Source organism: Pelodiscus sinensis, chromosome 4 (assembly GCF_052426305.1).
Source record: "Pelodiscus sinensis isolate ZL-2025 chromosome 4, ASM5242630v1, whole genome shotgun sequence".
Lineage (NCBI taxonomy): Eukaryota > Metazoa > Chordata > Testudines > Trionychidae > Pelodiscus > Pelodiscus sinensis.
The window spans coordinates 2,915,472-3,037,047 of record NC_143055.1 but is presented as its reverse complement, the minus strand read 5'-3'; the positions used below and the strand labels follow the sequence as shown (position 1 = coordinate 3,037,047).

At 57.2% G+C, this 121,576-nt stretch overlaps 3 protein-coding genes across 3 annotated transcripts; 1 reads left to right on the top strand and 2 right to left on the bottom strand.

The window, feature by feature from the left end:
• The first annotated feature begins 44,938 nt into the window (after nucleotides 1–44,938).
• TEX261 (testis expressed 261) lies at nucleotides 44,939–57,438 on the top strand. The gene is made up of 6 exons (XM_089777723.1): nucleotides 44,939–45,077; nucleotides 46,411–46,490; nucleotides 50,002–50,155; nucleotides 51,252–51,319; nucleotides 53,619–53,721; nucleotides 55,975–57,438. The coding sequence occupies exons 1-6, from the start codon at nucleotides 45,008–45,010 to the stop codon at nucleotides 56,088–56,090; spliced, it is 591 nt and encodes a 196-aa protein (XP_089633849.1). The 5' UTR covers nucleotides 44,939–45,007; the 3' UTR covers nucleotides 56,091–57,438.
• Nucleotides 57,439–62,239: 4,801 nt separating this feature from the next.
• On the bottom strand, nucleotides 62,240–84,884 carry ANKRD53 (ankyrin repeat domain 53). Its single transcript, XM_075931073.2, has 6 exons — nucleotides 84,804–84,884; nucleotides 81,482–81,620; nucleotides 74,749–74,948; nucleotides 72,721–72,885; nucleotides 72,332–72,452; nucleotides 62,240–63,053 (listed from the first exon to the last, which is right to left on the bottom strand). Exons 1-6 carry the CDS (start codon nucleotides 84,851–84,853, stop codon nucleotides 62,403–62,405), a joined length of 1,326 nt encoding a protein of 441 aa, XP_075787188.2. The 5' UTR covers nucleotides 84,854–84,884; the 3' UTR covers nucleotides 62,240–62,402.
• Nucleotides 84,885–89,298: 4,414 nt separating this feature from the next.
• LOC106732272 (shootin-1-like) lies at nucleotides 89,299–121,093 on the bottom strand. The gene is made up of 17 exons (XM_075931075.2): nucleotides 120,814–121,093; nucleotides 116,650–116,699; nucleotides 116,014–116,074; nucleotides 109,886–109,980; nucleotides 108,720–108,876; nucleotides 107,665–107,762; nucleotides 106,146–106,227; nucleotides 104,179–104,273; nucleotides 102,256–102,402; nucleotides 101,655–101,793; nucleotides 100,874–101,006; nucleotides 99,662–99,711; nucleotides 97,919–98,031; nucleotides 97,110–97,169; nucleotides 94,017–94,218; nucleotides 93,248–93,419; nucleotides 89,299–91,560 (listed from the first exon to the last, which is right to left on the bottom strand). The coding sequence occupies exons 1-16, from the start codon at nucleotides 121,076–121,078 to the stop codon at nucleotides 93,277–93,279; spliced, it is 1,890 nt and encodes a 629-aa protein (XP_075787190.2). The 5' UTR covers nucleotides 121,079–121,093; the 3' UTR covers nucleotides 89,299–91,560; nucleotides 93,248–93,276.
• Nucleotides 121,094–121,576: the final 483 nt, after the last annotated feature.

Genomic DNA, 121,576 nt, shown 5'->3' with positions numbered 1-121,576 from the left:
GGGTGCCTGGATGGACAGCGAATTGTGGTGATGTATTATTGGCATTACTGACATGTCCGGGAACCCCCTTCCCAGACCAGGCCCCCGGGTGCTCGGTGCTGTACACGCACGGACCAAAAGAGACAGCCCCGGAGAGCCGACAGCCAGGAGTGACAATGGAGCTGATAGGAGAAAGTTCTTCACATAGCACATAGTCAACCTGTGGAACTCCTTGCCAGAGGAGGCTGTGAAGGCTAGGACTATAATAGAGTTTAAAGAGAAGCTTGATACATTCACGGAGGTTAGGTCCATAAAAGGCTATTAGCCAGGGGGTAGGAATGGTGTCCCTGGAGAGGGATGGACCGAGACAAATCGCTTGATCATTGTCTTTGGTCCACCCCCTTCAGGGCACCTGGCATTGGCCACTGTCAGGAGACAGGCTACTGGGCTAGATGGACCTTTGGTCTGACCCAGTATGGCCATTCTTATGTTCTTATGAGATGGGGAAAGGAAGAGAGATGGGGCTGGCTACCTGGTGCGAGCTGGGTGTGCGTGGGGATGGGTTGGAGAGTATGGTTGGTGGTCAATGTTCCTTCTAATCTTTTCTGTCCTCGTGTGGATTTTTTCTATCCATGTGTGGAATAATGTTTTATGTGCAGCAAGGCGCGTGTGAATGTGCACCACCAATAGAAACACAAAACCGAGCTGGGGGTGCTCTGCTAATCAGCTGGGCAGCACTGGGATCTCTCCCGAGTGGCCGCCCAAGCGCATGGCTTACAGGGAATGCTGATGAAGGTGGCTGGAGAGAGCGCTGGACTAGAATGGGGCAGGCAGCCAGAGAGCTAGGTAGGATGGTGCGGCCCTCGGTAGCCGGGCTGCATACAGAGAGTCGGGCTAAGGCGGACAGCCCAGCGTGTCCACACACACACAGCGCCATATCAGGATTCACGCCTACACCGACACCATGAACACAACCCCAGGCCCACCCGCCATCACAAGCACATAGAGAGCCACAGGGTCCCCAACGTGTCTGCACGGTCCTACACCTGCTTGTGCGTAGGTCCACAAGCACACCCTCCTGCCTACCACACCTGGTGACTTTGCCTGAGAAGAGTGAGTGGATTGGGCCCATCCTCTACTATATATTTGAGAGGGTTTGTCTGAGAGGGGGCGAGTCTGTCTGTCCGTCTGCCTGCTTAGTCAAGAGCACCCCCTGCACGGTAAGAGCTGGGCCCACCGAATTCGGGACACAGATTCCTCTGATCGTCGCTGAAAGCAAGGGCAGGGTTTGGTTGTGCCAGGAATGGGTTTGTTTTGAGTAACACGGAAAGGGAGGGGGCTGTGAGCAGGGACAGTTATACCATGTAATGACCACAGGGGGCAGCAAGAGGCTAGAGATGGAGACTGGGACAGCTATAACCCCATTGGGCCAGCAGGGGGCAGTGGTGGAAGTAAGTTGCCTGCCCACCCCCCCAGCCAGTACAGCCCCCTCCACGGTCAGCCCTGAAGAGCTGCCGCCCGGGCAGCACAGCCCCTGCTGGCTCCGGTACCCCTCACACCTCCAGCCCCCTATTTTGAGCCCCTGATTACCCCCTAGCCCTGACTCCAATACCCCCCCCCCACAACATCCCCTGCCCTGAGCCCCTCCTGCCCTCAAACATGACTCCTGTACTCCCTCAGACACCCTCAGCCCCCTGCCCTGAAGGATCAGAGCAACACCGGGTAAGTCGTCTGGTTATTATATATTAGGGCTGTCAAGCAACAACAAAAATTAATCGCAATTAATCGTGCACAATAATAGAATACCATGTATCTAAAGATTTTTGGATGTTTTCTACATTTTCAAACTAATTGGTTTCAATTGCAACACAGAATTCAACATGTACAGTGCTCACTTTATTTTTGATTAAAATATTTGCATTCTAAAAAACAAAAAGAATTGGCATTTTTAATTTCACCTAATACAGGTGCGATCTCTTTGTCACGAAAGATGAACTTACACATGTAGAATTATGTATTAAAAAACTGCACTCCAAAACAGAACATTGTAAAACTTCAGAGCCTATAAGTCCACTCAGTCCTACTTCTTGTTCAGCCAATCACTCAGACTAACAAATTGATTTCCATTTGCAGGAGATAATCCTAGAATCCTAGAATCAGAGAGCTGGAAGAGACCTCAGGAGGTCATCAAGTCCAGCCCCCTGACGAAGGCAGGACCAATCCCAACTAAATCAACTCAGCCAGTGCTTTGTCAAGCCGAGACCTAAAAACCACTAAGGATGGAGATTCCACCACGTCCCTAAGTAACCCATTCCAGTGCTTCACCACCCTCCTAGGGAAATAGTTTTTCCTAATATCCAACCTAGACCTCCCCCATTGTAACTTGAGACCATTGCTCCTTGTTCTGCATCTGTCACCACTGAGAACAGCCTCTCTCCAGCCTCTTTGGAACCTCCCTTCAAGAATTTGAAGGCTACTACCAAATCCCCCCTCACTCTTGCTGCCTGCTTCTTGTTTACCGTGTCACCTGAAAATGAGAACAGGCATCTGCATGCCCCTTTGGTGACTGATGTTTGCAAAGTCTTTACATGCCAGACAGGCTAAATGTTCAGCCACCATTCCAGAGGGCATGCTTCTGTGCTCCTGATGCTCATTAAAAAAATAATGTGTTAATTAAATGTGTGACTCAACTCGTTTGGGGAGAACTGTATGTCTCCTGTTCTGGTTTACCTGCATTCTGCCACACGCTTTGTGTGATACGGTCTCAGATGATGTCCTGGCAGATGATGTTTGTTTTAAGAACACTTTGATGAAACACAAGGTACCAAGGTGAGCATTCTAAAAATAGCCACAGCACTCCACTCAACGTTTAAGACCCTGAAGTGCCTTCCAGAATCGGAGAGGAATGCCATGTGGAGCATGTGGAGAAGTCTTAAAAGAGCGACACTCAAAGGCAGAAACCACAGATGCCAAACCACCCCAAAAAATGGTGGCATATTACTCAGATGATGAACATGAACACGAGTTGGTCCATACTGCTTTGGATAATCCCCGAGTAGAATCTGTCATCAGCATGGAGGCATGTCCTCTGGAACGCTGGTGGAAGCAGGAAGGGGGACATGAATCTTTAGCGCATCTGGCATGAAAATACCTTGTGATGCCAGCTACAATAGTGCCATGTTCTTACTTTCTGGTGACATTGTAAACAGGCAGCGGGCAGCATTCTCTCCCACAAATGGAAACCAACTTATTTCTCTGAGTGATTGACTGAACAAGAAATAGGACTGAGTGGACTTATAGATGCTAAAGTTTTATCTTGTTCTTGTTTTGAGAGCAGTTTTTTATACATAATTCTACATTGGGTTTAGGCTGGGCATTAGGAAAAACTTCCTGGAATAAATTGCCTAGGGAGGTTGTGGAATCTATCTATCCCCCCCCACACCATCTATCTATCTATCTATCTATCTATCTATCTATCTATCTATCTATCTATCTATCTATCTATCTATCTATCTATCTATCTATCCCCACTCACCCCATCTATCTATCTATCTATCTATCTATCTATCTATCTATCTATCTATCTATCTATCTATCTATCTATCTATCTCTCTTTCTCCCCACATATGTGCCTCTTGCACCCACTGCCGCGCTATTTTTACTTCCGCCAGTCTAAGCATGAGATCCCACTGCTGCAGAGGGAAGAAACAGCCTGTGAAGGGTTAAGTCCACAACCTCTTTGGAGGGGTGTGTGTGTGTGTGTGTGTGTGTGTGTGTGTGGTGGGGAGTACAGTCACCAGAGCACAACCCCTCATTAACTCGCTGAGCCGTCGGCACCGGCCTGTCTGTCTGGGTTAGGCTGAGCAGTTGGATTGGGAGGGAGGCGGGTGGGGCGGGGGGACCAGAAGGAACTTCTGCCTCGGTCTGAAGTTGTGGCAAAGTTTCAGAGGCGCTCGCAGGGCATCGCCGAGAGGGTCTGGGAGCCGCTCAGGGTGAGTGCGTGTCCGTCTGGTGGGTCTGGTGGGCCGGCTGAGTGGGGCGCAGTCCCGAAACCCCGGTACCGTCTCCTAGACAGGGCAGGAGGGTGTTTTTCCCCCCAACACAGCAACACGGCATTTACCAGATAGGTTATTGAGGGGCCGTGGGGGGTACCTAGGAGGGGGCCAATGTGATTTCCAAGGGAATTAACCCATCTCTGGATTTTCCTACCCCGTCCCGGGCAGAGCTGTCTTACTTCTAGGGACAAGAGGATACTCCAGAAAAGCAAACCTTTGGGACAGACCAGTACATGCCAAGTGTTGGGTGTTTTCAAACAGCGTCTTTAGCGACACATCTTCCAGCCCGCATCCCATTCACTGCCCCCAACAGATTTCCCACCCAGGTTCAGATCACACAAGCTGCTCTCCCTACCTTTCGGGCATATTCTTCTGGAGCCAAATCCAGCAGTTGCCTGTGATCGGAGCTTGCTTGCCAGAAGACGGCTTCTTTCCCTAGCGTTGGATAGAAGAAATCCATTTCATTTCCGTAGGGAAACCGATTCCCCCTGCCTTCCTGTCTCCTCTCGGCAGCACCCCAGAGTTGTGGGGTTCCCAGCCCGCTTGGGGGGGGCACCACCACGGAGCCCCTTTGTTAAAATCGCACCGATGCATCGGTGGGGGTTTGTAATGAAGGTTCGCGTCTCCCGTCCCCAAAGATCCCGTTGTGCCACGGATCAGTGTAAACAACCGGTGACGCGCTGCAGGTGGATCGAGAGATCCCACTGCCGATAGCCTAGACACCGAGATTGGCAAATGGAGCCGATGTCTGTAGGCGCCGAATCTCAAGAAGCAAATAATGTAGACGCGGAAATAACACCGCTCGAGTCCCGCCCTTTAGCCTGGTCAGTTTCAGCCCTCGTAGACCATTGTCATAGCGTCACTCCGTGGCCTGGGACCGGCGTCGCTTCATTCACAAAGAGGAGGCCGAAACTCTGAAGCAGAGGGGCAGCTCTCTGGGATAATTCCCGGGGGATTCGCCCGACGCTCCGATCGGCCTGGCCTGGGAACATGGGCACCTGGACCCCGCTGGCCGGAGGCTGGGGAGGCAGAACGGGACGGCAGGCCCTGCTTCTCACGTGTGTGGACGGGGAAATCCATTGGGAAGAACCACGTGGAGGCGGAGGTTCGATTTTCCTGGACTGTGAAGCCCATTCTGGTGCCCAGGAGTGTCCGAAGTAGCGTAGGCGCCAGAGGCTCTGCGTCCGTAGAGGTCGGCCGGGTGGGCCCGTTGGGAGGCGGAGGGTCAGGTTGGGCATTTGAAGGCTGGGCAGGGAGGGAATTGGCCCCCATGAGGGGAGCAGGCTGGGGGACCCCGCTAAGGAGGGCGCCAGCGGGGGAAGCTGCTGGCCTGCTTTTGGGGGCCGGGTTTGAACGGGGCGAGGAGAGGAGAAGGGAGCACAGGGGCCCATCCTGCCTGGCGTTGGGGTGGGCGTGAGGTGCTGGGAGCTCAGCCCGGTCTCGGAGGCCAGCCGGGCTGTTGCAATTCGGGGCTGAGGTGCGGGGGGTGCTCAAGGGATGCATCTGAGGGAGCCAGCCTGGCACCGGCGCGGTGCAACGTGCCCCCTCCCAGGGTGGATTGGGCCTGGCATCCCAGCTCTGGGCTGCCCTGAACTGCGGCTCCAGATCTGCCTGTTTCTGCCCCGCACTGCCCCATGCTCCTGGGATTGTGGAGCCGGGAACGGGGCTTCCCAGGGCAGGGTGAGGAGAGGCCCCCTGGGGCCTGATCCTGAACTAAGCCCGGCCCTACCCGCTGAGCGGAAGCACCCCGCCAGGCAGCTGTCTGGCAGGCTTTACAGCCCGTTCCCTCCTCACCCCGGCGGGGCTAAAAGCCTCGGTCCTGCCAGCACGACGGGACCCCGCACAGGAGAGCGCCGCGGGGCGAGGGGAGCCGCGGAAACGGCGCTAAATCTGCTCCCGTGGACTGAGATCTCTCAGTGTCTCTGCTCACAGCAATAGCGGATCCCTGCGGCACCCGGCAGCGGGGTGCCGTGAGGCCGGGCCCAGCGCCGAGCCAGGCTCGGGGGCTTCCCGTTACTCCGCGGATAGTCTGGATTCACTCCGAGCGGCAGCATCTTCCTTTGCCGTTTGCTGTCCCAGCCGGCCCTGCGAACCGCATCCCCAGAGGGGGCTGCCTCTCCGCACCGGGCGGCTGGGCCTCCCCTTCGGCTTGCACCGCGCATTCAGGGCCGCGGAGTTTGGTTGTTTTTTTTGGCAACCAGGCTGCAGATTTGGCCAAACTGAAACGTTCCACACATGTGGGTCATTTCCTTGGAGCCAATTGCGGATACTTTCCTGAAAACATCCCCCCTGCTACCCAGCAGCACTCCAGAAAGCCAACTGGACATTGGAAATCATTAGCAAAGGGATCAACAAGAAGACAGCAAATAACCTATTGCCTTTATACAAATCCACGGTACATCCTCATCTTGAATATTGCCCACACATCTGGCTGCCTCATCTCAAAAAAGATAGGTTGGAATTCAAAAAGGTACAGAAAAGGGCAACGAAAAAGATCAAAGGGTTTGGAACGGCTTCCACGTCAGGAGAGATTAATACGACTGGGACTTTTCAGCTTGGAAAAGAGATGACTAAGGGCGGATATAGATTGAGGGCTGTAAAATCATGAGGGTGTGGAAAATGTAAATAAGGATGTGTTATTTACTCCTTCCCTTAACACAAGAACTGGGAGCAATGAACTGAATAGGCAGCAGGTTTAAAACAAGAGGAAGTTTTTCTTCACACAGCCAACCTGTGGAACTCCTTGCCAAAGGATGGCAAAACTATGAAGGATTAAAAAAGAACTAGATAAATGCATGTAGGATAGATATTAGCCTAGATGGGCAAGGATGGTGCCCCTAGTCTCTGTTTGTCAGAAGTTGGGAATGGATGACGGGAGGTTTGATCCCTGTTCTGTTCATTCCCTCTGGGGCCTCTGGCATTGGCCACTGTGGGCAGACAGGATCCTAGGCTACATGGCCCTTTGGGCTGAGCCAGTCTGGCCGTTCTTGTGTTCACCACATCGTTTTGGTCAGAACCCGCCCCTCCCCCCGCCCCAAATCTGAAAAACTGGAAACGTTTTCTAATTAGGAACAAGTTTTTGTTTTGAAGTTGCCTTTAATTTAAAAATAGTTTTAAGAAGGGCTCAAAATCCAGCAGGAAAGATTTGGGGGGACAGGATAGGGGAGCGTTCTCTGGTCTGTGTTGTGCAGTGAGTCAGGTTAGAGCAGCGGTTTTCCAAGGAGGGGGCGCGCCCCAGCGCCGGGTGGGGGGGTGTCGGGCACTGGGGCTCGGTGCTGCAGGGGGATCAGGGGAGCAGTGGGGGGCTGAGGCAGCTCCCTGCCTGTCCTGGCACTGCAGACTGCGCTGCGCCCCAGAAGCAGCCGCAGCAGGCCCAGCTCCTAGGTGAGGGGGGAGGGGGAGAGCGCACAGGGCTCCCCACACTGCCCCTGCCCCAAACACTAGCTCCGCCCTCCCATTGGCTGGGAACCTGCTGGCAGCTGCTTCTGGGGTGCAGCCTGGTCTGCGGGGCCAGGAGAGGCAGGAAGCTGCCTTAGCCCCTCCCGCCCCAGCCCTGCCCCCAAAGCCAGAGCCCCCCTCCCTTCTCCTGAGCCCCACCCCGGAGCCTGCACTCCGTCAACGATGTTCCCCAACTGGGTCACGAGAAAGAACGTCTGGAAGCCGCTGGGCGGGATGATCGCTATTGGCTGGTCTCCCGCCTAGCCGGGACGCCCTGAGTCTGGGGTTGAATGAAATGGGTTTGGACCCCAAGTGCTGTTTGGAACGCTTTGATTGGCCAAACGGTGGGAACCGTTTCGTTCCGGTTCCTCCCCGACTGACATTTTTCCCACTTTTTCGGAATTGCCCCCCCGCCCGGAGAGAAGAACCGGCTCTGCCCCGAGCCCTGCGCACGGCAGAACCCGGCGCGGGGCAGCGAAATACACCCCTGGGCGCGGACGGGGCCCTGAAACGGACGCAGCATTTCTCAGTGGCAAGAGCCAGGGGCTTTGGGAGACGTCTGTGTGAAAGGGGAGGGGGAGTCAGGCCCGCGAAGGGGGTCTAGGCACAGGGCGAGGGCAGCCGGTGACCCCAGTGACATCAGTGGAAGCGGATGGGTGCTTAGCAACTTTGAAAATCTGGCTACTCGTTTCGACACCAAAATCTTGGTTTCAGAGCCAGATTGTAGACACCTGGGCTATGTCTAGACTGGCATGATTTTCCGGAAATGTTTTTAACGGGAAAGTTTTTCCGTTAAAAGCATTTTCGGAAAAGAGCATCTAGATTGGCACGGACGCTTTTCCGCAAAAGCACTTTTTATAGAAAAGCGTCCGTGGCCAATCTAGATGCGCTTTTCTGCAAAAAAGCCCCGATCGCCATTTTCGCCATCGGGGCTTTTTTGCGCAAAACAAATCTCAGCTGTCTACACTGGCCCTTCTGTGCAAAAGTTTTGCGCAAAAGGGACTTTTGCCCGAACGGGAGCAGCATCGTATTTCTGCAAAGAGCACTGATTTCTTACAGTAGGAAGTCAGTGCTTTTGTAGAAATTCAAGCGGCCAGTGTAGACAGCTGGCAAGTTTTTCCGGAAAAGCGGCTGATTTTCCAGAAAAACTGGCCAGTCTAGACACAGCCCTCATCTTTAAAATCTTGGCCACTGCACTTGGCAAATATCATCCATTTAGGACCTTTCCTCACCCGCGAGTAGGGACCTGCCATTGAGCTCTGTTTCGGCAGGGAGGTAAACTGAAGTTTGGAGGGACTTTGGGGATATGCTGTGATACCCGGATTAGACGTACAACCAGGAGCTAGGAGAAACCACCTTAACCCTAGCTCTAGCTATGTCTACACTGTGGCTATGTCTACACAACAAGTTTTCTCTGCAAAAAATGTGCCAATGAGGGACTCATTTGCATGAGTCGTGATCTCATGTGCATATTTTCTGCCGAGCTGTTTTTTTCGCTAGAGTTTTCGCGCAAAAACAAGCAGTGTGGATGTTTTCTTTTTGCACAAAACCCCCTTTTCCAGCAAGAAAAGGGTTCTGGCGTGGGTTAGGGGTTTGGGCGCTCACCTGGGGAGGATAGGATAGTTGGTTCAAGTCCCCCCTCTCTCATGAAGTGGCCAGAGGCAGGGAGCATAAAGGACCTGCCAGAAATAGGGCAGTAGGGGTGGGTTCCGGCATGGCTTAGGGAATAAGACGTTCACCTGCAGAATGCATGGTGGTGGGTTTGAGTAACGCCCCCTCTGCCTGCCAGGGAAGAGACTGTGGAGCTAACACAGGTCTCCTGAAGGCTCTTGCAGGCAAAGGGGGTTTTGTGCCAAAAGAAAACATCCAGGCTGTGTCTAAACTGGTCAGTTTTTCCGGAAAATCAGCCGCTTTTCCGGAAAAACTTGCCAGCTGTCTACACTGGCCGCTTGAATTTCTGCAAAAGCACTGACTTCCTACTGTAAGAAATCAGTGCTTCTTGCAGAAATACTATGCTGCTCCTGTTCAGGCAAAAGGGCCAGTGTAGACAGCTCAGATTTGTTTTCCGCACAAAAGCCCCGATCGCGAAAATGGTGATCGGGGCTTTTTTGCGGAAAAGCGCGTCTAGATTGGCCACGGACGCTTGTCTGCAAAAAGTGCTTTTGCGGAAAAGCATCCATGCCAATCTAGATGCTCTTTTCCTCAAATGCTTTTAACGGAAAAAACGTTTCCGTTAAAAGCATTTCCGGAAAATCATGCCAGTCTAGATGTAGCCCCACACTGCTTGTTTTTGCGCAAAAACCCCAGTGAAAAAGAACAGATCGGCAGAAAAGATGCAAAAGAGATCACGACTCATGCAAATTAGTCCCTCATTAGCATATTTGTTGCCAAGAAAACTCGTAGTGTAGCTGTAGCCACTGGGTACAATGGAACTGTAGCGATGTTGCTGGATCGCCATAGTATATAGACACTTTCTATAGCGGCGGAAGGGGTTTTTCCATCGCCTTCATGTAATCCACTCCCCGAGCAGCAGTAGGCAGGTCGATAAAAGCGTTCGTCTGTTGATGGAGCTGCATCGACACTGAGGGGAAAAACTTGAACAACGCGTGGTCCTGTAGCACCTTGGAGACTAAGAAAAAATATATAGATGGCATCACGAGCTTTCGTGGGCACAGCCCACTTCTTCAGAGGAGTGGAGCAAGGGGCACAGAGGGATAAATATAAAACAAAACGAGGGGAGGAGAAACAACAAAACCCCGTCAGTTGCAGTGCCCGTGCTCCGTGAGGCTAATAGAGTGGGCTGGAAATGCCCCCTACTTAGCTTTTGATGCCATTTGGGTGTTCAGTCCCCAGGTGGATGTACACAAGAAGAGCAGACCTGCCGTCTCTCTCTCTCTCTAGCAGGGCCCTGAGATTATTCTGCAAGAGAACGGCCACTTTGAAACCCATCACGGAGTGCCTGGGCTGGTCAGAATCTTCCCCGACAGGTTCCTGCGTGCTACCATTTCCGGTGGCTGAGCTGTGTCCATCAACCTGTGGAACTCCTTGCCAGAGGAGGCGGTGAAGGCTAGGACTATAATAGAGTTTAAAGAGAAGCTGGATAAATTCATGGAGGTTAGGTCCATAAAAGGCCATTAGCCAGGGGATAAAATGGTGTCCTTGGCCTCTGTTTGTCAGAGGCTGGAGCGGGATGGCAGGAGACAAATCGCTTGATCATTGTCTTCGGTCCACCCTCTCTGGGGCACCTGGTGCTGGCCACTGTCGGCAGACAGGCTACTGGGCTAGATGGACCTTTGGTCTGACCCAGTACGGCCGTTCTTATGTTCTTATGTATCAACCTCTCACTGCCCCTAGGCAGAGGAGCTGCCGGCCAACTGAACCGCCCTGGAAACGGGGGAGAAAAATGTTCCTCAACCCGCCGATTTCTCCCTGTGTCCAATCTCAGCCCCGCTGGGTCTGGGCCTGTTCATTCCTCCCGACGTGGGGCTGCCAGCCCCACAGAACTGGGCTGGAGACTGTCATGTGATGGGAATGCCACGTGGGCCAGCCTGGCCCGGAGCAGTGTGATGGGCGCGGAGGGGACAGGGTGGGGGAAGCGGAGGCAGGTAGGGACGGAGCTGAAAGGTTAGGGCGGCCTCCGAACCGCCTGCCTCTCCCCCGCCGCTGACCTTTGCTTGGCGGGCTCTTGTCTCCTTGCATGAGACGATCAGGCGCAGGACGTGAGTCGTGTGGCTTGCCGCGGAGCGGGGGTGGCGTCACGGCCGGCGGTCGAGCCAGCTGAGAGCGTGGGCAGGATCCCTGTGCGGGCAGCAAAGCGGAGTAACTCTTCCAGGGGGCGGCAGGCAGAGATTGTGTAGCACGCCGGAGGGGACCACTGTCCCTTTGCAAATGTCGCGGTAAGGTCACGCGGCGGCTAGCGGGTCTCTCTGCCCCCCGACAAGGGGGCTACGTGGCACCGATCAACTCAGATCCCGTCTGACTGACGATCACAAACACTTAGAGTGAAGTTTTCCCAAGAGACGAGGGATCTGGACCAGGGGGTTGGACTCAGTGATCTTCTGACGTCTCTTCCAACCTTAGGAGTCTAGGATTTGGGGTGTCTCAGTTCACAGGAGAACCACTTGAGATAAGAATCATCACACTAGGTCAGACCAATGGTCCATCTAGCCCCATGTCCTGTCTGCCCACAGTGGCCAATGCCAGGGGCCCCAGAGGGAGGGAACACAACAGTGATCCCTCCCCTGTCTCCCATTTCCAGACAAACAGAGGCTAGGGACACCATCCTTACCCATCCTGGCTAATAGCCATTGATGGACGTAACCTCCATGAATCTATCTAGCACTTTTTTGAACCCTGTAGAAGTCCTGGCCTGCACACCATCCTCTGGCAAGGAGTTCCACAGGTTGACTGCGTGCTGCATGAAGAAATACTTCCCTTTGTTTTAAACCTGCTACCGATTAATTTCATTTGGTGACCCCTAATTCTTATGATTTCAGAGGGGTATGTTATGGGAACAAGTAAATAACTTTTCCTAATTCACTTTCTCCACACCTGTCATGATTTTATAGACTCTATCCTATGCCCCCCTAGTCTCCTCCTTTCTAGGCTGAAAAGTCCCAGTCTTTTTAATCGCTCTTCAGAGGGCAGCTGTTCCAAACCCCTCGTCATTTTTGTTGCCTTTTTCTGAACCTTTTCCAATGCCAAGATAGCTTTTTGGAGATGAGGCGAGCACATCTGTACGCAGTATTCAAGCTGTGGGCGCACAATGGATGTATAGAGGCAATAAGAGATTCTCTGTCTTATTCCCTATTCTTTTTTTAATGATTCCTAACATCTTGTTTGCTTTTTTGACGGCCGCTGCACATGGAGTGGATGTTTTCAGAGACCTACACTCCACGCTCTCTCTCTCGAGCGGGTAAATGAGATGCCTTTGCAGGGCTTGGTTTTCTGAGGTCAGTTTCTCAGCACAGTCTGACCCCCCCGGCCTTTCGCAGTGTCTTCGGCGGGGCCCCCAAAACTGGACTTGGTTTTGATTCATATGGCACTGCAGACACCGACAGAACACAAAAATGGATCACAAAATTGCAGCTGGCTCTGCGCTCCGATGCTCACCCCTCCCCCGGGCGAGTGGCCTGATTTGTGTTACCCACAGGTTGGCTACGTCTACATTGGCAAGATTTTGCGCAAATACTTTTCACGCAAAAGTTTTTGTGTTAAAGTATTTGCGCAAGAGAGCGTCTGCACTGGCATGTGCTTTTGCGCAAGAGATGTGCTTTTGCACAAAAGCATCCATGCCAGTCTAGCCGCTCTCTTGCGCAAGAAATTCATGGTGGCCGTCTACACTGGCCTCTTGCGCAAGAACAGTTGCACAAGAGGGCTTCTTCCGGAGCGGAAGCATCATAGTCCTTGCGCAAGAAGCCCTGATTTCTTACATTAGAACGTCCGTGTTCTTGCGCAAGAACTCCCCGCCAGTGTAGACAGGCAGCATGTTTTTGCACAAGAGCGGCCGCTTTTGTGCAAGATCATGCTAATGTAGACACAGCTGTGGTGCGTTGTCAGCAGGCATTGTGGGGCAAGGCCTCTTCTAGTGAGTTGTACCAGCATCTGGTGCAATTGGCTTCCCGGAGGCGCTGCACAGGCTACATCTACCCTGCGCATTTTTGCGGCAGAAAATATGCTAATGAGGGACTAATTTGCATGAGTCGCCATGTCATTAGCATATTTTCTGCTGTTTCTTTTTGTGCAAGGGGTTTTTGCACAAACAGGAAACGTCCCCACTGCTTCTTTTTGCGCAAAAACCCCTTTGTGCAAAAAGTAACAGCAGAAAATATGCTAACGGCATTGCGACTCATGCAAATAAGTCCCTCGTTAGCATATTTCTGCCGCAAATAGGCGCAGGGTGGACGTAGCTTCAGATAGGGTTGCCAGGTGTCCGGTATTTTCACCTCCTATCCGGTAAAAAAAATTCAGAAAATACCGAACACCTAAAATGTCCGGTATTTTCTGGGTTTTTTCCCCTGCCAGGAGGCGAAAATACAGGACACCTGGCAACCGTATGAGACACTCAGCAACTGGTCCGAGCCCCCGCCCCCCCGGGTCCCCTGCTTACCTGTTTCCCCAGGGAAGCTGCCTTCTGGCTCGATCAAGAAAACAAGATGGCCACCAGCAAAAAGCCTAAAGACCTGAGCAAGGGGAAGCAATGCCTTCCCTGGGTCTTAGTGCTCAACCGCTCCCTCTTCCTATCCCTATTCTGACTCTGCACCTACTTGAAGGGGCCATGCTGTTTTAATGCTGTTTGCGGGGTGGGTGGGTTGTTTAATAACTCTCAGGATTTTTTTTTTTTTGCTCAACAACTTTGGTCTCCCCCCTTTTCCCCCCCTCAACAGAATTTTTTCCCCATTTATTTTTGCGGCGGACGGGGGGTGGTTTGGTATTTTTGGTTAAATCATCTGGCAATCCTAAAAAAAACCCATGTCCATGTTTCTCTTGGATGGAAGGCCAGTGGGGACAATCTTCCCTTGCCACGTCTGGCGTGGGGGAAACGAGGAGCGAGGGGATTCTTAAAGGTGCAGTACCAGGTTTTTTTTTTTTTTTTTTTTTTGCGCTCAAGTTTGGTCTCCCAGGTTTTCTTTTGTTTTGCCATGTTCGGGATTTTGGTGAAAGCATCTGGCAAGCCCACCCTCCAGGTCCGTGTGTGGTGCCCAAGCCCTGACCACAATCCATTAGCAGCAGCTCCCTGTGCTCGCACAGAGTCGAGGCACCTGGTGGTAGGAAGCAGGGCATGGATGGAGCCTCGTTCTTTCCCGAGGACCTCAAATGGGGAGCTTCTGGCTGTGGGGGCCGGGGAGGGGGCTTAGAAAGGGAGAGCGAGAAGCTGGCCCCCGCGGGGGGATTAGCACCATGGCGTGACTTTGCAGGAACGAGGCAGTGAACAAATCCGGGCTGGCAGGGGGCGTATTCCTTGCTCCCGCTAAACGTCTCAAGACGTGGCTCATTAAAAAGTGATCTGTGCGTGTGTAATTGACATTATTGTCGGGCGGCTCAGTGGCTGGTTTTCAAGGCAGAGCGTGGCCCAGGGAAGTAAGCCCACGGCCACTTTGTATTCATCTTTAATGGGAGGAATTAATGAAGGATCTTCTCATGATACTAATGAATAATACCCCCTCCCTCGTCGCTGGGCGATCGCAAAGCGCTTTTCACAGGAGAGCAGGATCACTGGCTCTAGTCCACAGATGGGGAAACTGAGGCACGGGACGTGCCCAAGGATTTACCTGTCTCCCCCCACAAACTATATAGCTGGCTTAAACTGCAGCAAGGGAGGTTTAGGTTGGACATTAGGAAAAACTTCCTACCTGTCAGGGGAGTGAAACACTGGAATAAATAGCCTAGGGGGGTGGTGGAATCTCCATCGCTGGAGACTTTTAAGAGCCTGATGGACAAACACCCTTTAGGGCCAGAATCTAGCCTATAATCGGAGACCTGCCTTGAGTGCAGGGGACTGAACTAGAGCTCTGAGGCTCTGTCTACCCTGCCGCGCTATTTCAGGAGACCAGAGGTAACCCGAGATCGCTGTCCTGCGTCCTTTGAGAGCGCCCGTTATTTTGAAATAGACCGGGCTCGACATCCCTGTAAACCTCGTTCCACAAGGAGCAAGGGGCGTTTCGGAATAGCGGGTGATTTCAAAGTAAGTGTGGAGTCGACACTGCATCGCTCACATTGCATAGCTTATTGCGAGCTCCGGTGCAGTATAGACGCCCCCTCGGGGTCCTTTCCTGCCCTGTGGGAATTCCTTTCACTCGGGGATGTCACATGCCAATGCCAATAGTTCAGCGGGGGTTGATTTATTTATCAGCCTCCTGCGACTGGAGTAGCCCAGTGATGAGGAATCTGTCCTGCAGACAGAGTTGCTTTTGCTTTCTTTGTGCTCTGTGTATGCGTAGCTGTGTGTGCATCTGAGGGTGTGCGTGTGCATTTGAAAATGTGTGTGAGGCTGAGTGTGTGTTTCTGAGCGTAGTTGTGTGTGCACATGTGTGCATGCATGAGTGGTTGCATGTGCTTTTGAAAATGTGTGTGCGCATTTGAGTGTGCGTGTGCATGTGCTTTTGAAAATGTGTGTGTGCAGCTGAGTGTGTGAGTGAGTGTGAGTGCATCTGAATGTTTGTGTACACGTGTGCGTACACCTGAGTGTGCATGTGCATTTGAAAAATATGCATGTGTGTGCATGTGTCTGTACACCTGAGTGTGTCTCTGTGTGTGTGAGTGCGTGTGTGCATCTGAGTGTGTGTGTTTGAATGTGTGTCTGTGTGTGTGTGTCTGTATGTGCGCATGTGTGCATCTGTGAGTGTGTTTCTGTGAGTTTGAGTGTCTGTGTGTGCATGTGCATCTGTGTGTGTGTGTCTGTGTTTGAGTGTGTGTCTGTGTGTGTGTTGCGTGTGTGTCTCTGTGTGAGTGTGTCTGTGTGTGTGCCTGTGTGTGACTGTGTGTATGCGTCTGAGTGTGTGTGTCTCTGTGTGTATGTCGGTGTGTGAGTGCATCTTAGTGTGTGTGTGTCAGTGTGTGTGTCTGTGTGTGTGTTTGCGTGTGTGTCTGTGTGTGTGTGTGTCTGTGTGGCCGCTCTCCCCTCTGCAGAAGGCCTCGAGGGGCTCGCAGGAGCGATTTGCACTAGTGCCTTCCGTGCGAGGCCCCGGGCAGACAACAGCGAGTCAAATCGCACGGCTCAGCCTGGGCAGAGAACAGGGAACTATCATGCTGCCCCCGCCCCACACCAGCTCCCCCCAGTCATCCCAGAGGCCGTGTCCTCAGGGATGGGGTGCCCTGGGGGGAGAGGGCGGGGCAGTGGTGCAAAGGGGCGGGGCTTGAGGGACAGAAATGGACAGGCCTCCCCTCCCCGCCCACCTGGACTCCTGCAGGCCGGGGGTTTGAGACCCCTGATCAAGAACATCCAAGAAACCAACGGAAATTGAAGCAGGCCAGGTCCCACGGGAGTCCCCTAAAGTTGAGGCTGAGTCCGCCTGAGTCGCGGTGTCCTGGGTCACTGCATCGATACAGCCGAAAGCAACAGCGTCTCGTCTCCTGCTCGCAGAGATTTTCAGCGGTGACCAGAGGTGACAGTAAAGGGGTGCACCCCCCAAAAGACAAGGGGGGATATTTAAAGAATCATCAGGGACCTATTTAAAGAGCTGGCCTGGACTTTTTCAAGAGGGGGAGCTATTTAAAGGGGAGGTATTTAAAGAGCTGTTAATGGGCTGTTTAAAGAGCAAGGGACGAGCTATTTACTGGGGGGTCTCTTGCACGGCTGCTGTGTTCCCTGCAGCCACCCCCCACACAGACAGCCCCCAGCTCTCCTCCCCTCATGTTGCCCCCCCAGGGGTGGTAAGGTCAAGGGAGGATGTGAGCCTATTCTAGTCCTAGCCTTCACAGCCTCCTCTGGCAAGGAGTTCCACAGGTGTAGTCAACCTGTGGAACTCCTTGCCAGAGGAGGCTGTGAAGGCTAGGACTATAATAGAGTTTAAAGAGAAGCTAGATTAGCCAGGGGATAAAATGGTGTCCCTGGCCTCTGTTTGTCAGAGGCTGGAGAGGGATGGCAGGAGACAAATCACTCGATCATTGTCTTCGGGCCACCCTCTCTGGGGCACCTGGTGCTGGCCACTGTCGGCAGACAGGATACTGGGCTAGATGGACCTTTGGTCTGACCCAGAACGGCCGTTCTTATGTTCTTATGTTATGTTCTTATGAGCCTGATCCATTCTTTCCCATCTGGCCTCCATGTTTCCCTTCCCCGACCTTTGCCCACAACTGGTCTTCCCTCCCTTATCTCTCCCCCCAGCCCCTCCCCTCACATCCCTCTGCTCCCTAACTCCCCCCGCCCCCTGGCACGGGCTTGCATGTGCTGTTTCTGTCAAAACACGCAGCAGGGCTTCCTGCAGATGCTGCCGTGCTCAGGTCCGCCTCCCCCAAAACCACCCCCTGAGACAGAGGCATCCGGTGAGAACTGGCCTTTGCATTGCAGGTGTCTGCTCACTGAGAGCCTTGAATTCATAGGGCCTGGGTGATGCTCAGGTTGAGTAGACACAAGAGCAGAGCAATGACTATCACCCTCTTTGCCATTGTGCGCCACATAGGGGGCCACCAAATGAAATGACTAGGGAGCAGGTTTCAAAGAACCAAAGGAAGTTTTTCTTCATAAAGCACACAGACAACCTGTGGAACTCCTCGCCAGAGGATGTTGTGAAGACCAGGACTTTAGCAGGGTTCCAAAAAGAGCTAGATACATTCATGGAGGTCTGGTCCATCAGTGGCTATTAGCCAGGATGGGTAGGGATGGTGTCCCTGGCTTCTGTTTGTCAGAGGCTGGGAATGGATGACAAGGGAGTGACCGCTTGATGGTTCCCTGTTCTGTTAACATCCTCTGGGGCCCCGGGCCTTGGCCACTGGGGGCAGACAGGACACGGGGCTGGATGGACCTTTGGTCTGACCCCGTCTGGCTGTTCTTGTGTCCTTATATGCAGCTCTCGGTGTGTGACGTGGGCCACATCCGCACTGTACATCTATACGCACGACCCGTATGGCCCTGAGCGTGTGCCATGCCCTGCAGCTGTGGCCGACTGGCCTGCGAGCTGCAGGTGGAGACTCACGGCCCCAGAGCCACACGCTTGCCATGAGCAAAGCTGCTCTCAGCCCCCTCCGGTCCTTTCTCTGCCCAGGCGCGCTGTAAACCCGCCCCGCGCCCTCTCATTCCGGGTGTTTGCCATTCACAGGGTTTTCCATCCCAGCCCCTCTGCGAGTGTCTGCCGGTGCTTTTTGTCATAGATTCAAGTCTGGTCTGATGGGACCAGTCGTACTGTCTGGGCCTCGCTCGTAGGCGGTAAGGGGGATCCTCTTGCAGAAATCAAGCGGTTTTATATTCAGTGTGTAAGCAGAGATCGGGACCCCCCCCATTCGATTTTAAGTTACAGGCTGGCTGACTTCCCCTCTGCGCCGTATTCGAGCCGCCTGTCCTGCCAGCAGCACAATTTAAAGTCATTTTAAAAGATGCTTCCTAGGAATATTCACACCCCCAGGGGGTACGGGAGGATGGCACCTGGAAGAAATGCAAGTGACTTTCACCCCTGGCTGAACCGCCCGGAGAGTCTCCCCCTGTGGACACCTCTCCGCTAGCTAGTCGACTCACCAGCCACTCGGCTGAGCGGACGCGGGGAAAACAGGAAGCAACCCTGCTGCAAAATGCGTCAGCGTGGAGACAAACCCGCCTGCTGCGTGAACCCGGGCTCAGCTTCGCCCAGGCCACCTGGCTCTTCGGAAAGCAGCTGTCCTAGCTGCTGGGGTAACGCCCACACCTGCTGGGGGGGTGGGTTTTCCCATGGAACGGCAGTGGGACCCCAGACGGAGAGCGAGAGGGGCTCGTGCACCAAGCTCCGGAGGTCCCAGGTTCGGTTCTGCCTGCCGGTACTACACGTCCCTTCGTGGGGTCCTGCCCCGGTTCTGTACCCCCAGTTCCAGATGCTCGGTGGGGGGGCTAATTGTGATCCAGAGACACTCCATGCCTGCCCCCCCGCACAGATCCCGTAATGGGGTCGCTCCCTGCCAGGCGGGTGGGTTACGCTGTGACGCCTGGGGCCAGCCGAAGCCAGAGTTTGGCTCATAGACCCTGGTTGTGTTCCCTGCTGTCTCTCACACACAAATCTGTGATTCATTCCGCATGCTGCCCCTCCTCCAGGGCATAGACTCATAACTCCTAGGGTGGGAAGAGACCTCGGGCCGTCTTGGGGTCCCACTCACGCTGTGCCGCAAGGTCCCTGCGGCGTGGCACCACGGCTCGGCTGCTCACTGGGGCTGGGATTCGGGGCATCCCGTCCGAGGGAGCTAGGGGGACACATGGCTGCTTCTCGCCTGCCCTGCTGGCTGCTCCCAGCCCACCTGGTGCAGGGGTGTGTGTGTTGGGTGGTTTGGATGAGCCGGCTGCAAGAGCCCCCCATGGAAAAGGATGGTGCCTGATTTTCTAAAGCAGCTCTTACTCTGTGCTCCTGGGAGAGCCACGCTGTACGGCTCAGCCCCCGGGGGCCCCGTTTGCCTGGCGACACCCCCGGAGCGTTGCATTCTGGGGCCGGGCAGCTGGACCACGGGACAGGGAAGGAACCGTTTTGAGGAAACGATGCAGCAGACGTGTGACTTGAGGAGGGGCTCGGGCGTCAGCCCTTTGTGTTCTGCTCCTGGCTCTGGAAGGGAAGGAATGTCTAGTGGTTAGAGCAGAAGAAGGCTCTTAAGGATCCTGTTCCCAGCTGTGGGGCAGATTTTGGGGGACAGTGAGCAGGGCAGAGGGGAGCAGCTGTCTGGAGGGCTGGGTTAATTGCTGGCTGTGGAAAGGGACAGGAGGGTCTAGTGGTTAGAGCAGAGCACTGACATTCCGGTCTCCGGGGGGGGGGGGGGTGTCTCTTCTCACCTCTGCCACTAGCTCTGCCACTAGCTCTGTGTAACCTTGGTCAAGTCACTGCCCCTTTGAAATCTGCCCTGTCTCCTTGTTTAAGGGTTTTGCTTGTTAAGGCCCCTGGAGTCAGTGGCTGGAAGGGCCCAGAAGCTGGGGACGTTACACCACTCGGCCCTTGGGGCCAGCCAGTTCTATGACATAACCAACCCTGGAGATTTCCCGTAGCCTAAGGAGGGGAGATTTAGGGCCGGACAGAGAGCCGGTGTCAATCCGGAGTGACTGCAGTGGTCGTCTCCTTTCCCGTGGCTTAAACACCCCGTTCGCTGCCCACGTCGTGGCTGTTCCGCGTGGCTGCTTCAGGGAGGCCGGAGCAGACGGCAGAGGGGCCATCGGGATGCGATCCTGGGGGACGCTGCCCGGCGTTGGCAGAGCGTTCCAGAGTCTGAATTCTATTCCTGCAGGCACCTCTCGGGCTGTGTCCGGCTCCCCCTTGGCGGAGGGGGCAGGCTCATCTGCCGTGTGACGGGCGGCCGTGGTTCAAAGCGGGCCACGTTCCCCGAGGGAGCGAAAAGCCACTGGCTACTCCCACTGGATCTGCGATGCAGTGTCTTGTGAGACACGAGCGTCCTTCCGCCCGGCTCACCTCTGACAGGGGTTTGGAGCGGGTCCCGTGTGAAGACAGATTAAAAAGACTTGGACTTTTCAGCTTAGAAAAGAGGAGACTCAGGGGGGCTAGGACAGAGGTCTATAAAATCATGACTGGCGTGCAGAAAGTGAATAAGGGAAAGTTAATTACATAGTCCCACAATATAAGAGCTAGGGGTCACCAAATGAAATGAATAGGCAGCAGGTTTAAAACAAACCAAAGACATTTTTTTTCCACTCAGCCCACAGTCAACCTGTGGAACTCCTTGCCAGAGGATTTGGTGAAGCCCAGGGCTCCAAAAAGAGCTGGACAGATTCATGGAGATGAGGTCTATCAATGGCTATTAGCCAGGATGGGTAGGAATGGTGTCCCTAGCCTCTGTTTCTCTGGAGGTGGGTGATCACTGGATGATTCCCTGTTCTGTTCCCTCCCTCTGGGGCACCTGGCATTGGCCACTGTGGGCAGACAGGACACTGGGCTGGATGGACTTTGGTCTGACCCCGTCTGGCCGTTCTGATGTTCTTATGCTCTTCGGGGGGACACCAGGAGCCTAAAACAGGTTTGTGGGCTTGCAGCAAAAGCTTGGGATGTGATTGACGCCGAGGGGAAAGGGAGTGGGGGCGCCGTGGCGCGCAGCCCCGGCAAGGGCTGGCTGCATTGCGGCAAAAGCCAGCCGGGAGCCATGCGAAGAGCTGGCAGGGACCCAGGCTGCAATAGGACCGTACCCGTAAGGAATGGGAAGTCACTTTCCCGTCTTGGAAGAGCCTTGTTCCTGCGACAGGCCGGCCAAAGAAGCCTCATTCTGCCACCTGTTTGGCGTGTGCCAGGATGGGAACCCCCGGTGGTGGGGTGGAGTTTACTGGGTGCGCACCCCACGTGACGAAGTGTTACTCTGCATTTCCACCCGTGTGCTGAGAGCTGGGTTTCCCCAGTGGGACAGAATCTCTCCTTGGCATTGGGTCCTTTCCTCCTCCTCCTGATCCCCCCGCTCAGAGATAACCGGGCGGGAGCACGTGCGCCACCCCCCTTCCCTTCTGGTCCCCCCATCTCCCATTCCTAGCCACTGCAGTTCTGGCAAAAGGCTGCCCGCTCACATGTGCCAGTCCCAGGCTGTGGTGCATTCACAGTTCATAAAGCACGTCGAGACTAAGCAGAGCTGACAGGCAAACCTTTACTGGGACAAACGGGAATATAGTATCAGGCAAGGCTGACCGGAGCGTGAACCCGCGCCAAACACAGAGCAAATTAGCATCAACGAAAATAGCAAGCAGTTCAGATCACTTATGTGTGAGGTACCAAATGAACTGGCCTGTCAGGCCACGTTAGAGCAGGGATGCATAAGGAATCGCAGCCCCGGAAGTTCGCTCGTGACCTCGGCCGAGGGGAGGGGGAGTTGCGGGTCTGCGTGTGGGGTGTGTGTGTGTGTGTGTGTGATCACACCTGGAAAGTGGATGAGCTGTGTGTGTGGGGGGGGGGACACAAAAGAGGGTGTCCTGTGTTTGGGGGCACGTGTGGGTTGCCGTGACCGTGGGAGCTGGGATTGTGGGGGAGCACACACACACGATAAGTGCGTGGTGTGTGCTTGGGCGTGTGTGGATGGTGGTACATACAGAGGGGGGGTACGGGATATAAAACCATGGTACATCTGCATCTTGAATACTGCATACAGGTGTGGTCGCCCCTTCTCCAAAAAGCTCTCTTGGCACTGGAAAAGGTTCAAAAAAGGGCAACAAAAATGACGAGGAGTTTGGAACGGCTGCCCTTTGAAGAGAGGTGAAAAAGACGGGGACTCTTCAGCTTAGAAAAGAGGAAACTGAGGGGGGCTAGGAGAGAGGTCTATAAAATCACGCCAGGTGTGCAGAAAGTGAAGAAGGAAAAGTTATTTATTTCCCCCATATCATAAGAACTAGGGGGCACCATGTTAAATTAATGGGTTTAAAACAAACAAAGGGAAGTTTTTCTTCATGCAGCGCACAGTCAACCTGTGGAACTCCTCGCCAGAGGATGTGGTAAAGACCAGAACTTCAACAGGGTTCAGAAATAGTGAGATACATTCATGGAGGTTAGTTCCATCAGTGGCTATTAGCCAGGATGGGTAAGAAGGGTGTCCCTAACCTCTGTTTGTGAGAGGCTGGAAATGGGTGACAGGGCGGGATCACGTGATGGTTCCCTGTTCTGTTCACTGCCTCTGGGGCACCTGGCATTGGCCGCTGTCGGCAGAAAGGCCCTTTGGTCTGACTGAGTGTGGCCGTTCTTACGTTCTTGCGAACATGAAGACAACCGGAGTGGAGCTGTAACCTGAGGATGTTCAAAACCTGGTCTCCGCGCTCCAGGGAAAAGGGCAAGTTAATGAGAGGTGCTCATCGTTAGCCAGATTCCTCTGAGGAGCGATTGACAGAGATACGCCGGCTTTTGTGTTTTAAAAATCAACTGTTTTAATTCCTTGACATTGTCTTTGGGAGGCAGCCTGTCACTGCATAAACAACAGCAGCAACAATAAATATACCTCCTTACACAGCACCTTTTATCCCAGCAGGCCACAAAAACCTTTTGCTGTGTCTCTGCAGGCACCGTTCCACCAGCATGCAGCCACCTCTGGGGCACAACAGGTGGGCTCTTTAACAGCGCACAGCAACAGCAAGGGAGAGATGCTGCATCTAACTGAATCTGCAGGAGAAAGGGAGGAGGACTTCCTAGTTATCTTGGAATAAGCTAGATGAGCAATACGGCCGTCACTTCTACCTGTGTGAAAAATACCACCGGATCGTTAGGGTGACAGCTGGTTGGGAATATGGGTAGCATGGCACCCCCAAGCACTGCACTAGGGCATTGGTTCAATACCAAGAGGCGGGAGAGCGCCCCCTGCTGAGTCACCTGCTGCACAGCACCCCTAGGGGCGGAGAGGCAGGAGAGCGCCCCCTGCTGAGTCACCTGCTGCACAGCACCCCTAGGGCCAGAGAGTCAGGAGAGCGCCCCCCACTGAATCACCTGTTGCACAGCACCCCCTAGGGCCGGAGAGGCAGGAGAGCGCCCCCTACTGAGTCACCTGCTGCATAGCACCCCCTAGGGGCAGAGAAGCAGGAGAGCGCCCCCTACTGAGTCACCTGCTGCATAGCACCCCCTAGGGGCAGAGAAGCAGGAGAGCGCCCCCTACTGAGTCACCTGCTGCATAGCACCCCCTAGGGGCAGAGAAGCAGGAGAGCGCCCCCTACTGAGTCACCTGCTGCATAGCATCCCCTAGGGGCAGAGAAGCAGGAGAGCGCCCCCTACTGAGTCACCTGCTGCATAGCACCCCCTAGGGGCAGAGAAGCAGGAGAGCGCCCCCTACTGAGTCACCTGCTGCATAGCATCCCCTAGGGGCAGAGAAGCAGGAGAGCGCCCCCTACTGAGTCACCTGCTGCATAGCACCCTGTAGGGGCAGAGAGGCAGGAGAGCGCCCCCTACTGAGTCACCTGCTGCACAGCATCCCCTAGGGGCAGAGAGGCAGGAGAGCGCCCCCTACTGAGTCACCTGTTGCACAGCGCCCCCTAGGGACGGAGAGTCAGGAAAGCGACCCCCTACTGAGTCACCTGCTGCACAGCATCCCCTAGGGGCAGAGAGGCAGGAGAGCGCCCCCTACTGTGACACCTGTTGCACAGCACCCCCTAGGGACGGAGAGGCAGGAGAGCGCCCCCTACTGTGACACCTGCTGCACAGCAGCCCCTAGCATCCCTTGGTGGCTTTGCTTCCATACCCGCCCAGAGGGAACAGCGCCCCCTACTGAATGCCATGGAGACTGGACCCCAGACACAAAGAACCCCAAACACTGGGGAAGTCTGACTCTGGGCCGAAGCCTGGATCACCCAGCTGGGGCTCCTAAGCCAAATTCCTGGCCCGGTAGCACATCCCGGCTGCTGCGATGCGGTTCTCCAAAGGCACCGGGAGCTTTATAGAAACAGCTGGGGCAGAAGCAACATCCTCCTGCCCCAAGATCAACCCCCCGTGTCGGCTGGCCGGCCAGGCCCTCTGGTGCACAGTGGCGAGGCTCTGATTCCCATCAGCAGCAGATGCAGGACGGCCACACGGCCACACAAACACACCCGGGTTTGCACGAGGCACACCCCTGCTCTTGCAGCTTTTAACCTTTCCTGAAATCCCAGCCTGGGGCTGCACGTGTCCGGGAGGCGGATTCAAAAAGGAGAGGGGAAAAATCCGTCAAACACATAAAAGTCTGGACTGGCAAAGGAGGGCGGCGAGCAGGAGCGAGGGAGCGCGTGACCCTGTTTGCCTTTCTCTCCCGGCACTGGCACATTACTCGCGCTTGGGTTCACCAGGAGTGTGAATGCGGGAAGCCAAGTCCCCAGTGAGAGGCAGAGACAAACTTTTCAGCTTTGTTGGGATGAATCAGAGCGGGGGAGGTGGGGCGTGAGCTGGAAATGGGCTGTTGTTCTGGAGACGTTCACACTTGGCTTCGATTTCCCTGCCACTTCCTCCCTGACCGGCCGCGCGGCGGGGTGAAGGGCCTTGTTTCGGACCTCCTGGGCAAACAGGGCTTCCTGCTTTCAGCCACGCCGCCCCTCATGGGGAACTCGGTGGTGCTGATTTCTCTGTGATTACGTCCCTGCACCCTCAGCCTTCTAGGTTTGATATTTTGCTTTGTTCTCAGGAAATCTGAAAATGCAACACTGTGGCCGGGACTTCCCGATCCGGCCCCTGCATTGCAGCCCCCAGCTCCACCAGATTGGACACGCTCAGCCGCCAAACAGAGTCCCCGATGCATGACAGCATCCCCCGCTGTGCTTACAGTCCTTGACTCACTAGGACATATGCCCAGGCTTACCTGCTTGCCTGAGTCAGGGCCTATGGTGCTGTGAGGCAGGCAAAGACTGCAATGAACTGGCTGGGAGGCACAGGTGGGTGCAGCCCTCTGCTGGACAGACTTAGAACATCTGAGCTGTGTGTCATAGGGGCCATACTGCTAGCGGTGGTTCGCCGGTAGCTCAAGTAATAGTAGACGGGTCTTTGGAATAGAGATCTGTTCCTACTATGGCTCTAGCAGCCCTGGTGTAGGGAGGAGTGAAGTCCAAAAGACTTGGAACCCCATGGTTGGGTGGGTAAATTGGCACCCAGCAGGGTTACAGACCTGTGGGGTAACAGAAGCAATTCCTGGGGGCTGAGAGACTCCTGTGATGGGGAAGTGATTGTAACCACCACGGGGCAGATTTGAACCTGGGACTTTGGGGAGGAGCTGCCACAGCTTGAGCTGCAAGCCAGCTGGCGCGCAGCTCTGGCTGTGGAGCTCCCTTGCTCTTATCTCTCGCTGTCGGTGGTCTCAGCGCCGCTCCGTGGGACAGTGAGGGGGTTCCACGATGCCTTAGCACGTGCGCTGCCCTGGGCAGAGGATGGACGGCTGCGGTGTCAGTCCAAAGAGGCAGGAAACTGATGGGGCATGAAATGTTCGTTTCAAGGCTCTCTCCGACTTCCCTTTCATCCACAGGCCTCCGCCGCCTGGCCTTCCCCCAGGGGAAGGAGAGCAGAGACGTGCAGCCGCCGGAGGGGCTGGCCCCTCGTGAAAAGGGCTCACCCGGGACGACCATGCAGCCCCGCATCGATCCCCCAGGCTGTCGGCGAGCCCCTTTGGGGGCTACACACCAGCAGCGGGGAAATGCCATCAGGAGGGGGAAATACGCTGAGATTTGAAACTGACAAGAGAGTCTGGTCCAGGCCAGGCGGCTGCCAGAGCTGGGAATGGTGGAATTGACAAGGCGAGAGGGGAAGGTTTCTTGCTATGGATGCTGCAGAGCTCCATCCCTGACCTTTCTTCCTTCTCTGTGCATTATCCTCCCTTCCTCGAGTCGTGGCTCAGCCTCTCCCTCTGCCCCTTTCCATCTCCTCTGCCCTGCTCCAGCTCCCTTCACGGGCTCACTCATCCCGTTTTCCAGCCTCCCTGCCTCTCTGATTTGACTCGCAAAGAGAGACATCACTGGAGCCAGGCCTGGCTCCTGAGCTCTCAGTCTCCTGCTCTCTCTCCCCCGCCTCCTCAGCCGCACCCCGGAAAGTCCCCTTCCCCTTGCCCCTGCTGAAATCCTCATGCCCGTCTTAGCCCGGCTGCAGTTCTCCGCCACTGCGAAATTGAGGGCAACCTGCCTCCTTTGCTGGCTTTCAGCCCAGGGTTTAACAGAAGGCGGACGGGGAACCCTCCACATTGTACGGGTGGTACAGAAAGAGCCCCCGTCCTGTGTCTGGGCGGATTCATTCCCGAAGTCCATGCAGTAGCACCCCGGGGGGCTCTGCTCTCCTGCCATGTGGTTCTCTGGCGCAACAAGAGGGGGGGTTTGCTTTGACAGCCCCAGCTCCACCCCCTCCTGCGCATCCCTGACTGTCTGCACCCTGCCCGGCGCTCTCGCAGGCCTTGGGAGGCGGGCCAGTCCTCGCCTCCAGACAGCCCCGCAACCTGAGATGAACACGCCCCAGCAGCACAGACACACTCGCCCGGGACCCCACCCCTGCCACAAACCCCGGTGCCAACTCTGTGCACATCTACACAAGCGACGCCATCACAGGCCCTACCCACATCAGGGGCTCATCCGCCTGCACGTCCACTAACGTGATCTATGCCAGCCATGCCCCTCTGCCACATTGGCCAGAGCGGCCTGTCTCTGCGCCACAGGGACACACGTCAGCCAGCAGGAACGGTACCACACACAGACCTGCCCGGAACATTTTAACCTCCCTGGACATTGAGTGATGGATTTCCAAGTAGCCATCCTCCTACACACACACTTCAATGCCTGGAAACCGAGAAACGGCAGAGCTGCAACTGACTTGCAGATTAAACTCGCCCAAGCGAGGACCGAATAAGGACGCAGAACGGTTCCCTCACGACAAAAGGGAGTCCGCATCCCCCCTGCCTCAACCGGCCTTAACACTGGCCCTGCACGTGACAAGTTACTCCCGTCTTTGGACATACTAGTTGGGACGGGGCCTCGGCCCCACACTGGGTTGAGAAGGGTTAAATCCAGCCCTGGGAGAGGGCGGGGCTAAGGAGCCAGGAGCTGTGGTAGCAGCCAATCAGGGCCCAGCTGAGGGCTGTATAAATAAGGGCTCCTGGGCAGAGAAGACTCACTCCAGCTTGCTCTTGCGGTGGAGCAGGAGGGACCTGGCTGTTTGGGAAGCTGGAGGGTTCCTGATACAGAATGGGGCTGGGGAAAGGCAGGCAGGGCTGGGGAGCTGAGGCCTTGCTCTGGAGGCCTGAGGTACTGAGGCTCCGGGGAGGCAGGCGAAGGCAGCGGGTCCACCCTGCTTTGCCAAGGATGAGTGGTCCCGTCAGACGGCCGTTTGCCCCTGCAGTGACCGATTCCAAGAGCCCCTCCTGGCTAGCTGCTATTGACAGCCCTAGACGCCCTATTGGGAGCGAGGGAGGGGCCGGCTTGGGGCACGCTGGTTAGCTGTGGGGGGCCCCTTCCGTCAGTTCCTTCGGGCGGGGGCCCAAGCTGGTGCTGCGGTTTGTGCGTAAATAATCACGGGCGAGCCCCGAGGAGGGGGCCCGTCCTGCCGCCCCCCTTCCTGCTGCGTGGCCGCCTGCTCCTCAGCGCCCCACGGAGCGAGTCCTCCAAGAGAAAGATGCTACTCAGCATGTGTCGGGGGCGGGATGCGGCCCCTAGGGGGCATCGCTTGACAATAGAGAGCAGGCAGGATCGGGCCCCCGTTCTTTGCAGAAGAAAGGACCCGAGTCAAAACCGTGGCTGAGAATGTGGGGGGAAGGGTGGAAAAAGGACACGGAGCCGGGATCGCACCCCCGACCCGACCCGTTCCCCAGCTTCGGGATCACGCGGGCTATCGGGATCCAGGCTACTTTTGTCAGCCTCCATCCACGTGGCAGAGCCGGGGGCTCTTTAAACCTTGTCCTGGCCTGGATTGTGCCCGGCCGGCAGCGCTCACTGCCGCAGAACAGCTGCGAATGGGCTGGTTGAATTAGTTTGTGGGTAAAGGCCCCGATCCGGCAAGGCCCTGAAGCACACAGCTGCAATGGCCCGGCTCCCTCCCCGGGCCCTCCTGTCTCCATGCTCCCTGTAGCCTGTGCACAGTGGGTCGGAAACACCCCCGGGCGTGTCACCCGCTCTGCTCAGAAGGGATTGCGGAATGATCGCTCTGAGCCCCACCGTCCCTGCTGCAAGGCCAGAACTTGGGGGCTGGTCAGGGCTTGTTTTTCAGAAAGAGACGCCATCCCGGCTGGCTGGAACGTGCCCAGTGAGTCCCTGCAGAGCGTGGGCAGCACGCAGGGGTTCTGATGCACAGAGGTTAGCTGCGATGCCCAGGTGCTCTTGGGGTGTATGCGTGTTAGATCTGCTCGTACGGTTGCCAGGTGTTCAGGATTCACCCGGACAGTCCGGTTTTCGGCTCCTGTCCGGTAAAAAAATTCAGAGAATGCCGGATACCTGAGCTGTCCGGTATTTTCTGAATTTTTCCCGGCCAGGAGGCAAAGATGCCGGGCACCTGGCACCCCTACAAACACTCAGCCTCCTGCCCCCCCAACACCGCTTCTGGCCCCCAACACCCCCAGCCTCCCGACCCCAGCCCCCATCCTTACCTGGTTCAAAGGCTGCCAGCCAAAGCAATGCTTCCCCTGGGTCTTAGTGCGCAACTGCTCCCCTGTTCCTATTCCTGCACTTAAAGGGGACATGCTATTTTAATGCTGTTTTCTTTTAATTTTTGGGGGGGTTGTCGTCGTCCTTGGAGTCTTTTTTTTTTTTTTTGCTCAACAATTTTGGTCTCCCCCTTTTTTTCCTCTTCAACAGAATTTTTTCCTCTGTTTTTTTTTTTTTTTTTTTTTTTGAGGGGGTGGGTTTTGGTATTTTTGTTCCAACCATCTGGCAACCCTACGTGTGGCTGGTCCGTGTGTGTTAGACATGGACCTGGGAGGTCTGAGTTCTGGATGAGACTCATGGTTGCTGGGCGCTGTACTTGTGGTAGATACACCGGTTCTGGGTGGGTGAGACGGGACACACCCAACTACCCTTGCGGGGGGCTGAGGCGGGCTTGTGTCAGTTGTGGATGCCTTTTGGGGGGCCCCTCCTAGACTTTGCGGATGTTCACATCACAGCAGCCTGCACATCTCACCTGTCCTGTGGGTGGAACCGAATCGGGGCCCTCTGGAGCTTAGTGCAGCAGCCTCTACCGCGGGAGCTACAAGCCAGCTGGCGCTCCGCAATGGCCGTAGAGCAGCAGCCGGGAGGGGTCTCAGTGCCACCCCAGCAGCTCGTGGGCTCCCTAACTCGTTTGCTTCTTTCCCCTCTGAGATAAGAAGGGGAGGAGCTAACGGCAAAAGCGATTGTCGAAAGCAGCGTGTGATTAAATAAAACCAGCCACTTCCTCCAGAAGGCCTGGGGAACTCTTACCGCTTGGGACTGTAGGAAATGTTGTTTCCTGGAGTAACAGCTAACACACACGCGCACACACTCAGAGAGCAGAAGCAAATGTCACACAAACACACACACATTCTACAGAGAGCAGCACACACACACTGCAGAGAGCGGAAGCAAATGTCACACAAACACACTGCAGAGAGAAGCACACACATGTGCACACACCGCAGAGAGCAGAAGCAAATGTCACACAAACACACACACATTCTGCAGAGAGCAGCACACACACACTGCAGAGAGCGGAAGCAAATGTCACACAAACACACACACATTCTACAGAGAGCAGCACACACACACACTGCAGAGAGCGGAAGCAAATGTCACACAAACACACACTCTGGAGAGAGCAGCACACACACACACTGCAGAGAACAGAAGCAAATGTCACACAAACACACACACACATTCTGCAGAGAGCAGCACACATAAACCATCTTGTTAGTCTTTAAAGTGCTACATTGTCCTGCATTTTGCTTCAGCTACCCCAGACTAACACGGCTACATCTCATCTACTATACATACACCACAGAGAGCAGAAGCAAATGTCACACAAACACTCTGCAGAGAGCAGCACACACATGTGCACACACCGCAGAGAGCAGAAGCAAATGTCACACAAACACACACTCTGGAGAGAGCAGCACACACACACTGCAGAGAACAGAAGCAAATGTCACACAAACACATGCCTCAGAGAGCAGTACGCACACACTGCAGAGAGCAGAAACAAATATCACACAAACACACACACACGCACACTGCAGAGAGCAGAAGGGAATGTCCTTGACTTGGCTTTGCTGAGATGAACCCCCCTCTCCCCCCCCCCGCGCAGGTGCACACTGACAGGGTTGCTTTTTGTCTGATCCTGCCTTGCAAGACTTTTTTTTTAAACAAATACCCTGAGTTATCGGTGTGTAGCAGGAGCCAAGCCGATTGCATCAGCCCAGTGCTGGGGCAGCCCAGGAAACGTCTGTGGCTAACACAGCTGTGTGCGAGAGAGACCAGTTTTGTAGCTGTGCACTGTGCGGGTGTGTGTCTCCACCGGCGCACTTGCGTGTGTATATTTGTACGTGTCTGTGCGTACACAGTCATATGCACTTGAACCGATCAGTGTGTCAAAAGGTGCGTCTGGGCCTCTGTGTGAAGGAGTGTGCGCAAGTCGATTTTGTGAGCATGTGTATGTGAGTCTGTGGGGGGGCGTGCATAGGCAAGTGTGCACTTGTGTGAGAATACCGGAACATGTCTGTATATGCATGCATGTGTGCAAAGTGTGTGGGGGCAGCCCCAAAGTGCTATCTAAAGTTTACTCTCTGTCTGTCTGCCTCACACACACACACACACACACACACACACACACACACACACACACACACACACACACGGTAGACTCCTGTTTGTTTTTCCTTGTCTTTGCACACAAGCACACATTTGTGCAAATGTGCGTGTTACAGCCCTGAAGTGATATCAGGAGTTTACACACACACACGCACTCCTGCCGCACGAGCCGTGCTTGCTTTTCCTTTTGTGGCACTTGCAAATACCCACACGCTCACGCTGGCCCCAGGCTGGAGAACAGGTGTGCTGGCACGGGGGTTCAGTGCAAGGTCACTGAGCACTAGTACCCGGCTCAGCCGGTGCCGGTGAGTCAGAAGGGGGCGTGCCAGGGTGCATTAACACTGAGTCGCCAAGACATCAGTCCACGTGCGCCCCCGCCACGGCAGCGTGCCTCCGTCCTCGTGCGAGGAGAGACATCCACGCTGCCCCACGTCCGGGCAGTCCACAGCCTCCTCCCACCTCGGGGAGGTGACTCCAGGTGTTGCAGGGCAGGATGCAGGCTGGCATGACGGGCAGGGCACCCGTGAGCACCAAAGGTGGCAGCCACGGGGAGAGGAGGGCAGAGAGCAATTCCCTGCCGGGCACCGCAGGGAGGGCCCAGGGCTGGCTTCCCCCTTATGCCTGGATAAGTCAATAAATCGTCGGAGCTGTGAGATTATTTTGCAGCCAGGGCCAGAGACCGTCGGCGGAATGGCTGGGGTGGGTCGTGCCCAGCTGTTCCCTCCTTGATGGGGTGTGTCTGCCGTGAGCTGCATCCCGTGGCCAGCGAGCAGGGTGATGGCCGGCAGGACGAGCGAGGGGGGCGGCAGGAAAAGCCAGAAACTCCATTCATGATCCTGCCGTGACGGAGCCTGGCTTGCCAGCTCCAGCCCTGGGAAATTCACCTTCTCTGGAGCTGGCGGGGAGGGAGGGAGGGTCCAAGCAAACATGGTTTGTGTGTCAAAACCCTCCAGCCCCCCCGGAGAGCGCCAGGGCCCCGCCGCGGGGCTCACGGTTCAAAACCTCTCCGAAAAAGCGAGGCCGGGAAAATGTCAGGCAGTCCCCAGCCGGGGTCAGGGGGAGGCCAGACACGTCCGCCCTGCCCGGAGCGCTGCGGGGGAGGAGTGGTGGGGGCGCGCGGTCACCCCGTCCCAAGGGAGAAGCGGGGGGGGGGCGTTGCCCTTTCTGGCGTTTCCAGTTCAATGCAAGGAGGCTGCGTCAGCAGGGCGAGCGCGGTGCGGGGCTGCCCAACCGCCAGCAACAGAGGGTGGGGTGCGGGTCCACCCCCCCCCGATAGGGCTAGACACTGGGGGTGGCTCCCTCATGGCCCCCCCATGCCTGTCTTCTGGGACCAGGCCTTTCTTTCTCCTCGCCTCACCTCTGACCTGGCCTCCTTCCCCCTCTCTGTCCCAGCCTCTCCCCTACGAGAGGGGAAGGGTAGTGGGGGGGGGGGGAGAAGGATGGGGGGGTGGAGTGCGGGGAAAAGGTAGCGGGTGGGGGAAGGGTGGTGGGGGGCTGGGAGAAGGATGGTGGGGGTGGAGTGCGGGGGAAGGGTGGGGGGAGAAGGACGGTGGGGGTGGAGTGCGGGGGAAGGGTGGGGGGAGAAGGACGGTGGGGGTGGAGTGCGGGGGAAGGGTGGGGGGGAGAAGGACGGTGGGGGTGGAGTGCGGGGGAAGGGTGGGGGGAGAAGGACGGTGGGGGTGGAGTGCGGGGGAAGGGTGGGGGGAGAAGGACGGTGGGGGTGGAGTGCGGGGGAAGGGTGGGGGGAGAAGGACGGTGGGGGTGGAGTGCGGGGGAAGGGTGGGGGGAGAAGGACGGTGGGGGTGGAGTGTGGGGGAAGGGTGGGGGGGAGAAGGATGGTGGGGGTGGAGTGCGGGGGAAGGGTGGGGGGAGAAGGACGGTGGGGGTGGAGTGCGGGGGAAGGGTGGGGGGGAGAAGGACGGTGGGGGTGGAGTGTGGGGGAAGGGTGGGGGGAGAAGGACGGTGGGGGTGGAGTGCGGGGGAAGGGTGGGGGGAGAAGGATGGTGGGGGTGGAGTGCGGGGGAAGGGTGGGGGGGAGAAGGACGGTGGGGGTGGAGTGCGGGGGAAGGGTGGGGGGGAGAAGGACGGTGGGGGTGGAGTGCGGGGGAAGGGTGGGGGGAGAAGGACGGTGGGGGTGGAGTGCGGGGGAAGGGTGGGGGGAGAAGGACGGTGGGGGTGGAGTGCGGGGGAAGGGTGGGGGGAGAAGGACGGTGGGGGTGGAGTGCGGGGGAAGGGTGGGGGGAGAAGGACGGTGGGGGTGGAGTGCGGGGGAAGGGTGGGGGGAGAAGGACGGTGGGGGTGGAGTGCGGGGGAAGGGTGGGGGGAGAAGGACGGTGGGGGTGGAGTGCGGGGGAAGGGTGGGGGGAGAAGGACGGTGGGGGTGGAGTGCGGGGGAAGGGTGGGGGGAGAAGGACGGTGGGGGTGGAGTGCGGGGGAAGGGTGGGGGGAGAAGGACGGTGGGGGTGGAGTGCGGGGGAAGGGTGGGGGGAGAAGGACGGTGGGGGTGGAGTGCGGGGGAAGGGTGGGGGGAGAAGGACGGTGGGGGTGGAGTGCGGGGGAAGGGTGGGGGGAGAAGGACGGTGGGGGTGGAGTGCGGGGGAAGGGTGGGGGGGAGAAGGACGGTGGGGGTGGAGTGCGGGGGAAGGGTGGGGGGAGAAGGACGGTGGGGGTGGAGTGCGGGGGAAGGGTGGGGGGAGAAGGACGGTGGGGGTGGAGTGCGGGGGAAGGATGGGGGGGAGAAGGACGGTGGGGGTGGAGTGCGGGGGAAGGGTGGGGGGAGAAGGACGGTGGGGGTGGAGTGCGGGGGAAGGGTGGGGGGGAGAAGGACGGTGGGGGTGGAGTGCGGGGGAAGGGTGGGGGGGAGAAGGACGGTGGGGGTGGAGTGCGGGGGAAGGGTGGGGGGAGAAGGACGGTGGGGGTGGAGTGCGGGGGAAGGGTGGGGGGGAGAAGGATGGTGGGGGTGGAGTGCGGGGGAAGGGTGGGGGGAGAAGGATGGTGGGGGTGGAGTGCGGGGGAAGGGTGGGGGGAGAAGGATGGTGGGGGTGGAGTGCGGGGGAAGGGTGGGGGGAGAAGGATGGTGGGGGTGGAGTGCGGGGGAAGGGTGGGGGGAGAAGGACGGTGGGGGTGGAGTGCGGGGGAAGGATGGGGGGGAGAAGGACGGTGGGGGTGGAGTGCGGGGGAAGGGTGGGGGGGAGAAGGATGGTGGGGGTGGAGTGCGGGGGAAGGGTGGGGGGAGAAGGATGGTGGGGGTGGAGTGCGGGGGAAGGGTGGGGGGAGAAGGATGGTGGGGGTGGAGTGCGGGGGAAGGGTGGGGGGAGAAGGATGGTGGGGGTGGAGTGCGGGGGAAGGGTGGGGGGAGAAGGATGGTGGGGGTGGAGTGCGGGGGAAGGGTGGGGGGAGAAGGATGGTGGGGGTGGAGTGCGGGGGAAGGGTGGGGGGAGAAGGATGGTGGGGGTGGAGTGTGGGGGAAGGGTGGGGGGAGAAGGATGGTGGGGGTGGAGTGCGGGGGAAGGGTGGGGGGGAGAAGGATGGTGGGGGTGGAGTGTGGGGGAAGGGTGGGGGGAGAAGGATGGTGGGGGTGGAGTGCGGGGGAAGGGTGGGGGGAGAAGGATGGTGGGGGTGGAGTGTGGGGGAAGGGTGGGGGGAGAAGGATGGTGGGGGTGGAGTGTGGGGGAAGGGTGGGGGGAGAAGGATGGTGGGGGTGGAGTGTGGGGGAAGGGTGGGGGGAGAAGGACGGCGGGGGTGGAGTGCGGGGGAAGGGTGGGGGGGAGAAGGATGGTGGGGCTGGAGTGTGGGGGAAGGGCGGTGGGAGGGGCAGAGGAGTGGGGGAGTCACATCAAGCCACTTCTGGGGCGCCCCAGAGGCTCCCGTGCCGGCCAAGGGGAGGAGACCCTGGTGGGGCTGTTTGGTCTGGCGTGGTCACCTGTCTGCGTAGCGCTGACCCGAGACCCCCCAACTCATGGCGCGGGGTCCCAGCTCTCCATCCCGGCCCAGGGCTGGGCTCTGCATCCCGCTCCCAATCCGGCCGGCTCCCCTCCAGCCCCTCGCTGCTCCCCCGGCTCCTCCACCCACTGCTGTGCCCAGCTCCCACCCTCCCTCCAGGCTGGGCCGCGGGGTGCCCTGGCACCTCTCCCGAGTGAGCCCAGGGGAACGCCTGCCCTGCAATGGGCCAGCTGGTTGTTGTGTGTCTGTGACTGCCCCCTGCTGGAGGGAATCAGGGCTGCCCTCTGTGTGGCAGGGGACGGGCAGGTGCGGATTACAATGCGCGGTGGACACAAAGCGCCCGGCAGCGTCGTCTCTTGGAGCAATCCCGGCAGCGGCCCGGGCATCTTTTGTCTGCTGCTTGCCCAGGGAAGCCTGAATTTCCAGCCGCGCGGCCTGGCCCCAGCAAGCCCCAGGCCCGTGCTGCACCCACGCTCCGAGCTGGACTCTCCCCGATCTCTCTGCATGTTTCCCGAGCAGTGGCGCCAGCCGGCCTGTGATGGGCTGGGGGCCGGAGGCAAAGGGGCACCTGCCCTGGAGATTCAAAGGGGCCCCAGGTTCTGGCTGCCACTGACATGACAGCAGCACTCGGAGCCCCAAGCCCTTTAAATCACCGCCGGAGTGCGTCATGCTGCGCTCCGGGCGGCTCGTGGGGCTGCCTGGGGAGAGGGGGGGACACCACGTGGTGGATTCCGGGCAGCTCATAGGACTGTCTGGGGAGGAGGGTGCCACATGGTGCATTCCAGGCGGGTCTTAGGACTGTCTGGAGAGGGGGGTGCCGTGTGGCGCACTCCGGACAGGTCTTAGGACTGTCTGGGGAGGGGGGTGTCGTGTGGCGCGCTCCGGACAGGTCTTAGGACTGTCTGGGGAGGGGGGGGGTGCCATCCGGACGGGTCTTAGGACTGTCTGGGGAGGGGGGTGTCGTGTGGCGCGCTCCGGACGGGTCTTAGGACTGTCTGGGGAGGGGGGTGCCGTGTGGCGCGCTCCGGACGGGTCTTAGGACTGTCTGGGGAGGGGGGTGCCGTGTGGCGCACTCCGGACGGGTCTTAGGACTGTCTGGGGAGGGGGGTGCCATGTGGCGCACTCCGGACGGGTCTTAGGACTGTCTGGGGAGGGGGGTGCCGTGTAGCGCACTCCGGACGGGTCTTAGGACTGTCTGGGGAGGGGGGTGCCGTGTGGCGCACTCCGGACGGGTCTTAGGACTGTCTGGGGAGGGGGGTGCCATGTGGCGCACTCCGGACGGGTCTTAGGACTGTCTGGGGAGGGAGGTGCCGTGTGGCGCACTCCGGACAGGTCTTAGGACTGTCTGGGGAGGGAGGTGCCGTGTGGTGCGCTCCGGACGGGTTTTAGGACTGTCTGGGGAGGGGGGTGCCGTGTGGTGCGCTCCTGACAGGTCTTAGGACTGTCTGGGGAGGGGGGTGCCGTGTGGTGCGCTCCGGACAGGTCTTAGGACTGTCTGGAGAGGGGGGTGCCGTGTGGCGCACTCCGGACAGGTCTTAGGACTGTCTGGGAAGGGGGGTGCCGTGTGGCGCACTCCGGACGGGTCTTAGGACTGTCTGGGGAGGGGGGTGCCGTGTGGCGCACTCCGGACGGGTCTTAGGACTGTCTGGGGAGGGGGGTGCCATGTGGCGCGCTCCGGACGGGTTTTAGGACTGTCTGGGGAGGAGGGTGCCGTGTGGCGCAATCCGGGCGGCTCTTCAGGCTGCCTGGGGAAGCAGGGGCACCATGTGGCCTACTTCAGGCAGCACCGGGGATGGGGAGGTGCTGCGGGCCAAGGACCCTTGGCTCCGCCCCTTCCAGGTGAAGCCCCGCCCCTCCCAGGAGCACAGAGCCACGCCCATCTCGCCCAGGTGTCCCGCATGGCTGTTGGCGCCCCTGGGTGCCAGACCTGCCTGCAGTATCCAGTGGGGAGCCCCCTGCTGGGCAGCCGTGGCATTTCCCCAGGGTCACAGCAGCGGAACCGGCAGCCCGGCTGGGGATCCGCTCCGCTGCTGGCTGCTTCGCGAGACTCCGTGTCACCGTTTGCAGTTTAGGGAGAGAGGGGGAGACCGAACAGGGGCCCTGGCAGCAAAGCTCAGCTCCTCTGCCCACCCTGCCGCATGCCGGCCTGGCTTTTCCAGCCAGGGCCCTGCGCCTTTAAATGTGACGTGGCGCAGGGCAGCTCTCCTGGCCGCAATTAGTGTCACTTGCTTGTTGCCTTCAGCTGCCTCATTAAAATGCCGCAAACGTGGGCCTTGCTCGGCGGGAAGGCGCAGCGGCCGGCAGATTGACCGCTGTGGGAACCGGCTGGCATGCAGGGCGGCTGCCGACAAGGGGTCCAGGCAGCAGCCGTCTGTAGGGACGCTGACCTAATGTACACCCCTGGTACTGCCAGCCGCCCTGTGTCTGCAGTCAGAACAGGAGAGGAGGTCTTGTGGCGAGATGAGAACTGTGCGACTGGCTCTGGTGCGGAGCACAGAAGGCACAGAACATCGTCAGAGGCCACTGAGTGTCACCTTCACCTGCCTGAGCATTGCTTGCCCTCAGCTGTGAAGGAGCTGAATGACCCACAGCACCCCAGGGATGTGGGGAGGGTGGATTCATGGGAGGGGTGAGACACGGCCATGCTGGGGCCAGAGAGCCACCTGTGAGGAGGTTAAAAGCAAGTGCAAATGTTCTCTGATTCCGCACCATTGTGTGTCCCAGGGGCTGTGTGGTACCAGGGGGATACTGCTTCAGGCCCAGCAATTCATCTGGGAGCCAGAAAACTCGAGCTGAGGAGCAAAATCGGAGTTGCAGCAACTAAGGTGTGTGTTTTCAATTCATGCTCTGCCACCGACTCTCTATTTGACCTTGGGCCAGTCACTTAGCCTCATTGTGCCTCAGTGACTAAGTGCCATGGGGAGCAACTCCATGAATGGCTCAGACGTGCTTAAAGGCCGTGGGGTGAGGGCCAGGGTCACAGGAGGGCTGGCCCTTTAAGGGGAATCAGAGCCCACCTTGCCTAGCCATGAGAGACCCTCCTGCTGATCCAGATCAGCTGGGGATCAGGTGGCCTTGTGAACCGATGGACCCTAGAGAGAGGGAGAGAGTGTGAACCCTGGAGGAGTGTGAACTCTGGAAGGGGCAACCCACGGGCCCTGGGTCAGACGGGAGATGCGGCTCCAGGCCTGAAGAAGGGAAGAAGCCGTGAGGGCTGGTGGCTCCATAGGAGCGGGGTCTTGGAGGAGAAGGCATGGGCAGGCGGTGCTGCGAAGGGATGCAGGGATCAGGGGTTTGGAACGGCTGCCTTATGAAGAGAGATGGAAAAGACAGGGACTTTTCAGTTTAGCAAAGAGGAGACTCAGGGGGGCTAGGATAGAGGTCTCTAAAATCATGACAGATGGGGAGAAAGTGACTAAGGAAAAGTTATTTACTTGTTCCCACAATATAAGAACTAGGGGTCACCAAATGAAATGAATAGGATGCAGGTTTAAAACAAACCAAAGGAAGTTTTTCTTCATGCAGCGCACTGTCAATCTGTGGAACTCCTTGCCAGAGGAAGTTGTGGAGACCAGGATTTTAACAGGGTTAAAAAAAGAGCTAGATAAATTCCAGGAGGACAGGTCCATCAATGGTTGTTAGCCAGGATGGGCAGGGATGGTGTTCCTGGCCTCTGTTTGTCAGAGGCTGGGAATGGGTGACAAGTGAGGGATCACTGGATGATTCCCTGTTCTCCAGTCCCTCAGCACATTTCCCTGGGTCTGTGGGGAAGTGGCCCTTGACTCGGGGCCTTAGCATGACAGCTAGGCAGCCAGCCAGGAGCTTGCTCTACCTTCCCCGGTCCCTGCTAGTAGCACTGCTCTGGGTGGGATGCTGGCACGCCGTCGGGCAGCCCGTCCTCCCTCCTTCAGCTCCAGGAAGCAACTGAACCTGCTCCGCCCTCCAGCGCTTCTTATCTGGGCCTGCAAGGCCCTGACTGGCTGCTCCTCATAGCCTCTGCCCTGTTGGCTGCTTTCGCACAGCCCCCTAGGGCGCCATTAACGCCTCACAGGCCCATGCGGGGCAGATGCCCATCGCCGTAAGAGCTCTTTGGAGAAGGAGCTGTCATTTTCCATGTGCGGGTACCAAGTTTAGGGCGATGGGGAGCTGAGCTGGTTCATTTCTCAGTGCAACCACAATAGAAATATGAAATAATAACAATAATTAGCATAATCTAATGCAATGTCTGACGCACGGGGGCATCCCTGTGGTTAATGAGTAGTGCAAAGGCCCCACGCACAAGAGCAACCCTACAATAATAAACCAGCCAACGCAGGCGTTACAGGGAATAACTCTGGAATAACAAACCCTTGAGTGCACTGGAGGTTAAAATAGCTCCACGCAAACGGATTTTATGTTGGACCACCCCTCTGTCAGGGACAGTCGAGGGTCTGCGTCTGTACCAGGGGCTGAACTCTTCAAGTCCCTTCCAGTTCTACGATTCTATGAAATTTGCAGCTCCCTTGTATGAGGTTCAATCCCAGCATAGTACCGATCCGGCATCGTCCCAGCCTCTCTCCTGGCGACGAGAAATCATAAGAACGGCCACATGGGGTCAGACCAGAGGTCCATCCAGGCCAGTGTCCTATCTGCCCACAGAGGCCAATGCCAGGGGAAGATCAAGCAATCTCTCCCCACTTCAAACAGGCCGTGGAACAGGAATTACTAGTCACCTCCCATGGAAATGAACACGCAGAGGGACGGCTTTGCACTGAGACAGTCGGAGGTAGGAGTCTCGCCTCCGTCTGTGAACTGCCTGCCAGGCGTCTAGGGCTGTCATCCTAATGAATAATTGAGTGATGGCTGGCTTCCTCCATGCCGGTGGCACGTGCAAATCGGGACAGTTTGGAACTGTGACACAGCTGGCAATTTGCATGGCCACGGCTCCCGGTTGCTTGTGGCGTGGTGAGAATGACACACGTCGTAGGCACCCAGTGGCACAGACAGTTGAGGGATAATAAAGTTGTGATGAACGGGGTCTGTGTGTGTGCACCACGGTTGGCTAGTAGACAGAATCAAAGCTGCTCAGCTGTGTTTCATAGACCATGTACTCCTCCCAGTGACAGGAGATTCTCCTTTGGCTTCAGTAGCCTGAGCTTTTTTTTTAGTAGTCAGGTTTGAGTTACAGCCCTGCTGTCACTATGAAGGGATACATTAGATGCTCCATCGAACATCTCAGTCAGGTGCAGGTAAATCACAGCCAATGGGAAGTTCTGCCATTGGAAATACACTGTCCTGGCAGGCAGACAAGGGATAATAATATTGTGGAGAACTGACTCTGTGTGGGTGTATCACCGCACTGTGATGGAGAGATGAAGAGTTCTTCAGCTATGTGTCATAAGCCCTATACAGCTCTTGGTGAAAGGGGAGTCTCCTCTAGCTTAAGTAGCCAGGGCTTTATTGCATCTGTGGCTCAGGACAATGCTAGCCTCTGGCAGAACAAGAAAGGGGGAGCGAATGCCAGCTCAGCGGGTCCCTCCTCCTTACATGGGGCTCATGTTCACCAGCAGGCAGACAATCCTGTGGGGATGCGGATCCCAAACCAGCCCGGGTGGAGCTCCCTATGGATGTTCAGAGCTTCCAGTGTGGCCTCAGGGCTGGGTGTCACATGCTCCTTCGCTGGAGCCTTTTCCCTTCCGATCACTTCCCAGGCATCAAGGCAGGGTGTCCTGAGAGGGAGGTCAGGGAGGGAGGAGACAAAGAGGGGTTCGGACCTCTTAACTGATTGCTGAGACTTTATTCTCTGCTCCTCTCCGGCACCTCCCCTTTGAGGGTCTCAGTCCTCCTCACACATTCACCCCCCTGCTCAGAGGAATGGACGTTGGCATCCCGTTGCCACAGCTGGAGAAACTGAGGCACTGAGCTGAAGTGACTCACTGAGGCTGGCCACATGCCTAGTCATCACCAGCGATTAGGACTCGGGAGTGCCTGGTGCTTAGACGTGTGGTCAGCACTGGACCACAGCACTCAACATCTTCGCCCAGGCAGTTTGGCCACGCCCCACAGCCTCTAACCACTAGGCCAGACCACCAGCCCACAGCTCTGGGGGAAAGGAGCTGGAGACGCGGAAGGGCTTCCATCTCCGGTGAGTCTCGGGTAGGCAGGTCAAACAGGGGGTTGGCAACGCCATCAGGGTGTTGGCAGATATTTAACTGACTGTCCCTGCACCTCCCGCCACCGTGGCCCTGGGCACAGAGAAGTCCTGTGCCCCCAACAGCTGGGGGGCAGGGCTTCCTGCTTCCCCTCCCCCAGTGCACACAGCAGGGTGTGATCCCAGGAGTGTAGCTGTCCAATGGAAGAAGGCGGCAAACACGCCAGCCGCTCGCTGGGCACCTGGCTCACGTCGAGGCCAGCCACCGACTGACGCCCCCGGGCTGGGAGCAGCGAGGAGCAGGAGAGAGGGGTGTAAGCAGACCGGGGCGCAGGATGGAGGAGAGGCCGAGAGGCAGAGTCCCAGGAGTGTCTCCAAGAGGAAGATAAACAAGGACAGGCCTGACATTTCGCCCGTCTCACGTCGCTAATTAAGCGCCCGTCATGCTCCCTTAGCTCTCCCGAATGGCATTTCCTGGCGTTCTCTCGCGCGCTCGACTCCGGCTCGTGTCCCCTGGAGGGCAAGGCAGCAATTGCCAGAGATCAGACGGGGCGCTCACGCGGTTCCTCCCGACGAACGCTTGCCCGCTCCCCGAACCGCGGCGGCCGGGGGGACATTTCCAGGACGCAGCCAGATGCCGCCGGCTGGGCTGCGGACATGGCAGCCGGGCCCGGGCCCTGTGACTCAGACAACGGGTCGGGCCGAACGGAGAGACGGACAGAGGGACGGATGGGCCTGGAGAAACAGCCAGGTGGCTGGATTGACCGTCACTCCCCTTCCCTTTAAACCTCCCACCACCCAGCTCCCAGGAGCGCCCACGAAACTTCCCACAGGGTTCCGCTCTCTGCCACTTCTGGGGTGTTTCCCTGCTAACCCTGTGGAGCCCCTGTCTCCTCCATGCCCTACGAGGCAGGGGCTCCCTATAGGAGGCAGGGACCCTCTCATCAGGGTTACCCGTGCTCATGGAGCCTTCTGGTAGCAGCCTCTGACTGCCCCTGGCTGGGTTGTAGGGATGAATGGGGCTGGGTTGTAGGGCAGAATGGGGTCTGGTGATAGTTGGGGAGGTGTGCAGGGCTGGTGGGGCCCAGTGGATGTGTGGGGGGAGGGCAAGGGCACCAAAAATGAGGTGTTTGGAACAGATCTCGTATGAAGAGAGATTAAAAAGATGTGGACTTTTCATCTTAGAAAAGACGAGAATAAGGGGGGATATGACAGAGGTCTATAAAATCATGACTGGTGTGGAAAAAGTGACTAAGGAAAAGTTATTTATTTGTTCCCACAGTATAAGAACTAGGTGGGGTCACCAAGTGAAATGAATAGGCAGCAAGTTTAAAACAAACCAAAGGAAGTTTTTCTTCATGCAGCACGTAGTCAACCTGTGGAACTCCTTGCCAGAGGATGTTGTAAAGACTGGCACTTTAACAGGGTTCAAAAAAGAGCTAGATAGATTCATGGAAGTTAGGTCCATCAAAGGCTATTAGCTAGGATGGGTAGGGACGGTGTCCCTGGTCTCTGTTTCTTTGGAGCTGGGTGACAGGAGAGGAATCACGGGATGATTCCCTGTTGTGTTCCCTCCCTCTGGGGCATCTGGCATTGCCCACTGTGGGCAGACAGCGTACTGGGCTGGATGGACCTTTGGTCTGACTGCGTCTGGCCATTCTTATGTTCTTCTTACGTTCTGTAACGGCCCAGAAATCAGTGGAACCACACAAGGGCAGTGATGTGCCCATGGTGGTGCGGTCACTCAGTGGCAGAGACGAGTGTCCTGGAGGCGCAAGGTACAGAGTTTTGTTTAGGGTCTGTTGCAGTCACATTCTTGGTCACAAGGTGGCGCACACGGCCCATCAGCCTGAGCAGGGAGCTTAGTTTTCTAATGATAAAAAAAAGCCCAAACTCTGTTAAAAACCCTACAAATGTGTGTTTTAGTAGGGAGGTAAGTGACTCCTTGAGCGACTGCTTGAATACTCGCTCCCCCCTCTGCTGCCTATGTAGCAGAGGCAGCAAGGCGGGGGAGCAGGAGCCAGTGTTGGGGGAAGCTGGCTTAAAAGCGGGTGTGCGAGTGGGGGGCAGGAGAGGGAGACCCACAGCAGTCCCAGGGTGCGGCTCTGCACTTTAAAGGTAGTAAGAGCCCGGCGACTCTTCCGACATTTCAAATGCAGAGCCGCAGGGGCGATAGTGAGCTCCCCCCCCAACTAATCGATGGACCCCCCAACTAATCGATGGCCAGTCCACCGACTACGCGATTCGCTAATTAACCGCATTGGAACAACCCTCGTTTTTTATGCATTTAACATGAAACGCGGAGGGTTCATTTCCCGGGCCACACGGGATGTTACGGACGTATGTACAAGCTGGAATCCCCTTGGGCCACCCCGCATCAGAGGGGCAACTGTCCAATGCCTAGAGGGGCCGTGCGGGACACACCCCACATACTTGGACAGTTGGACCCCCTGGAGCCTGTTGGGTTATGTAACACTGAATAGGGGTCTGGGATGGCTGTACCGGTGGGTGAGGAGTTCAGTCACAGCACCCCCCTGGAACATGTGGTTTCTCTTTGTTTCTGCCCTCTGGAAAGACAGAGTCCGGCCAAACCAGGTATAACCCTTCCTATGTAGAAACAAAATGCAGGACAATGTAGCACTTTAAAGACTAACAAGATGGTTTATTAGATGATGAGCTTTCGTGGGCCAGACCCACTTCCTCAGATCAAAAGTCTTTTGATCTGAGGAAGTGGGTCTGGCCCACGAAAGCTCATCATCTAATAAACCATCTTGTTAGTCTTTAAAGTGCTACATTGTCCTGCATTTTGCTTCAACTACCCCAGACTAACACGGCTCCATTTCTATCACTATGTAGAAACAGGCTTTTCCCCTTCATGTTTGTAGCCTAGCAAAATCCAGAAGCGCGCAGCCGCCCTGTTGTGTCTGTTACTCGGGGCTGGCCCGTGAGAGCTTTCCAAGGCTGCAGTCTCTGGACCGATGGATGCGGAAAGTTTGTCTGTAGGAGAGTGTTGGGTTCATTAGAAATTCTGCAAAGAGCCATCAGAGGCAGGGACCAGCGTAGTCAGCACCCGCCTGTTAATGTGCCCGGTGCAGGGTGAGTATCCCCGGGGGCTGCGGGCCGGGAAGAGGGGTACAAAGAGGCTAGAGGACGGGTAGCGAGCAATGGCTCGGTGTCCGGATGGCGTCTCACCCCGGGCCGGGGGGGGGCGGGGCCGGCTCGGGGTGGGCGGGGCGGAGGGGAGGTTCGGGGGCGGGGCCGGCTCGGGGAGAGGTTCGGGGGCGGGGCCGGCTCGGGGTGGGCGGGGCGGAGGGGAGGTTCGGGGGCGGGGCCGGCTCGGGGTGGGCGGGCCGGAGGGGGAGGGGCGGGGGCGGGGCCGGCTCGGGGTGGGCGGGGCGGAGGGGAGGTTCGGGGGCGGGGCCGGCTCGGGGTGGGCGGGGCGGAGGGGAGGTTCGGGGGCGGGGCCGGCTCGGGGTGGGCGGGGCGGAGGCTGCGCTGTCTCCCCCGGGCCGGCGGGGGCGCTGTGGGCGGGCGGGGCCGGGCGCTGCCGCGTTGGCCGCGGGCAGGAAGCGGGGCCGGGCCGGGCCGGGCCGGACGCGGCGCAGGAGCCGCCGATCGCAGCCCCCCCCCCCCCCCCTCGGCCCCGCCGCCGCCATGTGGCTGCTCTACGCGCTCAGCTGGGCCGCGCTGCTCGTCCAGGTGGCGCTGGTCACCCTGGCCATTGGTGAGACCCCGCCCCCCGGGGCCCCCCGGGACCCCCCCGCCCATCGGTGAGACCCCGCCCCCCGGGACCCCCCCGGGACCCCCCCCGGCCATTGGTGAGACCCCGGGCCCCCCCCCACTGCCCCCCCGCCTCTCTGGACCGGCTCGCTCAGGTCCCCCGGGCCCAGCGGCCCCCCCAGGCTTCCCCGTCCGTGCCCCGCCCTTGGGGCTGCCTTGGGGGGGGGCTCTCCCGGGGGCGCGGGCGGCCGGGCCGCGCAGGCGCGTGGGGCGCTGAGCCCAGGGGTGGCCCCGGTGGCTCCGACGGGCCCTTCCCCCCGCCGGGCTGAGCTGAAGCCCCGCTGCCTGCTGCTTGCGCCCCGTGAGCGCCGGGCCTGGGCCCGCTCCCCGCGGGACCCTCGCTTGACCCTCTGTGGCTGGGACTCCGGTCCGGAAGGAGTCGAGAGCCCCAGCACAGAGCAGAGCTGCCAGCGGAGCCCGCACTCGGCTGGGCTAAAAGCCCCGAGCCAGCGGAGGGGGCAGCAGAGCTCGCGGCGGGTCAGGAAGCCGGAGTCTCTGGGATGGAAAAGGTCGGCGTGCATGGGGTGGAGGAGCCGCAGCCAGCGGGGCCAGAGCCTACAGCTGGTGGGGCTGCAAGAGCTCGCAGGGCCGCCGGAGCTCCCAGGGCTGGTGGAGCTGCCGGAGCTCACGGGACTGACTTTCCCTGGTCCGGAAAACTCCCTTGGGCAGGTGCCGAGGGAGCCGGGCCGGGGAGGTCCAGCCTGTAGCTCTCTGGGACCTTTCGCTTGAAGGGGTTTCGGGATCACGCCTCTCCCACGGCTGAAATGCAGCCGCCTCTGGCGTGAAGGCCAGCAGCTGTTTAACAGGCCCCGTGGCCCCAGGTCGGGTCCGAAAAGCCACCTCCCTTTGAGACTGCAGATGCTCCGGGTTGGCTGCGAACGGGAGTGAGGCCTCGTCTACGCTTCCAGGCCTCTGGCTTACGCCGGCTTCATTTCCCCACCCGCTTGGAGATTGTTTCACCCGCCTGGTGCATCCTGTCTTCTGGGATCGCCCTGCTCTGCGCCTGCCCAGCTGCCCGCCGCGGGGGCACCCACTGCGAGCCCCTCAGCTCCGGCAGCTTGGTCTGCCCCCCGGGGTGTCCTAACCGTCCTTCCTGGAGCCGGATTTTCAGTTGCCGTGGGAAACCAGGCCTCTACTACTCACGCCGGGTCTCAGTGTCCCGGGAACGGCCCCGTGTGGGAAACCCGCCCGCAAGGACCCGTCGGGTGGCGGGCGCGCTTTCTGGGAGCGGCCGTGGGCGTCCGAGCCCCAGATAACCCCTCTGGTTTCCCTTGTAGCCGCTGGCCTCTACTACCTGGCGGAGCTCATAGAAGAATACACCGTGGCCACCAGCAGAATACTCAAATACATGATCTGGGTAAGCGCCTGGCCGGGTGTGCGCCGAACGCTCCCGCGGGGGCGGTTAGATCGGGCTTGGCAATGCCGTAAGTGGCACGCAAGGGGATGTTCCGTGGCACACGGTGGGGGGGAGTGGAGAAAGCCCCGAGCCTCGCTGTGCGATTGGGGAGAAAGCCTGCCCAGACCCGCCGGCTGGACTCCCTGCGCTCCCGGCGAGGCGCAGCCTCCGCTCCCAGGCCCGTACGTGTGGGGAGTGGGGTGTGAACCCACGGGCCCCCGTAATGGCAAAGCGGGGTCTGGGACTGCCCTAGAAAGGGGAAGAAGTCAGCGCTCTAAGGCGGGGAGGGAAGGCGCCCTCCGCACACAGAGACACCCGCCACACTGGGACCCCCGGATGCTGGGTTGGTCAGTTCACTAGTGAGCGTGGAGTGAGCGGTGGCTCCGGGGGAAGGAGACTCAGGCGGCGGGCGTTTGCGCTGCGCTCCGGGGCAAGCGGCCTGTTCCCATGCCAGGCGGGGACGTGCCCTGAGCCACTGATGTGGCCTCATAGATCAGCTCCGGGAAGAGCAAAGCTCCCTCCCGTCTCTAGGGCAGCCACCCCGGCCCTGCCTGCTCTGCGGTGGGGGAGGGAGCCAGCGAGCGCCGCAGGTCCTGGGCTCCGGCTGCCCCTTGGAACACACGTGGCCGAGCGCCGCAGCCCGGCTCCCCCGGGAAGGCTGAGCCCAGCTCCGAGTGCCGGCGGGCGGCTACTTGCGTCCCACAGCCAGTGTCCAGGGACAGGCGCGATACCCCCTCCTGTCCCTGCGCGCTCGCGCCCTGGGCGCCCCCAGCGAGCCCCTGGGGAGGAGCAGCGCGAGGGGCCGTTCCCCTCCGCCCCGCAGTGCTGGTTACGTGCAGGTTGCGGGGCCGGGGCTCCCTGCGCAGCAAAGTGAGCGGGGCCGGAGCAGCAGAAGTGACAGGTTGGGCACAAAGTGTGCAGGCGCCTGGCGGGGATGCGGGTTTTCCTAGGTGGGAGCGAGCGTGGGCCAGCTGCTCCCTGGGGTCACTGGGAGGCAGCGCGCTGCACGGCCACTGGGCCTTCGCTTGGCTTTGTGTGTCACCGGAAACCTCGGACGCACGTCCCTCAGGGAGCGACAGCGTGTGTGAGAGAGAGAGAGAGAGAGCGCCCTGCTCCTGCCCCTCCCCCGGCCAGACACCCTGCTCCTGCCCCTCCCCCGGCCAGACACCCTGCTCCTGCCCCTCCCCCGGCCAGACACCCTGCTCCTGCCCCTCCCCCGGCCAGACACCCTGCTCCTGCCCCTCCCCCGGCCAGACACCCTGCTCCTGCCCCCTCCCCCGGCCAGACACCCTGCTCCTGCCCCCTCCCCCGGCCAGACACCCTGCTCCTGCCCCCTCCCCCGGCCAGACACCCTGCTCCTGCCCCCTCCCCCGGCCAGACACCCTGCTCCTGCCCCTCCCCCGGCCAGACACCCTGCTCCTGCCCCTCCCCCGGCCAGACACCCTGCTCCTGCCCCCTCCCCCGGTCAGACACCCTGCTCCTGCCCCTCCCCCGGCCAGACACCCTGCTCCTGCCCCCTCCCCCGGCCAGACACCCTGCTCCTGCCCCCTCCCCCGGCCAGACACCCTGCTCCTGCCCCCTCCCCCGGCCAGACACCCTGCTCCTGCCCCCTCCCCCGGCCAGACACCCTGCTCCTGCCCCCTCCCCCGGCCAGACACCCTGCTCCCAGCCTGCTCCTGCCCCCCACGTCCCACCTAGATCCTGCACCCAAGTGTGGGGAAGCGCGCACGTGCCGCTCCTCCCCTCCCCACAGGACAAGCCGGAGTGGAGCCCAGGGCAGGAGACCAAGGGGGCACGTGGAAAGAGGGCAGGAGGGTTAAGTCTTGGCACGGCACTTCGGGAAGGTTGCCGACCCCTCGGTTAGCTGATCCCTGCGGGCCCGTTCAGGAAATGTACGAGCCCAAGTCGCCTGTGAAAGGCAGCCAGTGAAATAGGTGCAGGATGTTACAATTCCAGGGATCAACCGCCCGGATACAAGCACCAGCCCCGAAGAATCAGGCGAAGGGCCGAGGGCTCTCGGAAGCGCCGGCCCACGTAACGGCAGAGCGCTCTCCCGGTGATTGCTAGAATGGGGATGCAAAGAGGCTCAGGACTGTGTAACACGCGGGGCTCGGGCACCTCCTGGGAGAGAGCCGCACGGCACCGACTTCCCCCTCCTCCTGGGGCTGCCGGGGTGCTAGAGAGGGAGGGGCCATGCTCCCTGTTTTCAGGCTGCTAGGGGAGAGCACAGAAATGTGGGGCCCCTCCAACTCCATCCCCATGGCGTTAGGGCTGATCGTGTGTCGGGGGGCTCCCTGAGCAGACAGCCTGGGGAGATAGAGGGCGTTCGCACCCCCAAACCAGGTTTAAGCCCCGGGTGGGGAAACTGAGGCACGGATGCCCCACAGCTCTTCCAGTGTGGCAGGGGAGCCTGGATTAGAAGGTTCCCAGTGCCACGGCTGGGTTGGAAGGTAGGAGGCCGGGATGCACGTGGTTTAAGTGGTCACGCAACCCAGGCGCTGAGCCTGTTTCCGCAGGGTCTGGTTGTTTTGGAAAGGGAGGGGTGTTAGCAGGCTGCAAAAACTACCATAAACAAGGACCTGCCCCAGCGGGCAGGCGGGGGGCCGTGGGGTCGCACTGCGGCAGAGCCGACGTAGGTGCAAGCTCAGGATAAAGTTCCCGGCTGTCGGAAGAGCAGGACAGTGGGACAGAGGCCTCGGGAGGGGGTGGAAACTCCGTCTCGGGGGGTTCCGGAGGCGGCTGGAGCCATCGGTCTGGGTTGGCCTAGATGCTACAAACCCTGCGTCTTGCCGGGCGTGAGACTGGCTGGCTCTCGCGGGCCCGTCTGACCCGCGGTTCTGATGCTCCGCGCGCTCCCACCCCTTCTCCGGCCCTGCTCGTCTGTCCGCCTCAGGCGCTTTGCGGAGAGGGCGGTCGCTGGCCCCCCTCTGCGGGGACGGAGAAGGCCAGGGACTTGCCTACGGTCACCTGGAGGCCAGTGGCAGGGTCAGGACTAGGACACAGAGGTCCCAGACCTCCAGGCGTTAGGCCATGCTGCTCAGCAGATGGGTGCCCCCTGCCTCCAGGGCTGTGCCCCTAAAGGAGCTCCCTTGATTTGGCCGAAGGTGACCTCTGAGCCCCCCCGGCCTGGGGGGGTCCTGCCTGCCAGAAGGCCTGCCAGGCTGGGCGCAGCGAGGGGAGGGAGAGGCCGCGGGCCCCTCGGCTGGGTAAGACACGCAGCGGCACAAACGGGATCTGAGGGCTCATGTCGCGTGACGTGTCCGGCGGACACATTTATCGCGCAGAGCGTTGGAGGCCACGAGGGGCCGTTGGCTCTGGCCTGAGCCGTTCCCGTGACCCCGGGCAGGACGCAGAGCCGGCAGGCGGCACCCAGGGCTCGGGGCCTGCCCTGGGGCGAGCTGAGCGCTTGCAGCTCCTCGCGGTGTCCGGGGCGAGCTGGAGTAACGATGGGCTGGGGGCTTCTCCGCTTGAGTTCTCCACAGCGGTGCTGGTCGGCCTGTACCTCTTCGAGAGCTTTCCTGGCTTCATGGTGGGCGTGGGCCTCTTCACCAACCTGGTCTATTTCGGCCTGCTGCAGACCTTCCCCTTCATCATGCTGACCTCGCCCAACTTCATCCTGTCTTGCGGTGAGTGGGGCTGTCCGGGCGGGCTGGGTCCGGCATCCCGCTGCGGCCGCAGGGCGGGGGCCGGGTGTTTCCGAGGGAGCAGGCCCCTGGAGCTTCTGGGCCAGACGTTTGAGCCTCTTGGGCACGTCCCGCAGCATGAGCATGTGCGGCGCGACCGGAGTGTGTTGAACCCAGGCCACCCTCTTGCGTCTGGGGATTATAAAGCCTGCGCAAAGCGGGGAACACGACCCAGATCTACGGGCTGTCAGCCCCGCGGCTCGTCCTTGAGCCTGTTCTTCCTGGAGTCACTTCCCAGCGCTTCCACAGCACTGGCAAGTGGAACCAGAACTGAGGGGCTGCTCTACCCACTAGACCACGCTCTCAGTCTATAAGCAGGCAGCTACAGGAGATGCTGCTCTGGATGCCTCAGGAGCAGCATCCCGGCAGGTGCTCGGTGGGAGGGATATTTGGTAAAAAACCAAATGTTTTAAAAGCAGATTAGGGACACTTTGGAAGTGACTGTGCACAAGGATAGTGCACGTGCACTTCTGGCCGTGCGAGGAGAGGGCTGGCTTGGTGCTGCGGGAAGCCGTGTCGGAGGAGTCGGCTCCAGGTCCGTTCCGCAGCCGGGCTCAGGTGTGGCACTAGGGGGCGCTCTGCTGTTGGCCGTACTCTGAATGAGACCCCTGCTGGCTTGGACGAGCGCTAGGGCTGTTAAGCCGTTTCTCCTGGCCACCTTGCAGCTCGGGCTTTTCTTCTGCCCCGCTGGAAACTCCTCCTGTGCAGCAGCGGGAGTCGGACGGGAGGCTCCTCGCTGGCCTTACGAACACTCAGTCCTCCTGGAATTCCCTGGCAGCCTGGCGCAGAACGCAGGTCCTCCTAGCGCCTCGCGCTCCGCTCTGGCCACCAGAACCGCACTCCCCTTGCGTCAGCTGTCGGGGCTGTGCCGGGAGGGGGCTAGCGTTGGGTCTGTCGCTGGGGGGCCGAGGGACAGCACGCTTGCGTCTCTGAGGGCTTTTACGCTGGTTTTCCCGTGGTCGGGGATTTATTTCCAAACACGCAGGGTGGTGGGTGTGGCTTGAAGGCTGGCGGTTCACGCTCTCCTTTCCGTTGGCAGTGCTGGTCGTATTTAACCACTACTTGGCGTTCCAGTACTTTGCGGAGGAGTACTACCCGTTCTCTGAGGTAAGGGACCGTGCGGGGGAAGCGTCTGCGCTGCCTTTTGAGCTGTGTTTGGGGGCAGGAGAGAAGGGCGCTCAAAGATGACCCGCCAAAAGAAAGCTGTCCCCAGTTTCGGGGTTTCTGTAGGCCCTTGTCAAAGAGGCCCCGACAATGTTTCCTCTCAGGACTGCCCCAAGTATTTTTTTTTTTTTAGCCTGTTTTTTTCTGTAATGGCCTCAGGCATGTTGAGTGGGGATGTTACGATGCGGTTAATTGGCTAATCGAATACTCGATGGACTTTCTATCGACCGCTCGATTGCTTGAGAAGGGAAGGCAGCCCGGCTCAGTCCGGTCTGGGTCCTACCCCTGCGGTTTAGACGTTGTAGGGCCAGGCGTGACGGCGCGTCGGGGGGGCCCGACCCTGCACCCCCATCCAACCAGATGTGACGCAGCCGGCCTGTAGAGTAGAAGGTTTTATTGGTTCACAGGGACACAGGGTAGCATAGGAGTGATGTTAGCACAGGCCCCGAGAACAGACAGCCCCATTCCTCTCGGGGGGAAGGGGCTTCACCTCCTTCCTTGGTCTAAAACCTCCTCTCATCCTAGCCCAGTTGAGACTGCCTCCCCCCCCCCACCGCCATGGCTCACTCGCCCCAGGCAGCCGCACCTCCTCCACTGTCCTCCTTTCAGGCCCAAGGTGCAATCTGCTGTCACCTGGGCCTCAGGAGGTGAGAGACTACCCATACTTCCCCAGTGAGTCCCACCCAGCCTCCCCCTCCTCATGCAGCTAGTGCTACAGGGCCTGGGGAAACTGAGGCACGCACACACACAGCGTCACTACAGAGCCACATAGGACGGTAGGATCACGTAGAACCCCACAAGACAAGTGGAACATGCGACACCAGAGTGAACACAGGATTACAAAAGTAGACAGCACCCCCGCTGCGTCTCACCTGGCTGCCTGCCCGCCCGGCTTTTAGTACATTTAAACCGCAGCATCACTGCGGGGGTAAGTCCCAGACTGGCATAAACTGGGACTGAGCCGGGCTGCCTGCTCGGCCGGAGCAGCCTCAGTCCATGACCAGCCCGGGGCCCCATAATGCTGCTTTGCAGCAGCCTGTTCTGCTCTCCTCTTCGTGCCCGGCGTTGCTGCCTCTGATAGAGTGTGTGGGGAGTCGGTTTTTAAGTCGGCTTCCCCCAGCACTTGCTCCTCCCCCCACCTCACCTTTGCTGCTTCTTAGAGGCAGCAAGGGGGTGGGGAAATGGGAGTAGTCGACTAGATTAACCGCTGAGCCCTGGCTTACTGGTCAGTCAACTACTCGCTTACATCCCTGATGTTGATGGAATGAAAATCCCTTCCCCCGGAGTAACCTGCTTTCCCTCCCTTGGTACCTCTGGCGTGAAACCTGCCAGCGCATCAGCCACCCGAGAGTATCCTGGGGTAGACAGGACCTGAATTTAGCCTCTTGATTGCTCCACAGCCAGAGGAAGATGTGGGCACGCGCCTTATGGCTGGCGGGTTATTACGGAAATCGAGTGGCGACCCGGGCTCCCTGCGGTTCTAGCACCGGGCAGAGCTGTTACCTTCCAGGCTGCTCTTACTTCGGCTTTCTCTGTTCTGCTCCCCCGCCCTCGCAGGGCCGGGCAGAGCACCCAGAAGCAGGGAAGGGTCCTGGCAGAGCCCGTGGGATGCGGTTTGCGCTTGGAACATTTGTGTCCCCTCTCTTCCTACCCTCTAAAACCGGGGTGGCCAACCAGTTCTGAAGCAGTAGCCACTGCTAGAGCGAGCTAGCCGCACTCATCCAGCCAAGTGGCCCATCGTTCAAGCCAGCTAGCCGCACTCAACCTGCCAGGTAGCCCCATTGTTCAAGCCAGCTAGCCGCACTCATCCTGCCGGGTAGCCCATTGTTCAAGCCAGCTAGCCACACTCAGCCTGCCGGGTAGCCCATTGTTCAAGCCAGCTAGCCACACTCAGCCTGCCGGGTAGCCCATTGTTCAAGCCAGCTAGCCGCACTCAGCCTGCCAGGTAGCCCATTGTTCAAGCCAGCTAGCCGCACTCAGCCTGCCAGGTAGTCCATTGTTCAAGCCAGGTAGCCGCAGTCAGCTGGCTGAAGAGCCCCATGTAGCCAGTGAAATGCCATTTTGGCCACTGGATTTGACTGCCGACACTGCTCGCGTGTGGGCTTTGCCCCAGTTGAAGTGTCGGGGCAGAGTCCGCGCTGGGAGGTAGCTGACGCTTCCAGGCTGTTGGCTGCAGTGAGTCTGGGGGGGGGGGATGCGATTGTGGCTGGGTCTCTCGCTGCCTCTCCCGTTTCGCCTGCAGGTCCTGGCCTACTTCACGTTCTGCCTGTGGCTCATCCCCTTCGCCTTCTTTGTGTCCCTGTCGGCCGGTGAGAACGTCCTCCCTTCCACGGTGCAGTCTGGAGGTGAGCGGGAGCCGGCGCCAGCACGTGCCCAGCTGTAACAGTAGCAGCGTTTTACAGCCCCCCCCCCCCAGCCCGGACTCCCGAAGGCGGGGCTTGAGGAGACTACAGGTCCCAGCATGCTCTGCTCCCTCTGGAGCTGAAGGGTTAGATAGTGGGGCGGACGGCATTTAAAGCCAGGCTGGATACGTACAGGTGGGATCTCCCTGGTCTGGCACCCTCAGGACCTGAACCAGGGAGTTTGATGGACTAGGGGAGGTCAGGGTTCCCCTCCTGGCTGTTGGCCTTGCTCCCAGCTGCTGCCTCCAGCCTACCAGGGGCTGCATCCTGCCTGGGGCCAGGGCTGTGCTCACCGCGCTGGGGGCACCAGTCCGGGCTGCGCTCCCGGCTGCCACGGTCCTGGCCAGGCCCCCACTGGCCAGGGCTGAGTCCCAGGCACTGGCCCCACGTCCTTGGGCCTGGGCAGGGCTGAGTCCCAGGCACTGGCCCCACGTCCTTGGGCCTGGGCAGGGCTGAGTCCCAGGCACTGGCCCCACGTCCTTGGGCCTGGGCAGGGCTGAGTCCCAGGCACTGGCCCCACGTCCTTGGGCCTGGGCAGGGCTGAGTCCCAGGCACTGGCCCCATGTCCTTGGGCCTGGGCAGGGCTGAGCTCCCCACCGCGCTGGCACCACGTCCTTGGGAGCTCAGCCCCGCCCAGGCCCAAGGACGTGGGGCCAGCGTGGTGGGGAGCTCAGCCCCACCCAGGCCCAAGGACGTGGGGCCAGCGCGGTGGGGAGCTCAGCCCCGCCCAGGCCCAAGGACGTGGGGCCAGCGCAGTGGGGAGCTCAGCCCCGCCCAGGCCCAAGGACGTGGGGCCAGCGTGGTGGGGAGCTCAGCCCCGCCCAGGCCCAAGGACGTGGGGCCAGCGCAGTGGGGAGCTCAGCCCCGCCCAGGCCCAAGGACGTGGTGCCAGCGTGGTGGGGAGCTCAGCACCGCCCAGGCCCAAAGACGTGGTGCCAGCGCGGTGGGGAGCTCAGCCCCGCCCAGGCCCAAGGACGTGGTGCCAGCGTGGTGGGGAGCTCAGCCCCGCCCAGGCCCAAGGACGTGGTGCCAGCGCGGTGGGGAGCTCAGCCCCGCCCAGGCCCAAGGACGTGGTGCCAGCGCGGTGGGGAGCTCAGCCCCGCCCAGGCCCAAGGACGTGGGGCCAGCGCGGTGGGGAGCTCAGCCCCGCCCAGGCCCAAGGACGTGGGGCCAGCGCGGTGGGGAGCTCAGCCCCGCCCAGGCCCAAGGACGTGGTGCCAGCGTGGTGGGGAGCTCAGCCCCGCCCAGGCCCAAGGACGTGGGGCCAGCGCGGTGGGGAGCTCAGCCCCGCCCAGGCCCAAGGACGTGGGGCCAGCGCGGTGGGGAGCTCAGCCCCGCCCAGGCCCAAGGACGTGGGGCCAGCGTGGTGGGGAGCTCAGCCCCGCCCAGGCCCAAGGACGTGGTGCCAGCGCGGTGGGGAGCTCAGCCCCGCCCAGGCCCAAGGACGTGGGGCCAGCGCGGTGGGGAGCTCAGCCCCGCCCAGGCCCAAGGACGTGGTGCCAGCGCGGTGGGGAGCTCAGCCCCGCCCAGGCCCCACTGCGCTGGCCCCACGTCCTTGGGCCTGGGCGGGGCTGAGCTCCCCACCACGCTGGCCCTGCTACCACCAGCCCCTGAACCTGGCCAGCCGGGGCTCTGCTCCCGCAATGTCCGTGGTCCTGCCAGATCACAGATGTTGCCGGGCCAGAGAGTCCCGGATTTCAAAGGCTCAGCCTGTACTTAGAAACCTATTAAGCAGAGGCCCTGCAGTGCCAGTGCTGCTGGGGCCTGGTGGCCCTTGTGAACTAGGCCCCTGGGTCAAAGATGAGGAAGGACGGCCTAGTGGTTAGGGCACTAGCCTAGGCCTCGGGAGACCTGGCTTTAGTTGTGTGTTCACAGTTTTCCTGGGTGACCCTGAGTGGGCGTCTCTCGGGCTGGGTGCCCCACCTGTAAAAGGCGGAGGTGGGGACAAATGCACTGGAGACCCGAAGCGCTTTGAGCTCGGCCGGCGGGAAGCCTGCGTAGGAGCCGGGTCGTCGTCCGCGTTAGGCCTTGGGGGCGCCCGCTAGTAGCTGTTGTTGCTTCTCGTCGGGCAAAGCGTGGGCCCCCGGGAGACGGTCCCGAAGGCTTAAAGGGGGCCACTTCCTTCCCAGCGCCAAACGATTTTGCGCGGGGCTGGCGGCCGTGCTGCTGCTGGCTCTGATCTCCCTGTCTCCGCAGATGACGTGGTGTCCAACTACTTCACCAAGGGGAAGCGGGGGAAGCGCTCCGGCATCCTCCTCATCTTCTCCTTCATCAAGGAGGCCATCCTGCCCAGTCGCCAGAAGATGTACTGAGCCCCCGCGGGCGGCGTGAACTGTGCCCAAGCGGAAGGGCTTGGTGGGGGTGTCAGCGCGGTCCCTGGGCCTCCGGCGTGCCCCCTTCCTCCACTTCGCTCTGAGGGGTTTGGTTAGGAACGTACCATCCCGAGGCAGCCGCCGTGTCCGGCGGGCGCGTTCAGCGCCTCCATGGCGCAAAGCGGGCGGTGGCCTTGTCAGACCTCTCCGATGGCCCCCACGCCTTGCTGACGAGGTCCTGTTCCATTGGAGCGTAAGGAGGGGGGCAGCCTCCGAGAGCCACGGATTGTGTTCAGAGACCATGCCGCGAGCCACTGGCATCCGTTCTTAATTAAAGCCAAAAGCCTTCGTCGGATGCAGTTTGTCCGAGGGCAGGAGGAACGCAAGCCGAGTCCAAGTGGGGTTTATGTACAGCCGTGATTAAAAAAAAAAAAAAAAAAGCTCTTGAATTCCGAAACTTTGCCGTCTGGAGCCCTGCCTGTGGTGACGCCCGCTCGTTACAGGATGCACGACCACGATCCAGACGCGGAGTCTGTGAGCTGGCGGGCACTGGTGCATGCAGCTCCGAAAGGTGACTTGCCAGGGATAAAAACTGGCCGTGCGCCTCTTGCTGCTTTATGATGAGGGTGGAAGATGCCCAAAGGGGGGGTTTATGTTTTTCTGCTTTTCACACAAAGACATTTCAACTTTTTGTCTTCCCTGGGCTTGCTAGCAGTCTCGTTGGAGGGCTCCGAGGTGGCTTGTAGGCCTCCTAACCCTTTCGTTAGGGGCGTTGACGCCTTTGCAAAGAGAGCCCTTCTCCTCTCTGTGTATTTGAGCTACGGTGGGGTTGGCAAAACCAGAAAGCCCAGCGTGCGGTGCCGTGGCTAACAACTGCTTCCCTTCTCAGACATTTCTGGTGTCCGGTCGTTCTCCAGTTGTCCATAGTCACAGGTAGACAAACCCCTCAGCGTTCAGGGAGAGCAAGGGGGAAACCGCGTAGGCGATGATGCGGAATAAAGAAGCAAAACGGGCCCCGGCCACGTTTTTCCCCCTTTGCTGGTCACCTTTAACCTTTGTGCCGGGGGCGGGGGTGGGCGGGGAGGTAGACGCGGTTTTATTAAGGCCGGGCTTGGAATTGGAGTTGGCTCACCCTTTGGAAAGGGTCTTGTCAGATGCGGGATGTGTGTCGGCTCTGGACGAGGGCCACTGAGAGCTGATGAAATCTGCTGTGTCTCGAGAAGGGGGATCTATGACACTGTGTCGCTTTCATGCTTCGTTGAAGGGCGGTGGGGTTTCTGTTCGTGTGCCGATTCTCGTTTAATAAAGGCGATAGACGCAGTTTGCCTTACGAGCAAAGAAGCTGAAATTTGGTGGCTCCCTCTTGGCCCTTCACTGAAGCCGTAACTGGCTGATTAAAGGAGAGGCTTTTCAAGCCCCTCACACGGTCCCATGCTGCTGGTTTTCGGAGCGCTGCGGGTGAGCTCTGGGTGATGTGTATAGTACCAACGAGGATCCACACAGCACTTGGCTATGTGTAAGGCCCCGATTTCTGTAACCCTTTTAAGCGTGCTCAGAACTGGAGAGGGGGCAGAGAAGAGCCATGTCTGGCCCGGGGCTGGAGAGAATGCCTTCCAATAAGAGATTTAAGGACCATCACAAAGATCGAGGAGACTGGATTACAGGTGGTATTTATTACTGTAGCACTTATGAACCCTCGCCGTAGCTCAGGACCACGTTGGCTACGTCTACACTGGCTCTACTTTCAGGTAGGAATAAGAGATCCTCCAGAAAAGGGCTTTATTCCGGAGGATCGCGCCAGTCTAGACGCTTTTTTCCGGCTTTTCCCCAAGCCGGGAAAAAAGCTGCGGCCATGTTTATTTAAATCCGCGGGGGATATTTAAATCCCACGCGGATTTCCCTATTCTGACTTACCTGCTTTGCATGCCTTTTCCGGAATTTGGGGCCAGTGTAGACGTAGCCACTGGGTCTAAGTAGCTTGATGGGGAGCAAATACTGGGGACTCACCAGCTCTCTGATCCAGCAGCGAAAGCCAGAACAAGACTCAAAGCCTGGAAGTTGAAGCCTGACAAATGCCCGTGCAAACTGTGGGAGGGAAAGTGATTAACTGCCAGTATAACTCTCAGGGGACGTGGTGGTGTCTCCATCTCTTGGTGCCTCAATCCAGTTGGAGGGGCTTGCTGGAAGATGCCTCGGCCCAGCACAAGTTATTAGGAGGTCGGATTGGATGGTCTGGATCCTTTTGGCCTTAAAGTGTATTAACTGGATCCAGGCAGGGGCCTCTCCTGATGTGAGGGGGTCTGCCCACGCGGCTGCCCCTGCAAAAACTTTCCCTGTGCAGCGGGAACGCAAGGAGAAAGATGGCAGAGTAGCGCAGGGTGCTCTGTGCGGTTATTGGACTGAACTAACTGGGTTGGAAACGGAGAGTTTATCAGCACAAGCCCGTAGCGCGGGTGGAGCGATACCGTTATACAGGTGCTGACCTAGTAGAATCACCTGCACGGATAAGCATCTTTGTTCTGCATTTGCACTAGGGAGTTGCATTGATTTATGTGTTTCTCTCTCAACTGATGTGGTTACAGCTGCATAAAAGATGTATAAATCAGCCCAAACGCAGAATTTAAACACTGGGGTTATGTCTCCACTGCAGTATTTGTTGGCAGAGAGTATGCTAATAAAGTGCTCATTAGCATTTGTTGTGCTGTCATTTGCATATTCTCTGCCGATGCTTTTTGCACAAAGACAGGCAGTGTAGATGGGTCCATTTTGTGCAAAACCCCCCCTTGCACAAGATCCCTCGTGCCTCAAAAAAGGAGGTATAGAGCATCTTGCGCAAAAGAGTCTTTTTGCACAAAACGGACCTGTCTACCCTGCTTGTTTTTGTGCAAAAACCTCTTGAGCAAAAAGCATCGGCAGAGAATATGCAAATGGCAGTGTGACACATACTAATGAGCGCTTCATTAGCAGACTCTCTGCCAACAGATGTCGGCAGTGTAGACACAGCCCGGGTGAAATTCAGCTGAAGAGCAAAAAGGAGGGACCTGTATAAGACCAGGTGTGAAAGACTCCTGAGGTCTGACTTAAACTCTGGTGGTTTGAACCAGGCAGGTGCTTTTTGCCTCAGTTTACCCATCTCACATTTGCTGACTCTTTGCATATTCAATAACCTCCGTGGTTAAGTTGGACGAAGCTGCTGGAGGGGGCTCTTATTGCAGATGCTGGTCAGCTTCTGTGAAGCACATAGTGCAAGACCTGCCTAGTGTTTGCCTAAAGGCCCAGTTTCCCCTGCAACATGTGAGCACTTGGCAATATACAATCCTAGCACTGGAAGGAACCTCGTGAGGGCATCTACTCCAGTCCCCTGCCCTCCCGGCAGAGCCAAGCACTGTCCCTGGCAGGTTTGTCTAACCTGCTCTTAAAAATCTCCCATGGGAATTCCACAACTTTCCAAGGTGATTTATTCCCGTGTTTCACCATCCTGACAGGAAGTTTTTCCTAATGTCCAACCTAAACCTCCCTGGCTGCAGTTTAAGCCCCTTGCTTCTTGTCCTGTCCTCAGAGGGCAAGGAGACCAATTTTCCTCCCTCCTCCTTGGAGCACCCTTTTAGGGACTTGAAAACCGCTCTCATGTCCCCTCTCTGGCTTCTCCTTTCCAGACTAAACAAGCCCAATTCTTTCAGTCGTCCCTCACAGCTCGTGTTCCAGACCTTCCATCACTTTTGTTGCTTTTTGCTAGAGTCTTTCCAATCTCTCCACATCTTCCCTGAAATGTGGCGCCCAGCACTGGACACAAGACTCCAGCTGAGGCCTAATCAGCGCGGAGTAGAGTGGAATTATCGTCATAATGACCAGGCCAGCCACGAGCGTAGTCCTGTAGGATCTCTGTCTTTTCCCCCTCCCCTCCGTGGTACAGGCCTTGATGTAACGTTTCTCGGGAGGTGCAGTGTTGCTTGAACTTCGTTTTCCCCTTGGCAATCTGGAATAAACTGCCCGAGGAGGCTGTGGAGTCTCCGTCGCTGGAGCTATTGAAGAGAAGCTATTGAAGACATCTGCCAGGGATGGTCTAGATGGTGCTTGGTCCTGCCGTGGGGGCAGGAGACTAGACTCGATGACCTTGCAAGTTCCTTTCCAGCTCATGCAATTCTTCAATTGTCTTCTAATTTCTACCACCGTATTTAACAAAGCTGGAAGCGGCACCTCAGCTGGCTGCGTTTGCAAGTACAGTAATTCCTCATTTAACACTATTGATGTGTTTCAGAAAATGAACGTGTGAAGTGAAAACGTGTTATGCCGGGTCAGTTTTCCCATTGAAAATAATGGAAAAGGTGGGGGTTGCGTTTCAAGCGGGGGTGTCTGTTGGGACCGCGACGTAAGGTTGGGGGAGAAAGGGGACTGGGTTACAGCATGTTTGGCTCTGGGGAAGAGAAGGGGAGGAGAGGGGAGGGGGATTGGGTTGGGAGTATGCCGTTGTAATGGGTCTGCTGGGACCTGCACTGCGACCAGTGAGGGGGGGTTGGCGGGGAACGGCACGCCGAGCGGCGACCCCTCCGCCGCTTTTCAGGGAGGCGGGGGAAGCCCCGCGCAGCCACCAGCAGCGGGCCGGCTGGGGAAATCGTGTTATTCCGGCGACGGTCGTGTAATTCAAAAAACTTTTCCGAAAAAAAATCGTGCTATCACGAAAACGTGTTAAGCAGGCACGTGTTAAATGAGGAATTACTGTACGCTTGCCTCTAAGATCAACAATACCGAGACGTGAGTAGGCTTCAGAGTTAACATGGGCCGAAGCCAAATGCCACAGCTTCCAGCTCCGCTTCGAACTGTTCGCCGCCTCTGGCCGACGGCCCTGCGTCAGGACACAGCCAGCAGGCAGAAGAGTTCAAGACGATGTCCAAAAAAAAAAAAAAAAAAAAAGCTGAGGTGGTGTGGCCACAGGAAGGCAGGGAAGTCCGGGCCCTGCCCTGAGAAGCACCTATATTCTACATCCACCCTAGGGACAGGCGCTGTTTGATCCGGGGCAGCCTGGCTTCCAGACTGATCCCGCCTGATCTTTTACCCACGGCTGCAAAGAGCGTCTGAGCATATCTTTTTAGGACAGTGTGGTCTCCTGTTGCTGATGGGAGAGAAAGCTTAGCCAGGGGGCAGACCCCACTGCCAATGTGGTGCGGAGGGAGCCGGTGGCCTTGGCCTTTGTAGGAGAGCTGAGAATTTGTCAGGCAGGAGCCCTCTAGCCTGTCCTCCCCACAAGGGTCTGTGCTGGCAATTACATAGGTGGCAGAAGTGAGGTTCTAGAGACACAGACCCCATAATACCCAACCCCCCTGCAGAGTTACACTAGTGAGTATACGATGCAGCACTTTAAAGACTAACAAGATGGTTTATTAGGTGATGAGCTTTTGTGGGCCAGACCCGCTTCCTCTTCTTGTGGAAGAAAATTGGCACGTCCATATAGACCAAAGGGATACAGTCAAAAAGTGAACGCACATAAAATTGACAAATCAGATTTTAGAACAGAGAGGTGATGGGGGGGAGGGGGGGAGGTTAAGGTCTATGAGATAATTATATTAGAGGTGATAATTGGGGAAGCTATCTTCGTAATGGGTAATAGCTTCCCCAATTATCACTTCTAATATAATTATCTCAGACATTAACCTCCCATCCCCCCTCTGTTCTAAAATCTGATTTGTCAATTTTATATGTGTTCACTTTTTTTTGACTGTATCCCTTTGGTCTATATGGTTGTGACTATTTTCTTCCACAACTTGATCTGAAGAAGTGGGTCTGGCCCACGAAAGCTCATCACCGAATAAACCATCTTGTTAGGACTATGCAGCTCTTTAAAGACTGTCTTTTGTTTCAGCAAGACCAGACTGACACGGCTACATCTCTATCACTAGTGAGTAGGACCTATGACATTAGCACAGGGAGCAGTGCGCAGTTTTGCACGGCCATCTTTCAATGGCACGGCTGGGACTTCGAGTCCGGGTTGTGTTAGCTAGAAGTCAGGGTAGGCCGTGCCGAGCTCCCACAGGGATGGAGCTACTCCTCCTCCCCTCTCCCCCCGTCCCTGGGCTACTTCCCGTAAGGCACAGTAGTTAGTAAGACCCACTCCTGATCTGATCTGCTCCAACTCAGTGAGCCGCAGAGCCGGGTTACGCCACTCAAAGCCATTTAAAGGGGACTGTTGATAAAGCCGAGAGTCCGAAACGGCAGCATGGGAGGGTACCAGATGGGCTCATCCTGTAAGGATGTCGGTGGGGGTTTTAGGGCGCTCAGCATCTCGCAGGACCAAGCCCTGGTTTTGCGGCTGACGTTCTAGCAGCCGTTGCTGTACGCGGAGAGGTGAGTCTGTAGCAGGGCTCTGAAGGCGGGATCCAGCGTCTCCCGCAAGCTCAGGGCTATTTCGTCCGTCCACCTGTGCTCCAGGCGTGGGAGCCGTTTCCTTTTCACATCGAAGATGTGTGTGGGTTTAAAATCCTGCGGCAGCTTTATGCGGAGGGGCCGCGCACCGGGGTACAAGCTCCGCTCGATCACATCGTAGGGCAGCTTGGGGAGGGGGGCGAGCCTGCCGGCGTAAGCCATTTCGATCACCGGCTTCCCACGGGCGTCCTTGGAGAGAAACAAGAAGGAGCTGAAGTCGTGATCCCCGCAGACCTCGGGGTCAGTGCCCAGCCGGACGGTTGTAGGTCGGAAGATGTCTGTCACCACCGGGGAAGAGGGGTTGACGCTGGTATTCCAAGCTCGCTGGGACTTCCCTCTGGAAGGCTGTGGTGTCTCTCTAACTGTAGCCCTGCGCTTGGCATACACCTGGACTTTTTTCCCTCCAGACGGTGTTTTGCCCACTTTCTCCTTGGGGACGGCAGCTATGATCAGTCTGTCCTCCGGTAAAGGCATCTTTTTAGGCTGCTGCTGCTTCGTTCTAAGCCAGTTAGAAAATGCCAGTGCATTTAGGATTTCCTGCTCCTTCTGCAACAAACACACAAAACCCAAGTAAATCCTGTGGAATTAGAGCATCAGCTCTAACATTTGATATCCAGCCCAGGCAAGCGTAGGTTAAAATGTGTTAGGGAGACCAAACACATAGCAGATGGTTTCTAAAAGTGATTTGGTGGGGGACAGTTTTTCCTCTGAACCACACCCCACTAGCAGACGCTGCTGCCGCCAATGCCCAGTTCCCAACCTTTTTGAGCCTTCAGACCCCTTTCCAATCTATTAACATGTCACCGACCTGCCTCCTTGGGGGAGAAAAGAAAAGTCAGCATCCTTCAATTCCACGGACCCCCTGCAGTACCACCGTGGACCACCAGGGGTCTGCAGCCACAGGTTGGGTACCACTGGTTAGCTGCACTGTTAATTCAGTCGGCTGAAGAAGTGAGCTGTGCCCAGGAAAGCTCATGATCCCATCTCCATGTTTTGTTAGTCTTTATGGTGCTACTAGACTATTTGTTGTTTTAAGTTTTCCCTGTTAATTCGGTGTCCTGGATGCTGGCCAAATTCCAGCTTAGGTTAATATTTTGCCAACTTAAAAATCCCCGCTATGGTTTTCTTGGGGCATAGCGTTTAATTTCTATCCTGAGCCCTTGGGTTGTGTCAGCTGTGTAGACGGCACCTTTTTGTGCAAAACATCCCTCTTGTGCAAGAGCTGGTCTTCCTCATTTTTTCAGGAAGAATGGCTCTTGCTCGAGAGGGGGGTTTTGAGCAAAAAGGAGCTGTCTACACAGTTCTTTTTTGTGCAAAATATGGAGATATACCTATCTCATAGAGCTAGAAGGGACCTTAGAGATCATTGAGTCCAGTCCCCTGCCCTCACAGCAGGACCAAGCACCATCCCTGACAGATTTGCCCCAGATCTCTAAATGGCCCCCTCAGGAATTGAACTCACAACCCTGGGTTTAGCAGGCCAATGCTCCAACCACTGAGCTCTCCCTCCTCCCTAACAGCTGCTAATTAATTATACAAATGAAGTGTGGCAATATTCTACTCTGTGCTTCATTTGCATAAGATTTTGCGGAAGAAGGCTGCAGTATAGACGTAGGCTAGGGGTGCTTCATTTCGGGGTGGAGGGAATGAGACGTGCATCTAAAGAGTCCAGTTCAGCCCCAGAGAAAGCAGGCAAGTATTCTGGCCGTAGCTTGTCCACTGGCAGCCTACGTAAATGAGGCTAGAACAACTCCTGGTCGATGGGGTTGGAATGCCAGGTGAGTCACTCGTAGACAGACCTGGGCTTTCCAAAGAGAAGGATATTGCTGGGCCGGGGGCTTTGTGATTCTCAGATTTGTATTTACATATTCACATGTCTTTAATGTCTCCGCACTAGGTCCAAAATGCCAGGAGAAAAGGCAGCTCAAGCTACTCAGAGCAAAGGTCACGGCCCGGGTCTTTCTCCTGTCAGGTGGAAATGCCACATGGAGATGAGATCTTAGCATTACTGCGTGGCCTCAGCAAGCTCCGTAAGGCATTGAAAAGCCGCTGGCAATATAAACGTCATAACCCCTCTTGCGTATGCAGGGCAAAGCACATCACAAGCTTTCACGCTTTACCCTCCCGGCCGCCCCAGAAGTGTCATTATCGCCAGCTGGAGAACTGATACAGACGGGCGGGGTCCCTTGTCCAAGGTCACACAGGAAGTTTGCGGTAGAGCAAGAAATTGGACACTGGTGAGAGCCCTTCCCATTAGGCCGTACTTCCCTCCCCAGAAACAGCCTCTGAGCCAAACGCTGCCGTGGTGCGCTCCTGCTCGCAACGGAGGCACGCTCTTGCTGAGGGTGAACCCTAGAACTGGAAGGCTGGAAGGGCCTCGAGAGGACCAGCCCCTTGGCTGAGGCAGGACCAAGCAAAGCTCTTCCTCGCCATCCCAGACAGGTTTTTCCACCTTGTTCATAAAACCTTCAGTGTTGGGGGTTCCCAAACTTTTCAGCATCACGCCCCCCTTTCTGATTTTTTTAAAAACCCTCGCGGCCCCCACTCCAAAAAAGTTGTTGACCACAAAAAAAAAAAAAAAAAAAAAGGAACTGAGCAGGACAGCAAAACTTGAAAACTTGATGGGTCACCTCTCACACACCCTGGAATTTCTTCATGACTTGAACAAAATAAGCATTAAACACGTCCGCCTTCTTGATGTTATCAACTAGCTCTGTTCCCCGCTAAGGAGTAAACTGGGGTCAGCAGAGCTAAAGACAATAGGTCTTAAAAATATACTAGGAACCAAAAGAATCCTGAAAATGGAATTGGTCCATTACTAGATGGATAGGTTAGAGTTCATAGAACCCCAGGGCTGGCAGAGACCTCAGGAGTCATCGAGTCCAGCCCCCTGCCCAAAGCAGGATCAACCCAACTCAATCATCCCAGCCAGGGCTTGGTCAAACCGGGACTTAAACAGCTCTAGGGATGGAGATTCCACCCCCTCCCTAGGGAACCCAGCCCAGTGCTTCCCCACCCGCCTAGGGAAATCGTTTTTCCTCCTATCCAACCTAGACCTCCCCCACTGTAACTTGAGCCCATTGCTCCTTGTTCTGCATCTGTCACCACTGAGAACAGTAGAGTTATCGCTAACAACACAGAAAAAGCAGAAGCATTCAATAAATATTTCTGTTCTGTATTGGACACAAACCAGATGGTGTAGTCTCATCATACGGTGATGTTAATACACTCTCCACTCCATCTGAAAGGTGTTAAACAGCAGCTACTGACGTGAAACATTTGCAAATAAGCAGGATATAATTTGCATGCAAGAGTATTAAGAGAAGTAGTTGAGCTTGCTGGACTGTTCCCGTTGCTTTTCAATAAGAATTGGAGCACGTGAGAAGGTCGCAAGAAAATGAATGTTGTGCCAATTTTTAGGAAGAGTCAATGAGATGGCCCAAGTAATCATAGAATCATAGAATAATAGGACTGGAAGGGACCTCAAGAGGTCATCGAGTCCAGCCCCCCGCCCTCAAGGCAGGACCAAGCTCCGTCTACACCATCCCTGACAGATGTCTATCTAACCTGTTCTTAAATATCTCCAGAGAGGGAGATTCCACCACCTCCCTTGGCAATTTATTCCAATATTTGACCACCCTGACAGTTAGGAATTTTTTCCTAATGTCCAATCTAAACCTCCCCTGCTGCACTTTAAGCCCATTACTCCTTGTCCTGTCCGCAGAAACCAAGAGGAACAAATTTTCTCCTTCCTCCTTGTGACACCCTTTTAGATATTTGAAAACCGCTATCATGTCCCCCCTTAATCTTCTTTTTTCCAAACTAAACAAGCCCAGTTCATGAAGCCTGGCTTCATAGGTCATGTTCTCTAGACCTTTAATCATTCTTGTCGCTCTTCTCTGTACCCTTTCCAATTTCTCCACATCTTTCTTGAAATGTGGCGCCCAGAACTGGACACAGTACTCCAGCTGAGGCCTAACTAGTGCAGAGTAGAGCGGCAGAATGACTTCACGAGTTTTGCTTACAACACACCTGTTGATACAACCTAGAATCATATTTGCTTTTTTTGCAACAGCATCACACTGTTGACTCATATTCAACTTGTGGTCCACTATGACCCCTAGATCCCTTTCCGCCATGCTCCTTCCTAGACAGTCGCTTCCCATCTTGTGTGTATGGAACTGATCGTTCCTTCCTAAGTGGAGCACTTTGCATTTCTCTTTATTAAACCTCATCCTGTTTACCTCTGACCATTTCTCTAACTTGCTAAGGTCATTTTGAATTATGTCCCTATCCTCCAAAGAAGTTGCAACCTCACCCAGTTTGGTATCATCTGCAAACTTAATAAGCGTACTCTCTATCCCAATATCTACATCATTGATGAAGATATTGAACAGTACGGGTCCCAAAACAGACCCTTGCGGAACTCCACTTGTTATCCCTTTCCAGCAGGATTTAGAACCGTTAACAACCACTCTCTGACTACGGTTATCCAACCAATTATGCACCCACCTTATCGTGGCCCTATCTAAGTTATATTTGCCTAGTTTATCAATAAGAATATCGTGCGAGACCGTATCAAATGCCTTACTAAAGTCTAGGTATATGACATCCACCGCTTCTCCCTTATCCACAAGGCTCGTTATCCTATCAAAGAAAGCTATCAGATTAGTTTGGCATGACTTGTTCTTCACAAACCCATGCTGGCTATTCCCTATCACTTTATTACCTTCCAAGTGTTTGCATATGATTTCCTTAATTACCTGCTCCATTATCTTCCCTGGGACAGACGTTAAACTGACCGGTCTGTAGTTTCCTGGGTTGTTCTTATTCCCCTTTTTATAGATGGGCACAATATTTGCCCTTTTCCAGTCTTTTGGAATCTCCCCTGTCTGCCATGATTTTTCAAAAATCATAGCTAAAGGCTCAGATACTTCCTCTATCAGCTCCTTGAGTATCCTGGGATGCATTTCATCAGGACCTGGTGACTTGCTGACATCTAACTTTCCGAAGTGATTTTTAACTTGTTCTTTGTGTATCCTATCTTCTAAACCTACCCTCTCTCTGCTTGTATTCACTACGTTAGGCACACCTCCAGACTTCTCGGTGAAGACCGAAACAAAGAAGTCATTGAGCATCTCTGCCATTTCCAAGTTTCCTGTTACTGCTTCTCCCTCCTCACTAAGCAGTGGGCCTACTCTGTCCTTGGTCTTCCTCTTGCTTTTAATGTATTTATAAAAGGTCTTCTTGTTTCCCTTTATGCCTGTAGCTAGTTTGATCTCATTTTGTGCCTTTGCCTTTCTAATCTTGCCCCTGCATTCCCGTGTTGCTTGCCTATATTCATCCTTTGTTATTTGTCCTAGTTTCCATTTTTTATACGACTCCTTTTTTATTTTGAGATCGTGCAAGATCTCCTTGTTAAGCCAAGCTGGTCTTTTGCCGTATTTTCTATCTTTCCTACACAGCGGAATTGTTTGCTTTTGGGCCCTTAACAACGTCCCTTTGAAATACTTCCAACTCTCCTCAGTTGTTTTTCCCTTCAGTCTTGCTTCCCATGGGACCTTACCTACAAGTTCTCTGAGCTTATCAAAATCTGCCTTCCTGAAATCCATTACCTCAATTGTGCTGGTCTCCCTTCTACCTTTCCTTAAGATGTTAGTATCTTGTCAGCCTTGAGCAAGATAATGGAGTGGGTGACACAGGACTTAATGAATAAAGAAATTAGGGAGTGTAATGTAATTAATGCAAATCAACATGGGTTTATAGAATAAAGATCTTATCTCACTAATTTGATTTTGTAATGAGATTCCAAGTGGGTTGATAAAAGTAACGGCACTGACGTAACAGACTTCGGTAAAGCATTTGATTTGACACCACATGCCATTTTGATTAAAAAAACTGTAATTCTGTAAAATGAACTCAGCACACATTCAATGGATTGAAATCTGGCTAAGCGACAGATCTCAAAATATAACTGAGAGTTGGGAATTGTCACTGAGCATCCTCTGATAACCCACAGGGACAGTTCTTGATTTTATGGCATTTACTATTTTTATCAATGACTTGAAAGAAAACATAATATCATCATTAGTAGAGTCTGCAGACGACAAACTGGGGGGTGGGGGTAGTAAATAGAAAAGACAAATCTCTGCTTTTGAGCAATCTGGCTCATTTGGAAAACTGGGCACAAGCAAACAATACACCTGTCCATGCAGCTAAATGTAACTGTGCACGTCTGGGAACAAAGGCTGCAGGCCATGCTTACAGGATAGGGGGCTCCCGCGATGCTGGGAAAGATTTGGGGGTGGTGAGGAATTGAATTCTCTATTGCTGGCCATGTACCGAGATCTGCGTTAGGAATTATTTTGGAGAGGTCTCTGGCCTGTGTTACACACTAAGTCCAATTAGGCTATCACAGTGGTCCCTTCTGGCCGTGGACTCTATGAATCGATAACCGGGGGATCTACGCTTTCCTTCCTTGTCGACTGCAGAGGTAGCGAAGGACCATGACTGGCTCGGGCATCACTGTGCCGGGTGCTGCACACAGTAATGAACAGCCCTGGGAAGCGGCAGAAAAGCGACACAGCCCACTGCAGCCAGGTGGAACAGCCCTGTCAAATCCCTGGAGCCCATCAGCTTCTGGCAAGGCAGAGCGTCCCCTTGACAGACGATCTCTCTGACACTAAGTGGATAGTACAGATGTAGACAGTGTCTCCTGTAACCAGGCTAGCCTGCAGTCAGTAAACAGCAGCTGCAGCTTTGCTCATGGCGGGTGGCCCTGGAGGCTCGATTCGCTCCTAATACAATTAAGCCCATGACTAACTTTCCTCCTCAGATCTGACTCGGGGCTAGGCCAGGTGACATCTCTATGCAAATTGATGTGGCATGGCTCCGTACAGCGCAGGGGCAGCCAAAGTGCAGCGCCGCCTGGGAACTTTGTGACTCAAACGTGGCTTTCCTTGGCTGAAACCAAAGGCCGGCAACCAGCTGGCTGTTCTGGGGTGGTTTTGGCTGGGATGTAGCCCCACCTGCAGCCCAGGCGATCATGACCCACTTCCATTATTGCTCATACCCTGGGGGCCAGGGAGAACTGAACCAGAGGGCCCGGCTCGAGGCTGCTCCTTCACGGGGATGGAGGCGTCCTGGCGAAATGAAACAGGCTACTTCCTCCCGCCGGAGGCTGAGTGCGGCACCTGGTGTCAAGGGAGAAGTCAACCTGGCGAGCGAGGGCTGTGATTCCAGCGTGTGCATGGGCAGTGGGGGAAGGTAGGGCTAGGGGAGCCAAGCCCCCAGCCCCGCCCCTTATGCTGAGGCACCGCCCCCCACAAAGCCAAGCCTCCTCTCCACCCCCTTCCCCCACACCACAGGAGGCAGGGCAGCACACTGTCCCCATCCCCCGGCAATGGGAGGGCAGGCACTGGGGGTAGCAACACTCTTGTGATGGTGCGTTGGGGTTTTCCTGTCTCCTGCACCCCCGTAGTGGCACGAACAGACTCCCCCAGCCAGTAGAATAGAGGGAGTTTATTGCTCCTCCAGGATACAGCACAGCACAGATGTAAGCTGGTTCCAGGGCAGGCCTAGGATGCCTCAGCCCCCCCTTGAGATGGGGGAGACTGGACCCCTAAATTCTAGCCCCTTTCCCTAGGCTGTCTCCTCCATGATACCAGACAGAAACTAACTCTCTTCCAGCCCTGCCCCCAGCCAGGGCAGCATCCACCTTCCTTTGTTCCTCTCCATGGGGAGTAACTGGTAGAACAGGTACCTTCCTGTCCCATCAGCTACTGCAGCCAGCAGCCAGCGGGGGTCACCCACAGCCCAGCATAGCAACCAGCAAGGTACCCCCCACTACGTCCCAAGTCCAGCCCCCAATACACCTACAGCAGGCACCCTGGGGGCGGAGTGAGGGCGGGGCCAGGCTGGCGGTGTAGGAAGGCAAAGCCTTACCCTGCCTTGCACACCGGCCGCCCATGCCCGTGTGCACACACTCGGGCTCGCACAAGTATATCCAGGGAAGTGCCGCTTTGCCATGCTGAGTATGAACCCATCGGAAACCCGGGGGCACATACTCAGCACGGCTAAGCGGCGCCTGCCCGGCCTCTCCACTGCTACACTTCCTACTCGCCACAGCAGGAGAAATCATGTCCTAGCTTGTCGGGCAGACATAGCTTCAGAGACTCTGCCTGGCAGGCCCCATACAAGCCCCGAGACAAACCTCTCTGCACAGCCCTCCAGCTCCTTCGGCCCCTCGGGCGTACGATCTGGGGCGCAGCAGGCAACGCCCTTTGGGTGTCTTTGGAGTGTGCAAGGAGCAAGGGGGAAGAATTACGGCAGCAGCGAACGGGAGCCATGGACCGAGATGAGGAAAGTGCCTGGGAGCGGTCCCAGACAGTGAGGCGTATTCGGCGGCAGCAGAACAGGAAAGACATTTCGAGGGGACAAGGTGAAAGAGGGAACAAGGCGAATAGAGGCTCCAGATTTCGTGGTGCTCTAGGCAGCTGCGTGTGCCTGTGGTCACCACTGCTGGGACGGGACAGCAAGGCCTGGGTGGGGCAGCATGTCAGGGTCCCCCGCCTGCTGCACCCCCGTAGTGGCATGAACAGACTCCCCCAGCCAGTAGAACAGAGGGAGTTTATTGCTCCTCCAGGATACAGCACAGCACAGATGTCATCTGGTTCCAGGGCAGGCCTAGGATGCCTCAGCCCCCTTGAGATGGGGGAGACGGGGCCCCTAAATCCCAGCCTGCTTAGCTGCTTCCTCCAGGATACCAGCCAGAAACTAAAACTCTCTTCCAGCTCTGCCCCCCAGACAGGTGCTGGTCTCCGCTTTCCTCCCTTTGTCTCTCGCTGGGAGGCTGAGCCAGGGTGTCTGGGTTAATCCACACGTGGGAGAGTCAGTGAGAATCTCCCATCCCAGCGCAGGGGGACCCCGGGTCACAGAGCAGACAGCCCCCCACTATGCCACAGTGGGCAGCACTGGCTCCGGTGGCCAGCACCATCCAGCAGAACCCCCGCGGGCGGTGCCCAGCTGCCGCTCACTCGCTCCGTCTTTCTGGAGTCTGGAGCCGGGAGGAGAGGACCGGGACAGGGCTAAGGGCAGGTGTGGGGTTGGCAGCGGAGCCCTGGGTGGCAGCTGGGCCTCTAAGCACGGGGCGACCAGCAGCTGGGAACCCACGTATAATGTGGGGGTGCTGCAGCATCCCCCAGTTCCTGCGCCTATGCCTCCCCGCCTGCTCCTGCGCCAGCAGCCCCGAGCACAGCACCCCCCGTGCAGGGCACCCGAACTCCATAAGCGCCTACCCTCAAACGCTGCTCTCAGTGATGGAAGCCGCCCACTGCACCGACTGAAGGTGAACTCCACGCGAGAAGTCGATGGAGCTGGGGCGACGCAGCGTCAGAGCAGACACGGGGCTGCTGACGCCGGCTGTTGCTGCCTTAAGAAGCTGTTTTCAGTGGCTGCCAGCGCTCGTGGTGAGGACACGCTCTCCCATCCCACGGAGCGTAGTGCGGACATGCCAAAGCGACTGAATTCCCGGGGTGGCAGTATGCCGTGTTACTTGGGCTGACTTCATTTTGTAGGGTAGATTTGCCCCCAGATTCACTGGGCGGTGGCCCCGTCTGCCAAGTGGTCGGAGGCTCGCAAAACCTGAAGCACTGGAGAAGTTAGCCCAGGGCCTAATCCTGCAAAGGTGCCGGATTAACCGGGCACTAATTGTCTTTCCCATCCCCAATAAAGCTAGAATTGCAACCAGGCCAGCAAGAGACGTTTGACTCAAACTAGAAAGCAAAAGCCGTCAGGAGAGCGCCTGGTTCTCACACTGATCTTACCTTCTCTACCTTCAAGAAGTGCTGTTCGGTGCGCTGACAGTGACTTTTGAGTTGGTTCAGCTTGTGCATTTCACGAGCAAAATTGTGCTTCTCTATTTTCCACATGGCGTTACGCAGATATCTGGAGAATCACAGACCAATCAGTTTAACTTCAATATTAGGAAAGCTAATGGAGAAAATAATCTAGTAATCAATTTGCAAACACCCAGAAGATAAGAACATAAGAACGGCTGGACTGGGTCAGACCACAGATCCATCAAGCCCAGTATCCTGTCTGCCGACAGTGGCCAGCACCAGTTGCCCTGGAGGGGGTGGACTGAAGACAACGATCAGCAAGTCTTGGGGCTGGAATCTCTGAAGCCGGAGGGGGGGGGGGGGGCTGCACTCACCTAGCACAGCTTCTGTGGGCCCTTATCTTGCACAGGTCAAAGGGTTCCTGCCCCTCTAGATCTTTGGCATGGACATCAGCTCCAGCTTCCACCAGCTCAATGATGCAGTCCAGGCGCCCTTCGCTGGCAGCCTTGTGAAGTGGGGACATTCCTCCCTGGTTCTGCCTGAAACACAGACGGCCAGTCCACGTTCCAGACTAGATTTCAGCGCCTGCCTTTGGGTTTGCAAAAGAATATCTCCTCTCCTTGGGCGCGACAAGCTATGTGGGCAGAGAGGAGAGACAGCCACAGGCCCCCTGCCAGGGGCGGATGAGAGTTTTGCGGGGCCCAGGGCAGCACAATATCGCGGGGCTCCCCCTTTGGAGAAAAAACAGAACAAAGGGGTCCCCCCCATGCCCACTCCTTCAGTAGCCCCACATTGATCATGTGAGCTACCCCCTCCTCATCCCCTCTCCTAACACCTCCCTCTACACACCTGCCCTGCCGCTCTCCTCTGGTGCTGGTCCCGCCCCTGCAGTGTCTGCCCTTCTGCTTCACCCCCAGAATCCCCTGCACCTTCCCTTAGCCCTGCACCCTCCTGGTGCCTCCCCCTTCCCTCACTGCCCCTGCCCCCTTTGCCCTCTTTTTCCCTGATGCCCACCCCCTCACCACTCTCTGCCCCCATTCCCCACATGCCCCTGTGCCCTCTCACATGACTTGCTCCATCCCCGCCTTCCTCACGCCCACCCCTCCTTTCAAGCCTTCTCCAAGCACTTCCCCCTCCCCCCTCTTGCCCCCAATGCCCTTACCCTCTCCTCGCCCAGCATCACCCTGTCCCCCCTCCCACTAACACCTCCCCTCCTGCCCTTTTCCTCATTGTCTGCACTTGGCCCCCTGGCATTTGTCTCACCTCCCCTTTCTTCTCTTGACCTGCCCCCCTCCCCTCAGCACAAGCCCCTTCCTCTGCCATCCACCTTCTGCCTTCCAGTGTGCAGGGGGGGGGGGCCGTGGCCCTGGCCCCAGCTCCAGGCCACGTGCCGAACCGTACGGTGCAATGGTGGGCCACGCAATTTTAAAGTCCTGGGCTGTGGCATCATGCCACGCCATGCCACGCCACACCACGCCATGCCCGGGCATCTCCCCTCTCAGCTGTTGCGTGACGTTTCAGCACGCCGCGCATGCGCTCCCTCAGCCCCACGTGGCCCGTACTGGCCGGCGCTGGGGAATTTCAAAAGTGCAGGGCTGCGGAGCCCCGCCACAATCCCCCCTTCCTCCTCCAGCAGCTGCCAGCCGGCCCTTCGGCGGATGGCCCACCGGGATATTCCTGGTATCTCGCCAGGTCAGTCCGCCCCTGGCGCTGGCGCGGGGCCTATTGAAGCACGGGGCCCGGGGCAGCCACCCCGCTCGCCCTGCCCTATATCCACCGCTGCCCCCTCCAGTCCCTCCCCGGCCACTAGAGGACTGTTTGCTATAGGTTTCTGGAGCTTTGTTTGGCCTGGATTTAAAGGTCCCAGTGATGAGCTGCTGCTACTTCTTTTAGGAGACTCTTTCCCATCCTCTGAAGTCAAGAAAATCCTCAAGTCTTTTTTTTTGGAGGGGGGAACAGTTTACACCAGGAGAATTTTGGCCAGCTTGTGAATTTCTTCTAATTACAGCCAAACGCTTGTAACCAGGCAGAGTTTCTTTCACTCTGGTTTGCATGCAGGTCACACACTTTTTGGGTGGACTGCTTGACATGAGTTGATGGGGTGGGAAGTGACTGGATGTTCCTACCTGATAGAAGTAGGCCACCTCCGCAGAGGCTAAAGGAAAAATGGATTACAGAGACTGCACTCTTCTCTCATCCCTTCAGGTTAGGATTCAGGTACCTTAAGATGGAGTGGTGGAAATTTACATTGCCGTTTCTTTTGCTATATCTGTTCTGAGAATCAACCCAGGACTCGAGCTTCCAGGCCTGCCAAGCCAGCATCTTTAGAGTGCATGAACTCCACACAGATTAAAAGAAACCCCCCCCCATTAAGAGTTACCAGATCTCACGCCCTCACTCACACATTGATGTCGGCTCCTTTTTCGATGAGGTACTGCAAACACTCCAATGCGTTGGGGCCGCTCTCCTTGTTCATCACCAGATGGATGGGTGACCATCCCGTCAGACTGGGCAAGTTCACGTCCACCTCAAAGTTTTCGATGATCAGTTTCAGGCACTCCAGCCGGCCATGTAGAGCTGCTAAATGGATGGCTGAGAAGCCCTAGCAGGAAAGAGGAAGCAAAGAACAGTTCTAAAGGTTTCTTGTCAGACGTTTCATACCAGAGAGGTTTGGGGCAGTGTTCTGAGCACAAGAGCCCCCCCGCATTCTAATTTTGGCTCTGATCGTAACTGCCTCTTGTGACCTTGGGAAAGCACATTGCCTTTCTGGGCCTCAGTTTTCCCCCACTGTAAAATGGGGCTAATAATATTTGCCTATCTTCTTGGTGTGGTGGTTTATTCTTTTTTGTTATGTGTGTGTGTCTGAGGACCAGTGATTAGCTATGATCACGAATGGTGGGTTACAACAGAAACGGTATCTGAAATGTAACAAAAATGTCTGTACCCCAATGCTTTATTCACACACACACACACACACACACACACACACACATATCTTGGTTGTGTTTATATATTGCAATGGCCACACACATCCAGGGATAGGACCTTCAATGCTGACACACACAGCTTTCCCACCTGCACCAAACAGCCTCTAAAATTGTGAATATGTAGAAGGCTATTATAATTACTCAGGACAACCCCTAGAGGGCATGATGATCACGTGTACCAGCTGATGTGTGATACAACGATATCTATAGAGACATTATCTTAGTACAGGTGTGACAACACATGTAAGATACTAACCCTAGAAATCAGTAATTTACAAAAATAGCCCTAAAATAGCCTATTTCCCTCTTGTTGCTGAAGCACCCAGAAATGTTGACTGCTTTAAGGGCAGGTGTATGGAGAAACCACGCATTAAGAAAGGATGTCAGTTTCTTCAGGAATTAAAGGTAGATACTCAACATGAACCTGCAGATTATTTAAGGTGCCTGTCTCCCCGGCGTTACTTTAAATACCTCCGCTTACTGAAACTGCAATAATTACAAAATAAACCCCCAGATTTACATTTTATGAGAGAGTAAAGTAGCCCATCAGTTATACTTGCGTCCAGTCAATTTCACTTCACTGTCATTTGTTTACTTGCAGGAAACACTGCAGAGAAATGTTTAACTTTCCCCTCCCTAAAAAAGTATTTTCGCTATGTTTTTTGTTTCCTGACACTATTCTCCTTAAGGATTTTTAAACACACCCACTTCCCCTCATTTGTGTTGCCACAAGCTAATGTCCCAATTTTGCAATCAGGCCAATGTGTGGAGAACACTGCACTCACGCAGATCCCCGTCTGGGCTTCATACATGCAGAGATCCGCCTGTGTGGATCCAGCCGCAGGATCAGGAACTAAAGGGTCTGGTCTGGGGTGGAGCTGAGCCCCTGCATTTCAATGTCAATGATTTCAATGGGAATTCCAGGTCCTGAGCATTTCTCCGGATCGGGCCCTGCGCGGACAGTGTCTTTTAAAAGGTCTTACGTTCAGCCAGTGAGGATGATCGCTGGTTCCTGAGCACTATCACTGAGGGCGTGATCCTGACCTTTGGATTCAACTGGAATCTCTCCAATACTTCCGCGGAAACAAGGACAGAATCCAAGGAACTCCATCTGTGCTCTCACAACAAGGCCCAGTCCTGCATGGTGCTCAGCACGTTTTGCTTCCCCTCAAGTCAATGGAAGTTGAGGACACTTGGCACCTCGCAGGGTCAGGCCCTGTAATGAAGCAGTCTTATTTTTTTGTTTGGTTTCTGCTGATAAGCACAGATCCCAGGAGCGACGCTGAATTGTTGTATTTGTCGCCAGCGCTCAGTACAAACACAGCCTTAGGCCGAGTGCAGTTTATTCCCGCTATAATGTCACAATTGCAGCTGTGTGGTAAAAGCACTAATTTTCACAGTGGGAACATTTGGTGGCAAAGAGGGAAACACTTAACAGAACTGTGCTCTCAGCTAAACGACTCTGCATTTATTCTGCATGAGAGCCGACCAAAAAGGCTGCTAACTACCCGCTCCTTCCATTCAGCAGCGCTGTCAGTGGGGTTCATTCACAGGCAAGCCCATGATCTGTAGATCTAGTGCCAAGCTGTTCGCCTCGAATCCAGACGCCCGGGTCTCTCAATGACATTACACACTCAGGGCCTCAGCCACGGGTTACCAGGTGGTTTCAAAAAAAATACTGGACACACTTGACATTACATCACAATCTACAGTACATCTTAGTTAGAAAATACTGGACAGTTCTATTTTCTCAATTTGTTTCCAGAACAGAAAGCTCAAATACTGGACTGTGTGGTTCAAAACCGGACACCTGGCAACCCTAGAGCCTAAACTTTCTGAAGTCAATCCTATTTGGGGTCAGGAAGGAATTTTCCTCCAGGGTAGATTGGCAGAGGCCCTGGAGGTTTTTCGCCTTCCTCTGTAGCATGGGGCACGGGTCACTAGCGGGAGGATTCTCTGCATCTTGGGGTCTTTGAACCATCATTTCAAGGACTTCAATATCTGAGATATAGGTGAGAGGATTATTCTAGCAGTGGGTGGGTGAGATTCTGTGGCCTGCACTGTGCAGGGGGTCAGACCAGATGATCAAAATGGTCCCTTCTGACCTTAAAGTCTATGAGTCTAAGCTTTCCAGTGGCTTCCTGGGCTCTGGATCAGGCCCTGGCTAGACACACTGCTAGAAATGCAGCGTTGAACTTGCACACTGCAAGCAAGTCATCCATCCATGAAACTAATCAGAGAATCTCCCTTGCTAATTCAACGTGATCGCCATGAAGACTCAAACTCCGTTGCAGGAGCACTCAGGCTATGTCTACACTCGCGGCTTCTTACACCAGTAATATGCAAATGAGGCTAAGCGTGGAATATCGCCGAGCCTCATTTGCATTCCTAATGAGCCACCATTTTTTGCAGAAGAGGCTCTTGCGCAAGAAGGAGCTGTCTACACGGCCCCTTCTTGCGCAAGAAAACCCCTCTTGCGCAACGCCGTTCTTCCTGAAAAGTACTAGGTGTAACGGCGTTGCGCAAGAGGGGTTTTCTTGCGCAAGAAGGGGCCGTGTAGACGCTCCTTCTTGCGCAAGAGCCTCTTCTGAAAAAAATGGTGGCTCATTAGGTATGCAAATGAGGCTCGGCGATATTCCACGCTTAGCCTCATTTGCATATTACTGGTGTAAGAAGCCGTGAGTGTAGACATAGGAAAAATACTTCCTACAGCAAGGAAATTCAGCTGTCCTTTGAGCGAAAGGACTACGGTACTGCTGTTTGGAAAACCAACTGTTCAGTCTTATTGTCCACCCAGAGGAGCAGTATCATGCCACTGGTTCTCAAGCACAAATACCACTGAAATCCATGTTAGACTCTGCACCCTGTTTAATGAGGGTTTGTTCCTTACTGTTTATTTCCTACTATTGCTCACCTGCTCTAGCGTTTAGAGGAAGAGAGACAACAGGTGGATCATAGGACAAATTCAGACCACCGGACGCTGTTGAATGAACCTTGAATCTTTTTATTTACTTATTCTTATCACTAGGGTTATATTTTTAGTATTACTGGCTCAGGAGTCTGGACCTTGACTATACTTTTTGACGAAGACATTTGGACCTGGACAAAAAATAATGGATTATCCCTGTTTTAGCCCCTCCAGTGCTAGGGCTTGCAAAATTAATTCATTGTCTATAGGTGTGACAGACAGGAAGTCCTCCCAGCTGGGTAAATTTTCTCAATGCAATTCCATTACTCCTATTTATAGTTGACCTATGCGATTCCTCTGCTTCTTTGGTAATTACACCCTTCAAGTACGTACACACGGTTATGCTCCCCTCTGAGTTGTCTCTTAGCTGCCCAGCACAGAGTCAATGTAAGTGTCCTCAACCCTTCCAGCCCGTTAATCATGTCGATTGCTTTTTCTCTTATTTCCCTCCAATTTGCAAAATATTTCTCTGGCAATAAAGGTGCCAGAGCTGGACGCAGCAGTCTCGGAGCTGGCCATCCCGCTTCAACAGGATTAAAGTGTCTCTTGCCTGCCTGCTCGGTGGCATGCTGACTGCGTAAACGTAGTAGAAACGAATTCATCTGCACATAGAGGCAATTTCGGAGCAGGTGTGGTAGGGTTCAGGCTGGTCGGGCTCTGAGAGGGTGTGGCGGGGTCACCAGCCCCGCCCCCTTTGACCCCAAGGCCTGGCCTTTTAACTGCAGGCCCAGCGACCTTGTCCTTTATGGGATCCCCTCGTCGTCCGGGATCTGGGAGGAAGGCGTAGGGGGGCCCAGGACCTCCCTCTCCACCGGGCCCCAGCCCAGGGTCCTATCAGTGGTGGGTGGTTCCCACCACTGGCTCAGCGGGGGGTTCTCCCCGAAACTCGCCGAGCCCGCTGGGTCCTTTCCTGGTCCCCGCCCTGGGTTGCTTCCTACCCCCTCGCCCTGGCCACCAGCGGTGCCACCTGTGGAGCAACGTTGGCAGGTGTGGCTTGGGAGACAGCAGAGGTTGGGGCAGCGACAGCTTCTAGGGGGGCTGCAAAGTGCAGCTGGCATTGTGGTCTGGCTCGTCCCGGAGACAACAGCAGCAGGGGTAACTGGTCCAGCGCCTCTTGTTCCAGCTGTAACGGCTGTGGCTCTAGTGTCTGGAGAGACGCTCCCCTCCAGCGGCCTGCCCCAACTGAGCAGCCCTGCAGCCTTTTATACCAGAGCTGTGGGGGCGGGGTGTATTCTACCCAATAGACGGGCTCTCCGCCCCCATGTTCAGTGGCCAGCCCCGTCACAGAGGGATACGATTTTCAAATGTGGGTGTCTACCATTAAACACGAAGGCTGTGTCTAGATTGGCACGTTTTTCCGCAAAAGCAGGTGCTTTTGCAGAAAAACTTGCCAGCTGTCTACACTGGCCACTTGAATTTCCGCAAGAACCCTGACTCTGTAATGTGCAAAATCAGCGCTTCTTGCTGAAATACTATGCTGCTCCCGTTCGGGCAAAAGTCCCTTTTGCGCAAAGCTTTTGCACAAAAGGGCCAGTGTAGACAGCTGAGATTTGGTTTGTGCAAAAAAGCCCCGATGGCGAAAATGGCGATCCGGGCTTTTTTTGCGCGAAAGCGCGTCTAGATTGGCACGGACGCTTTTCCGCAAAAGGTGCTTTTGCGGAAAAGCGTCCGTGCCAATCTAGACGCTCTTTTCCACAAATGCTTTTAACGGAAAACTTTTCCGTTAAAAGCATTTGCGGAAAATCATGCCAGTCTAGACGTAGCCCAAGGGACAGATTTGTCAAGGTATTTACGTGCCTTAATATGCACAGATGCGCCCGGTAGAATTTCCTAAAGCTCAAAGACACCTCAGTCTCACTGAGTTTTGCGGGCATGAAGCGCCTAGCGGCTTTTGAAAATCCCATGCAACACTCATTCCCATCGGAAGGTGCCTAAACATGTTGAAAAATCTGGTTCTAAACATCCAGCCTGCTTTTTCAGAGGTGCTGAGCACCCAGATGCTACTGAATAAATTCCCATTACATAACAGCTGTCTGATGTAATTGGAAGCAGGAACAAGATGGGCTTGTGGGCTGGATGGCTCACAATGAGGCTATGTCTAGACTGCAGGCTTCTTTCGAAAGAGCCTCCTTCGAAAGATCGCGTCTAGACTGCAGGCGGATCTTTCGAAAGAGCAAGCCGCTTTTTCGAAAGAGAGCACCCAGAGAGTCTGGATGCTCTCTTTCGAGGAAGCCCTATTTACATTGAAGAACGCCTTCTTTCGAAAGAGGAACTTTCGAAAGAAGGCGTTCTTCCTCGTGAAATGAGGTTTACCGCCATCGAAAGAAAAGCCGCGTTCTTTCGAAATAATTTCGAAAGAACGCGGCTTGAGTCTGGATGCAGGGGAAGTTCTTTCGAAAAAAGGCTACTTTTTTCTAAAGAACCCCTGAGTCTGGACACGGCCCAAGTGTCTTGAAATGTTTCAAAGGTCAGATCGAATGTGAAGAGAGACTGTTTGGGGAACACCACTCGGCTCACAGCTTTACGGACCACCTCCCCTCCTGTCAGATCCCTTCTAATAACAATGAGGGAGCTGTGAGCTAGCAGCTCGCACACTGGCGTTGGAATGAGGAGGCCTGGGTTCTTGTGCCAACCCCGCTACTGACTTGCCGTATTCACTTGGGCAAGATGCTTCACCGGCTTGTGCCTCAGCTTTCCTATCTGTAAAATGTGCAGAATTATGCTCACCTTTTCAAGGGGGTCTGCGCACTGGATTTTAAACACTGTTTTTAGTTACATCATTAAAGTGGTGGGCAAACATTAATTGCAATTCCCCTGGGAGGTAGATAAGCAATATTCTAGTTCTATAGATGAAGGAACTGAGATACAGGAAAGGCAAATGTTTTGTCTGAGATCACCAGGCATATTAATAGGGAAACAGAACTCGGGAGTTCTTGCCTTCCTTCCCTATGCGTAGTACCCTCTGCTACACGGCGGTGAGTTTAGGGGGTCTCAGATCAGTTGCTAAGAGACAGGTGTCCAGCTCACAAGACCAGCATCACAGTGGGCGCCATGTTGTCACTCTTATCAGAGTAGCCAAGGACTGAACAGGCCAGGGGAGTCTGAACTACCTCCCGCCCCGTTATTAAATCGGCTGGCAGCTTTCGCCCCCATTACAGTCACTTGTCAAAGGGGATTTACATTGGTATCGACTTCGGTAGGCATCTCCGCTTTTTGCAGGCATTCCTGGAGCCAGTGCAGGTTTCCCAAGCTGGCCGCCATATGCTCATCCTTTCCTTCATACTCCTTCTTACAGACTCTGGCCATTTTGGGGGGGGCTCTAAACAAGAACACAGACACACACATATCACGCCATCTGTCCGAGAGACCTCTTCACTTCTGCCCAGGGGCCTAGAACGTGTGTGTGACGTAGTGGGGGGGAACTTGCTGGTTTCTATGGGTCTGTGGTAACCCCACTGGCTGCCGCTGGTATCACAGCCCAGAAGGACAGGGATGGGTCATTATGCAAAGGGGTCTCTCAACCAGTCCGACCAGCTAACCCCCATGGAGAGGAATAAAGGAAGGTGAATGCTGCCCTGGCTGGGGGGCAGGGCTGGAGGAGAGGGAGTTAGTTTCTGTCTGGGAGCATGGAGGAAGTAGCCTCAGCAACAGGCTGGGGGGTTTAGAAGCCAAGACCCCTGCCCCATATCAAGGGGGGCTGAGGCATCCTAGGCCTGTCCTGTAACCTGATGACATCTGTGCTGTGCTGTATCCTGGAGAAGCAATAAACCACCTCTATTCTACTGGCTGGTGGAGTCTGTTCATGCCATTTCGGGGGTGCAGGAGACGGGGGACCCCCAACGCGCCGTCACAGTGTGTCACTGAGCTAACTGGGGATTAGGTTGCAGTCTGGCAGCTGCAGAACGACACGATGGTTTAATGAGTCGGGGCAGGGCATCCTTTATATGGTCCATGTTAATGTCCACACAAGCTGATTTCTGCCCTCCAGTTCCTTTGGACAGCAGGGTCAGCTCTCCTCTATATCGGATTCACACAAGGCTACAGAGGTTTTCTTCTCACTTCAAAGTGTCCAGGGTCGAATTAAACTGAAGTAAGAAAATGTGTCTTGGAATTAATCATTTTAAAAATAAACCTCCAGGTTGCTAGTTCAAAGTTGAAAGCTCTCTTTCGCAGTGTGTCTGCCGGCCTTTTGATAACAACGAGGGAGCTGTGAGCTAGCAGCTCGCACACAGGCGTTGGGATGAGGACACCTGGGTTCTTGTGCCAACCCTGCTACTGACTTGCCGTATTCACTTGGGGAAGATGCTTCACCGGCTTGTGCCTCAGCTTTCCTATCTGTGAAATGTGCATAATTATTCTCACCTTTGCAAGGGGGTCTGAGGCAGTGGAAGGGAAAATGTGGCCATCTCTGAAAGGCTGTCACTGATCTAATGTACAGCAACCCTACCAGTTTGGAACAGGAAGGAAATACTATTATATTGCTCAGAAATCCCCCGTAGATCCTTCTAAGGCTCTGCACTGGGGAGCCTAAAGACCCCGGGTGCTCCCTGCTCAGACCTGTGTGGGCCGAAGAGAAACGAAAGGGACTTTGATCCCACACATCATACACCGAGTGGCTGAAGCGCCATGTGGCCGGGCTTAGCTGAGCTACCTGTTGGGTTTGGTCTTTTAGGCTGTAAGTTGCTGGTGCTGGGCCTGTCATTTGCTATCTGTTCAGCACCTAGTACAAGGGGGCCCAGACAGAGCCCTCTAGGCATGAGCGCAATATAATTTATGAAATGAAAAAAAAAAGACTCCACAAGTCCTGAAGCGGTAGGATAAAATATCGCGCAGCTGGAATGATTATTTTTGGGACGTGGACGAGAGGGGGTGGGCTTCTGCAGGGCCGATGTGATCTATAGACACACAACCCCTGCACACACACACAGTCTCAGTCCTCCCACCGTCCCATAGACTGACCTGCCTAGATCAGACCCACAGCGCCCCACTGACCCACACACCTACGCACCCATCCCGACTCACTCAAAACCCCACAGCTTCCTCACCGTGCCTGCTCCGCAGCCCCTGAACCAACCCTGCCTCGCACAACCCCCCAGCATTTCCACCCCAGCATGCAACCCCCTCGAGTGCGTCCACCTCCCAACCACACCTAGCCCAGAATACAACCCCCAACCACCCCATCCCCAGCCCACAACCCCCACTCTCACCCCTCAACTGCACCCCACCCCTCAACTGCGCCCCACCCCAACTGCGCCCCACCCACACTGTGCCCCACCCCTCACCTGCACCCCACCCACAACTGCACCCCACCCTCTACCCTCAGTCCCCAACTGTGCCCCACCCACAACTGCCCTCCATCCCAGGCCTGCAACCCTCCAACTGCCTCCCACGCCTGGCCCACAACCCCCTAACTGCCCCCTCCTCCAGCCTGAAAGCTCCCAACCACCCCCAACCTGACACACAACCCCCCGCACCTGTCAGCTTCCCCACCCCAACTCACCTCAAACCTGCAGCCACTACACAGCCCACACTCCCCATCCACAACCCCCAGCTGCCCCCACCCCACAAGCAAGCCATGGGCACACACACTCCAACCTAGTCCCCCAAACACCCTCACCCCAAATCCCCCAGCTGCTCCCCCCACACAGTGGTCACCCCAGCCCCCCACTCACTCCCCCATCCCCCTCACTCCTGCATCCTCCCCCACTCCCCCAACCCCCATGTATTCCCCCAGCCCCCCTCAATCCCCCAACCCCCACTCAATGCCCCAGCCCCCTCACTCCTGCATCCTCCCCCACTCCCCCAACCCCCACGTACTCCCCCAGACCCCTCACTCCCGCATCCCCCCACTCTCCCAACCCCCACGAACGAGTCGGGCGTGTCTGGCCCAGCCGGTTGCCATGGTAACCTCACCGCGTTTGGGGGGGGGCTCCCGGCACTTGCAGGCGGACTGACTCTGGTGCGACATGGCCGGGCCCCCCCATCACCCCACATTAAGGGGGCGGGGCCACGGGCACCGTTTGGCCGGGCTTCCCCGCCCCCTTTCTCTGCCACAGGGGGGCTAGTCTTTTGGGGAGCACTCCCTCTCCTCTGCCAAGGGGGGGCAGTCTGTGGGGGAGCACTCCCCACCCCTCCTCTGCCCCGGGCAGGCCAGTGTGAGGGGGGTGCGCTCCCCCCCTCCTCTACCACAGGGGGCTGGTCTGTGGGGCTGTGCTCTGCTCCCCGGGACCCTTCCTCTGCTTTGTGAGGGGCAGTCTCTGGGTGCTTACGTTCCCCCCTCTCCTCTCCTTTTGGGGGGCTGGTCTGTGAGGGGGCCACTCCTCCACGGGATCCCACCTTTCCCATGTGGGGCACCAGTCCAGGGGGGCTGCCCTTCTCCCAAGTCCCCTCCTCTGCCTGTGGGGAGTCGCACTCCCTTGACCCCTTCCTCTCCCGGAGCGCAGGCTGCATTCCCGCCCGGCTCCCTCGGCTCCCATGGGGGAAGGGCAGCGAGTCTCCATACCCTGGGTCCCCTCCTCTCCCACGATGTGGGGGGAGTCTGTGGCCGGCCATGCTCCTGCTTCCATTGGGCTTGTGGCCACAACGAAGTGAATCACAGAACCAGAGAACCACAGAACCCTAGAACTGGAAGGGACCTCGCGAGGTCACCAAGCCCAGCCCCCCGCCCACACGGCAGGGCCAAGACCTAGATCGTCCCTGACAGGTGTTTGTCTCGCTTGCTCTTACCTGTCTCCAATGATTGAGATCTCCCGAAAAGGGTTATTTTAATAATATTGGGCCTAATCTTGCCACGGGAACCTATCAGAACTCAGGGTGCTTGTGACGTAGTGGGGGTAACTTGCTAAGGCTGTGACGATCTCTGCTGACTGGGCATTATGCAAAGGGGGCTCCAAACCTGTCTGACCAGCCACCCCCCATGGGGAGAAACAAAGGGAGGTGGATGCTGCCCTGGCTGGGGGGCAGGGCTGGAGGAGAGTGAGTTAGTTTCTGTCTGGGAGCATGGAGGAAGCAGCCTCAGCAACAGGCTGGGGGGTTTAGAAGCTGGACCCCCCCCCCATATCAAGGGGGGCTGAGGCACCCTAGGCCTGCCCTGTAACCTGGTGACATCTGTGCTGTGCTGTATCCTGGAGAGGCAATAAACCACCTCTGTTCTACCGGCTGGTGGAGTCTGTTCGTGCCATTTCGGGGGTGCAGGAGGCGGGGGACCCCAACGCGCCGTCACAGTGCTAACCAGGGATTCTTAAAAAATCAATATAATCAATAGATCAGACAGCTCTATTACGATGAGACAAGCTTTCCAAGCCTTTGATCATTCTCATAGCCCCGTCTCTGAACCCTCTCCAATTTATCAACATCCCTCTTGAGCTGTGGGCACCAGAATTGGACTGGGCTCTTTCCAAGTAGTCACGTTGATCTCTGGTGAGTTGAGATGTCTTCTGGCGTGCTTTGTTAGGTGTCGTGCCATGGTGCGTGTCACAAGTCGATGGCTGAGAAGCATTCGGCACCTCTCAAAGCGCGGGTGATAAACACATCTGTTATAGAATTATAGAACACCAGGACGGGAAGGGATCTCGAGAGGGCATCGAGTCTAGTCCCCTGCCCCATGGCAGGACCCAGCACTGTGTAGATCAGTGGGTCCCAAGCTTTTCGGCATCACGCCCCCCTTTTGATTTTTGAGAAACCCTCCACCCTCCCCCTCCAAAAATAGCAGAAAAACGTGGGTAGCATTGACAGGTGTGTGTGTGTGGCTGGGTCGCCTCGTGCCCCCCCCCCTTATAATTTCTTCACGCCCCCCCCGGGGGACATGCCCCCCAGTTTGGGACCCCTGGTCTAGATCATCCCTCATAGATGTCTGTCTAATCTGCTCTTAAATCTCTCCTGTGATGGAGATTCCACAACCCCCCTAGGCAATTTATTCCAGTGTTTAACTGCTCTGACAGGTAGGAAGTTTTCCCTAATGTCCAACCATTGCTTCTTGTCCCATCATCAGAGGTCAAGGACAGCAATTTCTCTCCCCCTCCTTGTGATGCCCTTTTAGAGACCAGAAAACCGCTCTCATGTCCCCCCTCAGTCTTCTCTTTTCTAAACTAAACAAGCCCAGGTCTTGGCTTTTTTCTCCCCCCTCCAATTTGTTTCCTCCCCCCTCCCTCCTTCCCTTATTTATTCTTGGTTCTGGACTTCCAACACTCCGGTCATCTGACGAAGTGGGCTGTTCCCACGAAAGCTCATGATCCCGTCTCCATGTTTTGTTAGTCTTTAAAGTGCTACCAGACCATTAGTTGTTTTTTAAGTTTTTCAAGTCATATTTAGCTTGTGGTGCACTCTGACTCCTAGATCCCTTTCTGCAGGACGCCTTCCTAGACAGTTGCTTCCCATTCTGTATGCGTGAAATTGATTCCTTCCTAAGTGGAGCACTTTGCATTTGTCCTTATTAAATTTCAGCCTATTTATCTCAGACCATTTTTTCCAGTTTGCCCAGATCATTTTGAATTATGATCCTCTCCTCCAAAGCACTTGCAACCTGTCCCAGCTTGGTATTGGCACACTTTACAAGCGTCCTCTCTATGCCAATATCTAAATCGTTTTTTGAAGATATTGAACAGAACTGGCCTCAAAACTGATCCCTGTAGATCCCCACATGTTATGCCCTTCCAGCACGACTGTGAACCATTGACGATTACTCTCTGGGAACAGTTATCCAGCCAGTTATGCGCCCCCTGGCTAGGTTGTACTTCCCTAGTTTGTTAATGAGAAGACCCTGTAAGAAGAGCCTTGCTAATATATCCCAGAAAAATCCCACACTGCTTTCGGCGGCTCCCCTTGGTTGTGAACAGCAAACCACAGCCAACGGGAAACGTGAGGCTCCGTGGCTGCAGAGCCAGTAAATAAACAAACTGGAGCAGCTCGGTACGGCTTTCTCAGAGTGGGTCCATGAACCACGTATTTACACCTTTCACCCAGCATATTCTGGTGTAAAAAGTTGTGCATTCTGCTAATTTAAGTGGCAGGCTTGTTTATGCAAAATTTGGTAGCTGTAGCTAACTGGAAAGTATGACTTTATTTTGCACAAACTCTTCAAACTATGTAGTAGTTATAATTATATCCAGATGAGGCTATGGGGGTTACAGGGTGCTCTCCCAAAGTAGAGTGTCCCACGTCCCATATGAGAAACGACAGAGAATTAAAATCCCCCTTCACTTAGGCACAGACGCCCCATCCTGCTGGGGGGGTGCTTGACCTCTCGCTCCCCAGTCGCTGCCCTCACTCCACCTCCACCTAAGTTCCCCCAGCCCTGCCTCTTTCCCTCTCCTGTCCTGGCTCCTCCCCTGAGTATGTTGCGGAAGTGCTGGGAGGGCAGGGAAGGAGTAAGTCTTCAGGGCCGCCGGCGTGCAAGAGGCGTGGGGGAAGGAAACAAAGTGGGGGAGATTGGTACTGGTGGGTGCTCTGCATCCACTCATTTTTCCCCAGGGGTGTTCCAGTTCTGGAGCTCTCATGGAGTCGGTATCTATGCCCCTACCCCAGAGCACCAGGCCCATATCTGGTCCTCGTGTGAATCCCCCCCCACACTCCATTTCTGGGAAGCCCAGAAACATTGGCCCACATGAAAATGACACCGTCCCGCCACCCCAGAAACTAATGGAGAGCTCTCTCAGTTCCCTCTGCTCTGCTGCTCCCTGCGCCTCTGTCGCCTGTCCTCAGCTCTGCTTCTTCTCCCACAGCGACGGAAACAGACAGCAGCCCCATGAGATCCCTGTCTCCTTCTCCTGCCTTCTATTCGGCCTCCATGTTCTCCTCTTCCCACTTCCTCTCTGTTCTCGGGCTCCATCTCCCTATGGCCTCCTCTTGGAAACTCTACTCAGAATCCACACCTTTGACCTTGCCTCCAACTTCCACGCTTTCCTCCTGGTCCCCTCTGTCGCACACACCACCACCAAAGCTTCCTGCCTCCCCTGTCTAATCTCAGCACACACGGCTGCTGGTGCAAGAGAGAAGTGCGCAACTTAATACCCTTGGGCTGTGTCTAGACTGGCAAGTTTTTCCACAAAAGCGCCTGCAAACTTGCCAGCTGTCTACACTGGCCGCTTGAATTTCCACAAGAACACTGACTTTGTAATGTACAAAATCAGTGCTTCTTGCGGAAATACGATGCTGCTCCCGTTTAGGCAAAAGGCTCTTTTGCGCAAAACTTTTGCGCAAGAGGGCCGGTGTAGACAGCTCAGATTTGTTTTGCGCAAAAAAGCCCTGATTGCAAAAATAGCGATCGGGGCTTTTTTTTGCGCAAAAGCGCGTCTAGATTGGCCACGCACGCTTTTCTGCAAAAAGTGCTTTTGTGGAAAAGCGTCCGTGCCAATCTAGACGCTCTTTTCCGCAAATGCTTTTAACAGCAAACTTTTCCATTAAAAGCATTTGCGGAAAATCATGCCAGTCTAGACGTAGCCTTGCATTTTGCTGGCCGAGAAGCCAACATCTTGAAATACCTGCAGCCAGTACACCTCAGCCATTCTCTCTCTACCTGTAGCGTAGAACAGTGGTGCTCAACCTTTTTTAATTCACGACCCCCAGGGACAGGAAAATTTTTGTTGAGCAAAAAAAGAAAAAAAAAGCATCGGGAACATTTTGTTGCAGCTGCTCTAATTTAAAACGCCGGTCTGTTCCCCTGCCATTTCCCCTGCCCTTGCTGCGTAGCTGTCTCAACGACTTCACCACCTGCGTTCTTCTACAAAGACCTTTTACATCTGCACTTGAATCCTCTTACCCATTACCAGGATAGCTTTCCCAATTATCACCTCTAATACCATTAGCTCACAGACATCTACCCTTCCCCACCTGTAATATCATTAACTCACTGGCATTCACCTTCCTTCCCCCCCCCCCCCCCGCATCCCCCTTCTGTTCTGAAATGTGATTTGTCCTTTTCATATGTGTTCATTTTTTTTTAATTGTATCCTTTGGTACATATGGTTGTGATTATTTTCTTCCACTATTTGATCTGAGGAAGTGGGTCTGGCCCACGAAAGCTCATCATCTAATAAACCATCTTGTTAGTCTTTAAGGTGCTACATAGTCCTGCATTTTGTTTGGATTGGGTTAGCCCTAAAGGACACAGAGAGCTTGAATATTATAGCTGCTTTCTATTACCTTTTGCAACCTAAGTTTGCAACACATTTGTGTGTGTACGTGTGCGCACTTTAGCGTTGTAAATAACTCTCATTTCTTTCTCTTAGCTAAATAAACCTTTAATTAATGATAGGATTGGCTACAAGCACTGTCTTTGTATAGGATCTGAGGTGCAGTTGACCTGGAGTAAGTGACTGGTCCTTTGGGACTAGAAGCAACCTAAATATTGTTGGTTTCTGGTGTAAGGGATCCCCGATCACAAAGGCAAGCTTGCTTGGGTGGTCAGATGGAGCGGAGCACCCAAGGGGATTGTGACTCCATGTTAAGGTGATGGTGGTGCTCGAGCAGTCCAGACTTAATATTCAACACAGAACTCACAGCTAGCTTGGGGGTTGTGTCCAGCCTGTCTTGAGTTGGGTACACATGAGCCATTCTAGACAGCTCGACAATCTCCACAACGTGGAAGCTGCCACGTGATCCGGGCTTTGACCCTCCAAATTCCATTTCTTTAGCCCTGTCCTCCTAACAGGCCGCCTAGTTAAAACGTACTGAGCTCAGCTTTCAAATGTTAGAAAGACCTCCAAGAGGTTCAGCTCTGAGCTTCTCCCCATTTTGAAGCGGCCTGACATGAGAGCTCTTTTGCGACACATAGGATATTTTACTGCTATCCCTGTGTGTGGCTGCCTCCAAACGATCCACTTCCTGCGTTAAGCTGGTGCATAGAAAGAAAACCAACTCGCCAGCTTGCCAGGGGAGGAGAGCCAGGATATCTGGCCAGAGCTGTGTAGGTTCTGCTGGCTCTGTTAATGTCACAGCAGGCCAGTCAGGATGGCTGTGTCTAGACTGGCAAATTTTTCTGCAAAAGCAGCTGCAAACTTGCCAGCAAACTACACTGGCCGCTTGAATTTCCGCAAGAACACTGACGATCTCGTGTAAGAAATCAGTGCTTCTCACGGAAATACTATGCTGCTCCCGTTCGGGCAAAAGGGCCAGTGTAGACAGCTCAGATTTGTTTTGCGCAAAAAAGCCACAATTGCAAAAATGGCAACCGGGGCTTTCTTGCACAAAAGCGCGTCTAGATTGGCACGGACGCTTTTCCGCAAAAGCACTTTTTGCAGAAAAGCGTCCGTGCCAATCTAGATGCGCTTTTCCGCAAATGCTTGTAACGGAAAACATTTCCGTTAAAAGCATTTGCGGAAAATCATGCCAGTCTAGACGTAGCCGATGTGTCTACCCAGCAAAGTTATTTCGGAATAGCGGCCATTATTCTAAGCAGGCCTCAGAATAGCTTAGAGAGACTGAGGGATTTGGGTTTGTTCAGTCTGCAGAAGAGAAGAGTGAGGGGGGATTTGGGAGCAGCCTTCAACTCCCTGAAGGGAGGTTCCAAAGAGGATGGAGAGAGGCTGTTCTCAGTGGGGGCAGATGCAGAACAAGGAGCAATGGGCTCAAGTTGCAGTGGGGGAGGTCTAGGTTGGATATTAGGAAAAACTATTTCCCTAGGCGGGTGGGGAAGCGCTGGGCTGGGTTCCCTAGGGAGGGGGTGGAATCTCCATGCCTAGAGGTGTTTAAGTCTCGGCTGGACAAAGCCCTGGCTGGGCTGATTGAGTTGAGATTGGTCCTGCCTAGAGCAGGGGGCTGGACTTGATGACTCCTGAGGTCTCTGCCAGCTCTAGGATTCTAAAGCGTGAACTTGGAAAATGAGGACACCGCTTTCGGTCCGAGCCTTGCGACCCAAATCTGGGCAAGCCAGCAGCACCAAGAGGAGCCAGCTGATGGGACAAGGAGCTTTGATCCCCAGGGACGGATGAGTTTTGCACACCAATGTCAACAAAACCCATCCCCCTGGCCAGGTACAAATCCACCCTCGGCGCACCCGATGAAGCTTGTTAGCGCTACGATTCCTGACTGCTCCTCCCCGGATCCGTGGAGACAAGGGGACCGCTCTGGGATGCGCAAGCAAGCAGGGTGTTCGTCTGGCTGCACTTCGGGCTATCCAGCCAGATCAGAAAGCCGCATCCTCAGGCTGCGATGCTGAGCAGGGTGCTTGCGTGGCTGAAAGGTACACAGGTGGGGCAGGTAATGCACGGAGCACTCGCAGGGCGCTAGACCAGGCGGGCTGTGCAAGCGCACGGTGGTGCAACCTGAAAGAGACGCAGGTGCGGAACATCAGAACAAAAGCACGATAGTCCATTCCCCCTCAACGCCATCGTACCTTGAAGCTGAAATTGGGGACCCACATCCTAAAACCAGTCCCTTCCTCCAAGCCCTCGCAAACACACAGGGAAAAGTAGGACCATTACCCCCATTTTATGGATGGGAAATTGAGGCATAGAGACACCAACGCACTCTGTGCTAGAGCCTGGCACTCCAGAGCAATGTTCTTTCTAATGTTGTCCATCCATGCGTGGAATAAATTTTATTATGTGCACCAAGGCACGTGTGGATGTGCAATGCCATTAGAAACACAGGCTGCCAGCTGAGGAGGATTTAAAATGAGGCATCACCACAATGTTCCCTCTATTTTTTTCCATCCATGCACGGAATACATTTTGTTATGTGCACCGAGGCATGTGCCGATGGGCACCACCCATAGACTCACATGCTGCCGGCTGTGGGTGCTCTGCTAACCAGCGGGGCAGCATTTGAATCTCTCTGGGGCAGCTGCCCAAGTTAGCTTACAGTCCCAAGCTAGAGCCTTAACCACACAGCCACCCCCCCGCTTTCAGAGATGTAGCTTATTCACAGTGACTTCCACACACGTAACCCCCAACTAAATCCCCTGGGAAGACCTCTGGCTTCGCGCTCAGCGGAAAAGCTTCCGTTGACACTGTTAGAGCCAGGATCCGCCCCCCCTTCTCCCCGCTCATCCACAGTCTGTGGCAGGGGCACCCCTGGAGCCCGGCGTGCAGCCTGTAGCTGGAGGGCAGAGGGGAGGCCAGTCTATGGCAGGTTCTCTCTTCTGTCTGCACGCGAGGCTGATACAGAGCCGAATAAAAGCCCCAGGTCTGATCCTGGCTCACTGAAGCCCAGGAGAGCTTGGACTTTGCTTTCAGAGCACACAGGGCCAGGCCCCTCCATCCTGGACACTGTCCCCACACGCCCGAGCAAGAGCTCTGGAGAAGTGACCGCAGCATCCATCTCGACGCACGATCATCGGTCGTAGTAACCTGGACCTCTCCATCCACCCGTTGTGTGTTGTCATGGGCGTTACATCCCAGCAGCGACCCACCCAGCAGCACCAGCACCCACCATGTCTGGATTGCAGCCCCAGCGATCCGGGGCAGGACTCTTGTTTCTGGAGCCTGGGGTGCTGCAGACAGCTCTAGCTGCCCCCCGTCTCTGTGCTCCCCAGTCCTTTGCAGGCAGTCTGCCTCCCTCCCCCAGCAACAGACACGGTTCGGTGTAACAGACACACGCTAGCCGCTGGGGAGGATACCGAAAGGAACCAGAATGAAATGCAGCGACCGTTGTAACACACTTGTGCAGCCTGTCCGGCGTCCCCCCTTCGAGGGGCCACCTGGAGGATAACTGCCTACTACTGCTGCCTAGAAGGGAAGTTACATCTTTAGCTCAAGTGCTTTGGTACCCTGTACGCTGAGTGCTTGGGTGGCTGCCCAGGAAAAATTCAGGTGCTGCCCAGCGGATTGCCAGAGTGTCCACAATGCCCACACCAGCAGCATGTGTTTCTATTGGTGGTGCACATCAGTGCACAGAGCAACATTTATTCCACACACAGATGGAAAAAATGAGAGGAAGCATTGACTGAAGGTCCCGCATCCAACCCTTCCTAATGTCCCAAGGAGGTGGGTAGTCATGAGTCTTTCTTACAGGATGGCTGGTTTTCAGGTCGTCCCTCTCTATGCTGGCTTGTCCCCTGCGGCGTTCAGGAGAGCCAGTCGCCGGCTTTTCTGAAGTTGTGCCACTCTCTCTCTTAACTGGACGGCAGCTGCGTTCTCCTCCAAGCACGGGCCGGATGCAACCTTGCAAATTTCACTGTCACCTTAGAAAGTAAGAAACCCACGTAGACTGTGTGTGAGACTCATGCAAAGAACGCTGCTGTGCATAGCTTGTCAGCCAGCCGCCAAAGCTGCCTCCCACAGCGGCTAAAACCAGCAGCCGGTCACATCTCTTGGCCTGGTTTGTTCTGCTGGATCATCCCCGTTATGACCGACTGGTCACAGAAATGGGACTTGACTCATCCCTCCTCAGAAACAGGCAATGGTAAGCCAGCCCAACAAATCATGGACAGATGAGGCTATTTTGCACCAGTAGCTCTCCAAACCCGCTATAACGGTGGGTCAATCTCACCTCATTTTACAGATGGCCAAAGAGAGGCAAAGTGACATGCCCAGGACTGCTCAGCACGTCAGTTGCAGAGCTGCAAAGAGACCCCCCCAGGCGCCCTGTCGCCCAGGCCTGTGCTCGGTCTATGGCTGCCTCTGCAAGAGGCCGTTCTACATGGCGACGCTTGGCAGGGAGTCCGAAACAGGGCTGGCTTGCAGCGAGTGCAGGCAGCGCCCTGCTCCGCAGAAGGCTGCTCTGGCCTCGAAGGAGCACGCGGGGATGTGGCTGCGTGGCGTGCAGCGGGAGGGCTTACTGGGCAGGGTCTGAGAGACCCGGGGAGCCGTCCCCACCCCTGGCGTTTTCCTGAGCTCAGGGCGCAGCGGTGAGGGCTGGCCGGGAGCGGAGGAGTCCACCATCCGGCGCCGTCTCTGCAGGATGGATTCCAGCTGGCTGTCTTTGTTCCGCTGGCTGTGCCTACGCCAGCTGGGCTTTCTCATCGGCCTTTTCATCGCGCCCTGAGAAGAGAAGCCGGGGGTGGGAGCAGGCAGCTCAGACAGGGAGACACACATTCCCGCCCCCACCTCCCCCACCGGCTGCAGGCCTCTCCGAGACTCCCTTGGGGTGAGCATCCCAAGGGGCGTGGGGGTGGATCCGCAGTGAGGTTTGCACCTAGGGCTACAGCCGGGCCAGTAACAGGCTCTCCGGTCCGGGGGCAGGTCCGAACCAAAGCAAACTCGCTAGGGGGGGAGCCAAATCGGACGTTTGGCTAGATTTTCCGCCACGCAGAAGGGTCTTTTCCAACGCTGTCGCAGGGAGGAGACTTGAGCCTTGCCCCAGGTGGGCGTTCTGACCACCAGGTGAAAGGGTGCGTCTCCACGTGCGAGCGGGAGTTGCACGCACGCCGCCGTCTTCTCTGGCTGGAACTAGCTACGTCAGTGTTTCTTAAACTGTGTTCTGCGGCACATCGATGTGCCGCGAGGCAGTAGGAGGTGTGCCATGGAGAACGGAATTAAAAATGGCCGCCCTTAAAGGGGCAGGCACCTTTTTTTTTTGCTCAATAACTTTCTTTGAACAAACGCTTTGTCCCCTGCTCTACCTAAAACAGGGGCAGGCAGGAGGCAGCCAGGGAGCCGGATGTGGCCCGCCAAGCTGGGACCCTAAAGCACAGCGCAGCGATGCTGCTTTAAATGTGGCTGCTCTGGTCTGGGAGCAAGGAGGGAGGCTTTGTGCCCTGTTCCGCCCCCCCAGCAAAATATTTCCACTCCCGTTGGCCAGTTTCTGACCAATAGCAGCTGAGATATTTTGCTGGCAGCAGCAGCAGCCAATGAAGCCTCCTCCTTTCTTCCCTCCTGTCATAATGAGGAGTGCTGACCAGCACCTGGTGACTAAGGGGGTTAACTCATGTACCTAGCGAAGGTGTCGGGCACTCAGCCAATAACAATGCCGGTAGGAATTTCAAACTGGGACAAGGAGGTTTTTTTCGCTCTTTTCTTTGTTTGAGATCAGAGCAGCTTCTCCCAGGAATCAAGGGAGACGGGAGATGGGTTCTCTCGCCAAGAATGGACTTGAAATGTGTAAGTAGGGAAAAGTTTAGCTAGTCCGTCCAGGCTTATTGTTTTCCTTGTTTGGGGATTTGGAAATCATGGCTGAGCTGGCGAATTGGTTTTTTTTCCTCTTTTGTAATTAAGCCTTACAGCACAAGGGTTTTTCCCTGAGTATGTATATCAGATGGTGGCTCTTTCCACCTAGCCAAGCTACTGTGCTTGCACTTGTAGTTTTGTTTTGATAATAAAAGATTGGGGTTTTTTCCTAATTAACCAGTATTGGTTGATGGTTGTGTCCCTAGGACTTAGTGCCTAGTTCCAAGGACAGAGTCCACTGTTGTCTATGGATTCCCTGTTTTTCCCAACTCCTAGCAAAACGGAGCTTGGGGTGGAGGGAAGAGCTTTACCTTAGAGAGGGGGTTTCCCAAGTGACCTCTTCCCTGATTTTCTTGGAATTACTTGGGTGATGGCAGCGGGTCCCCCAGAATCTGGGTATTAGGATTTTGGGGGGAAATTTTTGTAGCAGAGCCCGTAGAGACAGGTTTTGGAGTGCTCTTGTGGGTCCCCAACTTCTGCATTGATCGTGTCTGAGTGGGGAACAGCCTTGACAACCCCCCACCCGGAGTAGGGCCACGTGGAACAGCCTGGGACTGCAGCCTTCAGGTTCTTGCAGGGCTGCTGGCTGGGAGCTGCCTAGGTAAGCGCCTCCCAGCCAGAGCCTGCCTCTGGCACCCCCCAACTACCTGCCCCAGGCCACCACCCAAATCCTCGGCACCCCTTTCCCCCAGGTCACAACCCGCCCCCCCGACCTTGCCCCCCCTCCTAGAGCCCCTCCCTCAGGCCAGAATCCTCTCCTGCACCCATACTCCCTCTCTGCCCTGCACCCCATTCCGCTGTCCCAAGCCATCACCCAAACCCTCTGCACCCCCTTTGCCCAGGCCACACCTCCCTCCAGAGCCTGCACCCTCTCCTGCAGCCCCTCCCTCAGGCCAGAATCCTCTCCTCCACCCGTACCCGCTCCTGGACTCTGCACCCCAAATCCCTTCCCCAAATCACAACCCCCTCCTTCACCCAAACGCCCTTTCAGACTCCACAGCCCCTTCCTGTTCTCCAAGCTCCCTTCTGCTCCCAGCCTCTGCCCCAGACCCCACCCCTCTCGGCAGAAACGTGGCCCTTGAGCACTTGCCAAAATCTTGGAGTGGCCCCCCGTTAATAATGATTGTCCACCCCGGCTCAGAACCGTCAGCTCCCTCCCACAGGCCGCCACCCCTGGAGCTGGGGGCAAGGCCCACGGGGACACGGCTACCCTACGACCGTAAGTCAACCCGCCAGAGGTCGGCACGGCCCCATTACTGCGGTGCCCGATGCCCACGTGCCCTGTCTGCTGCTGCCTATCGGACGCGGTGCGTTTTCCAAATCCAGGCAAATGTGGGGGTGGCAAAATTGTCCCGCTTGCTCCCCTGCCCCCTCTCCCAACGTATGGACACGGCAGGACGTTTGGATGGGCCAGGTCCCGCCCCGCAGAGCAGCCCCATAGTCCTGCAGGGGTCAGGCCGAACCTTCCCGAGCGGAGAGTCGTTGAAACAGGGGGAGGGCAGGAATCCAATCTGCGATCACTAGGGGCAAACCCCCCAAAGCTCATTCACATCGCGGGGCAGTACCACGCAGAGCACAGCCGAAAGGAACCCTCGGCGCACGGGATCGGGGCGGGGAAGGGGTGCGAGGGAGAAGCGCGAGGCGCATCCTCAGGCCTGGGTCCTTCCCCCGGGCTGGAGCAGCTGGCCGACGGCCCCCTCCTGCGGGACGGGGCTCCCCTGCCCTCCCCCTGCACCGGTGCCTGCCTCCGGGCCAACGCGGCTTACCAGGATGCCTTGCAGCTCCATGACGGCGCTCTGGCGTTTGCTGGCGGCCGCGGAGCGATCCTGAGAGGGGAGAGCTCTTGAGGGAGGATCCTGGTGCTTTCCCTTCCGCCCCCCAGCACCCGGGGGGCTCCTATCCCAGTGGCCTGGGGTCTTGGCCTCTCTCCGGAGCCTGCCAGCTAGGGCTGGGCACAGCGAGGCATTCAGTGACAGACCCCTGCCCTGGGAAACCCCCTCTCATGTCACCCAGGCAGTTGCCAGCTGGGAAAGAGCTTGTCCCTCTATCTGCCCCATGTGGCGGTCCCCGTGGGCAGCGAGTGGGGGCGAGGAAAGGCATTGTCTTCCCAAAACTGCCTGCAGTCCTCAGCCACCCAGGAGGGGTTGGGGCTGCGCCATGCAGCAGCCTCAGCTGGGATTGGGCGGGGCTTGGACTAGGGAGGTAGTTGAAGGGGTGTGGCCTGGAAGGAAAGGGGCGGGGCTTCAGGGCAAAGGGGCGGGGCTTTGGTTTGCCTTCACCCCATGCTCATGGGCGCCTCACTGCTGTGTTAGAGCCGTAGGCTCCACAGCCTGCGCCCCGAACCAACACTGGTTGGCTCTGGCACCCTCCAGATCAACAGGCCCCCTCACCCATCCTCCTGTTCCCCCCCAGAGCCAGCCAACTGCCCTTACCCCCCACGCAGGCTCAGGACCCCGGCCTGAGCCACCCCCCCAAACTGGGTCTCTGCATGCTGGGATGCTTCCTGGGACCAGCGCCACGGACATGGGGGTGCCAGCTGTGTCTGCAGGAGCCCAAGGCTGGGGCTGCTGTTTACCTGGGGCCCCGCGCCTGGGCCCTTGCGGGCTGGTCGCAGGACCACCCCGCTCTTGATCCGGGCCATCATCTCGTCCACCGCCCGAGCTTTAATGTCGTCAGTCGCAGTGTCCCCTGCACACAGAGGAAGGCTGAAGTTTAATAGGATTTGTACTGCCAGGGTCTGCGAGTCCCAGGCATGGCCCAGGCCCCTGGCACGCTAGGCGCTGTCCAAAATGGGGATTCCCTTGCCCCAAGGGGCTAACAGTCTAAGACGGAGACAGACACGGGGGAGCACAAGGAAACCAGGAGGCAGCAGGGGGACTATTCTCCAGTGTTGTGCAGACACCACAGCAAAGGAGCGTTCTGCATCCTAGAACCCCAGGGCTGGAGGAGTCCTCAGGAGTCATCGAGTCCAGCCCCCGGCCCAAAGCAGGACCAACCCAACTCAATCAGCCCAGCCAGGGCTTGGTCCAGCCCGGACGTAAACACCTCTAGGGATGGAGATTCTACCCACTCCCTAGGGAACCCAGCCCAGGGCTTCCCCACCTGCCTAGGGAAAGAGTTTTTCCTAATATCCAACCTAGACCTCCCCCACTGCAACTTGAGCCCATTGCTCCTTGTTCTGCATCTGCCCCCACTGAGAACAGCCTCTCTCCAGCCTCTTTGGAACCCCCCTTCAGGGAGTTGCAGGCTGCTCTCAAATCCCCCCTCACTCTTCTCTTCTGCAGACTGAACAAGCCCAAGTCCCTCAGCCTCTCCTCGTAGGTCATGTGCTTCAGCCCCCGAATCATTTTGGTTACCCTCCGCTGGACCCTCTCCAATGCGTCCACATCCTTTCTGTAGTGGGGGGCCCAGAACTGGACACAATACTCCAGATGTGGCCTCCCCAGAGCCAAATAAAGGGGAATAATCACATCTCTGGATCTGCTGGCAATGCTCCTCCTAATGCACCTAATATGCCATTAGCCTTCTTGGCTACAAGGGCGCCTGTTGACTCATCTCCAGCTTCTCATCCACTGTAACCCCCAGGGCCTTTTCTGCAGAACTGCTGCTTAGCCAGTCGGTCCCCAGCCTGTACCAATACTTGGGATTCTTCCGCCCCAAGGGCAGGACTCTGCACTTGTCCTTGTTGAACCTCATCAGATTTCTTTTGGCCCAATCCTCCAATGTGTCCAGGTCACTCTGGACCCTGTCCCTGCCCTCCAGCGTATCTACCTCCCCCCTTAGTGGAGAACAAGGTGGCTCCATGGACATTTCCAAGAACCTCCCAAGAACATGGGGCAGCCGGGGAGAAAGCATGAAGGGTGAAGGAGCAAGGACATGGAGCACAAAATGGCACCAGTGGTTGAATCTCCCCCTTTGTCCAACATGACAGCGAGGGAGGGGCTGCAGACCCCCGCTAAGAGGCCACATGACCTCGCAGGAACACAGGGACCAAAGTGACTTCGGAGGAACCTGGGAGGGGGTCCATCCAGAACTGAGCAAAGGAATGATTTGCTCACACAATGTGCAATTGGCCTGTGGAACTCACCGCCACAGGATGCCACTGAGGGCCAGAACTTAGTGAGATTGAAAGAGTGGTGAGACACTTCTATGGATAGAGTTTGGAAGGGAGGTGGATGCTTGGATCAGGGCTCCGGCCGATCTCCACTGGAGACCAGGATGAGACATAGTAACAGGCTGTTTGTTAAAAATTCAGCAGTGCCAGGCTACGTGGCTTCGGTGCCCCTGGAGTGGGAGTGGGAAGTGGGCAGTGGCTTACGGGCTTTCGGTGGCCGCATCCCCTTCCGCTGCTTGATCGCCAAAAGGGGGCTGGAAAGGAGAGAGAAGGATGAATGCATTGCCAGGGGCAGCTCTCCGTTCCCCGCCCACCCCCCACGCTGCTCTCTGCTCCCCCCCCACCTCCTCCCCCCCACCTCGACGTCCATAGAGACCCCAGGGCGGGGCAGCCTCTCCAGAAATCTCTGCCCCTCCGGTGTGGACAAAACACCGGCACCGGCACCCGCTGGGCATGGACTCAAGGGGAGAACCACCGGCATGGAGAAAACACCGGCACCGGCACCCGCTGGACACGGACCAAAGGGGAGAACAGCCGGCATGGAGAAAACACCGGCACTGGCACCTGCTGGACACGGACTCAAGGGGAGAACAGCCGGCGTGGAGAAAACACCGGCACCGGCACCCGCTGGGCATGGACTCAAGGGGAGAACCGCCGGCGTGGAGAAAACACCGGCACCGGCACCCCCTGGACACGGACTCAAGGGGAGAACAGCCGGCGTGGAGAAAACACCGGCACCGGCACCCGCTGGGCACGGACTCAAGGGGAGAACAGCCGGCGTGGAGAAAACACCGGCACCGGCACCCGCTGGACACGGACTCAAGGGGAGAACAGCCGGCGTGGAGAAAACACCGGCACCGGCACCCGCTGGACACGGACTCAAGGGGAGAACAGCCGGCGTGGAGAAAACACCGGCACCGGCACCTGCTGGACACGGACTCAAGGGGAGAACAGCCGGCGTGGAGAAAACACCGGCACCGGCACCTGCTGGACACGGACTCAAGGGGAGAACCGCCGGCGTGGAGAAAACACCGGCACCGGCACCTGCTGGACACGGACTCAAGGGGAGAACAGCCGGCATGGAGAAAACACCGGCACCGGCACCTGCTGGACACGGACTCAAGGGGAGAACAGCCGGCGTGGAGAAAACACCGGCACCGGCACCCGCTGGACACGGACTCAAGGGGAGAACAGCCGGCGTGGAGAAAACACCGGCACCGGCACCCGCTGGACACGGACTCAAGGGGAGAACAGCCGGCGTGGAGAAAACACCGGCACCGGCACCCACTGGGCACAGACTAGTGCCATGCCCACTCCCCCGCCCCATGGCCGGGCTCTGGCTGACGCTAGGGGAGCGCCCCCCGTAGGGCTAGCGGGTCTCTGCACGGGAGGGCTGGGGGCGCAGGTGGCACTTACTTCACAGGGGCGGCTGAGGCTGGCGGGGGCAGAGGCGGTGGCGGGGGCGGGGGTGGGGGCGGAGCCACTTCTGGTGGATCAGGGTCAGGAGGCGGGGCTTTGGCCTGCTCCAACTTCTCTTCCAGGAGCTTCACTGCAATGCAAGGCGGTTAGGAACTCGCCCCGCGCTCTGGGGCCCGAGTCTGGGCTGCAGGGGCCCCTCTGTCCGACGCAGGGTGGCCGCTCTCACATTCGCCCCCCCCCCGCCGCCCCCAGCCCTCTGGGCCTGGCCTGTGGCCTTTGACGCCTCGCACGGTGCTGGCGTCTCCGTTTTGTTCCCGGCTGCGAATTTGCATTAGAAATGCCCCAAATCTGTTTCCAGGGAGGCCCTGTGATTGCACATGAGAAGGGAGGCAGGGGCCCGGGAACGGTGGGTGGGGAAGCAGGGCCGGGCGGGGAGGGGGAGGGGGGAAAGCAGGCCCAGGTGATGGGAGAGGAGGCGAGACGGGGGAGGGGGTCGAGCTAGTGAAACAGGTCGTAACCAGTGGTCCCCGTGAGCTGGGCACTAGGGCAGCCGCTCAGGAGAGAGTCCAACGCCGCCCAGCTGGGTGTGTGGTGCTACTGGTGGTGCACATCCACCCATGCATTGGTGCACATACATTATTCCGCACACAGGTGGAAAAAATCTGCACATGGCTGAAAGAGATGAGAGGGTTTGGGGACAGTGCAGGGCGGGGACTTGGGGGCTCAGTGCAGGGTGCGCGGGTGGGGGCCAGAGCAGGGCGGGGGTGACAGAAGGTACCTTTCCCCTCCAGCACCACGTTGGTCTCCTCCACCTGCTGCAGCCGCTTCTCCAGCTGCAGCTTCTCCGCATGGGCCTCCGCCAGGGCCGCTTGCTCCTGCTGCTGCCTCTCCTGCAGCTGCTCCTCCAGAGCCTGCACCTGAGGGCAGGGGTGGGGGCAGGAGTGTCGGGAGGAGCTGAGGCCGCCAGCCACCCGCCCCGGGAGCCACGCGGGGACCAGGGCCAGCGGGTGAGCCCAGAGAGAGTCCGAGTTGGGGAGATGGGACCGGAGAGTGGGGGCAGGGGGTGGAAGACCTGTCCCTGCTGGACAAGGCAGGGGCGTCTGGGGAGCCGGCTGAGCCCCAGCGGCCGGATGGGGGTGTCTGGGGTAAGCTGGCCTCCCTGGCTCGGGTCGGAGGCCAGGCCCTGCGCTGCCGCACCCCAGCCAGTCTGACGGGCCAGCGAGCTCGGGGAACCGGGCCCTGGGGTCGGCCCATCAAGACTCAGGGGGTCAGCGGTGGGATGGGCTGGCAATGCGCCCCTCCCCCGACCTCCCACTGCTGGAGCCTGCACCTGCCCAGGGAACCTCCCCCGGGCATGGGCCGTGGTGGGAACCCCCAACCTTCTCCAGGTGCTCCTGCTTGGCCTCCTCCAGCGTCCGCGTCAGGCTCGCCACCTCGTCCAGGGCCTGCAGCAGCTGGGCGCCGGGCGCCGCGTTCTGCAGCAGGATCATGCTCTGCCTGTTGGCCTCCTTCTGCTTCACCAGCATCTGCGCCGGAGAGATCGGGGTGTGTGTGTGTGTGCACATGTGCAGGCGTGTGTACATGCATGTGTGCATGTGTGTGCGTGCATACAGGTGTGTGCATGTACATACATGTGCATGTGTGCGTATGCACATGTAAGTGTGTGCATATGTGTGTGTTTGTGTGCATGTACGTGTGTGTGTTCATGTTCAAGCACATGTGTGCGTGGGTGCATATGTGTGCGTGCATGTGCGTGCATGTGCGTGCATGTGTGTGCGTACATGCAGGGGTGTGCATGTGTGCGTGTACATATGTGTGCGTGTGCATGCGCACATGTAAGTGTGTGCATGTGTGTATTTGTGTGCATGTATGTGTGTATGTTCAAGTACCTGTGTGCATGTGTGCATGGGTGCATACGTGTGTGTGCATGTGCGTGCATGAACGTGTGTGTATGTGTGTGTACGTGTGCATGGGTGCTCATGTTCAAGTACATGCATGCATGTGTGTGCGCACATGCATGTATGTGCGTGTGCATGTGTGTGCACGTGCACGTGCATGTTTGTGTACATGTGTGCATGCGTGTGTGGCTTATGGGCACCATACCCACCGCTGAACAAATCCCGCTGGCCGCATGACTCAGCCGCCCTTTGGCGTGTGCTTCGACACAGCAGAGACTGGTCCCTTGGCCCCTCCCCGCCCAGCTCTGCCCCCCGTGGGTCCAGCGTTGCCGCTGGGCGATGCGGTGAGGGACGTGATGGCTGCTTTGGGACTGAGCTGTCACCGGGCTCTGCTCTGGGCTCTGCCACTGACCCGTGGGCTGACCCTGGGCAAGTCCCTTCTCCCCGGGGCTCGCTCTGCATCTGTGAAAGGGTTCTGCTGGGGGCGCGTGGTGCACTTCGTGGGGAGCGTGCTCCACCCTGCGGCCCGTCCCAGGCCACAGGCGGGCTCTACGAGCTCCAGTGCGCCCTGGGCCAGAAGCTGGGGGAGTCAGGAATTTGCACTTTTACTCCCCTCAGCCCCACCCGGCCAGCTGGGGGGCTGGGCTGGCAGAGGCTGCGGGTCCGGAGGGAGGGGCAGTGGCAGGGCTGGGCTGGGAAGGGGGCAGGGCTGGGCTGGCAGGTCTGTGGGTCGGGAGGGAGGGGCACTGGCAGAGCTGGGGGGGCTGGTCTGGTCTGGCAGGGTCTGTGGGTCGGGAGGGAGGGGCACTGGCAGAGCTGGGGGTCAGGGGCAGGGCCGGTATGGCAGGGGCTATGGGTCGGGAGTGAGGGGCACTAGCAGAGCTGGGGGTGGGTGGCAAGGCTGGGCTGAGTGGCAGGGGCTGTAGGAGCCCAGGGCGGGCTGGCAGGGTCTGTGGGTCGGGAGGGAGGGGCACTGGCAGAGCTGGGGGGGGGGCAGGGCTGGTCTGGCAGGTCTGTAGGTCAGGCCTGGGGGGCACCGGCAGAGCTGGGGGGGGCAGAGCTGGGGGGGCAGGGCTGGCAGGGGCTGTGGGTCAGGCCTGGGGGGCACCGGCAGAGCTGGGGGTGGGGGGCAGGGCTGGGCTGGTAGGTCTGTGGGTCAGGCCTGGGGGGCACCGGCAGAGCTGGGGGGGGCAGGGCTGGGCTGGCAGGGGCTGTGGGTCAGGCCTGGGGGGCACCGGCAGAGCTGGGGGTGGGGAGGCAGGGCTGGGCTGGCAGGGGCTGTGGGTCAGGCCTGGGGGGCACCGGCAGAGCTGGGTGCACAACCCAGGGGTGTTCCAGTCCCCCCCCAGTGTCCGGTCCTCGCAGCCCCCGCAGGGAGCGGGCTGCCCGCGCGCCAGCCTCTACCTTGTGGGCAAAGGCCTCGGCGTGCTGCCTCAGGTCCTGCTCCAGCTCCAGCTGCTGCACGGCCTCGCTGTACTCCTGGCTTACCAGCTGGGACACTGCCCGGGGAGAAGCGCCCGGCTCAGCCTCTGTCCCGCCGCTCGGCACCGGCCGCGGCGCCGCCCCAGTGGACTCGGCCCTCGGCTGCGCCCGCGTGGGCTGGGGACCAGGCTCCCATCCCGCCCTTCTCCCCTGGGACAAATTCCACTGACTGCCGTGGGAGCTTTGCCCGAGGAAGAACTGCAGGATCAGGGCCCGGGGGCGTCACAGGCCACAGCCCTTCAAGCTGGGGCGACTGCTCGGCCCTCACTGGGCTGACAGTGACGTGCTCCGAGACTCTACCCCCCCCGTCGCGCCATCACACCCTGAAATCCCTCCCCTTAATCACCCCCCACCCCCGCCAGCTCCCCAGCCATGGCCAGGTCGATTACGAGGGCCTGTTCTCTGCCTGGCTGCGATGTACATGATGCCAGTAAGAACATGCGAACGGCCAGGCTGGGTCAGACCAAAGGTCCATCCAGCCCAGTGTCCTGTCTGCCCACAGTGGCCAACACCAGATTCCCCAGAGGGAGTGACCAGAACAGGGAACCCTCACGTGATCCCTCCCCTGTCATCCATCTCCAGACAAACAGAGGCCAGGGACACCATTCCCAAGCATCCGAGCTAATAGCCATTGATGGACCTAACCGCCAGGAATTTATCTAGCTCTTTTTTTGAACCTTGTTAAAGCCCTGATCTTCACCACATCCTCTGGCGAGGAGTTCCACAGGTTGACTGTGCGCTGCATGAAGAAAAACGTCCTTTGGTTTGTTTTAAACCTGCTCCTGATTCATTTCATTGGGTGACCCCTAGTTCTTATATTATGGGAACAAGTAAAGAACTTTTCCTTAGTCACTTTTTTCACACCTGTCATGATTTTATAGACCTCTGTCCTATCCCCCCCTTAGTCTCCTCTTTTCTAAGCTGGAAAGACCCAGTCTTTTCATTCTCTCCTCATAGGGCAGCCGTTCCAAACCCCTCATCATTTTTGTTGCCTTTTTCGGAACCTTTCCCAGTGCCAAGGGAGTTTTTTTGAGGTGCGGCGACCACATCTGTACTCAGTATTCAAGATATGGGCGCACCATGGCTTTATAGAGAGGCACTAAGATATTTTCTGTTTTATTCTCTATCCCTTTTTTAATGACTCCTAACACTGTTTGCTTTTTGGACTGTCACTGCACACGGAGTGGATGTTTTCAGAGAATTCTCCACAGTGACTCCAAGATCTCTCGCTGGAGTGCTACTAGCTAACCTCTAGGTACCCATCAAAACACAATCGGGCCGTCTCCTCCTCTATCCCTAAGTTCCAGCCGAGCTCTGGGGATGAACCACCAGGTGAACAGGAAACAAGCAGCATGTTCTGGACACAGCCGAGGGGACAGGGAGCAGAAAGGGGGAAAAATCCCCACATGGGAGCAGGTTCACAGGAAACTGCCGACAGCAGCAGAGACACGGCCGGGATGAACCTGGCCCACATTTCACTCAGGGACCTGAACGTGGAACAGCATGGAAAAGGGGGGGAATGTTCGCGGACCCTTTAGAAAATCCAGATCTGGATTTCCGTTCCACGGCGTGTGGAATTCCCCAGGAAAACAAGGGACCGTTTTCAGCCATGACATTTTTCCAGTTCACATGGGGAGGGGTCTTTTTCCTTGTTTCTTTCATTTGCCTCCCTCCCCCTTGCTTTTTTCTGCCCCCCTCTTTTTGCCGGGGAAAAGAAGAGGGAAAAAAGATCAACTGAAAAGCAAAGGAATAAACAAGCCAAAGGGCTCAAGTTCCCATTCGTCCGTTTCACTGGCTGACTGGAGGGAAATAAGGAAGCTGCATGGGCCGCTTTCGGTGCCAGCCCGGGAGGAGTTTGGAGCCATCCTGCCACGCCTGCACCCACTCACCTCTCTTGTACCTCTTCAGGGCCTTCTGACTCCTGTCCATCACTGCTTGCATGGCCCGACTCTCCACCCGCTCCTCTTCCACCTGCCGGCAGGACACGAGACTTTGCTTCTTGTCGGCACCACACTCTACCCCACTGGCTCCGGGCGCAGCTGGCGTGAGTGGATCCTGGGCGTGATCCCTCCCCTGCACCACTTGGGAGGTCCCGGGTGAGGACAGGTGGCTGTGCACCGAGGACCCTTTGGATCTGGCTGCTCTCCTCCCCCTGCTCAGCTGCCCAGGCGATCGGTGCCCCTGTGGCAGCCACGAACAGCCTAGGGGTATGGCTACACTAGCCACCCTAGTTCGAACTACGGTGGCTAGTGTAGCCATACCCTAGGGCTATGTCTACACTGGAGGAATCCCCCAACCCTTGGAATCAAGACCAGGGCGGAACTGGCGCGACCTTGCGTCAGAGCGATGCAAATGAGGCTAAGCGTGGAATATCGCCGAACCTCATTTGCATAACGAATGAGCCGCCATTTTTGCAGAAGAGGCTCTTGCACAAGAAGGAGCTGTCTACACTGTCCTTGCGCAAGAAAACCCCTCTTGCGCAACGCTGTTCCACTGATTATTTTCAGGCAGAACGGCGTTGCGCAGGAGGGTTTTTCTTGCGCAAGATGGGGCAGAGGAAACAGCTCCTTCTGGCGCAAGAGCCTCTTCCGCAAAAATGGCGGCTCATTAGATATGCAAATGAGGCTTGGCGATATTCCACGCGTAGCCTCATTTGCATAGCTCTGGCGCAAGATCGCGCCAGTGTAGACATAGCCTAGGAGACGCAGTCTGGCTGGGAAAGGTGCCTGCAGCTGGGCCGCGCTGGCCAGTGCCGACGGCTTAGATTGAACAACTACCCGGGTTTTCGGCCAGCTCCTTCTGGCTCCGGGGAATAGCCCTGGGGGAGGAGGGCCGGCGTCGGATTCCCCCAGCGGCATGCGGGGGACGTTGCAAGGGAAACAGGAGCGGGCCAGGGCTCTGCTGCAGCCTGGCTGTTCCGCGTGTTCAGCCGTGGGCAGCCGCGTGCAAGTCAGGGCAGCCCCGAGGCTGCTCTATACTGTGGCCGTCGGGGTGGCGCTTGGCAGCAAAGGAGGAATCCCCCAACCCTTGGAATCAAGACCAGGGCAGAACTGGGCCTTTGTTTCCTGAAGGGGAAGCGTGGGGGCTGATGCCCCGATAGACGCCTGGGCAAACCCACGGAGCGCCAGACCGAGGCCAGGGAGAGGGGGAGCCAGGCCTGGAAGCCCCGGGCCGGCAGCGCCCCCGGCCAGCGGAGCATTCACTCCTGACCTGTGCGACGGTAGCACCCAGCGCCCGCTGTCCAGACACAGCCCCGGCCCCCGCGGGCTTCTGCATGCGGCCACGGGCGCCCGGCCGCTCGGACAGGGGAGACAAGGGCCGGAGGTGCCGAGAGGGCACAGCGTGACGAGCCCCGGGCTCTGCACAGCAGCTGCCGAGCGCCGCGGGCACCGGAGACGCGCCCCTTACCTGGTCCCCGAGCTCTCGGATCTGGCTCTGCAGCTCCTGCACTTGGACCGTGAGCTCCTTCTTCTCCCCCAGCAGCTGGGAGACCTTCTCCTGCAGCTCTGGAGCCAGAGGGGGAGAGGGGAAACCTGGCGCCTTGCGCAGCAGACACTGCTCTGTCCTCGGGCAGCCAGCCCGGAGTGGGGAGCGAAAGGCCACCGCTCAGGCGACTGCCCCGCGTCGGCAGCCCATCCTCTCTGGCCGGGGCCGGTGTGGGCGCCCTGCTGAGAGCTCTCCTGGAGTGCCTGTCAATCCCCCACTGCACCTCCGAAAGGTGGGTCCCTAGCACCCTCCCCATGGACAGAAGGGAAACTGAGGCACAGACTTGCCCGAGGTCGCTGAGCTAGTCAGTAGCACCCCGGTTGCTTCTCTACCCACTGGGGCATGCTGCCCCCAAAGCAAGCCCTCCTCCGTGACATGTGCATGCTCCAGGGGCAGGGCTGTGAGGGGAAGGTAGGGGCACCTGACCCACCCGGCGGGGAGCTAGGCCTTTGGGTCCTCTGTGGCCACAGAATGCCCTTGCTCCGAGGGGAAGGCGTCGCCCTAGCAGCTCTGGAGACAGGTGGCCGTGGCCGAGAGGTCACCTCCCCGACCCTGGGCGTCCGCGGAAGCCCCTCTAGGACAGGAAGGGAAGTCAGCACCCACGGCCCAGGCTGTCTGTGGCCTCTCTGTGCCCCAGCTCCCTGGCGAGCTGAGCGACAGAGCCGCCGATCGGCAAGGACGAGAGCCACCCACACCTATGTCACTGAGGGGGGAGCCGCCAGGCCCTGCCCCCCTGCCTGGGCCATTGTGAAGGTGCTGGGCTGGGCAGCGTCCCTCCGTGAGTCACACCCGGAATCCCCAGCCCCATCTAGAGAGTGGTGCAGTGCCCAGGGAAACTGAGGCACGCACCCCGGATCACCACAGGGCCGTAGAGATCACATGCAACAAAACAAAGCCAGCCAAGTGAGGCCAATCCCCGCTTTGCCACAGCCTGGCACAGCCGCTACAGGCACCGGGGGTGGCCACGCCCCACTCACCGTGGATCTGCTGCACATACGGATGGGCTGGGTCTCGGCTTGGGTCGGAGGGGGAGTCAACTTCGCAGGCCAGACTCAACATGTCCTCAGGCATCTGGTTCAGCATGGGCATCAGGGCCACGCTGATTCGCTTCAGCTTCTTGTTCTCCCTGTTGACCTACCCGCCAGCAGGCCAGAACAGATAGGAGGCCTTTGTACCGAGACAGCGCGTGGGGTGGAGGTGGGGGGCTAGAAACAGAGCGGGGGGATTGCAGACGGGAGGAGACCAGCTGATCCTGCAACCTGTCTGACAAGGGCAGACATTGCACAGGAAACTTTCTGGTTAGCAGATTGGCGTTAATATCTCCTCTGACCCTGGAACCCGAGGATTTAGCTCCCTTCTGATGCACGTGGTTCTATTTTTCGCATTTATTACATACATCCTCTTTATCCACCTCACTCGTCTACGCCAGCCTCTTTCTGAAGCTTGCTACACTCCGGACCTCAAGACTATCTTGTGGCAAGGAGTTCCACAGGCCAACCGTGCTTTGTAGGAGAACGTGTTTCCTCCTCTTGTGGACTAGCTGCAATTCAGTGCCAACAAATGTCCCCTTGTCCGCAGGTGCACAGAAGTACCAGATTCACCGAATCGGTCCCCCTTTGTCCCCTCCCCAGATGTCAGATGCTGCTTGGATTTTCCCTGCTTGCACTGCCGCGAGTGATAACGACAGCACCGTAACGTGCAGCTGGCGGCATCATTCCCCCAAGGAAAAACACCAATGAACCGTAAGAATTCAATTAAAGTCACAAACCTGTCACGTTGGGATTGCCTCATGGGAGCTGTAGTTCGGGTGCCTCATGCTCACATTTTGTTCTACAGGCCAGGCTTCCCGGTCTGACTACATCTCCCATAATGCACCACAATCTCCCCTGCCTGGGCATGGTGCATCCTGGGATATGTAGTCCGGCTGAAGAGCCAGGCTGAGTGACATGCACGAGAGCAGGAGGTGCAGGGCTCCAACCCCCAGGAGGCACCACTGCAGCATTTCAAAACACATTTTGTGAGGTGGGGGGGGGGGGGTGTTGATTTTTCACTGAAACACATTTCACGGGGAAACCCCTGTTTCCCCTCCAAGGCCAGTTTCCCAGCAGCCCCCACACACGGCCTGGCAGCTCCCTGGACTTACCTGGGCGGCGTAGACCTCGGCTTGTTTGCGGCACGATTTCTCGATTTCGTACTCTGCCTCCAGCGCAGAGAGCTCCGCCAGCAGCTTCTGGGAGGCTGGGAAGGAGAAGGAGGAGGCTGGCTGAGGCTCTACCCCTGCCCAGGGCTCCCAACGCAGCGCCCAGCCTGTCTGCGGGGCTCAGTCTGCCACCCTCATCCCGGCGGCCCCGGGTTCTTTCCTGGAATTTGCCCAGGGAGGCCAGAGGGAGTGAAGACACTAAGCAGCCCCAGGCCCGTGACAAAGGCAGGAACCAGCCCAGCCAAGCAGCCCCCGGCGCCACCAAGCCTTCCTGCTCCTTTGGATTCCCCTGCAAAACGAGGGGCAGCCAGACACGTCTACACTAATCTCCTTAGTAAAAGGGCTGCGTGCGGCCGGCTGCCCGTTCCAATCGGCCGCAGCCCACGCCCTCCCCCGACACCGCCACGGCCCAGGGATGTCCTGCTGCGGAAGGCTCGGCAGTCTGGATCAGGCCGCCTCCTGGTCGATCCGGGGGATTCGCTCCCGGTTTGCACCCGTCACTCTGTCTCCGCCTCTGCCGGCAGCAGCTCTAGGACCCGCTGCGTCCTCTCATGACTCAAGGGTAAGTGTTCGACAGTCCATTCGGCAGGCTGCTTCGCCAGGGATGGATGGGGGGACCCAGGCCTGCCCCCTACTTGGTGTCCCCGCCAACGGCTCAGTACATTGCCCTGGGCCATGTCCCCGTGGCCCCAACACCTTCACCCTCACAGCAAGGCCTGAGCAAGTCAGCTCTGGTAGGAGATCCCTCCCATTCCCCCATTCCTGCCAGAAACTGCTCTGTCCATGGTGCTAGGTTCCAGCCACCTGGGAGAAATCCAGCTCTCCCTCTTTGAGCTCCAGGCAGTGACTGACTGACTCCGGACCAGCAGCTTCTTTTATTGGTTGTTCTGTGCTGTTCTTCCCTGATTGGTTGTGCCCAGGATGCTTGGAGGACTCACGTCCACTGCTGACTTCTGGAGTTAACATGGTGTGGGGCAGACACCCCCTCACCATACCTCACGAAGCGGGTTTATAAGAGTCTTGCCATGGTACCCATGGATTGGCGAGGCAATGGCGGGATCAGAGCACCTAAAGCTGGTTCCGAATGTGACAATGTGTATTTGCAATGGCTGAGATGTTAGCTGTGTTCATGAACAGCTCTGGAGTCGCGTGAAACCTGGGGGGGAAGGAGGATTTCCATGAAGATTTCAAGAAGAGGGAGGCGTAACCAACCAGGAAGGCAGCACTGGAGGCTTGGACGAAAGCTGGGGAAAGAACACGGCACTTTCAGACGTCTTGGCACCGGATCCATATGTGAGCACCAGGCTGCGCTGGCCTCACTTGCGTCTGGCAAGGAAAAAGCCAGGTGGGCTAATGGAGGGTCCTGCGATGTGCACGTCCGTCCACGGCTCCTCACAAGAACTGGTAGCAAGTGAAGGGTCCCTGGGAAGGCTTAGAGCAGGAAAACGCCTCTCGAGACACGCTGCTGAGTGTGCAAAGGAGACCTGCTGTCTTAGAGCAGCGATTTGCAAACGACAGGTCGTGCCCCAGTGCTGGGTGGGGGGGTGTCGGGCGCTGGGCTCGGTGCAGCAGGGAGATCAGGGGAGCAGTGGGGGGGCTGAGGCAGCTCCCTGCCCGTCCTTGCATCGCAGACTGCGCTGCGCCCCAGAAGCAGCCGGCAGCAGGCCCGGCTCCTAGGTGGGAGGGGGAAGTGCACAGGGCTCCCCACGCTGCCCCTGCCTCCAGCACTAGCTCCGCCCTCCCATGGGCTGGGAACCTGCGGCCGGCTGCTTCTGGGGCGCAGCATGGTCTGCGGGGCCAGGAGAGGCAGGAAGCTGCCTTAGCACCCCCGCTTCACTGCTGAAGCGGGAGCCGCTCGAGGTCAGCCCCTCCCGCCCCAACTGCCCCCCCAAAGATGGAGCCCCCTCCTGCTCCCCAAAACTCCCCTCCTCAGCCCCACCTTGGAGTCCACACTCCAGTCACATTATGTCGTGGCGTGGCGTCCACCATTCTCTTCAACTGGGTCACGAGGAAAAAAGCGTGACGCCCGCTGGGTCCGAGCATACCCAGGGAGACAGGAAAAGCAGCGAGATGTTGGAGCAACAAGCTGCTATTTCACTGGCTTTATCTTGGCAAGAACGTGCCTTCTGCGAGGGGGGAGCCTGCCAACCAGGGCTCGTGGCCATGACAAGGGGGCGGAAGGCTCCTAGGCCGAAACACGCACGCCTTTGCCCCCACCAAAGGACGGCGATTCGGAAGGAGCAGCTCAAATGCCTGGCTGAAGAAAGCGCATCCGGCCAGGGCCGGCCTTACCGTGAGGCAAACTGACGCGGCTGCCTCAGGTGCCAGACTGTGGGCATGGGGGGGCTACTAGGACCCAGAGTCCGGCCGTGCCCAGGAGACTGAAGAGCGCAGATTTCCCCTTGCAAGTAGACAGCACAAGTGACCTGTCATAAGAAGCCATACGCCGGGCCTGTAGCCCAGCGGGCCGGGATGAATGTGTCCATCCGTGGAGTACACAGCCTCGTACAGCCTTGAACCCTGCAAATCCAAACACCAGACGGCCCCTATCGGCCGCACCCCATGCCGCTGAGCTGGGACTGTAGTGAGGAATACATCACATCAACCTTGATTTCAACTCCACGGGCTATGTCTCTAGATTACCCTCGGCTTCCGAAAGACGATATGCAAATTAGGCATGAATTTGCATATCTTCTTCCGATCCCTTTTTTGGAAGAGATTTTTTTCGGAAAAAAAAAAGGCTGGACGGGGGTTTTCACGCAGAAAAACCTTTTATTGAAAGAAACCTGTAAACCTCATTTTTTGAGGAATAAGGGTTCTTTCGAAAAAGGGCGGTTTTGCATGAAAACCCCCATCTACGCTGCTTTTTTTCCCCCGAAAAAACCTCTTCCTAAAAATGGATCGGAAGAAGATATGCAAATTCACATTAATTTGCATATCTTCTTTTGAATGCCGAGGATAGTCTAGACCTAGCCCATGAGAAGGCTAAGAGTGGCGTGGGGCCAGTGTGCGCACACCCGGTAAACAAATGCGATAGAACTAGTGTGGGGAGTCTCATGCCTGGTGAGTTTCACCAGGGACCTAGACCTCGGAGGGTGCCCTGGATTCCCCTAGCTGGAGCCACATTGACCGCGGCCCGTGAGGTGAGGTTCAGCGACGGGGCTCCCCGTGGTCGAAGGGACGTAAGCATTCCAAGGGCCTTTTACTCTCAGATGCATGGCTCTGCCGCACTTGTTGATGTGCCCTCTGAAATATCATCATCAACAACAATGGGATCAGCGCCCATCTGTGTCCAATGCCTTCCTCTCTATTTCCTTCCATCTTTCCCCATCCAGTGCGGAGTGGCTTCCTTTCTGTAGACTAGCTCCGCACCAATCTACTAGATCATCTCCCCATTTTCTGTGGGGTCTGCCTCTCCAATTCAGACCACCCGTTATCCTGAATACCAGGGTCTTCACTTTTCACTCCTCATTCATCCTGCAGATCTGCCCGAATAGCTGTAACGTCCGTTGTGTAAACCTTCTGCAGTAGGTTTGTGACGTAGTGGGGGTACCTGGCTGGTTTCTATGCTGCTGGCTCTGGGGTAACCCCCACTGGCTGCCGTGGGTACCACGACCCAGCAAAACAGGATGAGTCACTATGCAAACCAGGATGGCCAGACACCCCCCATGGAGAGGAACAAAGGAAGGTGGATGCTGCCCTGGCTGGGGGGCAGGGCTGGAAGAGGGTTAGTTAGTGGCTGGCTGGCTGGAAGCATGGAGGAGACAGCCTAGGGAAAGGGGCTGGAGTTTAGGGGCCCAGTCTCCCCCATCTCAAGGGGGCCTGAGGCATCCTAGCCCAGCTCTGTGACCAGACTACATCTGTGCTGTGCTGTATCCTGGAGAGGCAATAAACTCCCTCTATTCCACCGGCTGGTGCAGTCTGTTTGGGCCATTTCGGGGTGCAGGAGACGGGGGACCCCCAACGCGCCGTCACAAGGTTCTTTCGGCTCTTTCTTCCTATACAATTCCTCGTGGGTGACCTTCTGCATCCATCCTATTCTCAGGTTCCACAGCCATTCAGCAACGGTAACGCTGTAGAACCACTGACGTAGTGAGACTGATAAAACCAACTATCCCTAATCGACTCTGTGCTGAAGCGAATCCGTGATCCTGTTCATCCACGGCCCTGTGAGTTGGCAGACATTGCTCACTTCAGCCGGCTTGCACTTGCGGGGCAAGGCGCAGAAAGACGAGGGAAAGGCAAGAGACGCTCCCGGGTTTAAGGGTGGCGGCGCATCGGCGGCTTTGAACAGGCTGCGGATTCAGGGACAGCAAAATACGACTCTGAAAGGAAACTGGCGTCTGTCAGATGCGGGCACTGCCGGGCGGGCTGCTGCGCCGGGAGGCCTGGATGCCCTAAAGAAAAAGAGGAGGTCCCTAAAGCACTGGATTGCTCACAGATCCATAGAATCATAGAATACTAGGACTGGAAGGGACCTCGAGAGGCCATCGAGTCCAGTTCCCCGCCCTCATGGCAGGACCAAGCACTGAGGACCAAGGACCAAGATTGGACCTAGGGCTCTGTGCAGGGCGTTAACGGACCCTGTGGCTTTTTCCCCAGGCTTGCCCAGCTTCTCCTGAATGAATTTCTGGGCCAAACTGGGGCGGATGCCTTGTCTGAGGGACAGCCGACAACCGCGTCTCCCTGCCATGGCCTTGGAAAGAGAGAAGCCAGGCCAAGAGTTCCTGGAGAAGGTCAGGACCCCTGGCTGGGATGGAGAGTCTGTGCCATTGACATGACACCCTGCAGGCTTGGTTCTCAGCTGGACGTTCTCCTACCACAACATCTTGAGCATCACCGACGTCCTCTGCACCAGGGCTTCTGAACTTTGGAAGCCCCAGGGGCTACAGTGCCGAGGGCCGCAGCTTCAGTGTGGTGGCAGAGACATGCAAATAGACACGCAAATATATGCAAATAGCTTCTTTCGCACGGGCGGGCATGAATACAAAGATGAAGGCAAGTCTACACCCCACGCTGGCCCCATTGCAGTCCGTTCTGCTGCTATTAACATGCAACATTCACCCGATTTCCACGCTCTGGCGGCACTTTGAATGCGCAGACAGTCCAGGAAGTGAACGACTGAAATGCATCTCAACAGAAGACCGTTCCATGGACTCGCCGTTGTGAAGCGTGTCCCTAGTGGCGGCCACGTGCAAAGGATCCCAGCCGCGGGTTGAGTAACCCTACTCTACGAGGAGACAAGCCTGGGGGAGGACTAGCTTTTAATGCACCCGCTTCTGGTGGTGAGCGATGCACGCATCCAAGTGCCAGAGAGCTCATCGTCAGGTCTGGGGAACGTACTCAGAGCGTCCCCATTAAGGACAACGTGGCACCTGATCCAATGATGTTAGTGCACGTTTTGTCTCAAAAAGAGAATCATAGAATCACAGGTGTGGAAGGGACCTTGAGAGGCATCACGTCCAGTCCCCGGCCCTCCTGGCAGGACCCAGCACTGTCTAGCCCATCCCTGACAGGTCTAACGATGGATTAATCTCCCGTCTCTTTTAACGGACGCATAACTGTCAATTTCTTCCTGTGCCAGGACAAACTGCCTTGTTTGTTTTCATAGAATCCTAGAGCTGGAAGGGGCCTCGTGAGGTCATCAAGTCCAGCCCCTGGCCCTCAAACTGGGACCAAGCACCATCTAGAAAGGAAGCTCCTGCATCCTGACCATTGGGACGGTAGCACCAAAGCGCCTGCTGAGCCCAGAGCCCTGTTGTCTGGGTGCGGTGCAGCCCTGGAGCCAGGAAAGCCCATGCGTGGATAGGGGATGTGACTTGCCTGGAGTCACCCAGCAGCTCAGTGGCAGAGCTTGGGAGAGACCCTGGGTCTCCTGTTTCCCCGTCCTGTCACCCGTGCGAGCTGGAAGTCGCTTTGGGAGACAAGGCTCCGTCGCCGACTTCCCAGCCTCCATACCCTGCGTGCAGCAATCAGCCGGGAGGCTCCACACCTTGTGAGTGTCTCTCTACCTGGAATTGGGGGGCGGGGGAGGCAGGGGAGGAGGAGGGAGGCTAAGGAAGAGGACTTACCTTGCTCAAACTCAGAGAGCTTCTCTTTGGCTTCATCCCGCTCCTGGAGAAGAGCCTCATGCTGCAGGCAGGAGCAAGCAAAGAACACCAGCTTAGCATGGCCCCTTGTGTCCCGCAGGGTCCCCCAGCACGTTGCCCACCCCTCCACAGCAGCCCCCTCTGGACTGAGGCCTGGCACCCGTCTTGGACACCCTGCTGCGGTTGGGGACAGGGAGCAAAGGAGCCCGGATCCAGCTATAATGGCAGGGGATTCATCTGCGGAAGCAAACAAGGTTGCCCGAGTCGGGGGTGAACGTAAGGACATCAGAGCGGCCAGGCTGGCTCAGCCCAAAGGCCCATCTAGCCCAGCGTCCTGCCGGCCCACAGTGGCCAGTGCCAGGCGCCAATGCCTGCTGTGCCGCTGTAGGGCTATTTCCACCGTCCAGGAGTGATCAGGGCCTTAGGTTTGTGTTTCATCCCATGTCCCCTGGCCCAGGAGCCCCTTGTACCAGGCTCCGTACCGACGCCCAGCTGTGCGACAGCAGAGGCCTCCCTCCATGCAATGCACAGATGGGGTGGGAGTGCGGGGAGGAGGATGTGTGAACTCTGCCCAACAGAGGGGGGAGGGGAGAATCAGAACGAAACCGAAAACGGTACCATCACCGCTTCTTCCTCCTCCGAGGCCTCGCTCTCCGACTCCAGAATGGCTGCGGGAACAGAAAGCGCAGCGGGACGTCAGCGCCCTCGGCGAGGCACACGGGACGGTCGCAGGAGCGGACCCCTCGAGTCGTGGGGCCCCGCGTCCTACCTGCCTGCAGGGCCCTCAGCCAAAGGGGCCCCCTGTGCTTTCCCGCCCCAGGAGGGGCCCCGCACCCTCACATGCCACCGACCCCCAGGAGAGCCGGGGGACCAGGTGACTTTTGGGGCCGTGTCTGGGATGAAGTCACTTGGTGCCACAAAGCAGCCATGGCTGGGGGCTGGGCACATTCCCCAGCCAGGACAGCCCCTTGCAACGACAGCGCAAGTCTCGTGAGAATGAGTCTTCTTCAAGCCCCAGCTCCTGGAGTCATGGGAGGACGTGAGACTCCACTGCCTGTTGTTGCTCAAAAAGGTCTCTTGATCTTCAAGATTGTGCCGTGGAGTGCAGGGAGGGTCTAGGCCGGGGGTGGGCAATAACACAGCGGTGGGTCCTGAAGGTTAGCTCCTGGTGGGTCCCTTCTGCTATATTTACCTGTGTGGCCGCAGGTTGCGGCGATCTCAGCTCCCATTGGCTCTGTCTCGCCATTCCTGGCCAATGGGAGCTGCGGGAAATGGGCGCGGACCAGGACATCCCTTCACACTGCTCCCATTGGCCAGGATCGGCGATCTGCGGCCAATGGGAGCTGCAGTCGCCGGTACCTGTGGCCGCGCAGGTGAATATAGTGATGGGGATCCGCCAGGAGCTAACCCTGGCAGACTGGATCCAGCCCGGCCGCTGATACATGCCCAGCCCTGGTCTAGATGGTGCTTGGTCCTGCCATGAGGGCAGGGGGCTAGGGATGTTACATTTAGATGAATTAACGAATTGAATCGTCGATGGGATTTCCAGCGACGATTCGATTAGTCGCTAAGGACAGCTCTGCCGGGCTCTTGTATGTATGTTTCAAAAGCAGCATCGCAGCCGAACCAACGTGGGCGGAGGCTGCTTTGGTCCCTGCTCGCGCTGTTTCCCGCTGCGCCTCTACCTCCCCTGCCCCCCGCGGAGACGGTGCTGGGGGGCACTGGCTCCTGCTCCCCCCTCCCTTGCTGCTTCTGTCTGATAGAGGCAGCAATGGGGGGAAGCTACTAGTCACGCCCCTCGTTGACCATCCAATAAGCTTCTGCTTATTGGATCAACTGCAGGTAGGGTTCCCAGGTGAGCTGAGAAAAAATACCGGACACACTTCATCGCAGATGGGAGGGGGACCAGCCGGGAGGGGAGTGGGGCTGGCTGGGAGGAGGTGTGTGTGGGGGGGGGGGAACCGGCCGACAGGAAGCAGGGCTGGGGAGGAGTCGGGGGCAGTGGGGCTGGCCGGGAGAGGTCGGGGCGTGGGGGGCTGGGGAAAAACCGGATGGCAGAAGCAGGTCTGGCTGGCGGGGAAGGGAGGGTCAGGGGCAGTGGGGCTGGCTGGGAGAGGTCGGGGGGGTGGGGGAAAAACTGGCTGGCAGAAGTAGGTCTGGCCGGGGAGGGGCGGGGTTGGGGGCAGTGGGGCTGGCCAGAGGAGATGGGGGGCGGGGGAAAAAGTGGCTGGCAGAAGCAGGTCTGGCCGGGGGGGGGAGTGGGGAGGGGGCAGTGGGACTGGCTGGGGGAGATCAGGAGGAAAAGGGGGGAGAACCGGCCGGCCGGGAGGGGATCGTGGGGAGCGGGATTGGCCGGGGAGGGAGCAGGGGGAGAGAATCGGCTGGCGGGGAGTGTGACTGACCCAGGTACATGCAGATCCCAGGGTGCGGCCCGTCTCGCACATGGCCCCGGCGAAGCATGAGCGAGTCCGGCCACGGGGGTTCCATCCCGCCCCGCCCCGGCCCCGGCCCCGGCCCCGCCTTCCCCTTTGCGCACTGCCTGGCTGGCTGACACACGGATGCAGTGTGAGTGTGTCGACCAGCCAGGCAGTGCGCAACTATGCGAAGGGGAGGGCGGGGCCGGGGCGGGATGGAACCCCCGGGGCCGGACTCGCTCATGCTCCCTCCCGATCTCCCCCAGCCAGCCCCACTGCCCCCGACCTCCCCCCCCCGACAGACCTGCTTCTGCCAGCCGGTTTCCCTCCCCCCCCCCCGATCTCCTCCAGCCAGCCCCACTGCCCCCGACCCCACTCCCCCCCCCCCCCCCCGTATCAACTACAAACTGATACACCTAATAATAAACTTACCTAATGAGAAAATACCGGACATTTTACATGTCTGGTATTTTCTCAATTTGTTTCCTGGACAGAACCCTGAAATACCGGACAGTCCGGTACCAAACCGGACACCTGGCCACCCTAACTACGGGGGGCTGGACTCGATGGGCTCTCAAGGGCCTGTCCAGTTCTAAGATTCTAGGGTTCTGTGACTCTGAAAAGGGCGTAGGGTTCGTGGCAGGTGACGGGTGGACCGTGGCCTCTCGGTGCCATGCTGTGGCTAAGAGGGAGGGCACAGCCGTGGGATGCATGGGCAGAGGGATGCCAAGGAGCGGGGAGGTGGTGTTGCCTGTGGCAGGGACACTGTGTCTGGATCTGGTGCCGTTCCGCTAGTGGATCACAGTCTACTACTGCTGCCAGCGGATGGAGCTACTCCTTTAGCTCAAGTGGGGCTGGTCAGGGCAGGGGTCCTAGAGGTGAGGGGCTGTGCTCTGCTGACAAGCTCTATGCCGTGGGGGGAGCTTGCCCCCCCCTCTTGGGAACGTAGTTTCCAGCAGCAGAGGACTGAGCACCGGGGTGAAGTCTGGCACCGATGCCAACGGAGCCTTGCAACTGACTTCGAGAGGGGCCGGAATGTCACCGCTGGGTGACAAATGCTACTGTGTGTGCACGTGTGTGTGAGTGAATATGTATGTGCGGGAGTGCATGCTTGCATACATGTGTGTTTGTGCATGTATGAGCATGTACATGTGCAAGTGTACATGCGTGTGAGTGTGCATGTACAAGCAAGCACGTGTGCGAGTGTGTGCCTATATGTGCACGTACACGTGCAAGCTTGCATGTGTGTGCCTGACTGTGTGTGCACGTGAGTGCGCGCACACGCATGTGTGGGGTATGTGTGCATGAACATGCATGAGTGTGTGCATGTGTGGCTGTACATGTGCTTGAGTGTGTGTGTGTGTGTGTGTGCGTGCATGTATGTGTGTGCGTGCATGTGTGTGAGTGCGTGCTTACCACGGGACACAGAGCAGGCGTTCAAAGTCCGTATTTGACCTGTTTTAGAACGGGTCAGATCTGGTGGGGCGTGTGCTCCAAAATCAAAACCTCCCCCTTTTTAAAATCCTCCACCCTGTTACTGAGAAACGAAACACCCTGCAAGAGCCAGTGTTTACTGTAGGACCTACAGTATATTTGCTCCACTGCGCAAAGCAAGACAGCTGAGGCAGGGCAGGCTTGCAGCAATGGGCCCGTGGGAGTCTCCAGGCAAGGCCAGGTCTCTCGGGGCCCGATCCTGGGCCCCATTGAAGACCTTGGCAAAAGTCCATCAAACTCCTCAAGGTTCACCTGGTGGAGAAAGGGGCTCACCAGGTGGCTCTGGGGGCCGATGCCCAGCACCCCGACAGTGCCCTGCCCTTCTCGGCTCTCTCCTAGCTCCGCCCACTCGTGCTACCTCCGGCGGTGGGAGCAGGCGCACTTTGCACAGACCTCTCTGGTTTTTAGCATACCTTGGGCCAGCCCCCTCTGTGACCCCCATGGATTCGCCCATCCCCCAAACCCTGCATGTTGGAGCCCCACAAGTACTAATGTCAGGATTCGATGGCGGTGGCCTCTTCAGCAGAGCAAGGAGACCTGGATGGACAGGTCACCCCCTCCAGCCTCCATCCAGGAGACTGCCGGGGGCCTCAGATCCCCACAGCCCCGGTAGGTCCCGCCCTGGGCCAGTGGCCAATGCCAGATGTCATGTGGGAAGAGAGACATCTCCAGCACTGCGCGTGTTGTGCAATACACAGCACAAGCCATGCTCCTTGAGTCAGCTGATGTCCGGCACGTAGGATCACCCGAGCGACTTGCAAATGCACATGCGTGTGGGCTCGTTAACAAGCACGCTGCTCCTTATCTGGCTGCGCCTCATGTTAGCACCTGCCCCCTGGGAGCCGGGCGCGGGGGGTGCGGTGGGGGGGCCTACCTGCGAGTTGGCCAATGCTCTCCCCGGCACAATCCATCCTGACCCGGGCCAACGGAGCCGGGTGGGTCCGCTGGTGCAGCCCGTCGCCTCGGGTGCGAACCCTTCCCCGTCTGCATAGCAGGCTGGGCCCTTCCCTTCTCCCCGCATCATAGGGAACTGAAACTACCCCCCTTCCTGTGAGCAGCAGCTGCAGCCCAGCCCAGAGCTGCTCAGAGCAGGGACTCAGCAGTTTGCAGCATTGAGGAGGTGTGATGGACCGGGCCATGTCTGGGCGCAGCTGAGGGCGTCCGCTCAGGGAGAATTGCTCAGCTCAACTGCGGGGCTCCTTACAGTCCACAGACTGGTGACCTTTCCAAACCGGCCACAAACCAGTCCCACAGAGCGCTTCAGCTGCCTGCCTGAAGCCTCCCGAGCAAAACCCCTCCGACACCCCAGCAATATCCGTGCCCCAGATGGCCCCGGACCTATACCCAGGTGGGGGGGGGGGGGGTCCTAGCACCCAATCCCACCTACCCGGAACAAGTTCTGTCCGGTTCCAAGAAACCAGCCACAGATCCCTGGTCAATTTACCCTCTGGACCTTACCCACAAATCACGCTGGGCCAATCCTTTAGCATCTAACAACTAAAGGTTTATTACCATGAGAAAGAAAAGCACGAGAGTAAGGTTGTTAAAGAATAGTACGTTACATGCACCGAATCTCCCAGTTCTCGATGCAGGCTCTAGCAGAGATGTTACAGCTGCTGGCTTAAAAGTCCTTGTTG

Excerpts from the sequence above, each read along its gene's own strand:
- TEX261 (XM_089777723.1), top strand. The coding sequence starts at position 45,008 with ATGTGGCTGCTCTACGCGCTCAGCTGGGCCGCGCTGCTCGTCCAGGTG. Across the intron at positions 46,491-50,001 it reads TACTCAAATACATGATCTGG|TTCTCCACAGCGGTGCTGGT; the intron begins GTAAGCGCCTGG and ends TCTCCGCTTGAG. Across the intron at positions 51,320-53,618 it reads AGTACTACCCGTTCTCTGAG|GTCCTGGCCTACTTCACGTT; the intron begins GTAAGGGACCGT and ends TTTCGCCTGCAG.
- ANKRD53 (XM_075931073.2), bottom strand. The coding sequence starts at position 84,853 with ATGGCCGGCCACAGACTCCCCCCACATCGTGGGAGAGGAGGGGACCCA. Across the intron at positions 74,949-81,481 it reads CTACCGAAGTCGATACCAAT|GGCTTCTCAGCCATCCATTT; the intron begins GTAAATCCCCTT and ends CTTTCCTGCTAG. Across the intron at positions 72,886-74,748 it reads AAAGGAGCCGACATCAATGT|GCAGAACCAGGGAGGAATGT; the intron begins GTGAGTGAGGGC and ends TCTGTGTTTCAG.
- LOC106732272 (XM_075931075.2), bottom strand. The coding sequence starts at position 121,078 with ATGGCCCGGTCCATCACACCTCCTCAATGCTGCAAACTGCTGAGTCCC. Across the intron at positions 102,403-104,178 it reads CCGAGGCCTTTGCCCACAAG|ATGCTGGTGAAGCAGAAGGA; the intron begins GTAGAGGCTGGC and ends TCTCCGGCGCAG. Across the intron at positions 94,219-97,109 it reads TGGAGCTGCAAGGCATCCTG|GGCGCGATGAAAAGGCCGAT; the intron begins GTAAGCCGCGTT and ends TTCTCTTCTCAG.